The sequence below is a fragment of the Sminthopsis crassicaudata genome, chromosome 3, assembly GCF_048593235.1.
Source record: "Sminthopsis crassicaudata isolate SCR6 chromosome 3, ASM4859323v1, whole genome shotgun sequence".
Classification (NCBI taxonomy): Eukaryota; Metazoa; Chordata; class Mammalia; order Dasyuromorphia; family Dasyuridae; genus Sminthopsis; species Sminthopsis crassicaudata.
This window is the reverse complement of record NC_133619.1, coordinates 275,050,074-275,184,194: the sequence shown is the minus strand read 5'-3', so window position 1 is coordinate 275,184,194 and position 134,121 is coordinate 275,050,074. Positions and strand designations below refer to the sequence as shown.

At 35.4% G+C, this 134,121-nt stretch overlaps 3 protein-coding genes across 3 annotated transcripts; 1 reads left to right on the top strand and 2 right to left on the bottom strand.

Annotated features, from left to right (window-relative positions):
• The first annotated feature begins 11,573 nt into the window (after positions 1-11,573).
• On the top strand, positions 11,574-12,949 carry MPC1L (mitochondrial pyruvate carrier 1 like). The gene has a single exon (XM_074300821.1). It carries the CDS (start codon positions 12,219-12,221, stop codon positions 12,582-12,584), a length of 366 nt encoding a protein of 121 aa, XP_074156922.1. The 5' UTR covers positions 11,574-12,218; the 3' UTR covers positions 12,585-12,949.
• Positions 12,950-22,860: 9,911 nt separating this feature from the next.
• C3HXorf38 (chromosome 3 CXorf38 homolog) lies at positions 22,861-39,051 on the bottom strand. Its single transcript, XM_074300820.1, has 7 exons — positions 38,772-39,051; positions 37,106-37,240; positions 31,864-31,983; positions 29,436-29,585; positions 28,951-29,130; positions 24,464-24,629; positions 22,861-24,011 (listed from the first exon to the last, which is right to left on the bottom strand). The coding sequence occupies exons 1-6, from the start codon at positions 38,985-38,987 to the stop codon at positions 24,489-24,491; spliced, it is 942 nt and encodes a 313-aa protein (XP_074156921.1). The 5' UTR covers positions 38,988-39,051; the 3' UTR covers positions 22,861-24,011; positions 24,464-24,488.
• Positions 39,052-46,290: 7,239 nt separating this feature from the next.
• On the bottom strand, positions 46,291-106,009 carry MED14 (mediator complex subunit 14). The gene is made up of 31 exons (XM_074300822.1): positions 105,765-106,009; positions 99,239-99,265; positions 96,366-96,475; positions 92,575-92,738; positions 91,954-92,083; positions 91,011-91,139; positions 88,481-88,588; positions 87,527-87,659; positions 86,573-86,723; positions 84,083-84,194; positions 81,366-81,491; positions 80,098-80,176; positions 77,509-77,668; positions 75,823-76,017; positions 75,354-75,488; positions 72,218-72,294; positions 64,464-64,624; positions 64,227-64,373; positions 64,046-64,137; positions 62,059-62,211; positions 61,448-61,717; positions 59,717-59,863; positions 57,349-57,460; positions 56,598-56,729; positions 55,079-55,261; positions 53,613-53,848; positions 52,463-52,642; positions 52,260-52,367; positions 50,413-50,538; positions 49,403-49,595; positions 46,291-47,033 (listed from the first exon to the last, which is right to left on the bottom strand). The coding sequence occupies exons 1-31, from the start codon at positions 105,971-105,973 to the stop codon at positions 46,960-46,962; spliced, it is 4,359 nt and encodes a 1,452-aa protein (XP_074156923.1). The 5' UTR covers positions 105,974-106,009; the 3' UTR covers positions 46,291-46,959.
• Positions 106,010-134,121: the final 28,112 nt, after the last annotated feature.

Genomic DNA, 134,121 nt, shown 5'->3' with positions numbered 1-134,121 from the left:
AGGATATACTTCAGAGGAGTAAATGGCACTAAAGAGAACAAAGAAGGGGGAAATGTGTTAAGTGAAATATAGACAGGATATGCACAACACAATTGTGAGGATGTTGAAACAAGAACAATTGTTGATCTGCATTTCTATTTTTCCCATTATTAAAAAAAATTATGAGAAGCATTAGCCCAGTTATTGATGGTATTTATTAGTAGAGAAAATGCAGGCATTCACAGGTGATAGTCCAAAAAAGAATGTGTATAATATATGCATGTACTTAACATATAATTTACAGAAATATGTAGAAGAGATCCCAGTCATTACTTACATTAAGAAAATACATTTAAAGAATTGTCACCTAAAACATGTAGCAACAGAACCTTGTTCAGTTCTTTTCAATTCATACCAAAAGGGATAAAAGGGAAAAATGTGCTTACCAAAGATGTATGTCACTGTGATGAAAGGAAGAGAACAAGCGTTTATCAAGAGCCTACTATGTGAGGAACTGTCATTTATAAATATTACTCATTTGGTCTGCAGTCCTAAAAGGTATTTTTATAATAATGCTTCATAAATAAGTCCATTATGTAGAAAAATCTAGCAGAAAATCCACATTAAAGAAGGATTCCCTAACAATAGTGAAATCCTTTCAAATTCCACCAAGCCCTAAAGTACTGGAGAGTCTCCTGAAAGAGACCCATCCCCACCATTCACAGGAGTTTGGTCCAAGTATAACCGGACTGGAACCACCCTCTAACCTGTTAGTAACCAGAGGCCAATCGGCAGGCTGAGAGTCAGGACATAAACAAAAATTTGTAAAGGGCTGAAACTGAGCAGGTACACTTGGACAACAGAGCACTTAAGGCTAATTATCTATTGGACAATACTCTATTAGCTTTTGCTTGGAAAATGGCCCTTCCCACTATTCTGTGCTGGCTCCATCTTTTGGTGTATACAGATAATTGTAGGAGGGATTAGGGGGAGGAGTAAGACAAGCCAGAGTCACTTTGGTGGTAGGGGAGGAAAAGGAAGATTGTGGAGATCCTGCTTCCATCCAATTCACTTCTCCCTATAAAGACCAAGAATAAAGACCAAGGACTTTTGCTTATCCTGACTCTGGCTGATTCTGAGGTATCCAGGGTGCCAACTTGGTTTTTCACAGAAATTTAATTTCCCAGTAAGGAAAATGATGTATGCAAATAGAAGCCCCACCTCCTACAAAAGGGACTTAAATGCCACTTATATACATGAAAAAAGTTGGACCACAATTTCTCTTAGGTTTAAAGACAGTTTTCATGTTAGGATTTCATGGAATAAAACAGGTGTCCTTTGGGTCTCATAGAAATAGGCACTGTCCCAAGTTTGAAGGCACAGAACTGGAACAGTGGGGCAGGTATTGTGACCATGGGATGGATGGCCCTGGAAAGTAGGGGATGCTAAATCAGCGAGCATCTGGTGCTGGAGCAAGCAGAGATGCAAGAACTCTGGCTCAGCCTTTCACTGGGTTTTAGCTCTCGACACCATCCACACAGCCCCTAAAGACCATGCATTAGTATTTTTTTACATATTAGGAAATGGGTCCAGAAGAGAAAAGTAACGACTATGGTCCAACCTTTCTCCACTCAGCTTCCAAAGAGATTCTCCTGAAGTGCAGTTTGGACCATGTCTACTCCATTAATAGTGACTCTTTATCGCCTCCAGGATCAAATATAAAATCTATTTGATTTTTAAAACCCTTCACAAGTCGGCCCCACTCTGTCTTTTTAAATCTCCTTACATTTTACTCTCCTCCATATATGCTATGACCCAGAGGCACCAGCCACCTACTTCTTTCCATATGATGCTGGGTTCTGACTCCATGCCTTTTCCTTGTCTTCCATCTCCATGCCTGGAATGTTCTCCTTCTTAAATCCTGCCCCTTGACTGCTCTAGCTTCCTTTAAGATACAGTTCCAATTCTACCTTATACTCCCAGTTCCCTCCATTACTAATGCATTTCTCTCTCACATACCTTCCATGTAATACACACAGGTACACACCCACATTCACACACACACATATATTTCCATTTGCATTATCTATCCACATATGTTATATATATGATATGTACTTAAATATTTATATATCATCTCCTCTGTTAAAATCTAAACCGTTTTTTCTTTCTTTGTATCTCCAAGACTTAGCACAATGTTTGACATATATCATATAGATAGCATATAATAAATGCTTAATGACTGACAGAATGAGCAGATATGAGTAGAGGGATGGTTATGGTCTACATTGTTGAAAGGAAAATTCCAAATTGATAAGATCAGTGATTCATTTGAGCATTGCATCACAGGGAGAAAACACATGAAAATGTGATCTTTTGTGACTGAATGATTTTGAATATTTAACAGTACTGAGAATGTATTTCTGGATCAGCATGCTTACAAAATACTCGGATAAAAGCAAAACAAAAAAGCCTGGATGTCTCTTCTAACCTAGCTTATTCAAAACAAAGTTATCAAGTAGTCAAAAGAACAATGTGAAAATCCCTTTTCAAACAGAGAGGATGGATGGTGGAGCCATAGATAGATAGTCAAGTCAGAAAGACGGGCAAGGGTCAGGAGTAAGAATAAGCTTTGTTTGGGGTATAATTTTCATAATAGCAAATTCCCCCTAAAAACTCCCAAATAGAGCTAGAAAATGCACTTTATTGAATCTAGCACCCAGATCAGTTCTCTGCCCTTTGTGCACCTTTTAGCCTGGCAGTTAACGCAAGATAACAGGAGTTCTCCACCAGCGAGCACCCCCCCCACACACACCCATATATAGAACCGTAGGTTATAGATAGCAGATGGAGACATTCTGAATGCTGAGGTAAGTTCCTTCACCTGGGCAGGAGGCTGCCCACGGATGAGGAAGTTGATGACACGATGCCAGAGCTCGTTCACTGGCTGGGAGGCTCCAAGGGACAGAGTGGGATGGAAGATACAAAGATAAGGTCTAAGAGCCTTGCGCTGCCCTCGCTGCTGGGACCAGCGCCGGGCCAGGAAGCCGAAGGGCCCCCATCTGAATTGTCTTAGGAAGATTCTGAAGCTGGCCCGGCAGGAGGAGGTAGCAGACAGACACCCAGGACCTTTTACAACAGAACTGCGGAGCCGGAGCGCCAATGGGCTGGCCAATTTTACAGAGAACGAACAGAGGCGGGCACTCCCCACGGAGGTCCGAAGAAGCGATGCTCGCATCGCTCAAGGGCTCTCTGAAGAATTCCGCAATCAGTTATCAGACGGGAAAGCCCAAGACAGGACCCCCAGCACGGCACACCGGCGTCGAACACGGTGCACTCCAGGAGCAGCGGAATGGCAGCAGCTCACAAGGAAGGGGATACAAATGTCCACAGGCTATCTGTGCCTGGGCCCTTCGGCAGCAGTTGGGCACACTGTACCCTGACATTGGGATGCTCTTGCAGTCTCTTCAAGTATGGACAATAACTAGAATAACAATAACTTGTGGGGAAATACAAGAAGTCCCCAAGAGTCTTTTCACAGCCCCCCGGAGGCTGTGCACCAGGACAAGAGGAGGCCCCAGGCCCATATTAAAGGCTCCCCACCCCTAAATCTGACCCATTCCTGAACACTGCAAGCTCTTGCAGGACGCAGGAACCGGCGCCAGCTGACAGCCTTGGCACTCACTACCCCATTCTGTGGACTGAGGAGAACTGACGTAGCGGGGAGGAGAGGAGGAAGTCCAGAACTCAGCCATAGCTGCAGTGTAGCTCAGACCCCTCAATTCCAGCTTCAAGCTTCCACCTGCAGAGCTGGGCCAGAGCCCCAGGCCAAGAGGGAGCCTGCAATTTTGTCTCTCTGACCCAGCAGAGTCTCCTACCTGAATGACTGCTGAGGCCCCGGGGAGACTACTGGGACTCACACCAGGGGGGCAGCAATCAGACTTTTTCCCTGGATCGGATCACTGAAAGGTTACAAGTTCCTATTCCTTAGATTCTGAGGTAAAACAACACTCAGTACCCCAAGAAAGCAGCAGTAGGACCAGCCCAAATCTTCCCTCCAGAAGGGTGTCTATTTTAATCTTGACATCAAGTCTGAAGTCAGGAAGTTGATTGGAAGGATGAGCAAACAAACAAACAAAAAATAATAATAATAATCCCACCATAAAAAACTACTATCAAATAGTAAAAGGAACAATGTACAAACCCCTCTTCAAACAGAGAGGAGGAATGGTGGAGCCAGAATCAAGTTAGAAGGGCAGGCAAGGGTCAGGAGTAAGAATGAACGTTGTTTTGGATAAACTAGGTTAGAAGCCCTAGAAGAGACATCCAGGCTTTTTGTTTTGCTTTTATCCAAGTATTTTGTAAGCATGCTGATCCAGAGCTGGAAATACAGGTTGCAAAGTTGTTCATGACTCTGATTTCCAACTCCACAGGAAAGAGAAAAATCTATCACAAAACTGTTCTGTGGAGCTCCCACACCTTTTCTCAAAGGCCCTTAATTTTAGATTCTTGTGAGTCAGCTATTAATTTTTATATACAATACAGCATGCTAGTTAGGTAGCTGAGATCTAAAATGTGGCAACGTGGTTAAGATTAATATTTCTTTTTAAAAGTTTCTTATGCAAACATAGAAGGTAGATTGTTGTAATGAAATATGAAGTAAGCCAAAGCCTTTGTAATTTAAAACTGATGAGATTTTAAGTTCAGGGGTAAGAAAAAATTAATTACACGACAGCACTGATCCTTACAGGATTTGTGGCACCAACATCCTCCCAGCTATATTAATCAGAAGGCAATTAATTAAAATGGATGTTCTGCCAAGATTATTACACCTGTTGCTGATGATCCTCTCTGAAATTAAGCCTAATTTGTTCAAGAACATAAATCATAATGTCAGGATTTGTGTGAGAGGCAGGAAAGTCAGTTGCACAGGAATAATCTCCCCCTGACACTGAGGGAGAAGATTCATATTAAATTGGTGGGATAGTATGATGGGATAGTTTATGGAAGGTTTGATATTCCATGTGTAGTGGTGTTTGTGTATACTGTATTTTTACAGAAATAATTTGGCAATGGTTTTTGTTTTCTTTGTTTTTTGTTCTCTTTGTTTCTAAGAAGCAAGATTCTGGATGTCATGTGAATAAAACCAAATGAAACCATTCTGTATCATAATAAAATCTCTATCAATGTCTCTCACCAAGTCAAATTTTCTTAAAATGAGTCAATCAAGAAATAGCTAGTCATGAACATTAGAAATTTTTTGTTGAAATTTGTTTTCCAGGGTATGAAGAACTATAGTCAGTAATTATCACCAATTCTGATCATGTAATAGCACCAGTAGTTATAACCATAGGCCCCAGGAGTCATAACAATTGCACAGAATAAAATTTTAAATAGAGTAAATCTTGAGCCAAGAAAAATTAACACAGGCAGTGATATAGACAACCTGCTACAACAACCTGAGGGAAAAGGGAGAAAAGGATGGAGTCAAGCTGGTGAAATAAAAGTCAGCATTTTTGCCTAGTTCCCCGACGCCCCTCTTCCACAACCACGTTGACTACATCACAGAGTGGTTAGGAAAGCTCCAGTGACTTGTCTTCCCAGCCCAGGGTAGCAGCAAGGGCAGGTGCAGCAACAGGGATGGCTAGGAGGCTTTATCTGATCACCAGAGCTGGAAGTACTGGGAAGAAAGAGATCCCGGGCAGCCGGGACACACGAACGGAGTGACTCTGGCAGCTGTGACCTCAGCTGTGACTGGCAGCTCAGTCCTGCGTACCATTCAGTGCAGTCACGAGGGGCGGCGGCCCTCCCTTTATCCTGAGCAAGGAATAAAGGACAAAACTTATCCAGCCGTGAGGCACTGAGCCCAGGAGCAGAGGGAGAACTCACTTCTAACCGTGGGCCTCTGCACGCGTCTGTGCTGTGTCTGTGCTGCGTCTGTGCTGGAACAATGTGGGCAGGAGAACAAATCTAAGGGCAGGCCAGGCCGTTCGGTGGCTCTGGACCTGCCCAAGCTCCCTCGGGCTGGTGGTAACTGCGTCCGGCTGCAGTTCACTGGAACTCAACCATCCACCAGATCTAAACGTGAACAAGGACTGGCAGAAACCGCAGGCCCCTAGACGAAGCTGTGAAAGCGGCTGAAGCTCTGCCAGATGTGCTTTCGCCACCCCGCCACCCCAAGAGAAGAAAGCCCGATATAAACATATAGTCAAAGTCAAAGTCAAGAGGTAGACTAGAAGAAGGATAAAATAAATAAAAATAAAAAATAAGTCCACCATAAAGTTACTGCAGTGACAGGGAAGTTCGAAACACAAAGAAGAGAATGACGTAAATACCTCTAGGCTTCAGAGAAATGGGCAAACTGGACATAAACACACTGCAAATTCTTAGGAAACTTTAAAAAAGAGAGAGATTTTAAAAAGAGAAAAAATATCCTTAAAGCCAAATAAAAGTGTTAGAAAAGAATGGGAAAAGGAAGATATCTAGCCAAGAAGAGAATTAACAGCTTGAAAAGCAGCACAAACTATTTTTGAAGAAAATAACTCCTTAAAAATTAGAATTGAGGGGCAGCTAGTTAGTGCAGTGGTGCAGAGCACCAGCTCTGAAGTCAGGAGGACCTGAGTTCAAATTCGACTTCACACACCTAACAATTCCTGGCTGTGGGGCCCCCAATTAGGCCAAATGGAAGCTAATGACTCTATAAGACATGGGAAAAAAAAATAAAAGAAAGTCAAAAGTATGAGAAAATAGAAAAAATGTGAAATATTTCATAGAAAAAAATGGCTGATCTAGAAAACAGATCAAGAAATAAGCTAAGATTCATAGATCTACTTAAAAACCAAAATAAGAACCAACACATGATTTTTAAAAATTATATTGTTATATGATTATTTAGTTATAAATATCTTAGAGAAGACAAAGTAGAATCCACCAGTCACATCTTTTTTTTTTTTTAGTAGTGTTTCTAATTTTACTAATTTTTTTCATTTTATTATACCTTTTTATTGACAAAACATATGCATGGGTAATTTTTCAACATTGACCTTGCAAAAACTTCTGTTACAACTTTTCCCCTCCTTTCCTCCACCTCCTCCCCTAGATAGCAGGTAGTCCCATACAAATTAAATATGTTAAAGTATATATTAAATATAATATTATGTATACATATTTATATAGTTATCTTGCTGCACAAGAAAATTTGGATTTAGAAAGAAGGTAAAAATAACCTGAGAAGAAAAACAAAAATGCAAGCAAATAATAACAGAAAGAGTGGAAATGCTATGTTGTGGTCCACACTCATTTCCCAGTTTTCTTTCACTTGGTGTAGCTGATTCTGTTCATCACTGATCAATTGGAACTGATTTGGATCCTCTCATTGCCAAAGATAGCCACTTCTATCAGAATTGATGCTCATATAGTCTTATTGTTGAAGTGTACAATGATCTCCTGGTTCTGCTCATTTCACTTAGCATCATCATGTAAGTCTCTCCAGGCCTCTCTGAAGTCATCCTTCTGGTCATTTCTTACAGAATAGTAACATTCCATAATATTCATATACCACATTTTATTCAGCCATTCTCTAGTTGATGGGCATCCATTCAATTTCCAGTTTCTAGCCACTACAAACAGGGCTGCCACAAACATTTTTGCACATGTGGGTCCCTTTTCTTCTCTAATATCTCTTTGGGATATTAGCCCAGTAGTAACACATTAGTCATATCTTGTAAGAGACTCCAAAATGAAAATTCCCAGGATATTTTAGCCAAAATCCAGAATCCCCAGGTCAAAGAAAAAAATTACTATAAGCAGGAAGAAAGAAAAATTTCAAATACCAAGAGCCACAATCAGGATCACAGAAAACTTAGTTACTATGATGAAGGAATGGAAGATTTGGAATATGATATTCTGGAAAGCAAATGGTTTAAGATTAAAACCTAACAAAACTGAATATAATCCTCTAGCAGGAAGGATATTTAATGAAATAGAGGACTTTCAAGCATTCCTGAGGAAAAAGACCAGAGCTAAATAGAAAATTTGATTTTCAAATGTAGTACTCAAGAAGCTTAAAATGGTAATCATGAAAGAATCCATAAAGGAACTAAACAATGTTAAAACTGTTTTCATTCTTATATGGAGAAAGGATACACACAATATATAACACCTCAAAACATCATCACTAAGGCTCTGAGAGGGAATCTAATTGGACAGTGTTTGAGAATTATTCTATTATTTAGAGATAACCTCAAAAGAAGGGAAATGTAGGGAAAAGGAATGACCTTGGAGATTGGGGAAGGGATAGGAAAAATGGGGAAAATTACCTCATATAAAAGGGGGCAGTCAAGGGAGAGTTGGTGGTGGGGGGTAGCAAGCAGTGTTTGAACATTACTCCTATCTGAAAAGGTCCACAGAGGGAAGAATATACACACACACAGTAGATACAGAAATTCATCTTACCCAATGGAGAAGTAAGAAAGTTATAAAGGTGGAATGGGTCATGAAATAAGGAGGACTATCAAGGGAGGAAGTGGACAAAAGTTAAAGATTTTTGAGAAGGGTCAGGGTAAAATAGAGAAAGAAAAGTAAAAAAAAAGATGGAAGAAAATACACAAGTATTTGTGTAAATGTGAATCCACTTTTATTTTAACGGTGAATGAATGTAGATGGGATGAATTTATCCATAAAATGTAAAGTTAATAGCAATATGGATAAGAAACCAGAATTCAATAAATGTTATTTACAAGAAACACTCAAAATAGAAAGATACAACAAAGAGTTATTTATATATATATATATATATATATATATATATATATATATATATATATATATATATATTTTTTTTTTTTTTTTTTCCCTCCCCTCCCTAAGGCTGGGGTTAAGTGATTTGCCCAGGGTCACACAGCTAGGAAGTGTTAAGTGTCTGACAGCAAATTTGAACTCGGGTCCTCCTGAATTCAAGACTGGTGCTCTATCCACTGCACCACCTAGCTGCCCCCCAACAAAGCGTTAAAAAAATATATCAGAGCAGAATCTATTATGCTTCAATTGAAATAAAAAAGGCAGGAATAATAATCATCATCTTTGATACCAAAAAGAAAAGTAAAATTAAATCCAATTAAGAGAGATAAACAAGGCAACTGCATTTTGTTAAAAGGTATAATAAACAATGAAGTAATAATATTGAACATTGATTTATCAAATAACATAGCATTCAAACAAAATACACACAGGAACTATATGAATACAATTGCAAAACAGTCTTCACATAAATAAAAACAGATCTAAGTAACTGGAGAAATATTCATTGCTTATGGGTTAGCCAAGTCAATATAATAATTTTTAAATTTTGCATTAGTATTCATTAGGGAAATTAATCAACAGTTTTCTTTCTCTGTTTTAGCTTTTTCTGATTTAGGTATCAAGAGCTTATTTCTGCCATAGAGTTTAATAGTTTTCTATGTTTTCAAACAGTTTGTAAAGTATCATAATTAATTTAATTATTTAATTAATGATTATTTAAGTATCTACTTCCTCTTTTTTTTCATTTAGATTACCAATTTTGAAAACATATAGTTGGGCAAAATAGGTCTTAATAATTGCTGTTATTTCCTCTTCATTGGTTGTAAATTCATGTTTTTCATTTTTGAAATTTATAATTTGGCTTTTTCCTTTATTTTTAATCAAATTAGCCAATAGTTGATCAATTTTATTGGAACTCAGAGTTCTATTTATTAGTTCAATTTATTTATTTAACTTTCAATTTTATTAACATTCCCTTTGGTTTTTAAATTTCGATTTTGGTGTTTAATTAGGTGGGGGTTATTTTTTTTCCCTATTTTTCTTTAGTTGCATCCCTAGTTTCTTGACCTGCTTTTTCCTTCTTTTCATTGATGTAACCATTTAGATATATAAAATTTCTCCTAAATACTATTTTGGTTGTATCCCAGAAATTTGGGTATATTGTCTGTCAGAAATAAAATTATTGATCTTTTAATTTACTCCCTTTTTAAACCATTAGGTTATTTAATTTCTAATAAGTTTTTAATCTGTGCTTTAGAAGCCCTTTATTAAATGTATTTTATTGTATTATGGTCAGAAAAGGATGCATTTAATGTTTTCTCTTTTCTGCATATTTGTGAAGCTTTTTATGGTCAGTTTTTCTAAAGGTGCCTTGCATGACTGAGAAGTAGATATATTCCTTCATATTTTCATTCACTATTCTTTAGTGATCTGTCATATCTAACTCTTCTAAAATTCTATTTATCTCCTTAATTTCCTTCTTATTTATTTTATGGTTAGATTTATCTAAGTGTTAGAGGGGGCAAATTGAGTTCTTCCAGTAGCATAGTTTACTATCTTGTCTTGTAGAGTGAAGACTAAATTTTTTTTTCTTCTAATTTTTTTTTTTTTTTTTTTTTTTTGGACAGAGCAGGAGACATGACTAATGTGAAAATTTGTTCTACCCGACTATACATATCTCAAATAATTTTTTCCCCCTGTCTTCCCATTGGATAGGGTAGGGAATAGGAAAAGAGAGAATTTGGAATAGAAGAAAAAAAATAATTTTTTAGAAATCTCTGGCTTTCCAAAAAATAAATATATGCTTGGTTTAATAATTCAGTTTAATTCAGTCTTAAGTCTTAAGACTCCTCAATAAAGCCTTAATTAAGTCTTTGACTAAGCATAAAAAAAAAAAAAAAAAAAATTCTCCCTTTTCTGAATGTCTGGAGTATTTATCTGGGCAGGTTATTTGACAGATGGGAATGAATAAATGAACAAATAAGCATTTACTGTATGTCAATAAGAGGTCTTTTAAATATCTCATATCATTTGTTTGGAATATATAATGGGATTTTCCTGTAGACATGTTTAAATAATACTCAGGTTCTAAAGTCTATTTAAATATCTCAAGGACTTTATCACTCTCAGTACAATGGACAAAAGAAATGCAGTCAAAAGACTTGAATTCAAATTTTGGCTCTGCCAGTTGATGCCTGTATGACCTTGGCTCTTCCGAGCCTTTTTTCCCCGCTGAAAAATGGGATAAAACTAGCATTCCTTCTATTTCTAAATCTGTGACCCTAAATATAACTATATAGCAATGATTTTTCCATTCAGAATTTGAACTTTAGATGTTGGAAATCTATTTTTGCTCAATAGGGTCCTGCTGGACTTTGTCAGGTCCCAACCCATGTTACTAGATTTGTTAATTGCACTGAGCCGCGATAAGAAGCGATGGAGTGCTGGGGCTCGTGTGGCGTTTTCAGAAATTTCTGGTCGCCTCCTTTCAAAGGCCCCAGGAACTTGTTCACCAACTTCCTTTTCCATGATTCCTCTGTGGTTTCCAAGTAAATGTCTATTCTCTGAAGAGAATGCTGGGGAGGAGAAATGAGTGTGGGAGCTTTTCTCCCGCGCTGCTTCTGTCCCTAATGTCAATTCCACATCCTTTCATTTCTTCAAGGGAAGATTTTGTGCGGGTGTTCTGAAAATTCCTCTCTCACCCTGCTTGGCTCTTTTATTTAAATATATTTATATACAATGATGTATATTTGTATAAATATAGTTAAATATATGCACATAATATGTGAACATATTTTTGTATTTTAATTTTTATTTAAATCGTGTAACTCCATTCCTTTCAGATAAGTTAGTCTGGTGTTCAGCAGGCCTTCCAACTCTTCCCTCCCCCCTTCTCTTTCTCTCCCTGCCATCGGCTATCTCCTTCCAGGGGTCCTCTCTAAGAAAGCGGCGCGGTGGTTTCCCGGAGCCAGGTTCACCAGCGAATGTTTACACTGTAGCTAACCTCACCCTTCTTCCCTTCCCCCCACCCACCGCGCGCGCCTTCGAGCCTGCGCACGCATCCTCTGACGCCGCAGGAGGGAAAGCTCGGAAGCTGCGAGGCACTCTCCGCACGCCTCACGCTCGCGCCCTTCTTCCCCCGGGGGCAGCGATTGGCCAGGCTGCTCCCTTTCTCCCCTGAGGGCGGTGGTTCCCCCAGCCGCTAGCGCTCCTCTTCTTCCGCAGGGGCAGCGGTTCTCCCGGCCGTTGTAAGGTTCCAATTGGTAACGGCCAGTGACGGAGGCGCGCCGGCATCCTTGGGGAAGGAGGGCCGTTGCGAACTTAGGAACCGAAGCCTGCGCCCACTTGCCCGCGCTCTCCCTTCCCGCACACATCGGTTGGCCCGGGGCGCCCCTGAGGTGGGGGAGGAGAAGGCGGCGGAGAAGGAAAGGAAGTGAAAGATGCTGACAGCGGTTGTCGGAGTGATCCTTGGGAAGGTGAAGGCGTACATGCGCACCAAGGAGTTTAAGGATTACGTGAAGAGCACGCATTTCTGGGGCCCCGCGGCTAACTGGGGCCTGCCGCTGGCGGCCTTGAAAGACATGAGGGCGTCGCCCGAGATCATCAGCGGTCGCATGACCTTCGCGCTTATCTGCTACTCCCTGGCCTTCATGCGCTTCGCCTACCGCGTGCAGCCCCGGAATTGGCTGCTGCTGGCGTGCCACTCCACCAACGTGCTGGCGCAGAGCATGCAGGCGCGGCGCTACGTGAGCTACCACCGCGGCAAGCCCGCCGCAGTCGCGTTCCTCGACGTCCCCCAGAAGTAGGCCTGGCCGGCGCCGCAGGGGGGCTGGCTGCGAGGGCGCCTCTCACCAAAGTGGATTTATTTTTGACAGCCGAGCCTTGTGTCTCGTCGCGTCTTGATCAATTACACCCCCCCTTTTTTTTTAGTGTTCTTTTTTTTAGGACTAGAAATTTGTATGGGACTGACTTTGCAAACCCCTCCCCTTAAAAAAAAACAAAAAAAAACACGAACCCAAACTCGTTCCTGAGAATCTCTTGGGTTTCCCCAGGAAGTTTTTTTTTTTTTTTTTCTCTTTCATCCTCAGTCCTAAGTACGTTATTAGTTAATTAAAAAGAAAGAAAAAAAATAATAAAAGCTAAATAAAAGTTCCTTTATATGATCTGAAAATGTTATCATTATTGTTCTTAATCATCATCATTTTCTCATAAAGAGGACAGGAAATTTCTGCACAAGAAATGTGCAAAGATGGTGAAACAGCTAATGAAATTTTAAAGATTTGGGGTCAGAATTAGGTTAGATTAGACACTAGAATTAATATAGGGCAGGTGGTTTTGAATGGGTGGCAAATCTGATCATTATTTGAAATTGAAAATTTAAGTGATGGTAGTAGATATTTTGAAAAGGGGTCCATGGGTTTCACCAGATTGCAGAAGAGGGGAATGGGCCTGTGTTATAAAAAAAAGTTAGAAAAAATATTTTTTTAAAATTTTAAAGCTTTTTATTTTCAAAATATATGCATACATAATTTCAACATTCATGCTTGCAAAAGCTCGTGTTCAAAAATTTTTTTTCCCTCCCTTCTCTCCTTAGACGGCAAGTAACTCAATGTTTACTTTGGCAAAACATGTGCAATATTTCCACAATTATCATATTGCACAAGGAAAGTCAGATCAAAAGAGGGAAAAATGAGAAAACAAAAAGCAAGCAAACAAAAAAAGTGAAGATATTAAGTTGTGAGTCACACTCAGTCCCCTCAGTCCTCTCTCTGGGTGCAGATGGCTCTCTTCTTCATAAGATCATTGGAACTGGCCTGAATCATCTCATTGTTGATGAGAGCGGTGTCCATCAGAATTGATCATCGTATAATCTTGTTGTTCCATGTACAATAATCTCCTGGCTCTGCTGATTTCACTCAGCATCAGTTCATGTAAGTCTCTCTAGGCCCCACTAAAATCCTCCTGCTGAATATTTCTTAAAGAACAATAATATTACATGACATCCATATGCCACAATTTATTCAGCCATTCTCTAATTAATGGGCATCCACTCAATTTCCAGTTTCTTGTACTACAAAAAGGGCTGCCACAAACATTTTTGCACATGTGGGTCCCTTTCTCTTCTTTAAGATCTCTTTGGGATACATGCCCAATAGTAACACTGCTGGATCTAAAGGTACGCACAGTTTGATAGTCCTTTGGGCATAGTTTCATATTGCTCTCCAGAATAGTTGAATCAGTTCACTTCACCAACAAGGTACCGGCGTCCCAGTTTTCCCACATTCCCTCCAACATTCATCATTATCTTGTCATTTTATCCGAGAGGTGTGTAAATAGTACCTCAGAGTTGTCTTAATTTGCATTTCTCTGATCAATAGTGATTTAGAGCACCTTTTTATATAACTAGAAATAGTTTCAATTTCCTTATTTTAAAATTGTCTAGTCATATCCTTTGACCATTTATCAATTGGAGAATGGCTTGAATTTTTATAAATTTGAGTCAATTCTCTGTATATTTTAGAAATGAGGCCTTTATCAGAACCTTTGAATGGAATTTTTTCCCCCAGTTTATTCTTCCCTTCTAATCTACATTGGTTTTGTTTGTATAGAAACTTTTTAACTTAATATAATCAAAATTATCTATTTTGTATTCAATAATGCACTCCAGCTCTCCTTTGGCCACTAATTTCATCCTTCTCCAAAATCTGAGAGGTAAACTATCCTTTGGTGAATAATTAATCTTTTTGGTTTAGGAGAGTGGTTGGCAGTTTACAGAATCTGGTTAAATTTAGGCCTGTTTGAAGATTAGATCAATAAATATGCTAAATTGTGTTTCACAGTCCTTTGTGGTCCTTGTGGGAATATGTGGATACTTACCACACACTTATCTCATAAAAGCCTTTTTGCTTAGTAGTTTCCTCACTTCTTTCCTGCCCTGTGAATATTTCTATTATATAAAATCTAAGTAATTCTAAGTACATTGCCTATACAGTTGCTTTACTCAGTGCTCTAGAATTCTTTTTAAAAATGTTTATTGCTTATGTATGAGGCAATGTATTTTCAACAGGAAATATGGTAAAAAAAATACAGAAATGATGAAGATTTTATAATCCCTTCTCAAAAATTCTGTGGTGAGTGAATTGTTAAAACAAGAAAAATGGCTTTGGAATCAGAGAATTGAGTGCCTGGTTTTGGAACAAGAGTACTCCAAATTCCTGAAAAGAACTAAAATCTATGCTCTTTCAATAATAGTCTGAAATATAAACAAGTTGGATGTCAAGGCTTTATGAGGTTGAGGAAGATATTTCTTCTGAAAGTTTCTAATGCATTGGAGGTTGAAGTCAGTTTTCAGAAAAATTTTAAAAGTCATTAATTTATGATTAGAATACGTACAAATAAAATTACCATACTTTTCCTACTTCCTTCTCCTACAAACTAATTAGATTTTATATCTAAACAAAAGATTGTATTTTAAAAAGCAAATGTTTTCTATTTTATGTATTCTTTCAAAACATAGGAGCATTGGATGGGTATTATTTTTAAATAAGAATTCTTGGCCTAGTTATCCGCTTCATGTAATAAGTGTAATCAATATGAAGATCTTGCCCACTGCAGAAGTTGTGACTTTGAAACTTCTCTTTGTTCTTGTCAGTGATTTCCTAGGGCCAGTTTTTTTTTTGTTTGTTTGTTTTTTGTTTTTTTACAATCGGTAAATTTTAGTTTAGTCATTTTAGCAAGATAAACCATTCAGCTTGCTTCTCTCTCAGTCCAGAAATTTTCCCTTTCCTATAGGACTACTTTTTCACCAATTTGAACCCTTCCTTTGGGTTATTGATGAGATAAAACTACACACTTGAAGTCAGTGGATTAGAACAGGGATTCCTAAAATGGGGTCCATGGACAAATCTTGGAGGGAAGCAATCTGAACTTTGGGAAAAGTTACATGTTTATTTTTTACTAACTTTTCTGAAATTTATCATTTCCTTCAATTATTTAAAAATGTTATTCAGAGAAGGGATTTGCAGGCTTCTCCAGACTATCAGAGAGGGATCCATGACACATAAAAGACTGAGAATCTCTATAATAATATTAATTAAAAAGAATCTCTGGAATAGGACCTCAGTCTAATAACTATGCTTCCCCTCCCCCCATACTTTTGTACCCATAAGTAATATACAACTTTATCAACAAGATATTTTATTGTTGCTATCTTAATGAACCACTGTCAAGAAACCAGGATTGAACAACTCCAGAAAAACCCAACAGTCATTGTAATGTTAAGTCATTTCTTCATAATTGAAGATTCTACCCATTATGTCCCCAAATTGAAAGGATTTCTAATGTCATTTGCTTTAACCAAGACTGATCTCTTGGGAAATGTGAGACAAAAAGGAATCCTGAGACGAAAAGGAATCCAAGTGCAATGGTAGTGAAGAAATTAAACTGTTAAAACAAATATTAAATAGCTTAAACTCTCCTAACCTTTAAAAAGATGTGTGGGACAATGACCACTAACCCAAAATGACGTTTCTCAGAACCAGAGCAGAAAGCAGTTTATTAAGTTCCTGCAGGAAAGGGGTGTCACCTCCACTAGCATAGTCTAGTGGAGTGAGACCCAACAGGCAACAGAGCAGGTGTTTTGTACTCTGAACTTGGGCCCAGCTGTCCCGGGAATCCACTCCACTCTCAGGTATAAGAACAGGGACTATAGATTACAAAACAGTGAGATTAAGCAAGGATATGAGCAAGGGAGGTTTTCCTGGAACTGAAACCCTAACTATGGAAGGGGTCACTTTTCTGAGGCCTCACGTCCACCTTAAAGACAAGACAAAAGAATCTCAAAAATATTTGTATGTCTAAATGTCTTACTAGGGAAGGAGTATGATAAGTAAACTTTTATACACTTCACAGGAAAAAAAAGGATAGATAGTTTTTAAATTCATATTATTTTCAAGAAGTATTGTTTATTACAACAATAAACATTGTTGTGTTAAAAATATCAATTATAAATTGCCTAGATTAATGGGGAGAACAAAAAGAAGAAAAGTTAAAGGTAATACAAAGCAGATAATGTCAAAATATTTGATTTTGTAATTCACTAACACATTCTACTCACCAATATCTTTTTTCTACTCCCATTTTAGATAATTTTAAAAACTTAAAAAAAAGTGATATGATAACCAATTCTAAATGATCTACATAAATTTGGAGGGGAAAAAGGGAAGAAAGGATAAAGATAATGCAAAACAGATAATGCCCAAATATTTGATTTTGTAATTCACTCATTTGGTCTATTTGTCAAGATCTTTCTTTCACTCCTATATTGGAAGTTGGAAGGGAGAGGAATAAGCATTTAGTAAGTACCTATTATGTGCTAAACACTTTACAAATATGATTTCATTTGATCCTCAGAACAATCTTGTGAGGTAGTTGCTATTATGATATCAACATAACAGTTGTAGAAATTGGGGCAGTTTTGAGTGACTTGCCCACAATGACACAGTATCTGAAGTTTCATTTAAATTTAGATTTTTCCTGAATATAGGCGTAGCACTTTATCCTTTGCATCTCTAGCTGCCATTGCTGTGTCTTCTCTCTCTGGGACTTGCTTCCTAGTGATGGGCAGAGGCCCTATATTGTTTAAATAATCTACATTAATAATTGAAAAATGATTGTTTTATATTATAGCTTTGCAGATAAATTTAGAATGTTTAAGGCCCACTACAAAATGGTCTTTTATTGTAACTTTTGAAAGAATTATCTCTTTAAGCCAAGAGACCATAAGTCTCTCTGCATTTAATATATTTGGGATCTAATATAAATTATAAAATAATAGGATTTGAGAGCTTCGAAGGAAATTAGTCCAGTCCCTGCTTTCTACTCATGAGGAGGCCCAAGATCCAAAAAGTGGTTAAATAGAACTGGATTAAAACCCAGCTCTTGGTTCTAAACTCAATGTTCTTTATTATGCATACTACCTTTTTTGCTTATTGTTTATTTTGAAGTCTGGGAAGAGCAGAAAGAGTAGTGTAAAGAAAAGTATATAAAAAATTTTTTGAACCTCTTAATTTTCACACCATATGCTTATGAGCAAAACTGGTATATATAGTACTAATGAGTATGTGTGATGAACTGATACAAAATAGAAGTATCCTCTTAGCATATTAGATATTTTGAACTAAAATTCAATGAACAGAAAACTCATTTTGAAAGTACTAAGAGTACCGGAGCCTTTATGAAACATAACTCATTTCAAGATTATTTTTAATATAAAACTACAAGGACATTCTCCTGTTCCACCAAATGTCATGGTCCTGGAAATTAATATATTTCTTTAGTGCTCAAGTAAAATGTATTTTTTAGAACATAGGACATAGAAGAAGCATGCTTCATAAAAAAGTAATTTGAATTATATTTCATTAAAAGGTCACTGCTTACAGAAAAATTTCAAAATGAGTGGGCTTTTATTAGTCTGGAAATGGGGAGGAGTCATTTTTTTTTAATTTAGAGGGCAAACTCTTAAATGGAAATAATGAAAACAAGTTGTAATGATTAACTGCATCCTAATTTGTAGCATCCTGACAGATTTAGCATTTCGTTGTTCTGCTGAACTTCACCAGCTTCCTTCAATTTATTTTTGGTTCAGACCTGTGTAATATGTCATCAATGAATAGGATCTCTTATTTAGAGCTAGAAGGAAACCTTAGAAATCCACTCTTTCAGTCCCCTCTTTTAACAGATGTAGAAACTGAGATATAGAATAATTAAATCATTTGCTCGCATCTATTATCTGAGGCAGCTTATGCACCAGTATCTAAACCTGACTTCAAGTCCAGTGCTTTATTCACTGTTTCACAGATAAAGATTCCTAGATTTTAAATTTTCTTTTCTGAAGGAAGTATGGGGACCATCCCTGGGGAAAGAAAGCTGGTTTAAGAATGCAAAATCAATGCCTTTCCAATAGGTTAGTCTTCATTTCTTTTTAAAATCATGGGAAAGTACCTCTAGAGTATTGTTAATAGATACTGCTATGATAATTTCTCCAGGGTAGACTGATTATACATGTACAGTTTGAATTTTCTCCAGGTGTTTCTACATCTTGCCCTTCCCTTTGGAGTTTTTTTTTTTTTCATGGCTTCTTGTTTTTTCTAACTTTCTATTTCAGTCTGATTATTTTAATGTTGCTGATGTTGACATGTTGACAGTGACTTGAGAATGTCAGAGTGAAGATGCTTATTCAACAAGCATGTTTTTTAAAGAGCCCATATCTCAAAAATCTAAAGGCTAAGCTATCCCCAAAGACATACTATAGAAACTTTTATTTGTTAAAGCCTAAATTGGATAGAATATGGAAATTAAATAGGATATCAAATCCAAGATCTTCAAGATACTGAAGTCTCTTTCCAATGCTGAGATTATTGTTCTTTTAAAGGTGGGCTTGAGGAAGAAGATCCTTGATATTTTGCTAAGAAAGTTCTTTCCAAGGAAGTGAAAGACCAAAGACCAAGCTTTATGTGGGAAGAAAAATAGGCAGAGAGAGGACATAAAGACACATCCAGACATTTTCTATAATAAAATGTATTTTTTACTAAAAGAAAAAAAGATTAAAAACTGTTGTCTCAATTTTGTGGATGTATCAACTTATGGGGAATTAAATGAGTTAAGAATCTTATTTTCATGTTGGTTTCTAAGTGGACATAAGTAAGATAGTGGTTAGTTACTGTCCTAAGAAGACCAAGAAAATACTTCTGTTATTTACTCTGATCTTTTTGCTCTTGAAATTTAGTCTGCGATTGGGAAAATTAGGAACAAATTTGCCCTGCAATATGATATACAGAATAACATGCAATATTTGTGGACTAGAAAAAGTGACATTTTGGGTGCAAATTATTTTAGACCTAAGGAAGTAGTTTCAAATATAGTGAAAAGCTACGAAAATGCATCTTGAGTCACAAAAAAAAAATTAACATTCTTAACTGTGAAGAATCAAAAGGTATTACCCTTGGTACATTCTCCCTATCAGCTTTAACCAATTTTGTTTCAACAAGCTTTTCCTGATGGGTTTGATTTACCATGAGTATGTTTAAAATTTTTCGCTTGGAATCTTAATAGCAAGGATTAGCTTCAACTAGTATTTTCACATTTTAACATTTAAGTCTAGGTACAGCTATTATATGAAGAATTATGAGAAGCACGGTAAGATTTGTATCAAGTGAAGCTGAATGAATAAAATGGGGTCTAAATGGAAACTGGTTGATCAAAACACAGCAGGTGGTTGGGTGGGGCTGAAGGTAGAGGACCGGTTGAAGTGTGTACCTGGGGGTTGGGAACAATAGATTAGTGTCCCATTGAAGGTGTGAATGTCAATAGAAGACTGACAGTTTCCTAGGGGATAGAGTGAAAGGCAGGTCCCGGGACAGTGGGAGCAGTTGTACTTTGGAGGAAAGAGAGGTGTGCTCCCAGAATGCCATTGCTGTGGGGAGGAATCGGGCTCCTTCCCCTTCCCTCTCCCCATCTCCAATTTCAGCATTTGTCTCATTTGTCCCATGCTAGTTAAGCCTTTGATAGCACAGGGCTGCAACGAAATGATGAAATATAGCCATCAATATTAGTTACTGTACTGTCAAAGTGAAAGGGCACAATCCTCCTTTCTGTTAAAGTAGATGTGCTAAGAAATTTGTTAGGACATATTCAATGTGTTGAAAGAAAATAAAACAAAGCAACAAGATTTCATTTAGATGGGAAAAAAGGTAATACTGATAGCATACTTCAAGGGATCTGAGATCTCAACTGATATGAGTACTCCAGCAATGCAGAGCTATCCCAAACCAACCTTTTTCATTTTGTGTGACTTGTCCATATCTACCCATAAATTCTACAAAGTGGGTCTATCCAGCATGTTGGAGGGTTGTCTAGATACTATGACATTACATGGATACTGAAGGACCAGAGAGATTGTCCACAGATACCACCTTGGAGTTTTATTTTCCAACTCAGATCATACATCTTCCCAATGACATCTTTTATGTTATTTCTCTTTTGCATACATGTAGTTCCCTGATGGCAATATATTACAGCTCAACACCTGCAGCATATCTCTCATCATTGCTCTTTGGATGTTCTCCAAATTTAATTTTTCAGTCTGGTATTCCCATAACTCAGCCATAAGACATCACCCAAAGAATATTGATGTTTAAAAAATAGGCCTTTGTTTCTAGGAGAAGCTTGGGGTTATTAAAAGCTTGTGGAATCACCTCAAGGCAAACCAGCAAACTCTCCCCCTCTGATTCTGGGCCCAATTCTTTATTTGCAATGTGTTCAAGAAACCTGTGTGGGTGTATTCAAATGTTAACAAAATAATAGAATTGTCATATATTGTCATATTGTCATTGTCATATATTAAGAATAGAAAAAGTATAAAAAATTGAATTTCTTTTACATACAGCTTACTTACCTACAAATTTGTATTGATGGACTGGTTTAATGAGTGTTTTGTTTTTTTTTTAACATGGTTTGGAAAATAGGCATTACTCAGCTACTTGGATTTTCCAATGTGTATAGTTAGTCTGAACTTTGGAATGAATGTAGACAAGGATTTCAAGTAGCATTTTTCCACAGCTTAATAGTACTCAACAGAAGAGGGCCATTAAATAATATCTTTTGTGTTACATCTTTCCAAGAAATTTTAATGACATTTATAAGTTATATAGCAGCTACTATGTGCACTATTCTAGGACTTTTACAAAGATCTCATTTGATCCTCATTACTATGCTGGTAGGTAGGTACTATTATTATCACCCCCATTTTGCAGTTAAAGAAACAGGCAAGCAGACCTTGGCTAAAGGTAGTGAATAAGGTCGAATTTGAACTAGGGTCTTCCTGAATCCAAGGCCCAGCATTCTATCCACAGAGCCACCTAAAAACCTTATGTTTTGACATATGCATTAGTGCCCATCTTGTTGGAGAAATCTGTAAGGCTGTGTTTTGCTGTCCTGAGTTAAATGTTTTTTAATAGCTCAGTGGGATCTTATTTTCTTTGTAACTTTTCAGACTTGTTTATTAAAAATTTGGCTTGACCATCTCTAGTCATATGAAAAGCTGCTCTAAATCACTATTGATCAGAGAAATACAAATTAAGGTAACAAGGTAACAAATTAAGGCACTGCCCACCTCTCAGATTGGCTAAGAGGAAAGGAAAAAATAATGAGGAATGTTGGAAGAAATGTGGAAAAAGTGGAACACTGATACATTGTTGGTGGAATTGTGAATAGATCCAACCAATCTGGAGAATAATTTGGAACTGTGCTCAAAAAATTATCAAATTATGTATACCCTTTGACCCAGCAGTGTTTCTATTGAGTTTATATCCCAAAGAGATCTTAAAGGAGGGAAAGGGACCTGTATGTACAAGAATGTTTGTGGCAGCCCTTGTTGTGGAAACTGGAAAATGATTGGATGCCCTTCAATTGGAGAGAATGGCTGAATAAATTATGGTAGGTGAATGTTATGGAATATTATTGAACAATAATATTCTGTAAGAAACGACCATCAGGATGTTTTCAGAAAGGTCTGGAGAGACTTGCATGAACTGATGCTGAGTGAAATGAGCAGGACCAAGAGATCATTGTACATGACAAGAACAATACTACATAATGCTCAATTCTGATGGACATGGCTCTCTTCAACAATGAGATGATTCAAACCAGTTCCACTTGTTCAGTGATGAAGAGAACCATCTATACCCAGAGAGAGAGAACTGTGGGAAGAGAGTATGGACTGTAACATAGCATTTTCACTCTCTCTATTGTTGTTTATTTGCATTTTATTTTCTTCATCATTTTCTTTTCTGGTTTGATTTGATTTTTCTTGTATAGCAAGATAATTGTATAAATATATATATATTTTGGACTTAATGTATTTCTACTATTAGTTATTATACCAAATTTCTACCATTAGTATATATCAAGTATATACCAAGTTATTAGACTGTCATCTAGAGGAGGGGGAATAAGAGAATGGGGGGGGGGGAACTGGAACACAAGGTTTTGCAAGGGCTAATGTTGAAGAATTAACTATCCATATGTTTTGAAAAATAAAAACCTTTAATAAAAAAATGTTATTTGTTACAGAACATTTTATGCTAATGTTTGCTTATTTATTTCTCAAGCCTCCAGCAAGGATTCCTTCAATGCATGTGCAGATTATTCTTCTAAAATTTTTATTAAGATACAAAAATAGGCATATGTATTAGAAGTTAATGCTAATTTCTTGATTGCCTTTTTTGAGTTATAATAAGGCCTATTTCCCTAAGTGTTAGATCCTCTTTCCCTTTTATAGATATTTGAGAATTTATCCCTTAGCATCCTCAAAATGGTATTGTCTCTTGCACAGATCTCCTGAGCACACTTTACCTAGTTTGGCACTTTACTATGCTTTTTCTTGCATAGTTACTTTCCCCTTTTTAGTCCCCCAACTATTCTTATTCTCACTAGTAGGCCTTACTACTGCCCTACTAAGCAATTTAGTTTGGTTTTGGGAGCAGTATCCACTTGACATATCTGAATTTTAATCAAAACCCATTTTTTGTGTCTAACCCATGATTAATTCTTAGTTTAGGAATTTGAAGACAAGGCAGTAAGAAAGAGCAATGCTGTGGAAGTAGACAAATCCATTGATTTAACATATATAAAAGCTAGCTTTGCAGAGACTTTCTATAGATTTCTTTAAGACCAAAGAAAAACCTTTTAACTTTTCATAAGAAAGTAACTATTAGGTAGGAGAAAGTTAAGAGTATAAGAACTTCTAAAAACTGATCTGTGGAGAAGATGGGACACTCAAACTTTTAATCATAAAGAAAAAGAAGACTCAAAGAAAAATCCCTTCCATTTGCTGCTATATACATTCTTCCTCCTTGAATAAAAGTTTCCAATAATGAAGGAGAAGGAGTAAGCATTTATGTAGCACCTACTATATGTTAAGCACTATACAAATATCTCATTTGAGCTTCACAACAATCCTGAAAGATAGGTACTGTTATTATTCCCATTTCACAGCTGAGGAAGCTGAAGCAAACAAGGTTAAATGATTTGTCCAGTCACACAGCTAGTAAGTGTCTGAGATCAGATGTGAACACAAGTTGATACAGCTCCAGGCTTCACCTTGCTGCCTCAATAAAGAGACTGGAATCAAGATGATCTTTTGGTAATGTATTTTATTCTCACTAAAGTAGTCCCTGGAATAAAGAATAAGAGTTTAAAAATTAATTTTTTGAAAGAAAGGGCAGGCAAAAACTAAAGGTGACTTTTTGGGTTTGTTTTCACAGAATAATCACAAATATTTCAAAAAATTTTCAGTTCTTCCTCTTAAGAAATAAGCATTTTTATTAAATGGCAATTTCAGAGATAGCCTCCCCCCATTTAATCTATTATAGATATAAAATTAATTCTCTTAAAAGTAAAACAATATAGTTTTATTTGTTTACAATAGTTTGTATAAGAATTGCTGAATTTTGTCATATGTCAATTTGCTTTTCACATTTAAGAAAACCATTATCTGAAACAAATCAAGGACATAGCCTGTTCTTTCTTACAAAGTCATTTTCCAGCAGTAAATATCAACTGAAATCTTTAAATCCAAACACCATTTGAATCCTGTCCCTTAGTTGAAAGGGGCATTAAAACTCACCTTCACCTCCAGCAGTTCAAAGCATCTACTTCGCAGATTCCTTTGTACAGCTTTTTTGGTTCTGTGGATTAAAATCCTCCAACTTTTGTATTTCTTCTTCAAAATGAACTCTAAGATCCTTGTTGTTTCTTAGGAAGACCTTCATTGCTTCTACATTTCTTATGACCTAAAATAGGGAGATTCAATAAAACATGAAAATTGAAAACTACAATCACAAACTTTTCATTTTAAGCTAAGTCCTAGAGGTGAGGGAAGTTACCTTATGATAGCAAATAATCATCTATCTTTCTAGTTTTCTCAGCTTATGTCTACATAACAAGGTGTTAATTCCCTTCATGTCTCTAATCTCCCTTGTCAGTATCTTTCTTAATAATGCATCTTGAATTCAATCCTCCAAATGTGATATAACTAGTACAAGTACCATGGAATTATCATGACTTCTTTTGTCCCCATATTAATGCCTAAAGAATAATGCTTTTATCGATGAGAAGCCTACCCCATTTTTTCTCCTGAATTTTAATTTTTAGCTATTTTTGACTTGCCAAAAACAACAAATATGGTCATTTTCCCATTCAAAGTAAAAAACAAGAACAATATGAAACAATGTATTACGGATGTACAGCTTCTTAAAGTATATAGTATATATCATATACATTGTTACATATAACTATAATAAATTCAACATGTTGGTTCTAGAGTTATGTTTCCCTCCAAATTTGCTCTTCTATTCAATTAATTTTTTTAAAAATTGATCCTCTTTTCTTCCTGGGTATTGCATCACTATACCACATCCTCTCATTTTCTTTCCACCCCAAGCCTCTAAATGCCCTCCCTTATAACAGATAAGCAGAGTCAAGCAAGGCAGATCTTGGCCATCTGAGAGCATGTGTCTTATCATGCATCTTTAGTCCCTCACTTCAGTCTGGTGGGAAATAAGCTTTGCCCTTCATTTTCTTAACCTTATACTGCCTGCCTTTGAATTGGAGCAGGAGTACCAAGGCATTTAATTTTTCTATGAAAGTATTTTAGCAGAATTTATTAAAAAGTCTAAATAATAAAAAGAGCGGTGAGCATCTTCACACTTTGAAAGATCATGTGAAAGATGCCTTATGGCTCCAGCCCAATCCAACATAGTGTTCTACTAAGCCTGAAGCTTCATTCTGATGAACATACCACTTGGACAGCTGTCACTTGATTCAAACACAGCCTGAACAGCTGCTGATCCCATTTGGCTCTTTTGCTGAAAGTCTTCTACAATCATTTGTTTACATGTGCTGTCTATTTTAATATAGTCCCCTTATTTATAATTTTATGTATTGTTAGGGCTCAGGAAAACTACAGAAAATGGAAGATTAAGAGCTATGGCTGTTCTCCTGTCCTTTGCTATCCTTAAGGAGACTTCACACATTCTATTCACATACCACTGTAACATTTATATTCAAGTTCTAGGGTACCTAATGGTTTCAAGTCAGTCCCAAGTCATTCCACTTCTATTATCAGCATTGAAAAGAATGAAACTTTGGATTATTAAGTATGAGGGGGAAAAGTTTTGGGGCCCCATACTATAATGAATGGCAACCATCTGGGAGGAAGGGAAAACTCTTCCCTCATAGTGTCTCAGGAGTGTCCCTGTCTACTGCTCTTCCGTCATTTTCTTTTAGATATTTTAGCATGGAAATTGGGCATAGGTATTGGAAAAGAAAAATGAGAAAATATGGTGGTGATGGCAGTGGAGATGAGTGTCCCAGTGCGGGCTTTTCTAACTAATCGGACCAACATTCCACAACTGAGAACACAGAAGGTAGCAATTTTCACGTCTGCCATAAGGAAAATAAATGCTGACTCAAATGTCAATTTAAAATAGCAAGGCAGAATTAAAGATGTGCTAGAAAAACAGAAGATTTGGTAAATAACAAATCCCTTCTTTACTGAAGATAAAAATGATTTGTGATTTAAAAAAAAAGAAAATTCTTTTTTTTTAAGGCTGAGGTTAATTGACTTGCCCAGGGTCACATAGCTAGGAAGTGTTAAGTGTCTGAGACCAAACTTGAACTCGGACACTCCTGAATTCAGCTCTATCCACTGCTCCACCTAGCTGCTCCCCAAAAAAGAAAATTCTAAAAGCTTGGATAGGGCTCTGGGAAGATAGCAGAGTACCTCAGAAAATTTCAAGCTCTCCAGATTTCCCTCACTAACAACAAATTTGCTCCTCAAGGTGAACAAAGACTGGTGAAAAAGATGACCTGGGGCAATCAGGCATCCTCTTGGGGCAAGACCTGAAGAAAGACCACAGAACTGTATTTAAACTTTGTGAAGTGAAAACACCTCCAGACTAGCTTCACAGAAAAAGAAGCAAGAAACCCTGGGGCTAGCAGGTTTGGCTGCAGCCTCAGCAGGAACCACAGGAACTTTAACCTCCCCAACAGTATGGGGAAATCCCAGAAACTGAGGGAACCTCAACTGATTAGGGAATGCAGAAGCAATGGGATGCTGATGGCTGAGGATACTCGCAGGAGGGAGGAGGTTTTGGTTTGGGGTTCCTCCCACCCCAGGATTAGAGGTTGTTACACTAATAGTTCTCACTAAAAATATGTTACAATAATAACAATGAATAGACAAAGAAAGAACCAAATCATAGGTTGGGGATAAATCTTCAGTTTACTGAAGTATAAATGAAAGCTTCTTGTACTCCAAAGAGTAATGTTAAATGACTGCCCAGAAAGAATTTGTAGAAGAACTAAAAAAAGACTTAAAAAATGAATGAGAGGTTAAGGAAAAACTAACAAAAATAAACTATCAAAAAAAAAAAAAAAGCAAGGTTATGAAAAAAAAGAAAAGAGATAGTTTTAAAGAAAACAATTCTTTGAAAATTAGAATTGGATAAATTCCAATTGATTTATGATGGACAGAATCAGCTACATCCAGAAAAGGAACACTGGGAAATGAGTGTAAACTGTTATTTTTACCTTCTGAATCCAGTTCTTCCTGTGCAACAAGAAATTCGGTTCTACACACATATATTGTATCTAGAATATACTGTAATATATTTAACATATATAAGACTGCCTGCCATTTGGGGGAGGGGGTTGGGGGAAGAAGGGAAAAAATCTGAATAGAAGTAAGTGCAAGGGATAATGTTGTAAAAAATTACCCATGCACATGTACTGTCAAAAAAAAAAAAGTTATAATTATAAAATAAAATAAAAATTAAATAAAAAAAAGAAAAAAAAAAAGAAAATTAGAATTGGATAAAGGGAAACCAATCAAGCTATGAGAACAAGAAATAACAAAGTATAAAAAATGAAAAAATGTGAAACACCTGATAAGAAAACAACAGATCTGGAGAAGAGATAAATAATTGGACTACCTGAAAGGTGTGACCAAAAAAAAAGGACCTTGACACTATAATGCAAGAAATAAAGAAAAATTTCCTGAAGTGATATAATATGAGGGGAAAGAAGAAATAGAAAAAAATCCACCAATCATCACCTCAAAGAGATCTTTTGTGGAAAATACATAGGAATATTATTGACAAATTTTGAAACTCCCAGATCAAAGGAAAAATTTTGCAACAAAAATTCAAGAGTTAGCAAGGATAGGAAATAATACATAAACCCTACAAGGATCAGGACTAGAATTTATTAGAAAAATAGAGCTGGTAATCAGTGAACTTAGACAAAGTCAAAAATTTAAACGAGAGAAATCTACATTATATGTCAGCCATATTAATATTATTTTAGATGCACATTTACATATAGGTAAATGCACATGTATATGTAAACATATATATATATATATGTCTCAGTAAATATGGGTATTCAAGATATTCTGGTGATTCTAGTCTAAGTAGCCCTACAATGCTTCTGATGTCTGTCTATATAGTGTTGTTTCTCCTGCTTTTTTATAGTTCTCAAGTGAGAACCTTGCCTCATGTTTTACAGAAACTGAGATCATATACTGTGAGCTCTGTCTTTCTCATCTCATAGATGCCTCCTGTCTTACAGGATGAGGAAGTTAATTTTCTACCTACTCCAATGATTCTACCTCCAACCTACAATTCTACATTCAGAAGCCTTCGCCAACCCTTAATTCTAGTGCCTTCTTTCATTTATTTCTCATTTATCCTGTATGTGACTTTTTTTTTTTTTTTTTAACACATTTTCAGTTATTTCTATATTGGATTGTGAATTTCTTGAGGGCAGGTACTGTCTTTTGCCTCCTTTTGTATACCCAACACTATGCAAAGTGCTTAGTATATAGCTGACACTTAATAAATATTTGTTGCCTGACTGACATACTTTTGACATACCAACTAGGATTCATACTTAAAAGTATATATAGTAATTTGTATTTGTGAGATATTCATTACTAGTAAGTACTTGGTTTATAAACCAGAATAGGAAATGTTCATAATAAGCATGCCTTAGACTAATAACATTTCCTAACAGATTAAAAAAATTTTTTGACACACAACAAGTGCATTTTACCTCTTCAGGTGATACTGCTTGCTCCTCTACTTGAAAATAACTCTCTTGAAGTTTTTCCCTTAATAATTCCATTTCTATTTCATTAATTTCACTTTCATTGAGATAAATTCTGGTTTTACTTTCAGCTCCATCCAACTGATCCTCTCCGGGAATATGGACAGCCCAATCAGATGTCAGTAGCTAGTTGGTAACATAAAAGAAACATATATTAATTTATTCACATTCAAAACACATATTTTAAAAATCATTCAACAGGAATTATGATTATTAAAAGCTATTAATTCAGGATGTATTGATATCATTTTGACAGAAAAAAGCATCTACGTATAGGAGGATTTCAGGTCGTATGTGAACTTATCTGGAGAACTTTTTTTCTGTATCAAAATCCTAAAACTGAGATTAAAGCTCTATCTGATCCAAACTTCAGATGTTTCCAAAATTTTCTTCTTTCTTCCATGTATCATATTTTTATCAGAAGTTTTTACCTGTTCTACTCTGGCACTTGTGGCTGCAATTTCTGGGATATTTCGGAATTCATTCAAAAAACTTTGAATCTTCTTCTGAAAATCTTCTAGCCATGTAGAAGAGACTTTCATTTCTGAAGAGTGCATGATTTCATTACGACACTTAATCACCTAAAAATAAAAAGGAATCTCAGAATCTTCAAATTTGTATAGAACTTTAAAACTAACTCATACTCGACTGAAAATGTCTCCACATCATCCTCACCATTCTGGGAAATATACTGTCTCTTAAATCAGTCCCTCTGTTTCTGAATAATTCTAATTGCTAAGAAGTTTTTCCTTATATGAAGATGGAATTTGCTTCCTTTATTTTGTCAAGTGTTCTGACTTCAGTTCATTACACCAATCAGAAGAAGCCTAATATCTTTTCTCTATGTGCTAGCCCTACATGTAATTGCAGAGAAAATAATGTCACCTCAAATCTTCTCCTCTCCCGGTTAAACATTCCCTGACTTAAACTGATTTTAATAAGATATGAACTATCCTTTTTCTGTATGCTTTCTGGCTTATCAATGTCCCTCTGAAATATGACTTCCAAAACTGGAATATTCTTGATGTGAACTGCGTGGAGTAAAATAGAGCAGAACCATGATGTCTTTTATTCTGGATATTTCGCCTCTCTTAAAGAAGTTTAAAGTTAACATTAGTTTGGTTTTTTTGTTGCCAGATTACACTCTTACCCTAGCCTACCAAAGCCCCAAGGTCTTATTCATGTTAATTGCTTTGCCTTAATTGCTATTTAGCCTTAATCAATGAATGGGGGCAACCTCAGTTAAACTGAGTTTTTAGCTTAAAAAAGGACAATCCCGATGCCTGCATCCAGGGCCATCTCCAGTCCTCCTGAGCTATATCTGACCCCTGTGCTCAATTACCTGAAGGAGAAAGTGAGGCAGGTGACCTTGCACAGTTCTCCCTCACTTAAATCCAACATATGTCACAGCATTATGTCCTTAAGATTGTGTTCCTCTTCAAGAACGAAGGACAAACAACAGCAGCTATCTAGCTAAGATTTCCCCATCTTCTATTTGTAAAGTTGATTTTTTGAACCCAGGTATGGGACTTGACATTTGTAACTATTACATTTTTAAATTTGGTTCATCTATAGCTTTAAAAAGTTAAATCTTCCCCCCACCCCCGGCTGTCATTCAATATGTAATCTCTTCCAGCTTTTGTATTATCAATAAATCTGATACAACTGCCTTTCCCTTCTTCCAAGTTACTAATAAAAAAGAGCAGTAGAGAGCCAAAGAGAGGTCCTTGAGCATCATCACATAAGATGTTCAGCTCTCATGGACTTAATTATTCATCCATCTATGCAGATTACTCAGAAATCTGCATATTTAGCACCTTTCCCCTGAGCATTAGTTCTGCATCACCAATTATCTACTGTACATTTCAAAATGTCTGTTAAGTCATCCCAAACATAAACACGTACAAACTTGAACTTATCTTGCTCCTCCCTCCCTAACTTCCCCTCTTCCAGACTAGCCTGTTTCTGTTGAAAGCTACCACCATTATTCCAGTACTTCAGGTTTTCATCACTAGGATTTTCCTGTAACTTCTTATTCTCAGCCCACATATCCAATCAGTTACTAGAATTTGCTATTTCTACCTCCATAGCATTGCCTGCATTGCCTGGATCTAGCTCTTTCACTAATCTTAATTCAGGCTCTCATGGCTTCTGAAATAGATCATTAGCCTCTATTTTTCTACTCATTTTTATACAAATAGCTTCCTATTGCCTCTAGGATAAAATATAAATTCTCCTTTTAATGCCCTTGACAACCTAGTCCCAATCTATCTTTCCAGTTTCACTGAGGTACCTTCAGAGAAGTAGCAAGCTTGGGTTGGGGGTCAGGCTACATTCAAATCTGGTCTCAGGCACTTACTAGCAAGTTATGTAACTTCTTTTTGCTTCAGCTTCCTCAACTGTTAAGTGGGGATAATGACATTTACTACTTTGAAAGGTTGTTGTGACAATTAAATAAAATCATATTTGTAAAGGACTTTACAAATATGTAACTCACTGCAGGCTGATAGCAGGTGCTATGTAAATGTTTATTTTCCCCTTCCTTAGATAGTTACTTCCTGAGTTATTCTTTATGATTTAACCATACTGGACTTTTCTCTGTTCCTCACACACAAAACTCTGTATTTAATCCCCAATCCTATCAGAAACTTAATTAAGTTGTTTTTTTTCAATCTTTCATTTTTTTTCCTCTATGAATCAGAGGTTCTCAATAGGAAAAGTTTTTCCTACACTTGATATTTTCCAGTGAAGGTGGCTACTCAACTAACAAGCTCACTGGCATTTAAGGTTGACTTAAAATTTTATACCAGACAATTTAAATGCTTAGAAGTACCTAAGTACTTTTTCTGAAGTGCTTACCTCTCTAACTTTCTTTCGGTCAATTCTGAAGTGATCACAGGAGTTGATAAGATTTAGAAGAGCAACTGCATCACATTCCTCAGGTCCTTTTTTGTCTGCCAGTCCCCTGGGCATAAAAGCCTGCAGTACAGAGCCCACAAAATTTTCATTTTATTTAGGAAGCTTCAAATCATTCATCATAACTCTATTTCCCTAAGGATAACAACTAAAGTTCTTTTAGTCTTCAAATAACAAACAAATCTGCCTGAACCAGGTTTCTGGTGAATCCTAAGTATAAGTTGGGCAGTAGGATTTTAAATAATCATAGAACTTTCTTTTTTTTCTATAATTTTATTTTTAAATTTTTTTATTATAGCTTTTTTATTTACAAGATATTTGCATGGGTAATTTTTCAGCACTGACAATTGGAAAACATTTTGTTCCAACTTTTCCCCTCCTTCCCCCCACACCCCCTAGATGGCAGGTAGACCAATACATGTTAAATATGTTAAAGTATAAGTTACATACAACATATGTATACATGTCCATACAGTTATTTTGCTGTACAAAAAGAATCAGACTTTCAATAGTGTACAATTAGCCTGTGAAAGAAATCCAAAATGCAGGCAGACAAAATTAGAGGGATTGGGAATTCTATCTAGTGGTTCATAGTCATCTCCCAGAGTTCTTTCACTGGGTATAGAATCATAGAACTTTCTGAAAGAAATCTCAAAGGAAGGGCTTTATCCAATCTGATTGTTTTTTTAACCCCAAGTAAAAATTATTAACCCATGAAATTTTCAAAGATCTTTAAGAATATTCCACAACCTTTCCTAGTAACCTATGCATTTCACAATTCTAATCCTTACTAGGTTTTTTCATTGAAATGCTAGTGGTTGTACTGTTAAAGTAGTAAAGCATTTGGTCCCTCAAATAGATACATTCTATAATGGAAAAGTAAAGATAGTCGATAAGTAAAAGAAACATCTATACAATACAACCTACCACAGCTCATGATTCAGTGTCACAGAAACGAAAATAGATGTCTAAGAAAGATTATACATATACACACACATAAATATTTATATCTATCTATATTCTACTCATGAAAACACAATCCAAAGAGTGGATGGAGTAGACTACATAGAATACAGAAGATGTTTGTGCTAAAGGTGACACAACTTTTGAAAATTTAATCTTGATCTTAACTTTTTCATGTACCTTATAGTTACTGAAAAAACAAGACCAAGAAAATTGCAAAACTCATTACATCAAAATATGTATATATACATATATTATAAATAGTATCTCCCTTAGATTGCTGTATATTTTAATGCATATTTTAAAATAAATGCACACATACACATATGATAGCGTCCCAACTGTTTTGTGCAGCTTTAAGATTTTATGATTTTAAATATATATACATATATATATACATATATATATATATATAAATTTTAAAGCACTACTGTCAAGTGTAAAATAACTTAGCCTAGTATCTCTCCCCTTCACTCCATAACTTAATTTTTTTTCCTTCTTAAAATCATACTGCATACAATAGAAAACAGAAAAATCTTTGAATTTCACAAATTCTCTAGTTCATGATAGACATGGTCCTAAGACTTGATTGTCAAATTTTTCTTCCTCCTTTCTTCTTTCCAAGTCACTAATGTTTTATTGTGCATTTAAGTCTTATTGTCTCTTTTTATTTGAGTTCACAGACTATCAGCTTTTCCTATGGAAGTTTAACTTGATGTAAATCAATTATCACAAGAAAGAGACCAAAAGAATCTTGAACCTGCTTTAACAGCAAATACTCTTTGCCAAGGGAAGAGAAAGCAGCCAAAGGCAATACTGGCAGACTATAAATACTTGTAAAATCTTATAGAGGAAGATGGTGGATGATTATGAGCACTATCAGCTCATGAAACAGTGAAAAGAAGGACAAATTTATAGAAAAACTTGGCATGAACCATAACCATGCCAGATTATTTGAAAAGCAGTTAACAATAAAAAAGGAAGAAAAAAAAAAGGACAAAGACACCATTTCAGTAGTTTTTTTCTCCATATAATGCAGTATAGCTATGTCATGTCTACTTTTAACATATGGCTCCTGCGTGAAGAAGTAGAAGAGGCACTGATAAAACAACATGGACAAAACGGCTGGGTGAGCCCATGTTATACTTAGAAGGAGCTTGTGCTAGAGGTAAAAACTGAGGAATCAATTTTCAAGATACCTGAAAGAGGGAAGGGAGGATAATAAACACTTGGGGGAGAAAATCATGTCGTTACTGAAAAATGAGACTTAAGAAAATGGCAATAATTACTAGATCAAATGCAACCCTATCTCTGCAAACCCATCTCTACAAAAATCTTTGGATAGAACAATGCCTTCACATGCATTCAGGCCATCCTCAATGACCTGAGAGGAGAAACAGTAGGCTCTCACAAGCCACCTTTCAAAGCAAACTAGAAGACTTTCCATCTTTAGTATCACACAAATGACTGAAAAGCACATAAGATCCCACTTTCTTGTTTATTAACTACAAAAAACGCTTAATTTGGTAGAGTAAAATATTCCCAAGCATTGGTCACAATCATATAAGAATGCTATTAAGAGATTACAATATAATTATAGATTAAAGGATCATAGTTAAACCTGAAAAAGACTTTGGAAGTTATTTAGCACAATGCCCTCAGGAAAAGGAGGCTGAAGATAGTAAAAGGCAGAAGCGTATTCAAATTTAGGTCTTCTGACTAAATTTAGCACTTTTTCTGCTCTACAACAGAATTACTTTGTTCTAAAATATCTGATTATTAATACAAAGCAAAGAATATGACAGAAGATATATGTATATCAAAAGTATTTGCTGCTGCCATGGAAAATGTCAATAATTGGTCTAAATAGAAGAGGTATATGCCCTTGAGACCAGAAATTCTTAAATTGGCTTCTATGTCATGGGATCCATGGATAGATTTCAGAAGGCCCATGAATTTAGATGGGGGAAAAATCCCACATTTTTATTTTTACTAAATAAAAAAATTGCAGTTATGTTCTTCTGAAAAGGGATATTTGGATTTCACCAGACTACCAAAGGGATTCATGACATAAAAGAGGTTAAGAACCCCTATTTTATTTATTTATTTATTCTCTACTTACAAAGATCTTTTTAAAAAAAATTTTTATTAATTTTATAATCATATCATTATGACTAGAAAAGAAGTTGGGCTGGTCACATTATGAGAATTAAAATTAGATACCCTACCATTTCCACTGAAGATCTAGGTGAAGGCCCCCAGTACTTTGGGTGAGCAGTTTGTGGAAAATGTACAAGAGGATAATCGATATAGAAATAGAAAGGACTTCAAGGATCATCTAGTACTACCCTTTAAGAGAATATGGTTAAGGGACATGGGATAAATAGCGGTGATTGTTATTTGCACAACTGGATGAGATTAGAGTCCCCAAAGAAACCCAAAATGGTTCTATGAGTTGACACTGTTACCTAATAATCCTCTCCTCCTAATAAAAAAAACTAGAATAAAAGCTAACCATTTCTAATAGCAAATCTTGTTCTATTCCTATAGTCTATCACCTTTCAACTGAGAGAGTAGAAATATGCTTTAGTTCTTATCAACTAAGATTGACCTGATACTGGTCTGAATTATGCTGTCTCTGTATTTTTCTTTATATTTTTGTGATCATACTATATGGCCATCAAATAACTCCTTGATTCTGTTTATTCACTCTGAATCATTTCATACAAAATTTCCCACATTTCCCTGAATTCCTTATATTTGTTATTAATATGATGCAAAAATAATCTTTGTTTATGAGTCTAACTGATGATACATAGAGGAATCATATTCATAAACTAGTTATCCATTCCCTAATCTACCCCCTTTTCACTTCTAGTTTTTTGCCATTACAAAAAAGCACCATTATTTTACAAAGCCACAGGAAATATAAAGTCAGTCAGGTATAAATTAGTCTGCATCTCCTTAGGACTACCAAATCAATCCTTAGGGTAAATTTTGTTCTCCTACTCTCCAGAAATGGTTATTCTGGCCAATATGAGTTGACCTAAAGTTTTTATTTATGGAATATATTCTGGAAGACCTTCACCCTACCGTCTCCTCTTTATTTCTTCCCCATCTGCCTTTATAAAATATACCAGAAGTTTCTTTTTTAGGTCAGTGGAATGACTCCAGTTATTGTTACAGTTCCTGCTCAACTGGGGATGTGGGAGAGAACCCACATTATCTTCATAGTCCTGAGATTCTTTCCATTTGTCATAGCCCCCAAACTCTGAGGTTCAGACTAGCTGTTACTGGTCCTATGCCACAGAGTCACTAAAATCCCAGAATCACCTCAAACTCAGCATGTCCAAAACTGAACTCAATCTCCGTCTTTCTAAGCTCTTCCCTCTTCTTCACTTCTGTTGGTAAAGACCTCACTGCTCTCCCAGCCACCCAAGTTTCCTTATTACCACCCCCCAAAATGTGGCCTCCTATATCTCCTGCATTCATCTATCCCCACCCCTATACACACATAATCCAGGCCCTCATTCAGCCTGCTTGCAGAACCCTCTAACTGATCTTCCACACCTATGACAAACACAGATCCCTGCTCCGAAGATTCAGCTGTTCCCTATACTTTCTAGAACAAAATACAAACTCCTGTGGGATTTTAAAGCTCCCATAATCTAGTTCCAGCCTGTCTTTGCAAGCTAATTACATGTTCCCATTTCACCCAGAGGGGCCTACTAACCCATACACACCATTCCATCTTTTCATGAATTCTCCCCCATAGCCCTCTTGATCTTCACCTTCGCCTTGGAACACTAAGCTCCCTTAAGGTCCTTTCTTATACTCCAATGAACAGCATCCTTCACTTTTTTCATTACTTTGTATTTATATGTATCTACATATTCATCTGACTCTATCATGTGACTACTGTTACTTATCCATGGAGCAGAATGTAAGTTCCTTGAGGGTTGGGATCTGTCCCTTTTTTGTCTTCATATTCCCAGCAGCCAGCTCAGTGCCTGGTTCATAAGAGGCTTACCAAAGGTATGTTGAACACAGTGACAGGCACTTAGTAGATAATAAATGTTTATTGACTGATTGAATTGAGTTAAATCCCACCTATACTCCATATCTGGGCTCCCACAGCTCTAAATCTGAGTCATACCTTGGTTCAGAGACGTAACTTTAAGATAAGTACCTGTGAAAAAAGTCTTAGATAACAAGAAATTACCTTTGCCAGTTCCCAGGGATCAAAAGGCCAGCGTTCGGGCTTACAGTTTCCCCAGTAGATATCTCCATTTCTGTTGGTGTGATGTTTCAAAATCTCCTTTTTCCATTCTGTACACACCTGACATTGAGGTTGAAACTAAAAGGGATAAGGGAGAGAAAATGAAACGGGATACTCCGGACAAAAAGTGTTTGTTTGGAATGGTAGCCAGCATGTAGTAAGTGATTAGTAAATGCCTTAAGCAAGCGTTTGCCATCACTTTTCAGTTTAGGTCACAAGGATAATTATAATTGGAAAGGACCTTAGAAGTCACCTAGGCTCATTTCCTTATTTTGTAAGTTAAGAAAAGGAGGCTCGGAGGTTGTCACTTGCTCATACAGCTAGGAAAGGCTAGAGCTTGGATATGGACCAAATCCCACCCCCACCCCCCCCTTTGCCACACTAAACGTTAGTTTAGCAAACAGCTGAGGGGGAAGTTTGCTGTGGGAAGACTGGCTGTAGTTTGACACCTGACATTAAATCCACTAAAAACAAAGTCCCACAAGAGCAGCCTCTGGGGAAAAATTCGCTCACTTAGAGTCGGGCTAGGTAGTCCACAGGATTTCCACCTAATCCCCAAGTATCTCATCCATTTGGGGTAAGGGGCAGCGTCCGGCCGACAAGCCCATGCCAAGAAGAATGAGGAAAGCTGGGGCTCTGTCTCCAGACTCTAACAAGGCAAATCGGTTGACAAGTATTTTTAAAGCATTTTACTAACAGGCAGGTGTGGCGGCTAAAAGGCAGAAGATAACCGGGAGTCCCAAAGAGCTCACTCCTCATACCTGGGGGTGGGAGGTGGAGCAACAATATGTAAACCAGGGACAAAGGTACAAATAAAATGTACAGGAAATTGGAGTTCATCAGCACTCCGTCACCGGGAATCGGAAAGGGTTTCCTGGTGGAATTTTAGCAGGGACTTCAAAGAAGGCAGGCGATTCCAAGCATGGGAGAACACCGCAGAAAATGCCCAGTCTGGAGAGGGGGGGTCCAGAGTCAAGCAACGCCGAGCTCCCGGTCCCGGGGTAGCGGAGTAGTGTACCGTGGGTGGCGGGAGCAGGTGTAAGGTGGCTAGAAAGGCAGGAGGACCGGGCTTTTTATTTTATTCATTCTGAAGGTGACAGGGAGCCGCTGCAGCTTACAGAACAGGGGTGATGGGGTCAAATCTGTGATAAAGATCCGAAGATGCCATCTGGATTGTGAGCCTGAGTCACCGGGAGGATGGCGGTCCCCTCCGCAGTAATAGCGGGGTTAGGAAGAAAGGATGGATGGGGGAGGAGGAGCGGGGAGAGAGTTTTAAGATGTCTACCGGACTCCAGTTCGAGGTGCGAGTCTAGAGGTTGGGGAGACTTTACGGTGAAATATAATCTAATTAAGTCTGGGGGAGCTGAGATGCACAATTATGAGAAATCAAGGTCTGCGGCGTAATACCTGGAAAGGGGGACGGGGCTGAATTTTTACAAGTTTGTTTCCAAGGCAGCTCGGTCTCTGGTGGGAAGCTCTGGGGTCCCTCGCCTCCCCTGGTCGGAGGGCAGAAAAAATGGGGACAAAAGGTGGGACTGGAAAGCGAAGGCAGCCAGGTTGGGAAGGAGAGAGACGGCGCGAGCACGCAGCCCCGGGATGCCCTCCTCACCTGCCGAGCCCGGGGGGTGCAGCGCGCGCCTCCGCTGCAGGAGGCGCGGGGGCCCAGGCTAGGGGCCCCAGACAGGATGCGCTGGTGGAAGGCATCCAGCTCGGCGCGGATGAAGCCCTGTAGGCAGCCCCGCAGCAGCAGCAGGCAATGGCCCGCCTTGACCCAGTTCTTGTAATTGGTGCAGTTGAGGCGCAGGGCCAGCTCCGAGAGCACCATCTGTGCGGGAGCCCCGGAGGCTCCCGGAGCAGGAAGTGCCCCTCGGCGTCCGGGGAGTGGCACCGAAGAACTGTGCGCATGCCCGCCCTCTGGTTGGGCGGGAATGGGGAGGAGTCCGTAGTCACCATCGGGTCTCCCGCTGTTTCTCCCTTCTCTAGCTTCTCTCAGCTTCCGGAGGTCGGGGTGGCGTGCCCATGCCCCGCCCCCTGCCCCTAGCACGCGCGTCTCCCAATCTTGTTCCGAGAGTAGCGTGCAGCACCACCCGTCCACTTTGCGCCGTCCCGCAGTCCTCGAACGGTCCAAGTTGTGGGGAAATTCTGTCGTGCTTAGTCCTTCTTAAAAGGAACATTTTTTTGATCCCTTCGTTTTGTTGATTGTTTGGCTTAAAACCCGGGGTGCCTGGAGCAGTTTTATGTTAAGACTTTTTAAACATATCTTTTGTCTTTACTTTTGTTTATGAACATATCCATCCCTTTCCCTCTCCGGGAGTCCTCCCCATGCGACAAAAATCACGAGATTGGGGATTGAGGGAAGCACTTCTGCAAAACCAGTCTACCTACAATTTGGACTTGAGCAATATTTCACACCCACCATCCCCCATCTCAGCAAAAGAAAGTGTTTTTCATATGACTTCTCTGTAATGTGATAAAGGATTTCAACATTAGCATCATCTTTGAGATGATTTTGTGCAGGGCTCGGAGTTGAGTAGACTCAGTTTCCCGGATTCTAATCTGGCCTTTTACTAACTATAAGACCCTGGGCAAGTGTCTCGGTTTATCATCTATAAAGATGAGCTTGGAGAACGAAATGGCAAATCACTCAGAATCTGCCAAGAAAGCCTTAAATGGGATCACAAAGTTGGGAACGAATGAACGGTAACTGAGATGATGGTTTTAGTGAAAGAACAACCTGGGGGCGGGAGTCTGTACAGCCTCTTGTTAAATGTGATTTGAAAAGGCTTAATTCGAAACCAATAGTTCTTTTGTATCTCCAGCTTCAAGCCCAATGTTTGACTCATAAATCCTTAATCCTGGATATATGAAGATTTTGCATGTATTTTCCGAAGTATTTCCAAAATCCCACGACAAAGGACAATTGGATACTAAATAATTGTAGTATACAAAGCTACTCTGGTTTCTAATACCCACTTCCTTCTGACCAACCTCTCCAAATCTTACCCACATCTCTGAGACACAGAATCTCTCTCTGAGGACTTCATTCAGGTAGATGGCTGTTCTAATAGCTACTTTTCTTCAACACTACTGCCAACACCCTGAAATTATTAATGGTTTTCAAGCTGATGTATCTTTCTTCTCCCATTGGATACAGTCTTGCTTCCTTCTATCTGATAGAAAATAAAGAACCAGAAAACAATAAAAGACACTTCCAGACTACCCCTCAATTTAGCTACTCTACTTATAGTTATCTCTATCATACTGCACTTCTTACAGGAGCTCGTTTGCTCACTTGTAAGATTGCACAAGTATTATCCCCATATTAGAGAAGAAATAAAGGCAGAAAACATCTTAAGACATGTTATCTGTAAAACAAACAAGAGAATTTGATTAGATGCTCTCAAAAATTCCTTCCATAGACTTCTACAAGTCTGATTCTGAGGCTGATTCGTGACTTGCCAAGATGACATGGATAGTAAATGTTTTATTAAAAACACACTTTTAAAAGTAAATTTCATAAAGACCCTGTAGAAAAACGTGTATTTTCACTTGTGGACAGCCCCCTCATTTAGAGCCTCTTTTGTCGATTTTCAAAGTGTACACCAAATTAGAAACAGAGGGGAGAGGACATTGTAAATGCCTACACACCAAGAGCAGCAAAAACGGAGAAGTCATAGGAGAAAGAAATGCATGAAAAGAAACACACACACACACACACACATATATAAAGAGAAATGCATAAATATATAGACACATACACACACACATATAGATAGGCTTCCAAAAAAAGTAAAGCAAATTGGCATCACTTGAAGCCCTAGTAGGCTGAAATCACAGCACTTATCTCAGTAATGAAAGAACATCAGGGAATTATGTGTCCTATGTATGAGACCAGGCAATATATATCTGGGGAATAATTTTTCTCTAAAGGTTTAGTGTTTACAATCTACTAGATCCTCTATTTCAAATACTCTTTAGAAGCCATGTGCTACACTCTTCTCTTACTTCTGACTTAAACCCATTTCCCTAGATCCCTGGCTTTGTCTAATCCTAGTCTCAGTAGATCCCGAGTCCTTTGTTAGATCATCCATCAATCTATCAAGACATGATCATTCTATCTTCAACAAAGAGAAGATCTAATTCAGTTCCAATTGATCAATGAAGGACAGAGTCAGCTACACCCAGAGAAGGAACACTGGGAAATGAGTGTAAAGTGTTTGCCATTTTTTTCTTCCCGTTATTTTTATCTTCTGAATCCAATTCTTCTTGTGCAACAAGAAATTTGGTTCTGCACAAATATATTATATCTAGGATATACTATAACATATTTAACATGTATGGGACTGCCTACCATCTAGGGGAAGGGGTGGAGGAAAGGAGGGGAAAATTCAGAATAGAAATGAATGCAAGGAATAATGTAAAAAATTACCTGTGCATATGTATGGTCAAAAAAAAAAGTTATTATAAAATTAATAAAAGTAAAATTAAAAGGACCTCTACATTTGTATTTTGTAGGGTTTTTGTTTTTAGCATAAAAGAGTACTTTATTTTGCCAAAGGGCTTTTTGTGCCTTTGAGATTATATGATTTTTGATTTTTAATATGATTATGTTGATTTTTTTCCCTAATGTTGAATGTTTCCCTTTTATAAATTCCAATTGGATATAATAAATGATTTCTTGCATAAAAAAAAAAAAAAAAGACATCATTCCTGGAAACTCTTCTCTCTTGGTGATTTCATCATATTTCAATTGTGACTGCAGATGACTCCAAATTTATATATTCAGCTCCATTTTTGTCAGAACTCCGGTTAAACAGCATCATATCTTCTGGATGTTTCTACCTGGGTGTCTTGTTGGCATCTAAAATATATGTTGTAATTAGAACTCATATTTTTCCTCCTAAACCTGGCTCCTTATAGCCTTTTCTGTTTGATACCCAGAATTAGATTTTATAAACCCCTCCAAAATTTGATTAGTTACCCAATCTGGTCATTTATCTTCTTGCATAATCTCTATAATGTGGCCAGTGTAGAGATTCATTATTTATCAATGCTATTTCAATGCTCCTATCTACCTACTTCTGCCAATGTTGGCCTACTTTCAGTCTGCTATATAAGTGCCAAAATAATTGTCCTAAGTACAGGTCTGACTCAAAAACCTGAAGTGGCTCCATGTTATCTCTAGGTTAAAATCCTCCAACTGGCATTTAAAGCTCTGTGCTGATTAATCCAACATTATTCAACGTTATCCACTTTAAACTTTCATTCTACTTCTTGCAACTACCTGCTCTCCACACTTCCCATTTAGTCTCTTTAAAGAATCTCAGAATTCTTTCTGGAAGCCCCTCCACTTGTATGCTCTCTTCAAAATTTAGCTTAGGTGCCACTCCTTCTGAGCAGCCTTTCTTAATCCCCACAACCCCCCAAGTTGTGCTTTCTCCCCCTCAAATTATCTGGTTTTACATATCTATATTCATGTTGTATTTCTGCCTAAGTACTTTGAAGACAGAATGCCTTGAACATAGTAGACATTTCAGCTCCCAGAGGACAACCAGCTTGATCTTGTGTAAGAGAAACTTATTCTCTTGATGCCTTACTGGATTGTTGAGGAAAAAGGCATACTTTGCCCTGTTCTTAGAAATACCAAGTGGCCCCAGGCACCTGTGAGTTCTCTATTTTTAAAAACAATTTTTGTCTTTTTACTTATGACCACCTGAGACGGTCCAGAAATATTCTGTTGTCATTATATGGCTCTTATTTTAAAGAGATACATATATTGAGTCGAATACTTTTATGTGTACTTTTCCTAGGCTAGACATTCTTATGAATTTTTTAAATCAACTTAAGTGGCACAGAGGTACTTCACAGAAAACTTCCAGAAATATCACCACCTATAGAATCTTGATTTTGTTGTTCAGTTGTTTTTCAGTTGAGTCTCTTTGTAACCCCATTTGGTCTTCTTGGCAAAGATACTGAAGTGGTTTGCAATTTCTTTCTCCAGCTTATCTTATAGTTGAGGAAACTGAGGCAGAGTTAAGTGATTTTTCCAGATCGTACAGCTAGCATTACCCAAGATGAGATTGAACCCAGGAAGATGTCGTCTTAATATTCTATCCACTGTGCCACCTCATATTAAATCCACTCTGAATGTTTTCATATAAAATCTATGCATGCTATCCCTTCTCTAATAAATGAAAATGGGTGGGGGATCTTGGAACACAGGGAAAGGAATTTATAGGGAACAATTTTCACTTTGGTATCTTTTCCCACTGTATTCCATGTTTGTGGGGCACAGATTTATGCTTTTCATATGAAGAATACTATGGGTACTTAAAAACATAGAAAAATGTTGCAAGCCTTTGTTCCTTCTTTTGACTCCAACTAAATAGGAGGGGCTCACTACGTGGCTCCTTTTTTTTGGTTGACAGCTCCTTGAATTCTGAGTAATTCTTTGAATTCTTAAGACACTTTAAAATCAAGCATAGCCCAGGAAAAAACTCATTTGTTACAGTCTCACAACTGTGCCTTGACTGTTGTAGTGGCTGTATTAATCTGCAATTTGGCCAACTAGCCATAAACCCCCTTATAGAATTCATATTAACTGGTTCTCTTCTGTCATGTACAACAGTGGATTTCAATAATGTCTCAATTTGTAAATTTGAATACTGAAAGGGAAATTCTTTTGGTTATTATATCTATTGTAGAGACATAATAACTAATAAGTATAGACAAAACTTTAAATTTAAAGTTTTACAGAACACATTATAATTTGATCTTGATAACCATCCTCAAGCTAGTCAAATTTATTTTTATTAGCATCAATATAGCCAATACTAAGCTTAGAAATATAATTTACCTATATCTAACTATGTATTAAGACATAATATATATAATTAGTATTCTTCACCTTTAGCTTCATAACTACTGATGAGAGTATAAATGGGCATCTGAAGATCCATATTAAGCTAAGTATTGTTATTGTCAGAGGGCCCTAGTTAAATTTTACCTCTACCACTTACCTCTACTTGACCTCTGGCAAGCTCCTTCATCTTTCTGTGCCTCAATTTCCTCATAAGCAAAATGAGTGAGCTAGATTAGAAGGCATCTATGGTACTTTTTCATTCTAAATCTATGATCTAGGATATGAGTCATACTAGAATTCGGCATGGTCCCATTAAGAAGCTACATTCACAAAATACTTTCTATTACCTACTTAAGATAACAAGTGAATTTTCTATTACTAAAATTTCCTTGCCACTGCTTTAACTGCATTAAATTCAATGCTAAATGCAATGAATACTAAGGATTTAATTCAATCACACAAAAAAATTTAAATGGCTGCTCAACAGATATTTATGTTTATGCCCTTATTTGGCTCAGGAGCTGTTAAGCAGAGTTCAGCCTCTATTAAAGGTCGCTCATCATATGATTTTCTTAAAATATTAAAATTCTTCCTAAAATTTTAGCAGACATTAAAAAAAAAGCAGTAACATTTTAGTTATGAGAATTTAAAAAATTATTTCAAGGAAGTTATAATGCACCTAAAATAAACCAGGCTCCTCTCCAAAGCATTTTCAGCAAAAATAAATTCATAAATGTTAGTTCTCTAAAAATTATGGTACCATTTTTGCTCAGTGTTGTTTAGATAGTATTAAAATTGCATCATAAGTGAATCTCAATTAAAGCTGAAGGCAGTCATCACCCCAATGTCTATCTATCATCAGTAAAGTCCATGCTGGCTGCTGCCACTCTTGACACTCGGCAGGAGCAAAAAACTCAGGATATCCTGTGTTTTCTCATCACCAACTTTAGAAGCCTAAATTTGAGCTTTTATTTTGTAAGTATCCCTCATTGGAAGAGATGGATTCCAGCAAAGTTTACTGTAAAGGAAACTTTTGTGAAGTAAATTGTCCTTTGATTTACACTATAAAATCAGATTGCTGCACTGTAAAAAAACAAAACCAAAACCAAAACCAAAAAAACAACCATGGCATATCGATATGGTAACATCACATTTAAGAATGATCTAAATAAGGCTTTTCAAAATCATGTATTTAAAAAAATAACATTTTTATAAGTACCCAACATAATAAAAATAATACTGTTAGAAGTCACAAAATTAAAAAATCTAACAAAAATCCCCAATCCCAAACCTCCTTGTATTTATGGAATTGTACGTTTAATATTAAACCCAATAGAACAAAAATTAAATCAATGTTTGTATCCTGCATCCTCAAACTGATGTTACCACCATTTTAAAGATGAGAGAAAATCGAAGGAAAATGAAGTTAAAAGAAGAATTAAAAAAAGGAAAATATAAGTCACCAGGAGAAGGTTCCATAATAGTCTCAAGGTTGGGTGAGAAGCACAGCAATATCAGGAGGCGAAAGTAAAAGAAGCCTTAGAAGGAAGACAAAGGAAAAGTCTTGAATCTGATTTAGAACTTAATGGAGATCAAAAAGAGTGAGAATAAACTGATGGGAACTATAATTTTCATGAAATGTGAGTCACAACAGGTAGCATGCTGGAATTTGGGTATTTAGTAGCGATGGAAGCCCAATCAACCTATGTAATTTAAAAAACAGAATTAGACATTATTAAATGTACAGGAAAATCTTATGTTGATTAGTTAATTCAGCATAATACCATTTCTAAGTTTTCCTAATGTCAAATCACCAGAAGTTCTCCCTCCTTTCAGATAAATTCTCAAGTGAGTCAAAAAAATAAATAACTAGATACTCACTACCATATCATGATAACGGCACAAATGGATTCAAGTGGGGTTGTCTGAGTGAAATAAAGGAAATTTCTTTCAAGGCTGCAACATCTTAGTGCTATTTCTTGAAGATTTTAGAAACAGAGTATTTCCCACTGATGCATGGCAAAATATCTTGGGAACTAATTTTATCCAATGGGAAATTTTCCATTTTCTCAATGGATGAAAAATATTACTACAATAATTATAAACCATGGTCATATGTAGCAATCACAATATGTGTTTTACCCACTCAAACCCTACAAAAAAAGAGCCATGATTTGGTGAAGACAAACTAAGAAAAGCTATGATGGTTTAAAGAAAAGGAAACTGGCTCAACTTCAAAGTATACAATCAAGTATTTGTAGTCAACTTTCAGTCAGATATATTATTGCAAATGAATGCTCCCACCAAGTTAAAGGTCAGGGGAGGAACTGAGTTTATATAGAGTTTATACACACACATTAGTACTATTATACTTTTTTTTAACCTAGTTTTATTAAATATTGCTTCCTTGGGATATGTTTATAACAAACCCCAGAACATTTTCATGTAAGGATTCAAAGCGGTCATATTAAAATACAGCTTCAATATAAAGTTTATCACAGTTTTACAGTATTCAAAATGACAGACCTGCCTTTTAAAAAAAAAAAGAAAGGAAAAAAAAAAGGACTATTACACCCAAAACATAAGAAAACAATTAAATAAACAAGTTTGGCATTTTTCATAATTTTTGTAGTATAAAACAGAATATTAAATCTATTACTGGCAAGCTGACACTGACCTAAATCTAGTTTGAAATGTGTCCCATTTAAACACACTATACAAGATCACTGTACAAAAAGGTTGATGCGCATTGTGATGAAAGAAGTGCATCCCTGAAAGTTTTTTTTTTGCCAGTTTAGTATATTTATCTCTTTAAAAAAAAAAAAAAAGCAACAAATCATGTCAAAATGTCCTTTTCCTTTTTTAAACTGAAGGCTTTTGATTTTTTTTTTGTTGTTTTGTTTCATTTTTCAGCCTTGTTTAAAAACAATAGTGTCTATGGACGCCCACCAGGGGGCAGTGTAAGATTAGCCATTAAATCACGAACAGCTGGGAATATTGTGCATTCACCTGTAACAGAGAAAAATGTTAATTAGCTATTCGCAACATAGGAAAGAGGATCTTAACACAACTGATGGTGGGGTTAGTGTTTAACTTGTAAGCAGTAACAAAAATTGGAAAATTAAAAAACTTAACTTTATAGGTTATCAGCTATAAGGTAATACTTGGAATTTAGAAGAAATTTCTAGCTAATTCAAATCCAGGGTTTTAGTTTAAAAGGGTACTCAATAATGTCAAAACTGAAAATTTTCCATAGTAAAACCTTTGCCTCGACTAAGCATTAATAGAAGTTAGATTTTAAGGCCATATTCGTTTCTAGCCTTTGAACCTAGCAAATAAAAGTGTTGATTAACTTTTATCTATACAACAAAATTTTCATTAAAACCCTATCAGCATTATCTAGGAAATCTACCAGGGTTTTCAATAAAAATTTAGGTAAATGGTTATCCTCTCAGAGTAACTTTAAAGATAGAACTTTAAAGATTTTCTACTAAGTGAAATCTTTTTTTTTTTTTAATCAAAACTGAGATTTCTTCAGGAAAAGTGTTATATCCATCAAAAACTTCTGAGAAGGGATTTTAACCAAGAATGCAAATATAAGAAAAGTTTTGAGGTTGGGATGTGTTGTTTAATGTCTTTCTGCATGCTACCCCCCTCCTACATGACTTGCTCTGGCCAAACAAAACAAACTGACAGTTTCTCCCTGTTCTTAATCTGATCACTTATATATGATTATATATATGAACAGTTAAAGAGTGCAACTACTTACACAGAATAGTCTATATTAAACACACATAGCACCCTGGAAGAAATTGGAATCAAACATTAGCTATTGTTAATTGTCCTACTAAGACAATGATTTTTGGTTACTTTTCATTTAATCTTTAACCCATAGAAATAGAAAACTAGATAGATAAAGGAAACTGGAATGTGAGAGCTTAACTAAATTATATATTTAAAAATTTCCCTCCAGAATAATGCAAGTAATTCTAAACTCCAAAAAACTTTCTAGCTTCCATTTATTTTCATGATTCCTAGTATATAATTTTTTGTAGTTCATTGAAAATTCATCACTCTAGGTGAAAAAGTCTACTTGGTTAATACAGTCTGAAATCATTCCCCCTACTTCCCCAAGAAAGTATAATTTTAAATTTTACAAAATATAATGCCACTCAACCTGTGAAAAATGAAGATTGTTAGATTTGATAGTATTCAACCTTGATTCTTGAAGAATTTTACTTTTCGCCCAAAGAGGTGAGAAGCCAAAGGAAGAAATGAAGATAGCAATATGAAAGTTGAGGAAGTATTGCAATAAACAAAGCATAACCCTCCCTACTGCTACTGTATTTCTTTTAAGTTGTAATTCAGTTAAAACTTAAGAGGTAAGAAGAGACTACTGTGGTTACTTCTGAAATTTAAAAAAAAAGTACTTTTTTTTCAATCCCTTAATTTATGAGCATGAATAATATGGGAAACCACAATTTTCCATCATGTGAGAAAAAAAACAAAACAAAAACAAAACAAACAACCTGCTAAGTATAATTTCTTCTATGATTCTTAGTCCTAGAGAATTTTTGATAAGAAACTTTAAGAATACATTGAATGAAATCTTTTTGGAGAATAATTTCACTTCATTTCAAAATGTAAATTGCTATCTTATTCAGATTAAAGAAAGTCTTCTTTGGGATGAGTCAAATGGAGGAAAGTTCCCCCTTTTGAATTAAAAAAATTTTTTTAAAACAAAATTTAACACTGCCAGAAGTCAAAAATTTTAAATTGAATGCTAACCATGTAAAATAAAAATTAAAGGGGTTTGACATTTAATAACATTCTGATTTCCTTGAAAAGGTTAGGTTTGAGAGCTTCACTGAGCACTTGGTGAAAATGTTCACTTGCACCCAACCTGACACTTACATAAGAAGCCCATACAGCAGTGATGCTAGTTGTATCAGTTTTTATTCTTCACAAAACATATGAATATACAGAACTTTTAAAGATAATTCTATTAATTTCTTATTCATCAGCCATGAAATATGATAAAGAAACATGCACTTCAACTTTGTGAGTTACAGAGTAAGTATCAATGCTGGGAGAAGCAGGGCTAATGGAAAACTTTGTTGTCCTAACTACAATCCTCTGGCAACACGTGCTATACATATAACTTTCTGGTAGTAGCAATGGGGACAGTCCCATTATTAAATCATGAACAAAAATAAAGTCTTGGCAGCAGAGAAATGAACAAAAATAACAAGTGAAGAAGGAGATAAAGTGAAAGGAGACATTAAGGGGGGTCACAACAAAGAGAAGTGAGGAGGTGGGCGCTTTCTCATCAGAATCTTAAGACCCATGTAACAAAATACCATCTACTGGTCATGTACCTTGTCGAGGTGGATTCATCTCAGCAAACCTCTTTAGTATGTTGCTAACCATCATGGGTGCAGCAACAGAAGAATTCTGCTGTCGGGGAATGTCTGCCTGTTGTGTTGTACCTGAAGCCATATCATAAATAATTGGAACAATAATGCTAACAGGTTCCTGGGGAGGTACTGATGTTTTCTGAGTTAGCTGAAGCTGTAAGCAATACAACACACACAAAAGAAAGAATTAAAATGTTTAAAAAGATAAAAGAAAGTATATTAATTTAAGAAAGTTACTATTATTATATATAAAACTATATTTACTATATTATATATAAAAAATGAGATACTGTTTATAAACTTCAATTCTTTACTTTTTTTGCAAGGTAAACTTAAAATAATTGCTTTAGAGAGGTAATGTCTAAATTAACTATTTCAAGACAGCTAATTTCTATTGGTCCATTCTAACATTCATTGAGAGGCACTGGGGATAAAAAAGACATATAGATCATAAGTGCTCTAAAGGAACTTAAAATCTAACTCTAAGACAAGTAAAACTACTATTTTGAGCTGCCAGGGTATTTTGGTGGAGTTATACATGAGGCATCTGGAAATACAGGTCTAGATGTTTTGGGACGAAACTAGGGGGAAAAAAGTGTAAACCAAGTGAAAAGCTGAATGCGCAAGGAATAGAGTGTAATTTGAAGAGTGTTACTTGGAAATAAGAAAATCATGATGTTAGAAAATGATTTCAATACCATGGAGATTCATGGACTTCAAAGCTACGGAGATACAAGACAGACTGCAAAAGTTGAATAGGTCAAGGTGAGGAAACAGAATATCTAAAATATAGTCTACTGACTGAATAATTTGGAATTGACCCATGAAATTCAAGCTTTCAAAGTACTAAAAACGAGGCCTATAGTTTGGCAATATTTGATTATTTACATAAGGGATACAAACTCAGTCACCATAAAAAGACCTCATTTATCTCTAAATCACTTTTAACTGTGATACTGGATAATACTTACAAAAAACAGCATTTTGGATTTGAGTACTACAGCAGGTGTCCCGGGAGGTGCAATAGGTGGTGCACTGGGAGGAATGGTAAGACAGAATTGCACATTCCATTTCAATTGTGTAGCTTGATCAGGGAACTATATTTAGAAATAAAAAGAAAATAATTGATAAGGCTATGTTAAATGGTAGCTCAATTTGGCATAATATGCTCTAATCTTTTAGTCTGAACATGTGTTACTACAAGATCACAAAAATATCAATTATATCCTATATTTTGATGAATTTATAATTTAAGAACTTAATTATGGATTTATATATAACTATCTTATCTACTCCCTGAATAGAAATAAAATCTTCTCCAGTAAACTAGATAATTCATCTTGATTAGGAGATCCAACAAACTACTCTGAAAACTCGGTCAGTGCAACTTAAGATGTGATTCACTATCTCAAGAGAGCAAGAGAGCTACTAACTGCTCTAAAACTGTAAAAGCTCTACTAGAGAAAGTTGTTTTTCTTTACCAATTTAAACAAAAAGTGATTGATCAAACTGATGCCCCACCTAGTCTATGATTCCCTCTCTAACCCTCACAAAAAACATGGGCTTAGAAAGGTAGGTTATTTTGAGCAGATAGAGCACTAGCCCTGAAGTCAGGAGGACCCGAGTTCAAATTTGATCTCAGACACTTAAAACTTCCTGGTTTTAAGGAGCAAGTCACTTAACCCCAATTGCAAAAAAAAAAAAAAAAAAAATAGATTCTCTGAGGTCCAACATTCTTCAGTCTGTTAAAGTTTTATTTAAGGTAATTATCTCTTCAGCCTATACCACTTTCTTAGAAGCAACTCTGGCTGTAGTTTTCTTTCTACTATTCTAAATGGTGGTTGCTTTAATTTGTTGTATATTCACTTCTTTTAAGTTTTTAATAACAGACATTTATATTGCATGTTGATCTGGCTAAACTTCTGTTTCCCATCTTTATGTCAAGTATCCTATTGTGATTCAAAACATTTAAGATTAATAATTTGTCACATGGAACTCTGAATCAAAGGTTTTTTGAAAATGCTCTTAGATATATAAATCGATGATCACATTCTCATAGCTGCTTCCTATCTAATATAGGTAACACAACCCCTCTAGCCTCTCTAATACTGCAATATGAGATATTATTTATATAAAAGCACTAAAAACTCATCCAACAATTTCTTTGGTTATTTTAAGGGTACCAATACAGTGTTTGCATTCTCCATCTACTGTCTTGAATTCTCACTACTTGGCTGGCTTATTTCCAATTATAATTATGCATGTCCTCCATGGTATTTTCTAAATAACTTCTCACAGGCAACTGGGTTATCACCATTAATGAAGAAATTATAAGCTAACTAGGTTCATAATAAAGGCAATTTAGCTGAATGATCCCCATTCCTATTTGTAGTTGTAAAATACCTCTAAGTAAAAAAGAAAAGAAGGGACAGGTAGGTGGTGCAGTGGATAGAGCACCAGCCCTGAAGTCAGGAGGACTTGAGTTCAAATCTGGCCTCGGACACTTAACACTTCCTAGCTGTGTGACCCTGGGCAAGTCACTTAACACCAATGGCCTTAGCAAAAAAAAAAAAAAAAAAAAAAAGGAGGCAAAAAGGTAAATGAATAATCACAGAAATAGAAGATAGACTTACTATTTTTATTCAAGTCATACTTTTGTTTATATATATATATATATATATATATATATATATATATATATATATATATATATATATATACACACACACACACATATATGCATGTATGTGCATATATATGCATATGTGGATGTACTCAATCACCACTAACAGATCTTGCTTCTTTCCTTACAACTCACCAGCTCTAGTTTCATGATGTGCACGCAGTCCCTGAGGATATGTGTTGGAGCACCTAATAGCTTGGTGAACGCTATTAGTGTATTGGCTTTAAATGGTGGTCCTGCAACCTAAAGAATTAAGAGAAGCAATTATTTTTTCCTTACAAACATGACTTCACATTTCATTTTTAGAAATGTTTAACTTACTAAAACTAAATACATACCCTTGTTTCAAAGAATTTCTCCAAAACTTGAAGTTCATCTGGTTTCCACTGTCCTGCATTTTCAGGTGTTACTTTTAGCTGAAGAGTCTGGTTGGTCTTGGGACTGAGGGCAACTCTGCACTTAAGGGCATCAGTCTTAAACATTATTACTCCAGGTTCATTGGAGTTTATTAGCTGTAGCTACAAAACAAAAACAATTTACACAAATATTAATATATTTGAGACTACAGGAGAAGTGAATAATTCAAAACAAGAAAGTTGATAAGCAGTTACTAATACTTCTAAACAGCCAAAAATCTACTTAAACATCTTAATTTTTTCATAAAACATTTTAAAAATGTGAATGGTTATGACTAAAAAAGTTATAATTAAATGACAGTCATTTTAAAACTCACTATGTTTATTTGCTTTGAAACTTAAATAAACAATAATATTTATAACTGGATCACAAATGTCACATAAATTTAATCACATTTTTTATTTGAAAGTTTTACAATCAAAACTGCCTGATAACCATTCCCCAAGCATATTTAAATATGTAAAAAGAACTATCAATTTTAGATGACATTACTTATTTGATTTTAAAAGCAGATATATAGATTGTTAGAATATTGAAAGTCTTCAAAAAAGCAAATACTCTTGTTTTAATCAAACTTAATGGCAGAATCTATAGGGAAGTCTAGTTAAGTACTTCTTCAGCTTGAAGATGACATCTGTCACAGAGGAACTATAAGATGCTAAAGCACAACACCATCACATCACGAAGAGATCTGAAAAGGTGTTGACAGGAGAAGAAAAGGGTCTTAGACCTGGAGACCCTGGCTTCTGTGCTTGTGCCAGGGTACCAATGCCCTTCAACAAGGACTATGTTGTCAGACCTAAGTGGAATGTGGAAGTAGAATCATCAAGGTTTCAGGGAACTTCTAAGAAAGAAATCAGTCGATTGGATAAACAGATCACCATCACATCAGAAATCACAACATAAATTAAACCTATTTATAATGCTAATATTAAGGGAAGAGTCCTTGAATCTGACTAGCTTAGTAATTAGAGAAATCATTTTAATTTTGCCATGAGAAGGAAAAACCCACATTCTATAATTTAGAATAATTCCTTTTACTTGTAAAATTATATATAAAGTATCAAATACCGTTTCTTGTTGAATAATCCTTTGAAGATGTCGTCTCATAATAACTGATCCAAGGAATCGCTCAAGTGGGGAGCAAAGGTAACTACCAGCCAGGCCAGGTACAAGTCCCGGAGTAGGAGAAGGTAAAAGTAAAACATTCAAGGCACTGTGAGTGAGGATGGTAGGTATGGATGCAGCCCAAGAGCGTTGAGGTAGTTTACGAGGTGGAGGCATGTTGGTTGGCATTGCTTGAGAACCTTTTTTGGGGGGGAGAGGAGGGGAAGAAAGAAAAAAACCTTGCTAATTTCAATTTTCAATGACAATTTTATTTTTCTCTATTTTCAACTTTACAATCCTTCCTATCTGAAAAAATGTTTGTTTGGTTTTTTTTAATTGAATAACCCATTCTGTACACTTAAGGCATTCATTAGATAGGATTCAATATGGCAGCAAATCTGAAAAGTTAGAACATGCTAAAACCAAAAAACTCTAGAATTATAAAAACAATTTTAAAATTCAAATCATTTTTTTTTATTTTATTGAATTTAAAAAAGGCCACAAAGTACTGTTGATAATAGCTACTTTTGTTAATCTATTCTATGAGAAAAGGGTTATTACTCAGTAATCTATTTCAAAAGATGGGCTTACAACACTAAAATGTGTAAATCGTACTCTTGAATATTTCAAACACAGCATTAAATAGATTTCAAACTGATTACAGTCAGTATAAACTTAAAGATAAGTGCAAAGGCTCATAAAACTCTTAGGGACAGAAGGGACCTCAGACATTTCATTTGATTCCCTTATTTTATAGATGAGCAAACCAAGGCTCAGAGAGAAGTGACCTGTCCAAAGTCACAAAGATCCATCTCATTTAAGGAAAATTTAGCCAATCAAGTGATGAACTTTTGGAAAAACTTCTGAAAACCTGTCTCCTAAAAAGCATGGATGGCCAGTTAGGTCTATAGTGCCTAGAATGCTGGGCCTGGTACCTGAGTTTAAATCTGGCTTCTGACACTAGTTATGTGACCCTGGGCAAGTCATAACCCTGTTGGACCTACTTATTTCACCTGTAAAATGAGCTGAAGAAGGAAATGACAAACCACTCTAATATTTTTGCCAAGAAAACCTCAAATGAATCACAAAAGTCAGAAACAATTGAAAAATGCCCCCCCCCCCAAAAGAGTATGGATGAATTAATTGGTCTTTTAGGGTTGGTTATCAGATATTACTGATTTCTTTTTTTCCCCTACAAATATTTCAAGTTTTTATTCTTTAAATTTTCAGTTGAATATAAAATGACTTAAAAATGATTTATCCTAAATCCTTTATTAAAAAGCTACTACATAGGTTAAGATTAATGAGCTTCTGTCATTATATTTAAATTCTTTTAAATGTGAACATAATATAGTCAGTTATTATGAGAGCAAAGAAAATAATATTAACACAAGGCACTAATCTATACAAAATAAGGTTATGAGATTTACTTGTTCCAGCCCGAGGGGAATGAGAAGCATCTGGAATAGGAGAATGTAGAGATGGATTGGCTGGTGACATTCCAGGCATTCGTGTTGCTGGTGAGGGACCAGACAGTTGAGGAGACCCTGGCCAATTTCCTGCTCTTCCACTTGGTGACACCATAGTATATGGTGAACTAGGATCAATGGTACCTATATAAGTTGCAAATTTTTCATTATTTATTTCAAATATAGTGAGAAAGTATTCAAACCAAAGGTTAAAAATGAAATCTATTCCTGTTTCAACACAATAATGAACTTTAATGTTTCTTTTCAGAGCAAAGATATTAATGCTACCCAATTGGATTTTTTTCCTTTAAAGACATTTTTAACTGAAGACTATATCCTAGCCTGCCACTTCAGAATCTAATGTGTAATTAACCAGGTAGAGTAACATCTGATATCACCATCTTCATAAAGACTGAAAAAGGGTACAATTCACCTAAACAAATACTTTATGCAATAATACCAATGCCTTATTCAATTAACTCACTAGACCCAAAGAGCATGCTAAAGGCTCCAAGGGACTAGGGACCTCATTTTACATTATTTTCTATCCTCCACACCACCTAGTACAATTTATAAGGTGCTTTAAGATAAAGGTCTTTTTATCCATACAACTAAGCTTGGCCAAAATTGAATCTAAATGATTTGTTGAAGGTTACATAGCATATTATACATATAGCAAGTGCTCAATAAATGATGACTAATCAGCTAAAATTAAGCCTCTATCCAAGGTATATATTCAAGACATATCTGTTATGGATATGTTTTATTATTCCAAGGTAAGGCTGACAAAGCTGAAAAAAGGATGACTACGATTTTCTTCATTTGACAAATATTCAATTTGCTAATGTGATTAGATTTATGATGCTGTGAAAGGCGACATCTTTTTGAAGGATATGGACTTATTTAATCATTTTTTTCTTGATACGTTTGTAACTTTTTCTTATTATGAACTTGACAAACACCAACAAATATGAACATTTCCTTAAGAAATGAAAAAAAAGGCTTCTGTGAAATCACAGATCTGAAATACATTATAACTTTTTATTTTTCAAAAGTATAAATTAAATTTAACATGGCAGAACCAATTCTGCACTACAAGTCTGTTGCCTCAATTTCCTTTGACTCTCTTTTGAATATTTCATAAATGTTTTATGGTTGCTCTTTAAATTCTCTTTTTTTTGGGTATCATTGTCATTAACCCTCTGCTTCCACCTTTCCTACAACTCTTTACCACAAAATAAAAGCCCTCCCTTGTTACAAATAAATGATCAAACTAAACAAATGTATACATTGGCTGAGTTTATAGATGTTTTTGTACATATTTTTAAATAAAAGAAAATTTTTAAAAAGGGACCAGAAATTGTCTCCTACAAATATTCCAAGTTTAATTCTTTTTTGGCTTTATTAGTCTGAATTTCCTAAATGTCTTATTTCAGAAAAATCTTTCAGTCTTATCATTGATTTCTATGTGAAAACTTACCATGTGGACTGGCAAAGCTGGCCCCTGGTCCTATAGAGATTCCATGTGAGGAAGGGGGAGGAGTTGGAACAAATGATGCTGGTGATGGAGCTCTCAAAGCACCACTAGGTGAACTGGCAGCATGCAGATTTCCTAATCAAGAGAGATGTAATCATTGAGCAGCTTTCATTATACTGTACATATTTCAATAATTAAAGAAATGTATCATTGTTATCAGTGTAGCTACTTGCTCCACAGATCTAGATTGTGATTTAGACTACTGAATGTCTATGGTAAGGAAAACAAAACAAAACGAAACAAAACAAAACAAAACAAAACAAAACAAAAAAAAAAACAACAACAAAAAACAAAAAACAAACCACATGCTTCATAGCCAAGCTTTCTGATGGGGGAAAAAACAAAACAAAACAAAAAACTCATCCCAAACTGGTTGTTTGGCTACCTGTCCACCGCTGGAATCTGATGCCTTGCAACTTGGTAGAGAAGATTAATTGTCACAAATGACAGTTTGTGGAAGATCATTATATATAATTTTAAATATTCATATAATAAAAAAATAAACAATAGAGTTTAAAAAAAGTAATGCAGACAAAGAGAACAGATAAATCAGCAGGAGGAAAACTTTGGATGAAAAGTAACTTTTACATGACTAGGGCAAATAACACCAAAATCTAGTTTATTGCTTACCAATACATTGATTGCTTCTAATGTTACTTGAAAGCTAAACGTAATACAATGAATGATATTTTACCTGGCGACTGTGTGTGCATCATAGAAGGAGACTGATTGACGGTATTATGATAAGATGTAGGTGGTGAAGTAAGAGGATAAGCTCCTGATGACCCTGGTTGCTTTGGAAATGGCTAAAAGTTTAAAAATAAAAGTGAAAACACACACTAATATGAAATACAATTAATAAACATTAACTCCAAATGAATGAGTACTCAAAAATTTCCTTTCAGATTTGTAAACAGCTTTCTATTTAAAAAAAAATCTTCCTTATTAAATGGGAGTAAAGGATAGTCCTCCTATACATCATTATTATGAAGTCTATTTATAAAATTTGAGTCTTATATGGCTATGATGCCTACCATCCCAAGTACAACAGAGACTTCCCCACCTCCTACACCCCTTTCCAACCTAATCCTTGCACTGCTTAACGATGCTGCTTCAAATTAAGATAATTTAACACATTCCCAAAACATTTTTTTTTAACCCTCTACTCCTCAAACATCTAATGCTCTGGCCTGAAATTACATAACTCCCTCTGGTTCCTTTTCTTTAAAAACAAATAAACAACAACAACAACAACAACAACAACAACAAAAAACCTAATTGTTATTTTACAGAGTAAGTGTAGGATCTGGACTTGTGACTTTTCCACAGAAGTAAATGAATCACATTATGTGGCAACTATCTAGTAATTACACTCTTGTGAATTCTTTGCTGGCCTACTAGATAATATTTTCTTCCTTTCCCATGTTGGCCCTTCGTGAACTAGTTCAATTCCACGCTATCTTTCTATTCTTTGACCAAAACACTTTTTTTTTTTTTGGACTCGGCATTTAAAATGCTTGTGCTCTGACTTTCCACTTCTTGGCCTCCAAGTCCCAATAAAAATTCCATCTTCTACAGAAAAGCTTTTATTTCTAAATGACTTCCTGTGATGATTATTTTTAACTTATCCTGTATATAGTCTGTTTGTTCATTTATTTGCATGTCACTCCCCCCATTAAACAACTTGGGACAAGTTGTTCTTAGCACAATGCCAGGTATACAGGAGGCACTTAATAAGCATTTATTGTTATGCTTATTAACTGACTGATGCTCATAACAGTAATGTCCTGCTTCCTGCTGGGACTGAATATAATATTCATGTAAGAATTCAACAAAGAAAATTTAATAAGACTCTTTAGGAAAGTGTGTAGGGAAAAAAGAAATTAGGGTAACCAGCAGGAAGACATATATCAATTTCTAATCAAGATTGGGTTGGCTAAGGACAACCAGCTTGAAGTTCATTGGTTTTAAATATTTTTAGCTCACTGAAGCATGTTATAATTTAGCCACAGGAGAACACTGGTAGGGTAGGAAATAGTACAATGGGTCTCAAGTCAGGAAGACCTGAGTTAAACTCCAGCTTTTGCCTCCTTCAGTTTGCTTAGTTGTGAAACAGATATAAATATAAATATTGTGATAGATTAAAAAAAAAACACCTACCTCTTGGGTTTTTTGTGGATCAAATTGCTTGTAACATGCTCTGCAAACTTCAAAAGGCTGTATAAATGGTCGCATTATGATGTGGGGTTCTGCTATTTCATCTGAGATCATATGGTATAGAGCTCAAAAGGATTTTAGAGGTCCCTCTAGTGCCACCATTTTAAAAGCAGAAATACTGACATAGAGTTATGTTTTGCCCAACATCATAAATGGAAAAAGGGCATGATATCTAGGCCCATTATTTAATTACAGGTAATGCAATGTGGGTACCCAATAGGACCCAGCTAAATCAACAATAATCTGGTGCTTCTAGGGCCCCAGCATCTTAGATCATTAGTACTAGAAACTGTCTGAAATTCCTCCACAGAATTCCCTGTTCTATGTGAGTGTAAGAAAACATTTTGTCTTTGAGTAGTCTTCAACTTAGGGTGAGAAGAATAGGAAGGGCAAGGTAACCAATGCCTGGATATATCATAAAAGGACCACCTGGAAACTGAGAAATCCTCTATGAATTGCACCTGTCAAGCATAGTTTCTCTTCTGGTAAGATGGCTGGGCATTTGATTCCTGATTCTGCAATAAGGTCAAGATTTTCTGACCAGACATAAAAATTAGTTATCCTGCCTGTGGGATCTACAAGGAGAAAATACTATACCATTAAGTCACCTATATACCTGAAACAAATTTCTGATGGGAGGAAAAATTTCAAACTGATATACTGATATAGAACTTGTCATTTATTCTTATATGGTGAGCCAATTCCATACAAGGTGACAGCCTTTTTTTTTTTTTTTTTTTTGGTAAATGTGATTCATTTAAGCTCCTATTCAAATAAAACTGGTTTAGGGAAAAAAATAGATTATATGTTATATGATAATATTCTTAAGCTGTTAGCATGCTTACCTGTTGTTGGGGGGGTGCTTGGGGCTGTAGCTGTGATAATAAAGAATCCATCATATCACCCCCTATTGGAGATGGGGGGTTGTCATCTTCATTTACAGATCGTCTTCGAGCATCTTGATTGCTATCAACAAACATGTTCAGGAATGTCTGTAGATACACAGAAATGCACTGTTTACAGAATGAATACACTATTTAAAATGTTTTTAATTTATTTTAAAAATATCTAAAAATCAGCCAACAGAGACTCTCATGGCCCCAAAAGGGAAATCTTTCTTACATCAAATTCACCCCTAAAACAAATACCCTCAGGATCGGTGGCAAAAGTCAAAATCTACAGAATAAGTACCTTATCAAATGACCATACCTTATCAAATGACCACCAAAAAGCATTCTGATTAGAAAGCTTTTAAGTGTATGTTAGTACAATCAGACAAATATCTTCCCTCTTGCTCATAGTACAATCAGACAAATGTTTTCATTCTTGTTCAGAAATGAAAACAATTATTTTGACAATTTAAGTATTTAAGTATTAAGACCTGAAAAACTCCTAGGCCTAGCCCACAAATCATTTGTTACTAATTAAGCTAGTTATCCTTGGGCAAGTCACATAACATATCTAAGTATTCCCTAGGCTGGGGTTTAGGTAGGCCTAAATTGCCTAATCTGTAAAATGGTTGGATTAAATGATCTTTAAAAACCTTTCTAGCCCTTATATGAACCTATGAGCAACTTTAAAAATTCTTTCTTTTTTAAACTTGGAAGTATACAACAGAGGGAGTATGGAACAACATTGTTAGGTACCAAGTTCCTCCTCTTCTTTTCCCATCATAATTGGCCTGATGAGAACTAGGAGATGGAAAAGTTTTCCTGACTGCAGACTACACTGGGCATGACTTCCAAGGTTTGTAGCATCTTTTCTGATGCCCCAAGTAGGATGAGGATTCAAATAGGACAAAAATGAATTTCAATAAACTTTTTCCAGGAGAAAGTAAATTTCCTTGATAGCAGGAACTTTTTTTTTTTTTTTTTTTGTCTTTGTAGCCTTAATACCTAATAAACAGGATAGAGATAGGGTCTGACTCATGACTTCAAAGACATAGGGAGACCCAAAATGAGGGAACCCCCTCTACCAATGCAGGCTGTTTTTTTTCTCTTAAACAGTTTTAGTTACGGAAAAGCACTGAAAGTTAAGTGACTTGTCCAGTCAGACAGCTAGTAGATGTCAAAGGTACAATTAGAAAATCTAGATCTTCCTAAGGTTAGCTCTCTATCCACTGTTATGCTGCAATGGAACTACTACAATTAGCACATAATAAGTACTTAGTTAAAGACTTGCTAAATTGAATTAAACTCATACTAAATAAAATCGACTTTCCTGGCTTTAATACCTTCTGAAGTATTCTAATGGGCAGCACCATTCTTTTCAATACCATTTCCTAATCAGATGGAAGAAAAATTAAGGACATATTTTTTTGTCATCTTATTTTTAAAAAAGAAAGTATTTCTAAAAGACAAAGGTTGCCACAAAATCCAAGCAGACACATGTAATTTAACAAAATTCCTATAATCTATGTTTTTAGAATGAATTCAGAGTAGATGAAGCAGATGGAATAATTTTTTCCTTTTTTTAAAAAAAAACTGAAATGCTTTTCCTGTGCAAAGGAATATTTCAGGATATATTTTAATGTTTCCTCACATATTTAATATTGCTAGAATACTTAAGACTATTACCTTCAGTCCTGGTGCTGGATAAAAACCTTCAACTATTTTACTGTTGTCAAAAAGACTGTAGGCTCCATCACGTATTGCCACAACGCCCCTACTCCGGCAGTATATATCAATACAATACATATTCCTAAAAGCCAGCCTGATATGAGTAGATGACTGAGGCAGAATTGAGAAGCACTGGTAGGCAGTATTAGTTCGTTGTGTCAGGCCTAACATTGGCACAGTGGGGAGCTTATTGATGGCATTTAATGGAGCTTGAGTATCAAAAAGTACCTATATAAGAAAAACACACACACACACACACATTGAGAAGTTAAATGATCATCAACACATACCAGCATTCAGTGTTTAGCAACTGTTACCTTCAGATTTCATTCTATGAAGAAGCTGGAAACACTATTTCTAAGGCCCTTTTGATGCTACCCATCAAAATTCCCCTTTGACAATATCTAAAACACAATGAGACATCAAACAAATTAAACACCTCTGCTGTTTTAAAATTTTAAAAGTCCTCAAAAAGACCCCAAGTGACAAATGTATTCCTCCTCAACTTATGAATAATTTTTGCATACAACTCTGACTTTAGTTAAATCCCAGGAACTTATATTTCTTACCTGTAATAACTGGACCACATTTGGGGTTTTGTTGAACATCTCCTGGAGTTGATGGAGGATAGTATTGTGACAGTTACTGCAACCTGAGTTTGGACCAACGGTTCCCAATGAAATATTAAATTTTTGATGTGAAGAGTTCCACTGAATGCTAATCTAAGTAACAAAGAACACAAATTTCAGAACCTAAGAAGTGCTCATTTAGATTAGGCTAAAGAAAAACCCCAGCAAAGAAAGAGAAATGTAGAAAATCGAAGATCTGTATGTGAAAGTGATAGGTTTCTTATGTTGAGTAAGTTCTCAGTTAAAAAACTAAGAAACACACTAATATAGGTGAGCTTAAGCTCTTTCCTTTTTAAGTCAGGACAGATGGAAAAGAATTAATAAATCAACTTCTCAGACAGCAAAATTTGGCTGATAAAAAAATTACTACAGAGGTCAGAATGCACAAACTTCCAATCCAATGTTATGTCTAAAACAGTATTTGAGTTTATCCAGTTTCTTTTCTGAAATGAAACAATCTTTTGATTCTTACTCTACAATACCAGAGAGCACTTTAAACAAAGGAAGTTATTGATTATACCATAAGACAAGCTTATCCAGTTAATATGATTTTCTTGAATATCTCAAAATCCATTCTTAAAAAGACCATCATGAAGTAAGGCCACTGAATGTTAGTGTAAAGATATCTAGCTTTAAATTTATGTATGGAAAAAGATAAAAAAAAAATTTTAAGCGACAAAGTGCCCCCTTACTTTCTACCTCCCCTTCCCTCTCCCCAGGGGAGTGTCTGTTCCTTCAGGACTGTTGCTCTATCCACTGTGCACCCAAAGTGCCCCCTTAGTTAAAAAAGCAGCAGTGTTTTCATCAATTCTAATATTTCATCAAATTTGTTTAGGGTCAGAATTTTCAAAATAAAACCAAACCTCACCACTTTTTATATTTATAGGCTGTTTATAACTATAAAGTACTCAAATTTTCTCTATAGTGGTCACTTTAAAACTATAAGTCTTCCTGCTTCCTGAATTAAGAGAGTCACTAAATTATTATAGAAATAAAAATTGCATTAAGCCAAAAGGTAAAAAGAAAAGTCCCCAAAATTACAGATACTCATTGGAAAGGATATATTATACAATTAAGAACATAAAACTATTCCCTCTGCCCAATGAATTTAATTGTGTCTCAGTAAAAAGCAGAATTGAAAAATAATGTAATACAGAAAGTGCAGGGCTTAAGAGTCAGGACAGAATGAAATTCAAATCTTGCTTCCTATACATAATAGTTGTATGGCTTTGGCAAAGTCATTTAGTGTCTCTAAGTTTCAATTACTTTAAAAAGAGGGATGATGACAGTGCTTAATCTCCCAAAGTCCTAAGGGTGAAGATACAGGTTTTTTTTTTAAGCACTTGGTAAATCTTAAAACACCAGGCATCATCATCATCATCATCATCATCATCATCATCATCATCATCATCATCATCATCATCATCATCATATTTATTGTTATCAGAACTACTTGGTGAGAGGATCCGTAAAACTTCTTAAGGAAATATAATGAAATGCTGCCCAACAGTATTCAGTCATGTATTGATGTATATCAGTATTGATGAAATATTTTAAATTAAAAAACTAAGGAAAATTTATTTTTGGCACTATTTAGGTTAAAAAAAATATTCAAAATAATAGCACTTTATGCCTTGTGAAATTTTATTTAATAAAAGCTTTTTATCCTTTATAAGTAAATATTTTGAAATCTAAAAAGTCACTGGATCATAGGACATAGCTCTAGAGATGGAAGGGCCATCTAGTACTAATTCCCTCATTCCAAAGAAGAGAAAATTAAGTTCCCAGGAGGTTAAGTCCTGAGACTAAATCTCAGAAGTCTTCCTTATATTTGTACTCCTACTGTAAGAAAGAAACTTCAGATTTCCAATTTTCTGAAGTCATTTAAAAACCCACAGCTACCATAATAAAGACTTAAATCACTCACTGAGCTTCCCTTGGTGGTGCCATAACACAAAATAAGCTTGCGATAATTATAGACACGAACTTCTGAGAAAATATTTAGATGAGCAGGTATATCTAGTGGAAAGATAAGAGAAAAGGAAATAAGGTTACAATATATACAAAAATAAGAATAAGCTAAAAAGAATCAGAAAAATCACACTTACCTGGTAGAGACCGTGCAAACTCTAACACACATTCATATAACTGTGCAATACTATTCCAGTCATTAAGAAACATCTCAACAACTTTCCGACCACCAACAGGTTCAGACAATAAATTTTCATATGTCAAGTAAACATGCCTTGTTGGTCCTGAGGTATTAAGAGCAAAAAAACTGTTAACTGGTGAATGAAAATTGATAAATTTATTAAAATTCATACAAAGTATATAGAATACCTCACCTTGTTCTCTGGTAGAAGTGCTACTAAGTGGACAATTTGCAAACACTAATTCTGCCACCCATGTACGGTTGTTTCTACCTTGCAACCGGAAAGTGCAATCAAGAAGAGCACGATCTAGTGCCTTCTGGGTTTCTTCACTTGTGCCTTTACATGGTGGTATTCTGATGATGAAAAAAATTACATATAAAATATATAATTACCTCAAATACACACAATAGCAAAATGTTCACATTTAACTAGGTTGGAAAGAAACTTCAGTTGTAACAGCACTAAAAGTAACTTGTTGCAAAAAAAAAAAAAATGCTATTAGTAAAAAAAAAAAAAGTATAAGGTCAAATTTTGCAAAGAGATACTAATCCTAGTCAGTAATCTAATATGGTATAAGACTCATTTCAATGGAAAAAGTGACTAATCAGGAAATACCTTCCAATAAGCATATCTAAAAAAATTGCTCAATAGTGAATGCTGAGAGTGACTACAATACAAAGCCATTTTAAAAATTACTTACAAAAACAAGTTTTGATTATGTAGTCATCATAAAAAATCAGAGCACAGGGAACCATGGCCAAATGGAAAATCTATAGATTTGGATTCAAAGCACTATTCTGCTTCTTATCTAATGTTAATGGACAACTATTTTCACCTCTTAGTTTCAGATTCCTCATGAGAAAAATAAGGGACAGGATTGGATGGAACTAAAACTAAAAAAGTTAATTAATGTTAGCTCTCTAATTTTTTTTCTTTTTCCTATATTTTGATAACTATATTTCAATATTGATTCTCCTATTAATTTATGCATTTAAAAACATTATTCTGAGAAGTCCATCAGACTACCAAATAAAGTTTAAAACCCCTCAACTAGTTGCTTTCTAAGGTCCCTTTTAGGGTTTAGCATTTCCTGCTGTTGTTGAAGTCGCTTTCAGTCCTATCCGACTCTCTGTGATCCCTATTGGGATTTTCCTGGCAGAAATACTAGAGAAATTTGCCATTTCCTACTCCAGCTCATTTTACAGATGAATATAATGAGGACAACAGAGTAAAGTGACTTGCCCAAGATCACATAGCTAGCAAGTGTCTGAGGTCAGAAGGTGGATGAATCTTCCTGACTCCAGGCCTGGTTCTATGTGCATTATGGTACCACTTAGCTTCCCTCTAATGTCTTCCATGACAACTTATTCTATCAGCCTGGTTTCTTGAAGAACTCTCCTGAATCCTTTCTCCCTTACAGCTTTCCCTATCTCTCCTGGTCCTCTTCTAGCCTGGGCGACTACTCCTTCTCAGTCTCCTTTAATAGTCTCCATTCAGATTAAGCTCATTCACCTTGTCTTGGGCCCCATTCTCCCTCTATAGTATTTTGTTTGGTTCATCAGTTCCCATAAGTTTGTCATTGCTATATACAAAGTTCCCAAGGCAATTCTTTCTTTCTTTCTTTCTTTCTTTCTTTCTTTCTTTCTTTCTTTCTTTCTTTCTTTCTTTCTTTCTTTCTCTCTCTCTCTCTCTCTCTCTCTCTCTCTCTCTCTCTCTCTCTCTCTCTCTCTCTCTCTCTCTCTCTCTCTCTCTCTCTCTCTCTCTCTCCCTCCCTCCCTCCCTCCCTCCCTCCCTCCCTCTCTCTCTCTATATATATACATTTTACATTCAATGTATTTAAAACAGAACTCCCTATCTTTACCCCAATCCTTTTTCCTCCATTTTCCTATTATTTTCTAGAGTACTAGCATCCTCCCAATTATCCACACATGAGTGCCACTGATGTGACTCACTCCACATATCTAACCAACTACTGAATCATGATGGAGCTTCTCATCTCCTCTTGCCTTGATTGTATCTACCTTCTGATTGTTCTCCCTATCTCAAGTTTCTACTCCAAAATTCATCCTCCCCTCACATGGCAAGATTATTTATTTTCCTTTTAAATATTTTTTTATCAGTCAACAAATCTGTCCTCTCTCCTTCATTCTTCTCACTGGAAAAAAACAATGCTTCCTCTCCCCAAATCTTTGCCAAAAAATATGCACAAACAAAAACATGGCCAAATTGGCAATGTCTAAAAATATACATCTCAATATGCACCATTTCTTGCCTTCCCTCTCCTCCCCACCTCTATGTCAGGAAGTGAAAAACATGTTTCATTATGGGATCCTCTGGAATCATGGTTGCTCACTGAGTTCATTGGAAAGTCTTTTAAAAATTGTTTGTCTCTACAGTATGCTATTGTATAAATTGTTCTCTTGGTTTTGCTCACTTCACTACAATGAGTCATAAAAGTCTAGAAGTTTCCTGAATAACATTAGTTAAATCTGTTAAACAGCCATTTCTTTTAGAACTAATAAGCCAGTAGCAATAATTTTGAAGGCTAACCCCTAGTTTGTTAACTACTAAATATGTTATTGAAAATTATGCACATATCATATTAGGACAATTGCTTCCATGTACTCTTTATTTATAGTTTTCCTTTTCTATTAGAAAGCAGCATTTGAAGAAAAGATGTTTCTAATGTTTATGTATTTTAGAACAAAATGAAAATAACAATTTTGAAAAACATGAAGTACTATACAAATACTTCCTAAATTTGGGTAACAATGAGGAACCAGAACTTTTCCATGTGTCCATTAAATAGAGGCCAGATGCTCTATAAGGAGAGGACAGAAAGAGTTCTTAATCAGGTACAAGAATTTGGATTAGATGGTTTTTGAGGTCCATTCCAAGTCTGAGATCTTGTGATCCTAGGATATTGTTTACAAAGAAAAGGACTATAAAACATTCCTTTGTCTCTAGAACTCCTTCCCCTCCTTATTTTACCACTAGATTCTGTCTTATGGAATAAACTTTTGACTTTTTCCCTCTACCTTTCCTCTCACACCATAAAGTTTATCAGGTTTTACTGCTACTGTCAATGATGTTTCCTTTATCTAGTCTTCTTTTCAATTTCTACAACCACCTTTCTACTCAAAGGAACTACACAATGTAATAACAGGACTCCTTGCTTCTAATTTTTCTCCACAACAATCCCTCATACCACTATCAGATTAATTTTCAACGTGCAAAAATAATACTGTATCTTCATTCTGGTCAAAAACCTTCAGATCTCCATGATCATTATTGCTATTCAACACTGCTAGAAATGTTAATTATAACAGTAAAACAACAAACGGTTAGCTTTTTTAAAAAGGCATCTAGATGGCAGAGTGCACAGAGGATCAGATCTACATTCTGGAAGAACTAAGCCCAGATTCTGTCACAGATACTTATTAGCTGTGTGACACCTGCGCAAGTCAACAAGCCTTTTTGCCTTAGTTTCTTCATTTGTAAAATGCTGACAATCTCATCCACCTGTTCAGATTGTTGTGAGGATGAAATGAGATACTTTAAGACTTTTTGCAAACCTTAAAAGTAATATAGAAATGCTGACTTTTATCATTATTTAAAAAGTAGAATAAATAAGCATAAGAAAGAGAAAGTAAAACCACTTTCTTGAAGATGATATTATAATATATTTAAAGTATACCCTAGAGAGAAAATTAAAATATTAAGTAAAATAATAGTTTCAGCAGAGTTACAACATATAAAATAAGTATGTCTGTATATTAAGAAATTATTTTTGGATCTATGAATGGGGATGAGTTTGTGCCTAAATAAGTGATAGGGACAGCATCACACAAATTTAAAAGTTAGAAGAGAGATAAGGGGGAAAAATTCTTAGAGCAAATTTCTTTGATAAAGGTCTCATTTCCAAGATAAATAAAAAATTGATTCAAAATAATTATAAGGTTAAGAGCCATTCCCCAATTGACAAAAATAATAGTAATAGCTAGCATTTACATAATGCTTTTAAAATTTACAAAGTGATTAACAAGTATTATCTTATTTCATTCTCACAATAATCCTGGATTAAGGGTACTATTATTCTCATCTTACAGATGAGAAATCTGGGGCTTACCTCAGGGCTCACACAATGATTTGTCCAACATTACACATATAATTCTGCCATTTGCATTCAGGTCTTCCTGACTCTGGGATCAATGCTCTATCCACTTATTATTTAACTACTTAACCTTAAAAATTATCAAAGGATATGAACAGGCAATTTCAAAAAGGATAAATCAAAGCGATCAACAATCTCATAAATAAAAGATGCTCTAAAAATCATTAAAAATTAAAGTAACGAAAATGAAACTCTGACGTCCTTCCTCCCTCACCTATCAGACTAGCAAAGATAATGAAAAAAGAAAATAACAATTGTTGGAGGAGCTGCAAGAAAATTCTCTATTTCATTGGGTGGATTTGTGACTAGGTTCCAGTCATTTTGGAAAGCCATTTGGAAATATTATGTCTAAAAAAATGATCAAACTGAGCATACTCTTTGATCCAGTTACACTACTATTAGACCAATACTTCAAACAAAGAAGAACCAATACATACAATATATCTACAACAGCTCTTTTCAAGGTAACCAAAAATTGGAAACTAAGGGATATAAGATATCTACCTTTTAGGGGTAAGACTAAAGAAAGTGTGTAATAATAATGGAATGTAATTTTGACATAAGAAAAAATGAAACAGAGTAGCTCCAGAGAAAACTGGGATGACTGCCATGAACTGATACAGAGAAGTGAATACAAAAAACTAAATAGAAAAATCTAAACAATGAAAGCATCTTAAGAGAAAAATAACCTTGAAAGACCACCAAAATCACCAAAATGCTAAGTTAAATCTAAAAGAATGAAGATGGAAACACTTACACACACCTCCTAACAGAGGGAGGATGAACAAACCACAGAAAGAAAGAGATAGCTCATGGCTGATGTGAGAATTTATTTTGTTGGACCATTTATCTACATACTTAAGGCTTTTGTTTCCTTTCTTTTTATGTAATTTATTTGGTCAACATAGGTGGTAATAAGTGGATCAGATTAATTTTATAAAATGCTTATTAATTTAAGTAAAAACAATAAACTTAAAAAAAAAAAAAAAACCTTTACTGGCCCTTTACTGCCTGTCAAGTAAAGATCAAACTACTTAGGCTAGCATTCAAATCCCTCCAGAGTCTGATACAATCTCACAATATGAAACATTTCCATATATCCCATAACCTAAACAAACTGTTATTCTGTGTATATGCCCTGCCTTTCCTAACCTCTGTGCTTTTGTTCATTCCATAAAGACTACTTCTTCACATACCCTTCATGTTCCCTTTCTAATTTGTTCAAATTCTCATACTGGCTTAAAAACAACCTATTCCAAAAAGTTACTAAGTCTTCACTAACTGGTCACCTTACACCTACAAAAACATCTGTGATCACAGGTTTACAACTGGAAAGCACCTCAGAAAGCCACATACTTAAAACTCTTCACAAATCTGAAAGCTGTGGCAAAGCATTAAAATGGAAGCCACACTTGGATATTCTAGAAAGGTCAGATGGGATTCTGAAGGATAAGAGTTGAGCAGGGGAATAGAAAGCTAAGACTCTGGCCAAATTGTTCTTTTTTTTTTTTTCCTCAAGCATATTTACTATAAAATTTTTTTAAACTGGGGAGTTGGGTAAGTATACAAGGTCAAAAAAGGAAGCCCATAATTCTAGCAATAATCATTTTAAGCATCAAATATCTAAGTGGTAAGGGCACAAAGACAAATATCAAACAGTTCCTGCCCTTGAGGAGGTTAATCATTTGAACAGGGAAGATAAGCTATATGTATATGTATAAAATATATGCAAAATAACCACAATGTAATTTTTTTGGAGAAAGGCACTATGAGCTGGGGGTAGGAGAGAGAAGGACTTAACCCAGGAGAGATTTCACAGAGAAGTAACAGCTGAACTGAGCTGCAAAAGAAATTAAGGATTTTAAAGGGAGAGAGGTAAAAGAGGATGCTCACTCCAAGCATAGGGGACAGATACTGAGATGGGAGATGTAGAGTTATGTGAGAGGAATAGCAAAGGCTAGTTTGGCTGAGCTGCAAAGAGTGTGAATTACATAAAATAGAACTGCAAAGATATGTTGAAACTGATTGTGACAGGCTTTAAATGCCAAAATTCAGGGGTCTGTATTTGATCCAAGGGAAAATAACATGATCAAACCAAAGTTTTAGGTATATCAATTTGGCAACTGTGTAAATGACCTAGTAAAAAAGGGAGAGATTTGAGGAAGGGTTGTGTTACAATCTAGACAAGTAACTATGAGGAAATGCACCAGGTGATGTTTCAATGAATGGGTGAAGAAGAGACACACTACAGGGGTCAGCAGTGGTGGGAGTGTAAAAAGACAGTGTTTTGGAGATATATGAAGAATAAGAGTTGAGGATGACTTCAAGCTTGAGAACCCGGTAGACTTGAAGGAAATTGGGGTACTTGGGAAAGAGGAAGGTTAGATAATGAGGTCTGTTTTTAGACATACTGAGTTTAAAAAATGCTGGAGCTTAGGGGACTGGCTAGATGAGAATATATAGATCTGAGAATTATTTGCATAAATTATTTGCATTGATAATTGATAACTAAATCCATAGATGATATCAGCAAGAGAGTTTAGGAAAAGAAGAAAGACTATTAGGGTATATCCAAGAGTAAAGATCAGTATATATGACCAAAAAATGAAGGCTGGGAAGAGGCAATCAGACAGGTAGGAGAACAAACAGAAAGCACTGTCTCAAAACCTAGAGAGAAAAAAAGTATATAGAAGAAGTGGGTGATCAACAGTCACATGCCACACAGAGTTCAAGAAGGATGAGGACAGAGAACAGATCATCAAATATGAACATTTAAAAGAGCATTGGTGACTCTAGAATGAGTATTTTCAGATAATTATTGAGGTCAGAAGCCATATTACAATGAGCTGAGAAAGAGAGTAGAGGAAGTAAAAGCAAAAAGTATAGCCTGATTTTGGGAAGACTTCTTCATTAATGGTTAGATAAAAGAATTTAGGAAATCTTAAATCATGAAATGGTGTGACCATCCTTACAATGTGGTTTTACTTCAAACAAAGTCCCTCCATAAGTATATACAAAAAGAATAAGAATTTACAAAGAATCTTGTGTCAAATTATAATAAATTCAATAACTTAAGCAATGTGGTTATTTATATTATAAAGCAACAACTGGAAAAGTAACACAGAACTATACAATGAATGCTACATACTTAACAATTAGCCTAATTTCTTCATATATCTGGAGGGGACAGAAATTAGATCTGTGATTTAATTGGCATAGGAAACTCCTCTGTGAGACTTCCTCTACCAAAGCAGATCAGCCTGGAACCTTGAGAGGTTAAAGATAATATGGCAAAGATAATAGCGGGGTTTGCCACTTCTTTTCAGCTCATTTTACATATGAGGAAACTGAGATAAACAGGGTTAAGTGACTTGCTCAAGTTCAGCAATGGAACTGATAATATAATCATACAATATTCTGTGCTATCTGTGTGAACCAGTCGCAATCCCAAGGTACAAAAGTACTGAGGGAAATCTTTTTAAGGCAGCAGTAGGCCCTCACAATTCTTTAAGTTAAGAATAATTCTTCACCACCACTGGTCTCATTTACCCACCCGATTAATCCCTACTCAATGATTTTGTAAGAGAACTGATAACCGTAAGTAATTAAATTTATATATCTATATACTCATATATAAGTAAAACATAATTATGTCTCTTACATAGAAAAGGAATTCCATTTCCTTAGGGTTTTTTTTTTTTTTTAAAGCAGTTCTTTAGGGAAGTGCTACTCAACTTGTTTTAGAAAATGAAATTCACTAAAACATTCTTACTTTAATAAACGAATAGCATGGCTGAAACCATCTCCTTCTACTTGTACTCCTTGATGTGGAATCTCCATATTACATAACTAAAAGAAAAAAAAAAATCAAGTTATACAAAACCTTTTACAAACTCCCTTAAGTCTTATTTCTTTTACGAGAGGGATATTAGTTTTTAGTAACACTTTTAAAATGAGAAATTGCATGTGCATTAGAAAATATTAACTATAAAATGTTGATACATGGGAGAACTTACACACCTAAAGGAGCAGATGTCTAAGTTCTTTTTTTCTCATTCATTCATGCCATTCCCTTCCAAGCAGCTCTGTGGATGTATCTGTTCCAATGATCCTCAAAAATGTATGTAACTATTTCAGGGAACGTAACATAATCTTTTGAATATTCTCAAAGATGAGAGTCAAATTTTAATCTCCCTAAAGAAAGAATTTACTTTTTTTAAAAAGCTAAAAGTCATTTAGAGCCAAGTCTGGCAAATAAAGTCTGTTGATCATGCTGCATAATTGTCTTTGGCAAAACAAAAATAAGATGAATCTAATACTGTAACTGACTCTGAGGTTTACGAAGTGGTTCTACTAAACATGCATACATGTACATATGGGTATGCACTTGTGTGTGAACCCTAAGTGTCCCATGTACATATGGGTATGCACTTGTGTGTGAACCCTCAGTGTCCCAAAAGTACAGAATTAAGTTATTAAAACTATTCTTAACAATTAAAGCTGCAAGTTGCACTAAGAGTTTTGGGAGATGCAGAATACTGAACTTTTTCTATCATTATTCTCCTCTCATCTCATTTCTAACTCTCCCCCCACCCCCAAGCTGGGGTTAAGTGACTTACCCAGGGTCACACAGCTAGGAAGTGTTAAGTGTCTGAGATCAGATTTGAACTTGGGTCCTCCTGAATTCAGGGCTGGTGCTCTATCTACTGCGCCACCTAGCTGCCCCCTTATTTCTAACTCAAACTTTATATCAACTAGCTTGTAACTTCTCACAATATACAAATTTCTACCAAATTAAACATATTTCTTGTGTGATCTATTTAAATAGAAACAAGACAATTTCCCAACTGTCTTTATTTGATCAATGGTCTAATCCAATTGCATATAGATAGGTGAAAATTAATGAATATAAATACAGAATTTATTATCTAGTTTCATACCTGAAACTATGGTTTACTGTTTAAAGTGATCCTGGAACTAACCAAGTTTGGAGACAGTTATTAAGCTGCTCGGGGACATTTTTTCTAGGTTGGAGAATACATACGAGGCTAAGAGATGCTTCTATCAAATCCAAAAATGGGTCTATTTTTTCAAAATGTAAAAATTATTTATCTGGGTGGTAAAAGAAGAAGAATCCAAGTCTTTTCTAACATAGGAGTTATCAACTCAAATTTCATTAATAAGCCCTCTACAATGTAAATAATGCCTCCTACCCCAATGGTTAAGCCTACTATCAGTCATCACAATGAGTTACTTTAATCAAACAACTCTACTAGTTCATCTTGTTGTTCAATCATTTCAGTTGTGTTTTGAGTCTTCATAACCCCATTTGGGGTTTTCTTGGCAAAAGGTATTAGAGGGGTTTGCCATTTCTTTCTACAGCTCATTTTACATATGAGGAAACTGAGACAAACAGGATTAAGTGACTTGTCCAAAGTCACACAGCTAGTTGTCTGAGACCATAATTGAACCCAGGAAGTTGAATCTCCCTGACTCCAGATCCAGCATTCTACACACTAAATAACCTAGACTCTTCTTTGGCACCCAGAAAACCACAGAATAGGAGTTTTAATTAAAAAAAAAAAAGTAAGCATTTTTGGCAGAATGGGGGAACTGAGTGTTGGGAAAGAAGAGTGCCAAGATATGAGGAGAGCCTCATTGAAAATCTTAGCTTAGGTCCTCTATAGAAAATCAAGGAAAATTATCTTGTATATCTTATACATTGTTAATTCAACTAACTGCATGAAAATAGGTAGTAGCACATGCTAGGTCAGCTAAAAATTTAGCTGCATTCTTTTTACCAGCTTGAATAGAAGATAGTTCTAGGTCCTAGGTCACAGCTACTGATTGATGACAGAGAAGGGAGAATAAGAGAAATGGAGCAGGTCACCCTCTTTTTTGGCCTGTAAGTGCTCCAAGGACTCCAAAGTTCTCTATTTCCCCCCACCAATTACCAATGACTTGTTAGTTCCACATTTTGGAGTTTTTAATGTTTTATTCCAACAAAGAGAATGTCTTCCTTCAGTTTTAGAGAGGATAGTTTCCATTCACAATGTGTGGGAGTGGCAAAGGGAAAGGACAGGCTGCAAATGAATCATTTTATGCTGCTTCTGGAATTTACTCCCCACGGTTTCCACAAGCACTAGAAGTTGTGTGCTGATGACTTCCTCTTCTAGTCTCTTGACTCATATTGAATGAGACAAGCTTTTGATTTTGGCCAATGGCTTAAGAGCTTTTATATTTCTACAAAGTTCTAGTCAAATTATTTTAACCGTACCTGACATTTTTCTAGGGTTTCTACCAGTAGAATGCAAACATTCCTAGGATCTAAGAAAGTGGAATCAGAGCTTTAGAGCTGAAAAGAGCCTTAGAGGTTATCAAGCCTAGATCCCTCATTTTACAGAGAAGGAAACTGAGGCACAGAGAAGTTAAATGATTTGCCCAAGATTACACAACAGTAAAAGGCAGAATTGGAATCCAGGTCTTCTGACTCCAAGTCTGGCACTCAATCCTCCATCCCATGCTGATTTTATCTACTAGAAGAAAGTCTCTGTCCTACCATTTCCTATAGTGAAAAATTACCTACCCAAAAGGTTATAAAACTGATCATTTATGTTCAAAAGTCTTTAGCTAGCAAGAATGTTAATCTTCTCCTATTAAGAATTTAGCTTCACACATATAGGAAATGTCAAAGTGATAAGCAAAAGATGACAAGAGTATAAACATTTGCTTTTGATGATGTCATAAGAATCACATGCATATTATACAACTTGTAATAACTTCACAACAACAATAAAAATAATTTGCAAACATTTCAGTTTCCTTAAAGGGAACCATTTAGACTTGAAAAGACTTAGCCTAAAAGCAGGGAAAGGGAAAAGTAACAAAACAAACTTAAAAATCCTTACTTCCATACGAAGTCCTATAAATGGCATATTTGTGTCACATACAGCTACAAAGTGAGCTAGAACTTTATTGAAGGCACACATTTCTCCTGATTGTTTGAGTTTTTTGGACTCTACAGGATTTGGATCGCCAGATAACTAAAATTGAAGTAAAGAATACAAGTAAATAAAAATTCTTTTGAAACAACTGCTTTAAGACAATTTTCTAAGTTATCACATCACAATTCAGTTTTAAAAGACATGCTACAAAATATTTAGAATGACACACTTAACAATACTATATCACCAAGGTGGCTTCTGGTTTCTTAATGAGTTATAAAATCCAAATATTTAAGAAAATGTTCCATTTTTACATAAATCAAACTATCCCTTATAAATTCAAGCTAATTCATTCTAAGGTTAGGGTTGATTAGTTTCACACATCAATAGGTTCCCGACAATGTCAAATTCCATGATAAATGGCCTCCCTTACCTTGCGTTTGACACCTGTTCTTACTTGTTTCCCAGCTTTTGGGTCCAGTAGTCGCTCTTCAATATTCGTTTTAAATTGTTGTAATAACAAAGCAGTGGCTGGACTTTCATCTCCTTCTGCAGAGCTCACAGAGAGAAAATGATACTTGTACTCCAACTCTGTGGGGTTGCTAGGAACTTCAAACATTTCTACCACCTAAACATTAATAAATAAAATCTCAGACACAGAAAATTAAATGTCAACAATTAAAACAATTTACTTAATGAGGCATTTTATTTATTCCTTTTCTAATTTCAAATGGTGCTGTGAAATAAAAATCCAATGTGGGATTCTACATAAGGATTAGTGAATCATTTCAAATTATATATACAAAATATACAAAAATGCATGCTACTAAATCTGTCAGAATTGAAACCTAGCAGATGAGGCAAGAAAAACCAAAAATAAACAAAATCTACCAGTTAGGAGCAAATACTAGTGTATACTAAATGTAAGAAGGCTTCAAGATTTTGACACAGTGACTGATAAAGTACTGTCACATCAGCATTGCTAACGTCAAATTCTTAGTCTATCACCCTAAAAAAAATTTAAAGAAGGGTCACCTTAGTGGTTGCGAAATGAATTCCAGTGGAGAAGGCCCTATGCATTGCAGAGGCTATTATGGCAGCAGCTATGTAGCTGACCAATTTTAGCTCAATAAATAAGTCAGATCATTAAGACATTGCAACAGCTTGTCTACCCTCTCCTCTTTTTAATTCATGTTTCCATAGTCTTTTTACTTTGTACTCTGAGTCACAAAGAATTATTTTCAAATCCTGTCTTAGACATTTACTAGTTGTATGACACTGGGCAAGTCACTTACATTCCTGGATCTCAGTTTACTTATCTGTAAAATGAGAGGTAGGACCAGATGGCCTCTGAGGTACCTTATGGCTCTAAATTTATGTTACCATAATTATTTTTTGTGTCTAATTTAGGTGATAAATCTAGTGTATTAGTATATAGTATTTATAAATAAATATACAATCAGAAGTCAAGTATAATATTAAAAAAATAATAAGAAAACCACCTTTTCATCCCATTTAGTATGATTTACAAACAAAATGTAAAAGCATTAGGTATACTGAGAGCAGAATCATCTTATTTGAAGTCTAACATACTCCTTAAAAATAAAAAAAAGGGAGTGGAGGTCAGGCAGTTGGGCAGTAGATAGAGCATCTGCCCTAGAGTCAGGAGGACCTGAGTTCAAATTCAGCTTCAGACACTTGACACTTACTAGCTGTGTGACCTTAGGCAAGTCATTTAATCCTGACTGCCTTGCCAAAAAAAAAAAAAAAAAAAAAAAAAAAAAATTATCTTAACTGAAATTTAATTGTCTCTGTGTGTGTACTTAAAAGCAGGAAATATGAGTAGAACTCCACATTAAAAAGTAAATAGGATTAATGTCCAATCAAGGTATTTCACAATTTAAACTTGGCCATCCAAGGTTGGCCACCAAGTGAATATTCTCAATCTCAGTAACTAAAGAAAATAATCTTTTAAGGCACAATGGAGCTTCCTTTGCAAGAAATTAATATTCACATCAATGAACTCATGGTATTCTGAAAGTAATAAAGAAGCCAGGGAAGTGACAAACTTAATGAACCCTATAAAGATTGATCAGAAAAGTCCCATTTAGTTACTTACAATGTAATATTGTGGGAGTCGAGTGAGTTTGATAAACAGTTTATTCTTTGAAAGATTTCCAACAGGATGAGTTGAGTAATTAGAAAGCTGCAAAGTTTCACTGCACATTATAGGGAGATGTTTTATAGACTGTTTGCATCGTTGTTGTCCAAGCCAAAATCTTAATTAAAAAAAGCAAAAACCCAAAACAAAGTAATTATTAGAAAAACAGACTATTCTGGTTAACCTGGAATGACAGATTAAGACTACAAAAATCACTCTCATTACGAACAACCAATCAAGTAAATTAATACAAATTTCAAGTACCACTAAAAGGACACATTAATAAATAGAGGGGACAAGCTTCAAATGCTTGTCTTCTCTATTTATCTGTGGTTTAGACAAGCTTTAAATAAGAGAAATGTCTCAATTATGAGACAGTAGAAATGATTGGTAAGAGAAATTCATAGAATTTTTTTTTAGCTTACGAACAGCAAAACTAAGTAACCTCTTAGATTCTTAACCTGGTCTATGAACTTTAAAAAATATCGATAACTATATTTCAACATAATTGGTTTCCTTTATGATCCTCTGTATTTTATTTAATGCATTTAAAAATTACTCTGAAGAAAAACAGATTGACAAAGGGATCAACATCTTTCTAATTCAATCGTGAATTCTCTAAAAAAACTTACAAAATGATGTGTGTAAAGGATCCCATATTATTATTGATGTTGTCAAGGGGCTATTCCATATAAATGATTTTCCAAAAAAATGGAATTTATCCCTTAGGATAACTTCTGATTTTCAGTATTTTGAAAAGGAATGTTTCTGAAACAAATTATAAACGCTGCCTTCTTAAAAAAAGAAAATATTAGGGGAAGCTAATTGGTACAGTGGATAGAGCACCAGCCCCAAAGTCAGGAGGATCTGAGTTCAAATGTGGCGTGAGACACTTAACACTTCTTCCCTGTATGAACCTGGCCAAGTCACTTAACCCCATTTGTTTCAGAAAAAAAAATTTTTTGACTTGATTGTATTTTTCTTGATAACAAATGCTCATTACGAATACTACTTATTATACTCACTTTAAAACAGTATTGTCCCACATGTTTGTCCCTATATATATATTAAAAAAAGTACCTCAAACTGTTAATGTGTTTTGAATTTGGCTCACTGCCTTCACTTTTTGCTACCTTGAAATATTCTCCTATAATTTTCCTTTACTTTCTCAGTTATCAGATAAATAAGCATGAGTTGATTCATGGCTTTTGGGACTTATGCTATCCTAACCTCATTATTGTATCACCCTCCTTAAAAAAAAAAAAAAAAACCAAGAAAACCCCAAATCTTCCTATCTCTTGGCTGTGTTTTACAATGTTTTAAATATACTTCAGATTTACTTATTCATTATTCAAAAAAAAAAAAAAAAAAAAAGTAGCTGGTCAAAATTTATAGGGATTAATATCAAACTAGTAGAGGAAAACAAGAGCTTTTGATACTCCCCCCCCCCAAAAAAAATCCGACCCCTACCCAATGGCAACAAAAATAACACTTTTGTTCTTAAAAATTTTCTTGAAATAGGGCAAATACCACAGTATTTTCAAAAGCATGAGGGGGGAGGGGAAGGGGGATTATGCATGGGGAAAGGGGGAAAACTAAAAAAGGAGTATAATGAGGTCTTTCTACCATCCTCAGGATAAATACCAAAGAATTCCCTTTCACTACAATCCTTTCATACTTAAACTCATAACTAAACTCCTTTTAAGAAAGGGTTCAATTACACATATTTAAACTACATCAGATTACTTGCAGAGATGGGATGGCAGAGGAGGGAGGGAGGGTTGAAAATGATATTTCTATATATTTTTAAAGATAAAATACTTTTGAAAAAAAAATTTTTTAAAGGGTTCAAGATAAAGATGCCTTAAAGCAAATTCTATCTTGAAGTGAACAAAGATATGGTGTATTAAGATTAACTTTAATGACATTTTGACCAAAAAAGATGATTTTTCCATACAGTGAGGGTTTTTTCTGAATAAACACTTTACAAATTATCACTTATCCAGTAGATTTCTGCCTAGCAACTGCTCGATGTGATGGATTCTTATTGTTATTTATGCCTTCTGATTTCATTGCATGCTCCAAGATACCATCCATTATATGAATTCATAAGCAGTTACTTCTAGAAGAACAGTTCTGCTCCTTGATTTTTTGGGAGTCAGAGTGCAACTTATCAAAATTCTAAGGAAAGATTTTTTTCAAATGAGAAAGATGTGAGATTTTAGTTAAATTTTTCTCCTATGAGGCAAAAACCTTGTTAACAATTACTCAATGAAGTTAACAATATATTGGAAAAAATACATACATATATGAATATATGTGTGTGTGTGTGTGTATATGCATATTTACATACAACCTCATTTAAAATAAACAACAACAAAACCTTTCTGGACTATAATTAAAATGCAAAAATACTAGTCAACCTCAGCATAAATTAAAAAGTAGATTTCCAAGAAATAAAATTAAACTGAAGGAAAGGAAAAGAATGTGAAAAGCAACAAATAAAGTTTAAGCTAGTTCTCATATGTCTTAAAAAATAAAGCTTACTTGAGCTGTTGAATCCAAGGGATGATTCTTTTCATATCATCATTCACAGATTTTTCTATGTCATCCAGAGTTGCCTGGTCTAAAAAGATAAAGCTTTTCATTAGTTGCTTAAATGAATAAAATCTTTTATACATAAACCTTTTAAAGAATGGAATAAAAAAAAATAGTTTTTTTAAAAGTCTTATTTTTTAATCACAAATATGAGGTCAAATAAACAGCAAGGAACAAATGAAAAATTTAAATGATCATATATCATAAGTTATGTTTGCTTAATTTGTACCCATATCAAAACTAAGTCAAATTTTAGCCACATTGATAGGAGTCAGCCAAGTTCTCCTTCCCCAGGCTACTGCTGGAATAACAACAGGCATAGTGATGCATGGAAACCATGGTGGAGAAGGCTTAACTTACAGTAAAACTAAACACAAAGCTGAAATTAATTTTAGGGGAAATCTTTTCAAGAAAATGTTAGTATATTAAATATATTAACTATCATATACAATATTTTGAAAGTGAGTTTTTGATAAGTGAGCCATTAGTTCTAAAAGACCAATGCATATTCAAATTGGAGCCCAAGATTATTAACATCTATGAGTTATTAAAAATCAACATAATGTAACTTTTTTATAACACTAGTGTCAAAAGGCAAAATACACTATGGGTGAACTGTTAGAACAAGTTTTTAATTCAATAAGCTTGCTCTTTTTGAAGGACATAATTTCATCTATTAAATTAAGAGGATGTTAAGGTTAAAGACTACAAAGCTAAAACCTATTTTATACAGAAGTGAAAAGTAAGCAGCAAATTCATGGGGGGGGGGAGGTAATATTTTAGTTTCCAAAATTATTAAAGTCTTTTAATCACAGATATTTTCATATTAAAATGTTACAGAACTTGGTTTAGTTATAAAGTAAAACTTCTGTAATTCCAGAACAATTTCCTTCTTTAGAAACCACTAGTAAATCATAGGCAGAACCTGTTAGGTAAACAATTAGCTTTTTACTTTGAAGCATAAATACTAAGCAAATTGTAAATTCTTAAAATAGTTCAATAAAACTGAAATACTACAAATACAGTGGTAATATATTAACAGAAGCAATAGCTCATATAAACTTAGGGTTATTCTTTCTATCATATGTTATATCCTTTCACTGTTGCCACTTCTTTCAACACCAAATACTTGGGAAAATGTACATCTTTTCCATTTTTAATAGACATGGCTTAAATAAATAAATACAATGAGTGATTGTAATAGTTTATCAACCTACCAAGTCCATAAAGCATCAGTTGGAACATTCCAGAATGCAAGTCTACAAAAATATGTAGGCATTCTGAGCGGCTACAGGGCTCCAAGATGGGAACGACAAGAGTTGGAAGTGCAGTCTCTATGAAAGCTAAACAGTCAAAAGTTAAAATTTACATCCCCATATTTTAAATTAAAGATCAACTCTAAAAAAAAATAACATAAATAAGTTATATCCATGATGCATCCCCAAAACAAAACAGGCAAGTTTGTTAAATATGGGACACTACTATATTATAAATAGGAAGAATGCAATTTTCGAGTAGAGATTAAATGTACTACTCCCAAAATCTGCAGCAAAAATAAGAGAGGGGAAAAAAAAAAAGATATATATATATATATATCTTTTGTTGGAATGGAATACTCTTAGCCTTATGGGATCTACTTACTACTACTTACTACCCTACTCAGTGTGCTAATATAATGTTAATTTTGAAAAGATTTCTTTCAGGCCATTTCTCCCCATTCCTAACCTCACCTTATAATTACAAAAGGAAGAATAGAAAAGAGATATTTAGGAAAACCTAAATATCTTGTAAAAAACCCTAAACTATCAGAAGGTACTAAATGCATATACACATTCAAAAAGTCAAATTTAAAAACAAACCAAAAAAACTTTCATTTTAAAACCCCTCAAATTTAAATGTACACTTTAGTTTAAAGTCACAGATAAGACTGGAATGTAAGCAACTGTTATAGGTATATCCCAAAGCTAAGTGCTTCTAAAAGGTCCAATTAACTTTTCTTTTATTCCCCCAATCATACATAGCAGAAATTCAGAGACATTAGATGCAATTAAGTACATGCAAACCAAGTGCCAGTCAGACGGAGAATAAAAAAGATATTAGGAAGTTATGGGCAAAAAATATTATGAAATGACAGCTCTAGTGATCTAAGCCCTCTAAGAATTATGGTACAGCAGAAAGAACATTGTTCTCAGGAGAATCCAGTCCTGGTTCTGCCACCAATTAACCAACTCTATGACAAAGGGCAAGTTGGACCCTTCTCGGTACTAATTACTTCAAAATCAAAGAATTAGGGATGGAAATAACTCCAGAAATCATCTGGTAAAAAAAAACCCTGATTTTTCAGAAAAAGAAAGGGAGGGCCAGGGAGATTAAATGATTTACCCAAAATAATACAGCTACTATTCTATCCATCAGAGGGGGATCTGAACTAAAGCCTGCTAATTCTGGAGTCAGTATTCTGCCTACTATACTGCAGTCCCTCAGAAAGGAACAAAATCTCTGCTACCTATCAGAGACAACTGTCAGAGTAAAATGCATATATTCTAGCTGTCCTATAAGAGTTTAACCTTCTTAAGGGCACAACAATTATATGCATACAACAGACACTTATTAAACATTTGCTGAACGGAAACAAGATGCTTTGAAAAATGTATAGAATAGTTCAAGATTCAAATACTACTTGCATTGCCATTATTATAGTATTCCTAATTCCTATTATCAGAAACAACACCAACATCTCATTAAATTAAAAAACGCTGACAGTTCAAGCACAGCTGGAATGTAGTTTCCTTTCAAGTTAATAAGGAAAACGGGATTTACTAAGTAAATTATTGGGAATTAAGACTTCAGAAAAAATATCTGATATATGTAAAAATTAGAAAAAATCTTTTTATTTTAGGATCATCAGATCAGACTGAGTTAAAGGAACATTAGTGCTCACCTAGTTCATCTCCCCTGATTTTACAGCTGAGGAAACTGAGACCCAAAGAGGTTACCAGAGGTGAAACTTGAATTCATAAATTAAATGTTCCTTCTAATATACCATGAAGCCTCCCAGTTTCAAGTATATTTTATTTAGCAAACATTTATTAAGTGCCTATTACATGAAAGACACTGTCCTGGGCAGAAGATACAAAGACAAAAATGAAATAGTTCCTGTCCTTAAAAATTCTACATTTTGCTGGGGGATACAACATGCAAAAAAGCAAAAAGATAAGAGACAGAACCCTAATAACTAGAGGGAATCAGGACAGGTTTCATACAGGAATTAAGTTGAACACAAGCTGAGCTTTGAAGGAAGCTAAGAATTCTACTTTGTGTTATTATATGTAATTGAAAGCAAAAAAAAAAAAAAAAATCAAATTTATTTTTGTAATAAACTAGATATAACAAACTCACATTAGCTTCCTCCACTCATCTGAATTCATAGTCCTTTAAAAATCTAATGAAAAACACTCACAGCTTCAATTCAAATATATGCCAGACATTGGGCTTAAGGGGCACACAAATAATCAAAGCATGATTCCTGTCCTCAAAGCTACTGATTTTATACTACAACTATTACTACTAGTTGATATTAAGTTTCAGGGGCAATGCCCCACCACTACTGGTCCAATTGGTTAGGGTGACCCTAGCCAAGTCATTTAATTTCTGAGTGCCCCTAGCAACTTTGAAAGACTACATGTTGCAGAAAAGGTATCAATGTGCCCAGGTCCAGAAGCTGCCGTTGCTAATGAATGTATCTGATTAAATAAAAATGACATTAGCATACTACACAAAACAGAATTTCTACTTAATCAAAGTCCTAACCCTTGAATACAAACTACTGTATGCCAGCAGTCAAGTTAAGTTGAAATCACATTTTAATGCAAAGCTTTCATAAAGAACAAACTTATTTCAAAAGAATGAGTAAATGTTAATAAAAAGGACATACAATTTTCATTGGCATTGAAACCTTTAAGAATGGACTTCAGCTCCTGGAGTTTCTGATGAGACCTTGCATGTACACTATCAATTAAAAGTTTTTCTATTGATAAGTGATCAATCTGCAGAAATAAGAAAACAACTTTTTATGTTAAGAACTTAAGCCCAAATTAAGAGAATTTAAAACATTAAAGTTGATTAACAATTCATATCTTTATTTTTAAAACTTCACAATCATCTTGAAATAAGTATACTTGCTAAGTAACATTATTAAGAGTTCCTTGAGAATTTTTAATGCAAATTAGCCAAATTTTAAATAATTTAAATGTGCCTTTTATGAAAAGGCTAAGCTAATTTTCAAATTATAACATGTTAATAGAATATATTAAAAAAGATAAACTTCACAAGTTTGCAAAATAATATGAACAAATTTCATGTTCCAGCTCTGTTCTCATGTATAATACTAGCAGATCACAACGTTTTCAAACCTTAGTTCTGTCATTTGTAAAATGGGGATACTAATCTTTACATTAAATTTGTTCTAGAATTTGTATCTGTTGTCTCATTGCGGCTTGGGAACTAAGTCTCCTCCCTGCTAAAAGTTTAGCAACCAGTTTACCTGAAGTATGAAGAATTTGGGGGCCCACAGAAAGTGGTTATAACTACTTTCCATGTTTCATCTTAATAAAGATAAGTAGTCACAGAGACAAAATCCCAATTGCATCAAGTACTAAATATTTAGTTCTTTATACCCTATACTTCCCAGGACTCATAAGTTACAATGAGATCATTTCTGCAGAGTGCCTTTTAAACCATGTTTGAGCCAGACCAGAGATTTCAACTTGTGAGGTAACTGTCCCTACCAATGCAGATCAGTAACTATTCAGCAATTTATATTCTCTGCAGCCCTAAGAGATTAAGTGACTTGTACAGGATCATATAGTCAATTATGGTGGGATCTGAACTAAAGTCTTTTTTAATTCTGAGACTAACTGGCCTCTATTTTATCTTTTTAAACCACAAAATCTTTTTTTAAAGTAGCAATTTCAGGGTCTTGGGAGCTGTAAGAGCAGGAATTTACCTCAAATACTTTGCTTTCCACTCTCCCTGCCACCTCTAGCTCCCCAGTTTCCCAGCACTATGTCCTGCTAAAGCCTTCCTCTTACCCCCATGGATGTCACTATGGAAGAAGAGTTCTAGGATGACAGAAGTGAATTTAATCACCAATACCCTGGCAGCCTTGTCCAGGCCCAAAGGAGTCTCCTATGACAGCCTGAGACCCATGAGAGTTTCATGGTTATAGCCTGAAGTCCTCAAAAAAGGTGGCATGAATTCCTGACACAACAGCCATAGTCACTGTTACGTTGTCTCAGTTCTCTTTGCTTGAGGATTACCATGACATGTACCCCCATGAACTGAGAGCAATAAAACCCCTCCCATATATGGCTTCCCACTCTCTCCCCATCTGCCCTAGACTCCTAAGCCATGCCCTTTCCTCAGTCCTCTTCCCTCCCCACATTCATTGTCAGGGTGCTGGATGCTGCCTCAACCTGGAACTTTCAGGACTTGGGACCCAACAGTACCCTCTTCAACCCTCAGCTGCTAGCCTTCCAGATTAATCCTGAACCGAGGCCAAATCCTGAATGGAATCTGAACCTACAGCAGCAGCAAGGTTAAGTACTTTGCATAATGTGTCCAAGGACCCCAGAAGCCTAGGCTCCAGGGCCTTCCAGGTCATTATTTTCTTTCTTACTGAAGCTCTCAATGGCAGAGGAAAGCTGGAACCACCGCACCCAGAGTCTCCTAAAGGAAATGACTGTGGAACCTACTTCTATCACAGGAAAAGCCACCTCTCTTCAGACACAGGTGCCTGCTTGCCCTTCTTCCGACTACTGTCTACAATTATTTGCGAGGGGCAGTTAGTTTAAGTATCTAGCAGCATGATCCTTTGCCAGCAGGGCTCAGGACTGTGAACTACTCCCAGGCTTCTGCCCTGTTCTTGGATAGAATTGCCTTCCCCCACAGAAGTCAGGCTCTCCCTTTTTCCCCTCACCCTTTTTATTGTCCCTTACCCCAATTTTTTGGTTTTTTTTTCTTAAGAGTATGACTCCTTGAGGTTCCTCCCTGCTTTCTGAGAGACTCTAGAAAAATTACTCACTTTCTTGGACCTTTTTTTCTTATATTAAATGGAAAAGAAAAATCTTCTTACATTTAAAATGATATCTTAGTGAATTTGAAATTATCAAATTCCAAAATTAAATGGCAATTTCTACCTGGAATTACTATCATATAGGTTTTATCCCTTCTAGGCTGAAAATTCCGAGAACTAAAATTATCAATTCTCACCTCTGGGTTCCCAAAGTCTTTCACATAATAATTTTATAGCAAGTTTCCTAAATGGTTTTATGAAAAGTTTGTTGAAGAGTTTCTGATAAGGCTAATATACTCAAAATAAGGTGGATTATACTCACTTAAACAGCTAATACAAATATGTACTTACTTTCATGGCTCTTTCTACTAATTTGGAGTCAGAAGCTGGCAGGGGAGGATCATGAAAAATCTGTAAAGGTTTGGAGACATCATTCTCATCAATTTTGATTGTGACCTTGTGGACAGAGGCAATCCCTGTTTTTCTCCCAAGGACCTGTTGACTTAACAGAAAACTGAAGTGTTAAATATGTTAATGTTTGCTTTGAGAACAAACTTTCGATGTTACAATGCATTTTGAAAGCTATGTTTCATGTTACATTTGTATTTGCTTGACATTTTTAGCTACCATGGAGATACAATTTAAAGTACATATAAAACAAACTTCTGTGTTTATCTGTGATATCATTTCTCATCCTTTTACTATAAAAGAGTAATATCAGTCATACATTATGATGAAGAATGCAAGGATAGTAGCTGTCTAATTAATACTTATTCCAAAATCCTAAAAAAGAGAAAGTTTTATCAGTATATAACCTTCTGTAAGAGAATTTTAGAGAATGTCAACATTTCAAATGTGTGTGTGTGTGTGTGTGTGCACATATATATTTTAAAGTATACAAGGTGTCCCAAAATTCTTATTGCAGTTTAAAGGAATTAAACCATGAAAGCTTTAAAATTGATAAGTTTTTTGGGACACTTGTACATAAAGACAGGAAAATTCAACAGATTAATAAAATTATTTGACATGAAATTTGTCAAATAATTAACAAGTTCTTTTAAAAATCCAGCTTAAGGTAGAAGAGAATTATATTGTTCCTCAAAGTTTTGAGAAATGTGAACAAATCAAATATAATAAAAAAGAAATATTTATATTTTAGAGGTATTGGTCACAGAGTCATGAGCTGAAGAGACCCAAATGTCACTTAAATGATGAGGACTGTACTTTGCATAAATATATAACAGAAATGAGAAATAGAAAAATGTGATTTAATAGCAAAAGTTAAGTGGAAACAGTTTTACTTACTTCCAAACTGTGAGTGAGAGGCACTTTCCAGCATGATACTTCTCTACTTGAACAAGATCACCCCAACGTTCTCGAATTAGCATTAGAGTTTGTGAATGTAATACTTCTAATTGAAGTGATAAACAGAAAGAATCTGATAAACAAAGTTAAGAACAAAAGCAAAAGTCTCCTATTCAAAAATCATTGGCTACTTGTTTCAATCAAAGAGGTGTAACTTATTTTTAAAACAACACCTGACAGAAAAGTTGGCTAGAAAACAAATTTATATTGTTTGAATCATGTCATTTCACTGACTTACATCATAGAATTAGGAGAAAGATCGTGGGACTACTTTTGACTCTATTACGAAACAATATAAACAAATAGTAAGTAATGTAGTCAGTCCCTCCTACCAAATCTAAAAAATGAGGCATACGAAGTAAAAATAACTTTTCTTCTTTCACAAAAAAAAGTTACAAAATACAAATAGCAGAAAACATTGAGAGAGAGAGCAAGATTTCTGAGAAAGATCTATTCTTTCACATTTATCTGGCTTTCTACAAACTGTCAAACAAACTCTATCCTGTCAAGAAAAGACTGAAACCATCTTTCCCATCTTTTCAAAAGTTCGAGAAATTAGAGAAACTATCAATACAACTTTAAATGAGAACTTAAAATAGCAGCAAGTTGCCTACCTCTTTGTGGAAATGTTAAGAATTTCCATTTCCATGCTATAAAAAATATAGACATTTATGCATTATAGACAGACCTACTAATACTACTTTTCACTATTCTCTATTAATATTTTTTCCCATTTGTCAAGCCAGTATAATCTTAGCTTAAAAGTGGAATTTCAGTGTATTTGAGTATTAAAAAAACAATCAGTAAATAGCCTACCACAATTAAGGATTAAGAACAAAAAAGGTAATAAGAAAGCTGTATCTGAAACTACCAGCTCTATTTTCAAAAAGATACGTAGGCAATTGTACATGTCCTGAAGAGGTTTGTCATCAGCAAACAGCCTAGATTGGACCAACTGATGAATAAAACTGATCTGCATACTATGGACCAAAGCACGACCATCTATATTAGGAAGAGGAAGCAAGAAAAACAAATTAATCACAATTTTACAAATTATGGAAATGTGAAAACATTTTTACAAGCATATGATAAAAATGGGAGACTAAAAAGCTGGCCTTAAAAGATCTGAGATCCAAGCCCTGACTGATGCATCCTGTAAAAATACAAAAATCTTTATTTAAAACCTCACTTCTCTTAGCAAATGTGCAATGCATGATCTGAAATAATGAAGGAAATTTCTTCAACTGAGAATTCCTTATCTAAATAAAGTCACAAGATTGTAGTGCCCATCCTCTACACTACGTGATAAAAACAAACAGGAAGTAAAGAGAAATAAATGCTATATGAACTGAAATAAAATGAATAGAAATGCAATCTGTTGTCAATGGAAACCAAAACATACTTCAAAGACTAAAAAAGAGAAATACATCTCCTTAGTAGATTTCATTCATTAACAGTTAATTGTGATAATCTTCCAAAAATGTTTAAATAAACAGAAAAAACTAAAGAATTATTATTATTCCACAGAACATATATCTATGAAAAGTAATGCCATTATAGTTTGGTAGATACAAAGTCAGCATTGGTGACTGAAAGACCCGAGTCCAAGTTCTGCTTCTGACAAGTACTAAATACATGTTCATTGGAAAGTCATAGCTTAAGTGACTCAAGCAATACTCTATTATTATTAAAAATTGCTGAAAAGTCACTGATGTGCAGATGTGAAAATTATAGGTCCAAACCAAAAAAAAAAAAAAAAAAAAAAAAAAAGGTGGGGAGCAGGGAGAAGTTACATGTTTCGGGTGTAATGGAAATTTCTGATTTCTGATTCTTGATTTAACAGTCTCATCTGATCAAAATCGGATTCATGGGAAAATAATGTTAACTGAAAGTCAGTTCCCTTTTCCTTTCTTCTAGCTGTGAGGTTGAGTCAACCAAAAAAAGGCCCATGGGACATTTCCTTAAATACACTTAAATCCTTAAAAATTCCTTAGATAAGGAGCCAGAGAACACTCTAAACTGTCTCTGACTTCTTGTTGACAAGTAAATCTTCTTTCTTAATCAGCCTATTTATGAACTCCTAAATGTAGCTTAATCTGTAACCTGCTATTGGAATTTATTTGGACTTCCGGCCAAGATGGCGGCGTGGAGGCAGACAGCTGCTTGAGCTCCTCGTTTTCTCTCAGAACTTACTTCATGACAAGCCTCTGACTTAATGCTTGACCCAGAAAGAAATCCACAAATTATCACCAAGAGAAGACATCCTTGAAAGTCGCCAGAAAAGGTCTGTGTTTGTTCGGGGGAGGGTCAATCAGACTGGGCGCAGACTGAGGGCAGACAGCCAGAGCAAGACAGGCAGCTCACACAGCTCAGACCAGAGGGGGAGGGGTGTGATCTCTGCCGTTTCTGTGAAAGGGCTTTTGCCCCAGTGTGGATGCTCCGTCTTGGCAGCAAGCCAGGAGCGGTGGAGAGGGTGTAAACACCGGAGGTGAAGATTAAAACCCCAGAAAGCCAGCGTCTCTCAGAGCCCGGCCACCCCCAACCTCCACCTGGACTGACTCGGTGCGTTCTAGGAGCCTCAGAGAGCAGACTCAGTACAGTCATTGCTGTTCTGTTAGTGGCTCTCTGCTGCCCTACCCCCAGTCTGTAGAGGAAGCCCATTAATAACATCCAGCCCCATCCCCCGCAAAACAGACCAATTGTTTCTCTTGTCAGTTTGTTTTCTTTGATTCCTACTCTGACAAAATGAACAAAAAATTCAAAAGGGCTCTAACCATTGACAGCTTCTGTGTGGAGAGGGAGCAGACTTCAAATGCTGAGGAGACTAGGAACAGACTGTCCCCAGATGTATCCCCTGGGAGGGATATAAGCTGCTCCTCAATACAAAAGAACCTCATAGAGGAAATCAAAAAGGCTCTCACAAGAGAGCTGGAAGAGAAATGGGAAAAGGAAAGGGAAGCTTGGAAAGAGAGCCTGGAGAAGTCATCCCATGCACTCAAAGGAATTTATTTGACATGGTCTGTTTTCCCAGGGGATGTATAAATTAAGATTTCATTTAAATTTATTTAAATTTTATGACATTGGTAAAAACATATTACTATGAATCTACCTTTTCTTTAATTCTTATAACAAGGAGGAATGTATAAGATTGCAATATGTTAAAGAATTATCTCTGTCACTAAAGTAATTTTGCGCAAATGAAGCCTAGCTAAAATCTTCATGAGGGTTCAGAGGTTTTGACCAAAACCTAAAGGTATGGTTAAGCATAAGAATAAAACCTATGTTTTTATTTTGATAATTTCTTCATTGTGATGAATGTGTTTTGGAAGCAGTCACCTGCTCCATGAAAGAGAAGATATTTCTCCTGTAACATGGGGGTACAAAAATGATAAAATACTTTAAGAATAACTTTTTGTGGATTTACCTCCAGTCTCCTTATCTTCAACCAGAATTTCCAATTTGAGAAGGCGCCAAGGGACATCAGGATCATCTCCCATTACTGTCAAAGTGGCTTCAAACTCTCCTTCTACTCGAAACTTTACCCGACCATTTGCTGCATGATTTTTATCAGTTTAAGAGTAAAAGGGGAAAAAAAAGAAAAAATTTTTTTCTTAGTTTGCTTACTGAATAAACTTTTTTTTTTTCAGTTTAGATATGAGAAGAATTAAAATACAGTTGAAAAATGTTTGTGACAACACAACATTAATAGGTATACGCTAATTCTTTTATGTTCTTTTCAACTGCAAAGGTCAATAGGCAGGGCCTCTATCTTTATACTTATTTATGTTGCATCCCATAATACACAAATCTAATCATGTCACATCCTACTTGATATATTCCAGTGACTGTCTATTTCCTCTGGGATCAAATATAAAATTCCTCTTTTCAACATTTAGATTACCCTCCCAGGTCATTTTCTCCAAGTTTAGCTGCTCCTCCAGTCTGAAGGCAGGGACTGTAGTTTTCCCTAGCACTTAGCACAGGCCTGAAACATCTGAGGTACTTGAATGTCTGAATTACCTGCAGCCTAGCAACATGCTACGTCTTTGAAAACCATAGGTGCTAATTATATGTATTTATTAAATACTGTTTTATTAATGAAAAACAAGAAAAAAAATACTTTTTCTCCCTGCATCGTTCACGTTCTCATTATTCTTTTTCTTGTACTGTCTTTTCAATCGCTTTTTCTTTTGTCATGCCTCTTTAATTCTCTACTACTTTCAAAGTGAGAGGTCTTAATTTACAATCTTTACAGATTATAACATATGATATATATGTTAATATTTTAAACACTTCAAACTCAAGCTGGGAAGAAAAAGAAATCATTTAAATAAAATTACTCTTTAGGAGAAAGTTCAGATCCATACCCACTGTAAGATTTGCCAGCTGAGGAGGGAGATCTGTAGTTACTAGTCGATGTCTAAGAATCTGGTTCAGCTGATGAAGAGTGGTCTGTTTCTCAGTTTTGGTAATAGGATCAGGAGGAATGATTTTATCCTAAAAAGGTATATTCAAAAGTTAGTTTAGAAAGATACAAAATGTTATTTTTCACATGTACCTGAGAAAACCCAGCTGTTTTCTGAATTTGAATTTGTTTTTTTTTGTTTTTTGTTTTTTTAACAAGAATCAACATTTAGTTTACAGGTTACATTAGTTTTATCTTCTTATTCTATTCTTGGAACTACTTCAAAGTAAATGCACTAGTTATATTTTAACACTAACATTAAACTTTCAAGTGATTAATTCCATTAAAAAAAATCATAGGCATAATTAGTTTATGGAATTTTCACTTTAAATATTTTTCATTCCAATAACTTATTTCCTTATGTCTTCCCCAAAACAAAATAAATGATTTTTAAAGTATTTGTATTTTGGTTCCAATTAATTTAATGTAAAAATGTATTTGTAGTGGCAAAATGAAATAATACCAAATAACCAAACACTATAGAAAAAAATGTTTTTAAAAATATACTAAAAAAAACTCTTACCCTAATGCAGGTTGGTAGACGTGGATAAGACCCAGTGGTCAATACATCAATGGCATAAGGGATAGCAAAACTGGGTAGACGTGCATGGACCAATGCATCTCTAGCCAACGATGCCAGACGATCAGCAGTGTCAACAAAAAGGATTGCTTGTTGATCTAAAAAAACTTGATATCATCTTTAAAGGAAAGTTAAATGTTATGCTTCTTGAAAACTATTTAATTTTCATATTATTTACTCATTCTTAGGTTAAAATGTTAAATAAAAAATAAATAATGAAAATTAAAATATTTCTAATGCAATATAATTTAAAAGACAAAAAAATGAAAAATAGTTGCCAGAAAGATCATTTAACACCACCCTTTTGAAATCTTCCCAATTGGTTTTACTTTTTTATCTACAAGTACTACAGAAATAATGGTTGTTAAGAATCCTTAGGGCAGCTAGTTGGTGCAATGGTAGAGCACCAGCCCTGAAGTCAGGAGGACCTGAGTTCAAATATGATCTTAGATACTTAATACTTCCTAGCTCTGTGACCCTGGGCAAGTTACTTAACCCCAATTGACTCAGCAAAAAAAAAAAAAAAAAAAAAAAAAAAAGCTAAATGAAATTTAGAATCTTTTAATCTCACAAACTAAGGGGTTAAAAATATGTGCTAATATGCAATTTTACTTCCTCTGTGATTTTTTTTTTTTTTATTAGTGTAGGGAGTTCCTGGAAAAGAACTTCCTTTGGCAATATAGAGCTTTACTTTCTGGAGTCTTAGAGTAGCCTAGGGCACTTAGAAGTTAAGTGACTTGTCCACACTTGAGTCCATGTCTTACTGACTGATGCCACTTTTTGGTCACTTCTTCTGCACTTCCTTGTTATGGTTAGAAGATAGGAGGTAGGGCATAAGAGTCAGGAAGACAAGGGTTCCAGCTTTATCTCTAACCGAACTTTTAGTGATTCAGTAACTCTTTTTTTTTTTTCCCCCTCAGTAACTCTTCTCTCCTCCCCCCCCCCCCCCCCCCCCCAGTAACTCTTAAGATAGCAAGCTGTAGCTTGGTGTTTGTTGGTGATAGAAATTTCCACGCAAGGAATTCCCCTATGCTGATAAAATCAAAGATCTGGACCAAACTCTCTGGAACTCTCTAAATTATAAGAGACCTTAAGGAATTATGGGACTGAAGTTAGGAGAAACAGCAAGGTAAGTCTTAAAAGAGTAACACAAGTGATAACTGTAGCTACTGGAACAAATGAGATCACCAATGAAAGGATAGAGAGAATAGAACAAAAACCTTGGGATGACTACATGGGATGAAGAGTTTAGTCAAGTGGCATATAAGATCACTTCCAAGTTTAAGTTTATGAATCAATGAATCCCTTTCATATCTTTCCTAATAAGTCAACCTACCCTCTACTTAAAAACTTAATGTTCATTTTTTTTTTTTTTGGGGGGGGGGTAAGAGGGAATTTGGAGGCCATCGGGGTTCAGTGATTTGCTAGGGTCACACAGCTAGTAAGTGTTAAAGTATCTGAGGTCACATTTGAACTCAGGTCCAAGATCCTGACTGCAGGGTCAAGGCTCTATCTATCTACTGCATCATGCTCTGAACTTGTGACTTCATAAGGATGCTTGTATTCCACTATTAAGTGGAATTGTTTTCAATTTAAAAATGATTTTCATATATCTGAATCTCACAAAAAAAAAAATCTAAAATTAAGCATTATTATCCCTCTTCTAAAATCAGGGAAAAACTAAGACTCATAAATTAAGTGATTTGTCCTTGACCATAAAGCTAGTAGCTAACAAAACTAGAACTAGAACCCACCATGAGATTTCTGGTCTATTGCTTTGTGTTCTGACCAGCAAACAGACTATTTATTATGTCTCTAGCCTTTATACCACTTTTAGCACAGTATAAGAATACATAAAAATTATAGGGCTAGGTATGTGGCAGCACTATGCTAAGTATTGGAGCTACACTAAGAGGCAAAACAGTCCCTGCCCTTACAATGCTTACAATTTAAGGGAAGGAAATGCAAGCACACAAATATATACAAAGTCAAGCTAAACAGGACAAATAATAGTTAACTAAGGAAAAGCACTGGAATTAAGAGAGGTTCAGAAAGGTTTCCTGTAAATGACTTTAGTCTGGACTTAATGGAAACCAGGGAGGTGAGTAGTTAGAGCACAAGAAAAGAGCCACGAACACGAGACAGTCAGAGAAACTCTTGGGAGCCAAGTACTTGGAGGGGAATAAAATATAAAAGGACTGGAAAAGTATGAGGGGGCTAGGGCATGAAGGCCCTGGAAGACAAAGCATTCTATTTTGCTCCTAGAAGTAACAGGGAACCACTAAAGTTTACTGGGAGGGAGTAGGAGTAGTGACATATCAAAGGAAATGCATAAAGATTTTATCTCTTTAAGAATGATTAAGTCAGGTATTCTCTGTACTTACTGCAAATGATGTTTTGAAAGCCTAGATAGAAAAGTTTGTGTTATCTTTATCAATTTTCATTTTTATAGTTCTGACTTAGCATTCTAGTCCATTTGCACTGTGAATCTTGATTTGTTTAGCCATCAAATCAGTTATTTTCCCTGCTTGTGCCCTTCACAAATATAATTAGCATATTTTCTATGCTTCTTTTGTGTAAATGATAAAAATGTTGACCTGTTCAGTGTTCTATGATACTTCACTGAAGGATTCCTCTCTAGGAAGACATTATGAATTACTATTATTATTATTATTATTTTAAAATTTTCAAACAGCTGCAAACAGGTCTAAGTCTATTAACTATTTCTCTAAGGGTAAATTAAGACACTTTGGATATACTTTTTTTTTTTTTTTTTTACCTCAAGATGTTATACTTCATGTATTCCCTTAATTCCCCAATAGCTGGCACTACTTGTTTTTAAGAGAACCCATATTTGACTGGCAGTACATCCTCTTCAAAGTGCTCATAAATATGCTACTAGTTCAATGTTATGCTCACTTATCTAACATTTCTGGAAACCAGGACAATATTCATCTGTCACTAAGCTGCTGGCAACTCTTATTAATTCTCCACAATTTCTTAATTATAATTGAAAAGTGCCCCAGGGCCACATAATGAAAGGGAGGGAGGAACTAGTCATTTTTCTGGTAGTCTTGAATTTTTATCTTTTCACTTTAAAGACTATTATTCTTGAAAATAGAAAATTTTTAAAATTATCTAAATAGCTCTGCCTTTTAGCTCTCAAATAGAGGGGTTTCCTCTTCCTTCTTAATATTCTAGTTTTCAAAACTTGTTTTACTTGGGCTTTTAAAAGCAGTTTTCTCCCAGGTGTCAGTTCAATCTAGAATTTAGCCCTCAAATTCTTTTTTCAGAGGCTCTTGATTTCCTTTTGTATTCATTCTTAGTCATTTTTCCATCTCTCTTCTCCTTACATGTCCATCTTTCTATCTGTAGTCTCACTCTTTCACATCAGAATTATCAACAACTATAAGGATAGAAACTTCTCATCCCTCAAATCATAATTCTCTTAAGAGTCTCTAAATATATATCATACCGCAATCCAAAAGCTAAACACACTCATAATATTCCCTGCTGGTATAAAAATGAGACATGATGCAATCTGCATGCACATAATTACATTGGAATGCATTAAATGCTATAATACAGAAGAGATTATTCAAATAATTATGTGGCCTGTTACAACCAATCAGAAGATGAAAAGGTTAGAAAGCAAATTCATAACTAGTTTAAACATACCATAAATCAATTTTGAACCAAATTCTGGGGAGAAATTAAAAAAAAAAAAAAAAAACTTACCGCACATTTTTCCACCTTCCCAGCATTATTAGCCCATTTTACTAAAGCTAACAATCGAACAAAGAGCTGACGTGTCCGGCTAGCAAACTGCACGATTTCTATTTTCCTATAAAAATAAAGCATAATTGTAGGTAAATAGAAAATATCAGAATGTATACTTTATAACTTGTTTGGTTTGAATATGAAAAATCTTACCATTCTCATTTAAAACTATAACAAAAAAGAATTTCACATACAACAAAGTTGTAAGCAATTATTTCAGTTTAAATCTATATTGTTATTATTTCACTATTTCTAGAGGCACAATCACTTTAGGAAGCTTGATTTCCATCATGGATAATAAAATAATCCAAAAAAATATTCAAGAGCTGGATTACTTCATGTTTGTTTTTTAATGCAGATTATATAGGTTTTGCCAAAAATTGTTTTTAGAATTTTTGACTGCCATGTGAAATCAGCTATTAACATACTTTGATTTATCTAAACAATTTAGCTAAAATTGAAAAATAATTACATGTGTTTTTCAAAGCACAAGTCACTTAAAGTTAAAGATTCAATCAAACATTTATTAACTGTCTAGTACATGTATATAAACATAAAGATACAAAGATGAAAACAAACTCTGACCTCAAGGAGCTTAAAGGGAAAGACATTCATATATAGTTATATACAGAGCAGGTACAAAACAGACCCAAGGCAACATTAGAGGTAAATTACTAGCAATGTAGGAATTAAAGAAAGGTCTCCTGTAGAAAGCAGCACTTGACTTGAGTCTTGAAAGGTACTAAGAATTCCAAGAAATGGAAATGAAAGAATATATTCTAGACATGAGGGACAGCCCATGCAAAAGTCATGGAGATAGAAGATAGAATGGGATATATGAACAATGATAAAAAGACAATTTTGGCTAGTCCATGAAGCTCATGAAGAGGATTAATGTAAAAGAAAATTGTACAGCAAAGTAGGCTTAGATTGTGAAAAGCTTGGAATGTTAAACCCAGAAGTGTTGATTCTAGAGCTGACAGGGAGCCACTAGACTTTAGTAAATAAGGAGGGAGTGAAAAACATTAAGAAAATCAATCCCTTTGGCAGTTATGTCCAAGAAAGTTTGAAGTGGAAGAGACTTGGAGAGACCAATTAGAAAATTATTGTAATAGTCCAAGTGAGAGGTGATGAAGATCTGAATTAAGGTGGCAGCTGTATGAACAGAGAATGGGAAGTTTGTTACAAATGTTACATAGGTAGATATGGAAGAATGTGGCAACTTAAGAAAATAACTTGGGTAGTATATATAGACTTGGGAATCATATGGATAGAGATGATAAATGAAACTATGGGACCTATTTAAGATTGAGTGCAGAGAGAGGAATACCCAGGCAAGAGACTTGGGGTACTTTTAGAGCAAAGGGGTATGATATGAAGCAGACCACAAAGAGAACAAAGTGAAAGCACTATCATAACAATCCAGAAAGGAGAATTTATCTGTCAAGAATATAGTACACTACTGAGAGGTCATGAACTTGGATGAGGACTAAGAGACTAATAATTTAATAATTAATAATAATAATGAGACAATTGGTAACTTTGGAAAAAAAGAAGTTTTGAGTGATGAGGTCAGAAGTCAGACTGCAAGAGGCTTACAAGTGAAAGGAGGAATAGTGACAGTGTTTTCTAGGGGTTTTGGCTGAGAGGATGAGCAGAAAAAGATGACTTGAAGGAGTCCACTGTGAGTTTTTTAAGGGAGGGAAGGAACCAGTAGGGAGGAAGAGGTCAAGTTTAGAGAAAGGGATCATGAAATGGTTATGAGGACAACTACTAGAGAAAATGGGAGGAGATAGGATCAAGGATACTTATAAGAGGGGTTTGGCTTGAAGGGAATAGCCTCCTTTTCAGGAAAAATCAGAGTAAGAGAAGAAGAAAATGAAAAGGGTCTTTTCAAGACATGAAAACCTGAGCCTTTCTACAAAAGCCTTTGAAAAACATGAAACCAGGTAATTCTGTACTTCTGTCCCTTCTTTAAGATAATATTGCAAAGGAAATTCAACAATGTATAAATTAAAGAGACTTTAAAATTGCCATGCAACTCTTTACCCATAATTAGATGTCATTAAGCTCTTTGAGGACAAGGGCTATCTTTCTTTTCATTAATGGTATTTCTAGTGCTTCACATACTGCCTGGCAGGTAGTTAACTATTTAGTATATGTTTACTGAATAGGCTCAATAAAAGGATTATATCATGATATCCCAACACATCAGCTTGCCAGACATAGTAGATTGTATGTACTGAACAGCTATATACTGTTCCTATATAATGTAAATTCTGTAGGCAGATAAATGGAGAAACCAAGCTACCTCCTTAGCCCCTCTAATAATAAGGTCAAGGGGTAAGAATTCAACGCTGAAGGAAAAGTGTTTTAACAAAAAAAATTGGTTCCTGATCTCCACAAATCCTTTGCATTTGCAAAAAAGGTTTTTATACATTTAAAGTTAAGTTCTACATAGACTACAAAAAGAAGAGGTCTTTACTTAAAGGGCCTTAAAAAAAATTCTTAATATTATATGAAGTTTTCTTTTAAAGGTCCTATGGATGTCTTGAAGATGAGTGGCTAAAGTAAATCCAAGTCCACAAAAGGAATTTTTGTTTATATCTTGTTTTTATGAAATGGGAATGAACATAGGTGAATAAATAATCTGAACTACATTTATGATCAAAGCATTCAAGAAGTTTATAGGCACCACATGTTATAGTCCCATCTACATTTACTTGCTAAGCCTGTTCACTAATGCTTTCTCTTCATATAACATATCAGAACAAAGTTCTAGTTATATTTAAACTGGGATAGAAATAAGGATATCTTTAAAACTCACCTTTCCACATCTGATTTCCTTGGCAATCTAAGGAAACAAAAAATATTTTAATTACATAAATATTACTTTTAAATCAAAGCATTGCACTATTTAAAATGTAGTATTATGTAACATTATTGATAACTTAGAAAATAGCATTATAATACCTGTCATTGTATACTGCAAAGTCCAATTTGGCTAACAACCTGATTTTATTTTTTATGAACATAAAACTGCATGCAATACAAGCATTTTCACAAGTATGAAAATAAGGAAAAATTAAAATTTTCTTTACTCAAAGTACTTCATTGGCATTTTTTATGCTAGTAATAAATCAATAAGCATTTATTAAACACACTCATTATGTGCCAGGCACTATGGCACAAGTTCTGCCTAGTATGACATTTCTTTTAACCTGAAGTGTTCATATGTTCAGGAACCATAGGCCCATAAGAACAAGAATTAATTTCATTAAAAGAACTATAAATATGTTAAATATGTTCACTGGAGAAAACTATAAATATGCTCATTCATTTTCTTGAACTTTTGAACAGATCAATGTTGTGAAGACTATTCAATGCACAAAAGGATGAAGGTTTATGAATACTTTTTTCTGTAATACAATTGGACGTAAACAAGATAATACATAGTTGCAAAATTTACTGTATTTCAGTGATTCAACATGAAAGCAGCTGAGAAATGACTGTAATTAGAACTACTTATATATAAACCAAACTCCTTAAGCTTTTCTTTTCTTGGGGTACTTTTAGAGCAAAGGGGTATGATATGAAGCAGACCACAAAGAGAGCAAAGTGAAAGCACTATCATAACAATCCAGAAAGGAGAATTTATCACTCTAGTGTCTATAATCAGCAATAGAACCATAGTTCTCCCCACCTCCCAACCAAACAGAATTAAATCCTTATCTGATTAAATACACAGGTAATCCCCTAAAATCTTGTATTTGACACTCCAACAGTAGGTTCCTTTCATTATATACTTTCCCCTCCCTGCAATTTGGTCATTTATCTGAAAGATCCAGAATGGTCCAACAGCATCTCTTCTTCCCCTTTTCTATATACACACATTCCAGGAAGTCCTAGATACCCAAAGCCCACAGGAAAGAGAATTGCTATGCTTTCATGGTTGTGGGATGGTCAGTCTTAGAAGTACTGAATGATAACAACATTGCAAGAATGAGATGGTAAAAACCTAGAAGATCACAGGACAAAGAAAAAATGAGTTCCAAGTTCCAGGCAAAGAACTGTTAAGGTGAGGTGAGAAAGAGTACAGTGTAAGTGAAGTCGGAGTGAATCAACTATGTTCAAAGAACTAACAAGGCTGGGTTGAACTATATGCCAGCATTGAAATAACTGATAACTATGACTGAGATAATCTAAGTCAATTCAAAAGAAACAAACAAACAAACCCATGAAGCACAACACAGCTTCCACAGGCCTGGAAGCAGGTAAATGCTAGTCATTTTCAGAAAAAGAAAAAAAAAAAGAAAAAGAAAAGGGAGGGGAGAACGACTTTAATTTTCTCAGCAAAGCAGGAAATAAGGTCTTCTTCTGGAGGGTTAATTAAGGGATGAAGGAGAGGGAGAGAGAAAGAGAGGGAGGGAGAGAAAAAAGGGAAGGAAGAAGGGAAAGAGAGGGAGGGAGAAGGAATGATATGAGGAGCTTAAGCAGAGAAAAGAAGTTTTGGAGCAGCTACTGCAGGTTATAATTTTATTATCAGGGATCTAGGTAGATTAGATAATTATACAGTTAAAATGATTAGACTTTTATTGAAGGGAGAAATGTGAGACCAGAGTTAGAATGACTGGAAGAAAAGGAGGGGAAGAAGGAATTAAAAAGTCATGTTGAGAACAGAGACTGTTTTAGAAAGAGTAAGATGGAATGGATGGATGGAACAATAGTTATGATTAGAGAAATACATTTACTAATTCAAACTAATATGGAGTAAGTGAGAGCTAGGGCAGCTGAGATACAGTAAAAGCATAGCATATAGGTGAAATGGGAGGCCGAGGTATTCTAAAGGACATCAATGTTTCAGTCCCTGAGCTGAAGGATAGGAGTTAGTATAAAGAAGACTGAGCAAGGAAGGCAAATAAACCTCCACTGGATGACTTTGAACATTTCAAAAAGGGGAGAGGCTGCCAAAATATGGGGGCAGAGAGGTTTGGAAGTGGTAGTGAGGAACAAGCCAGTAAAATTACTTCTGAACTAGTATGCAAAGGAATATTAAAGTGAGCATTTGGTATTTGAAAGAGTGGTCAAGGACACAATGTCTTCTAGAGCTAAGCTTCTTTAACTGTGGGTTTCAACCCCATGTGGAGTCACAAAATTATGATTATCAGTAAATATTTTATTTGTATACCTATTCTACCTAGCTATCTATCCAGGGTTAAGGCCAAAGGGGTTGCAAGTAGAAAAAGTTTAAGAAGCTCTGTTCTAGAGGAAATCAGATTTCCAAAAGAACAAAAATGTAGAAAAACTAAGAAAAGGAGGTCTAAGATTAAAAGACCTCAATATGAGTAAATAAGGTGTCATCAAAACCAAAAGAACATAACCTTAGGCTACATTAAGATAAATTTATTGTCCTGACTCAGGAGGTGATGATCATCTTATATTTTGCCCTGCTCAGACCATAATTCCGTTGTTACATTTTAGGAAGGATGTTAAGGATGTGGTACTCAAAAGAAGAGGGCAATAACAACACTAGAAATAAATTGGAGACCAAATATAAGGATCAAATGAGTTCTAAACAGGGAATTTGAACTTAGAGAAGGGTGGATGATGTGATAGCTATCAAAACATGCAAATTATCATTTGGAAAAAAGATTAGTTTATTTCTACCCAGAAGACAGAACTATACAGTAATAGGTAGAAGTTGCAATAGCAGATTTTAGCAGAATTTAAAAAAAAAAAAAAAAAACAACTTCCTAATAACTAAAGCCTTGGGTTTCCTATCACTGGAGGTCATCAAATAGAAACTGAAAGACAACTTTTCAGGGATATTGTGGAGATTTATTAAGTATTTTCTAATTCAGATTCTGTACCTGAATTTAAAAATTATCTAAACTAAAAGATTTTAGTTCTGACTTTATTATTGATTACCCATATGGCTTTGTGCAAATCATTTAATTTCTCTAAGACTCAGATATCTGTTAAATATTACAAATTATACTATTATGTTGGAATATTATTATTAAATACATAAAATATTTGCTAGGTCTGGATCCCAGGATGTTTTAAGAATCAAATGAGATGATGTATGTGATATCATAGAGAAGTAGGTATACAGAAACATACAGTAAAATTATTGTTCTAATAAAGATTACTCTCAGTTCCTAAAAACTATGCTCGGCATAACGTGAGTTCTGGCAGATCTTATCAAGATGAAAAGTCTTCAAGTAGAACCAAGTGAGAGAAGTTCTGTTCAAGAACTAACCTAATTAAATTTGGAGAACTTTTATTACCAGAAAATTATTACCTGAATGAAAAGTATTTGATATGACATCACAGATTATGATGCATTTAAAAAAGGAACCAATAAAGATATTGGAGAAAAGAGGGAGTTCAAAAGATCAAATCTGTGATTTAAGCAGTTTCAGAACTCAAATGTATATAGGATTTAGATAGCTGAATGGGATTTGAGATCATCTAGATGAACTCCTTCATTTTATAGTGAATACAAGTGAAATATTGAAGTCCAAAGAAGTTAAGTGACTTGCAAAAGGCCATACAGATAGTAACCAAACCTGGGATTCCAACACAGGTCTTCAGACTCCAAATCTACAAAGGCAAAGGAAAGCAACCAAGTGACCCATTCTTAAATCAGCAGATACATCAGATTCATCCACTATCTTCTTCCTCAAAAAGAGACTATGACCAATCCCTTCTGACCCTTAATCCCCAACCAGGCACTTTAAAAGTAGTACTTTAGTCTGGGATTCAGAAATGGCCTTATAAGTAGATTTATATGAGTGACCAACAGATACCTAGAAGTGCTTTACATGAAGCAAAACTTTTTGTTCCACAATGGGAAATTCTTTTTTTGGTCTTACCTATAATTTCATAAGTGTGGGGTTGGGGTGGAGGGAAGTGGGGTTCTCCCTAAGAGAATCAACAATTGTTCCAAAATTTTACAGTCTGGAAGGAGTTTCCTGAGGTTTTGGGAAGTAACATGACCTTCTCTAAGTCACTATGAGTCAAAAGTAACTCAGACTTCCCTGACCCCAGAACTTTCCATCCACTATGTGACTTTGAGATATTTCACTTAAAATGTAAAGATTCAAATAAAGGATGATTAATCAGTCAAATTTTTAAAAATTGTTATAGGGTAAAAGGAGATTAAGGGTTAGTTAACACAAAGACCTTTAACTTCTTTATTTTGCCTGGGGCTTTAATGTGTCAGACAGAAACAAGAACATAAAGTTCACTGTCCCTCAGACTATTGGAAGCCGGACTATAGTAAAAACAAAAACTCACACTGTCTCTGCTCCTCAGCCCATTTGCCATATCCAGCAGGCCACATAAATGTCCTCAGGGGCAGATCTGGCCCAAAGGACATATTTTGAGAACCCCTGCTCTAAGGCATCTAAGAAGGATCATTTATTCTAAGTCCTGGGTGTTCTCTTAAGTCAACAAGGACTGTTGCTTAGGAATTTCAAAACTTTCTTTCAAGAATTCCTACATGCCTCGTGTAATAAAATTCAAACCCACTGCTTCACGCATGAACCTTTAGAAAAAGTTTACAGATATATAAGATACGGTTCTGCTTTCTCCAGAAGAGAACTTTAAAAATCCATTCTAACATCCAGCCATTCTGGAGAGCAATTTGGAATTATACTCAAAGAGTTATCAAACTGTTCATAGTCTTTGTTTCTACTGGATTTATATCCCAAAGAAGATAAAGAAAGGAAAAATCATAAAGAAGGGAAAGGGACCTGAATGCGCAAGAATGTTTGCGGCAGCCCTCTTTGTGGTGGCCAGAAACTGGAAAGTGAGTGGATGTCCATCAATTGGAGAATGGCTGAATAAATTGTGGCATATGAATATCATGGAATATTATTGTTCTGTAAGAAATGACCAACAGAATGATTTCAGAAAGGCCTGGAGAGATTCAGATGAACTGATGCTGAGTGAAATGAGCAGGACCAGAGATCATTATATACTTCAGCAACAATACTGTATGAGGATGTATTCTGATGGATGTGGCCCTCTTCAACAATGAGATGAACCAAATCAATTCCAATAGAGCAGTAATGAACTGAACCAGCTACACCCAGCGAAAGAACTCTGGGAGATGACTATGAACCACTACATAGAATTCCCAATCTCTCTATTTTTGTCCTCCTGCATTTTGGATTTCCTTCACAGGCTAATTATAAACTGTTTCAAAGTCTGGTTCTTTTTGTACAGCAAAACAACTGTTTAGTCATATATACATATATTGTATTTAACTTATATTTTAACATATTTAACATGTATTGGTCAACCTGTCATCTGGGGGAAGGGGGAAGGGGAAGGAGGGAAAAAGTTGAAACAAAAGGTTTTGCAATTGTCAATGCTGTAAAATTACCCATGCATAAAATTTTTGTAAAAATTTTTAAAAATAGGTGACATTTTTGGAAAAAAAAAATCCATTCTAGGGGGATAAATTTTAAGGTAGAGGGAAAAAAAAGTCTAAAATATATGCTACAATTCTGAAATCTGCATTTGCCAAATTATAGCATAACTCACTTTATAACTAGTTGGAGTGGCATTAAGATTCCTATTTTATAAAATTTCAGGTGAAAAAAAAAAGCAATACTTTTTATTTCTACTAAATACAACGAAAAATTCAAGAATTTCAAAAACTCAACCCCCCCCTCAATTTCTGCCCAAAGTGCAATGCCCAGACCATTTATTTACACAAGTTGCTATAGAGCACTTGAAGGCAGATTATTTGGATAGAGTTGGACTCGGTCAGTGGTGCTCAGTTCAAAAGTGAGCTCAGACGCTTACCAGTTCCGTACGGGATCGGACAAGTGATTTTAAGTTCTGACTGCTCATTTGTAAAAGAGATAACCTACTTTCAGATCAAATCTGTGATTCTCTAAGTTGAATAATTAGAGACTACTGTAACAAGTAAGCGAACGTATCTATTACCTTAACTTAAGACTCATTTAGAAAAAGAAAGATGGAAAAGTCGGAAAGATTGCCTCTCCTTCCCTTTCCCGACTTCGGTGCTGGAAGAAAAATACGACTAGACGTACCAGGCAGAAGATGACAGACCCGTCCTTTTGACAGACGGACCGCCTTTCTAGTCAAGGGGCGCCAGAACGACTTCAGGACAGCCTTCGCTACGATTGTACTAAAGCGCCCATTTAAGAAGCTTCTGCAGTGTCCCGGGGAAACCCCAACGATGCAGGTCCTACCCAAGCCTGCGCGCACTCGCGCTGGAACTGCCCAGGGGCGCCACAGGGGGAGAAGAGCTCGGGCTGACCGGAGTGGGGGGAGCAGAGACCCCTGGGCGGAGGGGGGGGGGGGGTACTTACAGGTCTGTCAGCACCATGAGCTCCGCGTAGGCCCGGTGGAGCAGGAACTCGATGAGGGTGCTGAGCCGGTAGCCCGGGCTGGCCGCAGCTGCGGCCGCCGCAGCCACCGCGGCCCCCGGAGGAGGAGGTGCGGGCGCGGACGCGGGGCCTCCGCCGCCGCCGCCTCCGGGCGGGACCAGCTGGTGACTCTCCAGCTGCACCGGAGCCATGGCGGCTCGCGCGGGCAGTGGCGGGGGCGGCTCGCGCGCGGCGGCGCCGTAGAACGCGGCTCGGGAGACCCGCCTCCCTCCCCCGCCCGCCGCCGCCGCCGCCGCTAGGAACCCGGGACTGGCGCAGCCGCCGCTGTCGTCGCCTCGGCTTGGCCTGTCGCCACCCCGCTTCTACTAACGCTGCCCCGCAATGGAGTGGGGACCGGGGTGGACGGACGGGAGCCCCGACCCCATTCAGCGAGCTCGATAATTGGAATGGGGACGGTGTGGGGAGAAACGGAGGAGGGGGCTGGAAATAAGCACTGCCGCTGATTAGTAGCCACTCGTCCTAGAGGCCTCGGCCTCCATGTTGGCGGACCAAACCGGAAGTGTCTTGTAGAGCGGAAGGGGAACTTGTAGGAGACTTCCGACAGCAACTTGTGCTTGCTTTCGCCTAGGTCCGTCATGTCTTTGCGCCGGGGGCGTGGCCTGGGCGCTGGAGCACTAGCGGGGAGGGAGGGAGGGAATGTTGCCAGCAGCTGGGCAAACGCCGGTTCTCAGGGGCGGAGAATGGAGCTGGGCTTGGCTGGTAAACTGGAGAAGCGTCGGTGCACGAGACCAGTCCTCCGCTCCCCTCCCCCCTCTCATTCTGCCTGACTCCGAGGAGTGCAGGTCGCGGCTGCTGCTCCTACGCCAAAGCCCTCCAGGCTCCTCTCTTTTCCAGAAGACTTGCTCTCTGCCACCATCGCCCTTCCCCCCTCCCCGGCCTCCCTCTCCCAGACGTGCTTAGCACACCGCGTTCGAGCCCTGGTTTAGGCTGTCTCCCGAAGGGGAGATAATTTTTGGGGAATTATCGCTGTTGCCTTTCGTCCCTAGAGGAAACGTTAGAAAACGGAATTCTCCATCCGCTTAAGTCTCAATTAGCATCATTATTGTGATTAAATATAGATCTGGGTATCGATTTATTTATCTGGGGTCTATGCTTTCGTTTCAAACGATCTTTGAATTTTTTAAAAATAATACTTTTATTTCAGTATATTTGATTTCTTTTGTATCATGCAATTTTATGCATTTGTAAACATTCTGAGAAAGGGTTCGTAGCCTTCACCGGACTGCCAAAAGGGTCCATGATTTTTTTTTTAATTTGATAAATTGCTTGCCTTCTCAAAGAGAGAGGAGGGGAGAGAAGGAGAAAAATTGGAGCTCAAAATTTTGAAAAACAAATGCTAAAAACTTTTTCTATGTAACTGGGGAAATGAAAATACTACAAAGAAAAATATTTTGATAAATTTATTTTGTTTCCTTTGTAATATGTATTTGATTCTATGTAATTAAAAACGTTATTTTGAGAAGGGATTCATAAATTTCATCTGACCGTCAAGAAGATCTGTAACCCAGAAAATGGTTCTGACCGCAGGAGGGATACATTTCTCGAAGCAATTAGGCAAGTCAGAGCGGAAGAAGAGATTTATTAGCTAAATTAATTATGCAGTGCCATGCCAATCAAACTGCCAAGTAGTTACTTTATAGAAATAGAATGATAAAAGTTCATCTGCAAGAGCAAAAGGTCAAATATTTGAAAGGAATTTAAAAAAATATTTGAAAGGAATAAGAAAAGTGGAGACAGATTTCAAATTGTGCTGACAAATAGCAATCATCAAAACAGATTAGTCTATTTAAAAATAGTGAAAATTGATCAATTGCACAAATTAGGTACACAAAATCTAGAAGCAAATTGTTCAATAAACTCAAGTACCCTAACAACTGGGATAAAGACTCATTATTGGACAACTGAAAACTACTTGGCAGAAATTAGTTTGAGACCAGCAGCTCTCACCATATTGCATAATAAACCATAATTAAGTCCCAAAGGGATTAATGACCCAGACATAAAAGACCACATCATTGGAAGAACAAAAAGCTACTTTCACAGCTAAAAGTAGAAAGAGATCTCTTGATCCAACCAGAAATTGGGAGAATTATGGAAGAGACAATTTTGATTAAAGTAAAAAAGCTTTTGCACAAACAAAATTAAAGGGAAATAGTTAATTTGTATTGCCCTGGTAAAAGTAATATTGAAGATATATTAGGAAACTGATTTAAATATATTTTTAAAAACTTTTCTAGTGTCAGAAAGTTCTGAATAGGCACTTCTCAAAAGAAGAAAAGCAAGTTGTCAACAACCATATGAAAAAATGCTCCAAATCAATAAAACAAATTTCTACTTCACACTCATCAGATTGGTAAAGAACAAACAGGGACAATGGCAATTATCAGTGGGATTCGTAGAACAGTCATAAGATGTATTGATAAGAGCTATGAATTGGTATAGTTCTGGACAGCAATTTGGAATGATACCCAAGAAATGACTTAAACTACCTGTACCTTTTGACCCATTTATATCACTATTAGTTTATACCTCAAAAGATTAAAAGAGGTAAAGGACCCATATGAACAAAAACATTTATAGCCGTGTATATATTTTATTATATAATTATATTTATAATATGCTGCATAGAACTAAGAGAAGTGTCATTAATTGGGGAGTGGCTAAACAGATTGTACATGAAATTGTGACTCTCCATTATATACAATTTGGTTTTTTAAAATATATAATGCATGGTATATGAATGTTATGGAATATTATTGTTCTATAAGAAATGACCAACAGGAGAAATACAGAGAGGCTTGGAGAGACTTACATCAACTGATGCTGAGTGAAACGAGCAGAACCAGAAGATCATTATACACTTCAACAATGATACTGTACGAGGATGTATGCTGATGGAAGTGGATTTCTTCAACATAGAGAAGAGCTAATCCAATTCCAATTGATTAATGATGGACAGAACCAGCTACATCCAGAAAAGGAACACTGGGAAATGAATGTAAACTGTTATTTTTACCTTCTGAATCCAATTCTTCCTGTGCAACAAAAAATTCGGTTCTACACACATATATTGTATCTAAATTATACTGTAATATATTTAACATATATAAGACTGCTTGCCATCTGGGGGAGGGGGTTGGGGAAGGAAGGGAAAAAATCTGAATAGAAGTAAGTGCACGGGATAATGTTGTAAAAAATTACCCATGCATATGTACTGTCAAAAAATGTTATAATTATAAAATAAAATAAAAAATTATTAAAAAAATAAAAATAAAAAAAAAATAAAAAGCAAAAAAAAATATATATATATATATAATGCATTCAGCATGTTAGATGCTGAGATCTACTTGTCTATTTCTATTTGTTTCATTCTATCCTATACTATATATTTAAAAAATGCTTTGTTGATACTTTTTGCATCAATATCATCCCTTCATTTTTTCCCACTCTCCAATAAAAATCTTCTTTTGTAAAAATCATGAAAAAACCAATAACATATAGCATTTGATGAGTATTAAATGATGAGTAGTAAATTGAGGAGTAAACAGAGATGGATCTGTTCCTTTTCTCTCTCTCCTTCCTTTCCCAAAGTAACCAATGGCGGGTTCGGCAGCAAAGGAATTTGCTACTTAATGCTGTATGGAAACATAGTCTTTATTGATTAGATGGTGACTTTGCACAGCCCACTCTCACTTAAATCCAGTTTCCATGTATGCTGTGGTATCACCTCCTGATATGGTCCTTTTTGAGAACAGAGGACAAACAACTATATGCTACAGGTTGTGCTAGGTGCTTTACAATTATTATCTCTTTGATTTTCACAACAATCCACAAAAGTAATCGGTAACCAAGGTCAAGCAAATGAATGAATTTGCTATTCTCAGCAATATAATGATTACTCTGAAGGACTTATAATGAAAAATGCTATCCATATCCAGAGTAAAACTGATTGTGTTTGAATACAGCTTGAAGCATTTTTTTTTTTAACTTGAAAGGTTTTTTTTTGGAGGGAGAGATCTGTGTTTTTCTTTCACATCATGACTTTTATGGAAAATTTTTTTATAATGTTCCTTCTTAAAGGAAGTAGGAATTGGAAGGAAGGAAGAGAATCTGGAACTCAAAGTTTTAAAAACAAATGTAAGAAATTGTTTTACATAGAACTGAGGAAAATAAAAATATTAAAAATTTTAAAATAAAAAACTAAGGCCAAACAAAACAAATCTACATATTGTCTAACTCTAAAAATGTATGCCTTGTTCTTCTAGTTCTCTGTGAAAAAATGGAAAGCATTAATTATATTTATAGAGCCATGTCTAGTAATTGAATTTATCTGAGATCTTGTCTCTACATTTTTTTTACAAGTTGTAGTATAGTATACTATATTACTATTTGCTTTATAGTATAAATTGTTCTCCAAGTTCTTCTTATTTCACTCTGCATTAATACATTCAAACTCCCAGATTTGAAGCATGACATGAAGCAAAATTAACTCATAATTCTTTTCTTCATTTCTCTGAAAAAGACCTGTGGGACATTCTTCCATTTATCGAGAAATTATTTAATTTTTCTATTTTCATGCTATCAAGGGGTTACTTTATAGAAACAACAACAACAACAACGAAAGACAAAATTCACATGAAAGGACAAAAGGTCAAATATTTGAAAAGAACTATAATAGGAGAATATTGGACTGCATTGCACATGTAAAACACTGGGCAGAAAAATAGAAAGGCAAGGGAGTCCCTGATCTCAAGGAAAGAATTTTTTTCCCTGATAGTATTATAGTTTTCTGTTAGGTTCTTACTAAGTGCTAATGAGATAATGAGATATTAGGTTCTTACTAAGTGCTAAGTTGGTACTTGACAATTCTCTAGTTCCGGCCTTTCCTGGGGAAGAGCTTGCATGCTTAGGAGGAGAAAGCTCATTGGTTGAAGTAATTCTTCCCAGAAGCCCATACATTATCCCACGCCCATTCTCTGGGAGGATAAAGAGGGCAGCACTCCAGAGATAGAGAGTCTCTGCTCTAGACCAGGCTTGACACGGCTCTCTGCAGGAAGGGAAGTCACTTCTCTGGACGAGAGTTAACAGCAACTGTCTGGAGACACGGTTCTCTACAGGAAGAAGAATCTGTCTGAGAGATTTGAGTTGACACAGCAGATCTCCCCCCAGAGAGCGATCGGCAGCTTCTGCAGACAACAGCGCGTTACAAATTGGCATCCACAACGTGGGGCAAGGACTTTTGCTTTTCCTGACAAGGACTTATTCTGAGCCCTCAGAGGAGCTAGACTGGACCATAGCAGTTTTTTAAATACATATTTTCATAGTTTTCAACATTCATTTCATACATAGTTTTCAACATTCATTTTTGTAAGATTTTGTGTTCCTAATTTTTTCTCTCTTCCTCCATTATTTTTTCTTCTCAAGACAGCAAGCAATCTGATATAAACTACATATGTACAATCCTTTTAAACATATTCCCATATTTGTCATGTTGTACAAGAAAATCAGACCTAAAGGGGGAAAAAAAAAAACACAAGAAAGAAAAAACAAGCAAAAAGTGGAAATACTATGCTTTTATCCACATTCAGTTTCCCATGGTTCTCTTTCTGGATGCAGATGGCATTTTCCATCCCAAGTTTATTGTAGTTCTTTTGAATCACTGCATTGTTGAGAAGAGTCATCCATGACAGTTGATCACATGATCCTGCTATTACTGTGTATAATGTTCTAGTTCTGCTCATCATCAGTTCATATAATTCTTTCCAAGCTTTTCTGAAGTCATCCTGCTGATCATTTCTTATAGAAAAATACTATTCCATAACATCCACATACCATAATTTATTCAGCTATTCCCCAAACTGATGAGCATCCACTCAATTTCCAGTTTTTTGCCACTGCAAAAAAGGGCTGCTACAAACATTTTTGCACACTTGAGTCATTTTCTTTCTTTTATGATCTCTTTGGGATACAGATGTAGTAGTGACCCTGCTGGATCAAAAAGGATGTAGTTTTATATCCCTTTGGGCATAGTACCAAATTGAAGGAACTAACTTTCTAATAGAAGAGACAAGTGACATAGATAGAAAATTCCATGGTTTTTAGTGTACAGAAATAAAGCAAATTGTAATGGATCATCTTAAAAGTTAATTCTACTAATAGAACTATATCTATTTTTGAAGTTGAACCATTTGACTGGCCAAGGACTTTGGTGGCAAAAATTCTCTTTACCAGATCTTCAGTAATTTTAACTGCTGCAAGGGCAGGAATTGTAGAATCTTGCAAAAGCAGTCAGTTTGCATTGACTCAAGAATTGGTTCCCTTGGAATATGTAAGAGCTATTGCCTTGTATCATGGGCTCGGGATGCTGGGCTGTATTCCTTGGGGTCTTTATATATATGTGTGTGTGTGTATAGATAGATAGATAGATAGATAGATAGATAGATAGATAGATAGATAGATAGATATAGATATAGATATAGATATAGATATCTTATTTTTACAGAATATATTTCAGAAGATAACATTCTTTTCTCCTTTATCCTTAATCCCTGTAACACACATTAATAAAAGAAAGAGGGAAAAGCAGTTCTAGTCTTGCTTGGCAATACAAAAGCAACATTTCAAGCCTGTGATCTACCAATCAGCAAAGAGGTTACAAGGATACAGTTTCTCAACTTTTCTCCAGAGACATACTTGATCAAAATATTCATAGTTGTTGGTTTTTGTTGTTTTTTTTCATTCACATTTTTTTTAGTTATTGTGTATATTATTTTCCTGATTCTGATTATTTTATTTTTAATCCATATAAATATTCCAGTATTTCTTTGAATTCTTCACAATCACTGTTTCTTAAAGCACTATAATATTCCATTATATTAAATTATTATAATTTGTTTAGCCATTCTCCAATGGACAGATAAGCCTATTTTTTAAAATAGCAAAATTCTCCCAGTCATAGTCAATAGCTATGAGTCATGGGATCCTATAATAGCTTTAAAAAAAACATAATCACAAATGACCAAGAAGGCAATAGAAAAATGCAAGACGTGTAGAAGCAGGCTGAAGCATGTTACCAGGAGTGACTGGTGTGAGAGAAGTAGTACAAAATCAAAGATGTGATCAAATGAATTAACATGTAAAATGTTTTGTAAACCTTAAACTACCAAATAATGATGATGTGAGCAGAAAAGGAAGTTGGGCTTGTCATGTATCAAGAATAAGAGGTAACAGATGGACATATTGGGTGGGTATTCACTAATATCCATAAAATACTAAGAAATGGGAGGAAGATCTCTTGCATGGTGGATAGATTCTCTATGGAAATTTTGCAGAATAAAATAAACAAGAATAAAAAGAGTGAAAGGACATCAATAGATTGGGATCTGCACCAATAGAGGGAGTATTCGCACAGGGGAGACAACAGATTCATTTATGGAATGAAGTAATATTCAATAAGTTGAAGATATGAAGGGAAAGTAGAATATTCACGATAGCCTAAAACACAGAAGGTACTTTAAAACCTCAAGAGGGCCATTGTTTCTGGGTGTTAAGATAAATAATAAAGATTAAATTGGACCTATATTAGAATGATTTGTTAAAGATCAATCTATGTCATAAAAAGTTTTAATAAACTATTTAACTTAACTTCAATTAGAGCATTCTTATCCAATAAAATTTCTTTAGAATTTCCATCAAAACTTATAATCTATTTTATCTTGAAATTTAAAAAGACAATTTTTAAAAATTTTGATTTTAGTTCTGAATTCTCTGTCATTCATCTCTCCCACATATTGAGAAGGTTAAAAAAAAAAAAAAGCAAAATTCATTACAAATAGGTATAATCACATAAAACAAATTTCTGTATTAGCCATGTCCAAAAAGAATTGAGAAAAAAAGAAAAAAGACTTCAGTCTGTACTCTGAATCCATCAGCAATCTATCTGGTTAGCATGTTTCATCATGAGTCCTTTGGAACTTTAATTGGTCATTTTGTTTTATGTGGGAAACTGGATCTGGAATCATCTTCCTGAGTTTAAATCCAGCTTCCAATGATATTTACTTAACCTGCTTGCTTCAGTTTCTTCATCTGTAAAAATGAGCTGGAGAAGAAAAGGGCAAAGTATTCTAGTACCGTTGTCAAGAAAACTCCATATGTGGTAATAATAAAAAGTCATATATAGTTAACAAAATATGTTGATTATGGTTCCTAAGTTTTTTAAAACTGATTATTCTTACAATATTGTTATTGTACAAATTGTTCCTTGATTCTGGTCACTTCATTTTTCAAAAAAGTGTATACATGTCTTCCTTTTTTTTTCTGAAATCATCTCCATCATTTCTTAAGACACAATAATATTCTATCACATTCCTATACATAACTATATATAACATATTTTTGTTAGATATATATTTATATATCTAACAAATTATTCAACTGTTTTCCAGTTGATAGGCACCCCTGAGTTCCCAGTTCCTTGCCCAAATAAAAACTACCTGCTACAAATATATATATTTTAACCAATGAGTCCTTTTCCTCTTTCTTTCATCTCTTTGGAGTATAGTCCTAGTATCACAAGGTCAAAGGATATCTATATTTAAGAGCTTTGGGGGCACACTTCAAATTGCTTTCTAGAATGGTTAGACAAATTCATAATTCTACTAGGTAGTGCATTAAAATACTTGTTTCTACCTTGTAGATACAAAGATGATACAAAGAAAAATCATCATCCTGAATTGCAGTTCTAACCAAACATGAGTTCAGCATGAGTTATTAACCATAGATAATTAATGTGGATACAGAAACTCTGACCCTAGAGGTACCATGAGAACACATTATGGTAATTATAGAAGGGTGAAGGTAATTTCTGACATGTAAGAGGTCAGGCCCCTATCACATGAAAACAAAGTTATGAGATCCTGGAATTTGGAAGAATGCCCTTAGTCATTGTGAACCTGTTATACTAAGTTAATTCTCCTTGTCTCAGTTTTCCGTAGATGACTGATTGAAGGAACAACTTGAAAAAAGAAAAAAAAAAACTACAAAAAGCAGAATAGGGCCAGAAACAAGGGTGTGACCCTAGGATTCCATTTTAATTCCTCAGAAGGCACCCCACTTTTGTGGAAGTTCTTGTTCATCCTTCTTTCTAGAAGAAGACAAATGAAGGTCTTCATGAAGGGGATGTCTTGACTTGCTCAGGAATTAAATTTCAGTGAGACAGAGCTGTACTCTCTTCTCCAAAGATAATACAAAAGTCAAGGTGACTAGCAATGGCTTGGGATAAAATGGGTAACCTTGGGCTTTCTAAATTAAGGTCTTTCCCAGGTCTCTGTTTGACAGAGGTAACTTCTGTTCAATGATTAAGGGAAAGATAGAAATTGAGACCAAAAAAAATGGCGTAGTTTACCATAACAAAAATGTCATTCTGCATAGATGGCACAGTAAATAGAGCACTGGCCCTGGAATCAAGAGGATCTAAATTCAAATCCAGCATCAGACACTTAACACTTATTTATTAGTGTGACCCTGGGCAAGTCACTTAAGCCCAATATCCTCTCCAAAAAAAGCAAAAAAGAAAAAAAAAAGAAAAAATATAAATCTGGAATTTCTGGCCAGAACAGAAGATTTCTACTTACTGTCATCATAAAGTATCAAAACCTAAACAATGAACCACAGATACCTGAGTGGCCATTCAGAGATTTTAAAATGATTTGGACCTAAAGGCTTAGTCAAGTAGCAATAACAATGTTTTTTTTTTTTTAATCTGTTTTTTCAGAGCTATATTTCAAGAAATATAAATGAGAACAGCAGGAGAAAAAGTAAATTGTTCCAGCTTTTTAAAGATAAGTGAATGAATAAACAAAAAGGAAAATTTTTGAGAAAATAATAGCACTTTGACCTACACAATAGAATGTTGTACCATACTGTAACTGATCCCATGGATGGTACCAGGAAACAAGGTATTTTGTCCTATGAGTATAAAAATACTTAGCTTTGCACTCTTAGGTCAAGATTTTGCTAAAACTAGTAAAAAAAAATAGATTATATTGGTTGAAGGTGTCAATAGATGTCTGTAAATAGTTTGAAATTTGTGTTCAAGATATTCAAAGGTGTTACAAACATGCATTGCAAACTTGGATAATATGGGTATAAGCAAGCCTTTGGGTTTTATTTGTTTACACACACACACACACACACACACACACACACACACACACACACACACACACATACATAAAATTTCTGTAAGGTAATAGGAAGAATATGTCCCAATGATAATAGATCATTTAATTTGGTACATACAGTATATCCAAACAAGAACCAGAAAGCTTAGACAGTTATTAAAGATTTTCTTTGTAGAATACTTCCCTGAAATGATATATTCTGACCAAGGTTGAAATTTCAACAGTAAACTAATTAAAGTAGTGATTACTTTTGGCATTGGTATGCTAGTGAATGTTTAACAACTGGCTCTAAAAAATATGTTTGGCATACTTATCTGTACTGTTAGCATTTTCTCTGTTAATTCTCCATTAATTCTAGATGGTTAATAAAACAATAAATAAAGCCCATATTTGTAACATTAGACAATTTCAGAGGTATAAATACACTGAAAGTTTAATAGTCTGAATTTCAAGGCAGTTGGTATGAACTGACTCCGTCATATCACTAGGTATAAACTATATGGGATGAGGAAAACCCAGGGGCTTTTGAGAACCAACTAGAGAAGAAGGGCCTAAGGAGTTATATAAAAGTGGTGATTCGTTTGAAAATGAAGGGGCACTACTACCTTGAAGGAAGTATATTATGTTGAGTAGTTCGTGGCTATGTCTGTCTCAGTAACTTATGTAAAGTATGATCTGCCCAGATAAAATCCTGCTGAATTCCAGATTACACCTTCTCTCCTATAATGGCATCCAATTTATTTAGACAACCTTTACTTCCTCTTCTTCCCTACCATATCCCTATCCTAGCAAATTTGGCATCATTTATCCTTGGGAATTTCTGGTTCTCTTTATTCCTTATTTATTTGATGCCTGTATTTTTTTATAATGCATAATTTGTTTTATAACCAATAAGCTATTTTTATTGCATTCAGAGTGGGGAAGAATGAAAAAGTGGACTACAAGGAAGGGGAAACTTATAAGTCCAGTATTAACCTATTTATGTGTGCTTGGACTCTTAGAACAAGAAAAAGACATGATGACTCACAATAAGTTCATCTCTTGGGTGAAAAGCTTCCTGAAAAACAGCCTACTGTTTAGGTATGTTTTTAGCTCAGAAAATCTCAGAGAGGAATAAGGAATGTTATAATGTTTGAGTTGGCTGCTCAGAACTCCATTATAGGAATAGAATCCTGCCAAAAAAAATTTTTGGTGTTGAAGTGAGAGGGAAGGAGGACACAGAAGGTAAAAACTAATGGAAAGTCATTTGATCTTAAGTAGTTGAAAGATTGGGCAACATGCCAGTATATAAAATATCCACAGAAAACAATTGGAGTCTTCCAAAGACAATACATTGCAGCCATCTGTTGCTCATAGGGGAATTGGTCAGACTCCTTGGCAAAAAAGAAAGACAAGACAGATGGAGAGTCAGCCAAATTGGCTCCAAAAAGAACCTATTCACCAATTGTAGTGAAATAGAACTGGATTAAAGCTCGGAAGGGGACAAGTCATACCCAAGACCTGGGGAAGTCAAATAGGTGTCCCAGATCAAGGCAGAGAGAAAGACTGAATCCAGTTCTATTGTACCTAATGCTTCGATTTTAGAGAGGTCCTAAGGAACAGAAGTCAGCTACAGAGAATAGAGATATAAATACTACTCTACAAGTTAAAATGGGAACTGTCAGTTAGTGAGCTTAAGAAAGGTAACAGCCACATTAATGCAGTGTTGGAGGAGTTATGAACTGAAATAGCCATTCTGGAGAACAAATTAGAACTATGCCCAAAAGGCTATAAAACTGTGATTACCCTTTAATCCAGAAATACCATTACTAGTTTGTATCCCAAAGAGATAAAAGAAAAGGGAAAAAAACCTATATGTACAAAACACATACAGAAGTGCTTTTATGGTGACAAAGAATTGGAAATTGAGGGAATGCCCATTAGTTGAAGAATGGCTGAACAAGTTATGGTATATGATTGTGATGAAATATTGTTTTATAAGAAGTGATGAGCAAGATGGTTTCAGAAAAACCTGGGAAGACATGAATTGATGAAAAGTAGAGTGAAAAGAACAGAAGAATATTGTATACAGTAACAGCAATATTGTTATATTGCAATAATCAATGTGAAAGATTTAGCTACTCTGATTAAGACAATGTTATAAAACAACTCATTAAGGACCCATGATACAAAATGCTATCTATCTTCAGAGATAAATGAAAAAGAAAATAAAGGCTGAAACAGGAGATGAAGGGTTGAATGTGAATTACAACAAGTAGCCCAGGTTTTTGATTTGTAAAATGCATGGAAGAGGAACATTGTATAATAAGTCTGGAAAGAGAGGCTAACTTAGAAGGCTTAGATGTATGTTAGGCAAAATGGTTATACATGTAGCCAACTGATACTCAGTTTACATAATGGGTATTTTACATATGTTTATGTTACATATTTCCTTTGTGTTCCTAGGTGGTGTTCCTATGTGATCCTATAGTTTGCTTCTGTGTCTTGATAGATGAGCTATTATTTTAAATACATGTATTATATTATAAATGACTTGCATTTTTATTTTTAAAACTTTTTTGCTGGTACTCTTTTTTTAAAGCAACACTGTCATTTCCTAATGATAATTCCCTCCTACCAACAAAGCTTTTCCTTCTAAAAAGTAAATACAATCTACTAAAGAAAATCAACATTGATATTGTACCTATTTAATATTTCTTCTTGTCTGAGAGGCAAAAGATATACTTAAATCATCAGTCTTCTGAAGTCTTAATTGTTTACTTCATTAATTAGAGTTTTCATTGTTTTTCCTTTATTATTATGGCCATCATGGAAAATGTTATTATGGTTTTGTTATGGATCAAGTCATATAAATATTCACATTTGTTATTTATGATATAACAATATTGCATTTAATCATACAATTTTTTATTTGGCCTTTGGCTGATTAATAGAAACCATTTCCCTTCTAATTCTTTGCTGCTACCAAAAAATGCTGCTATAAATATAGGGGATTGTTCTCTCTGTCTTTGATTTCCTTGCAATATATACTTAGCAATAGTAATGAAATTAATAATTAGGCCAAAGTTATGTAGAATAACTTTTGCTATTGTACTTTTGTAGTTACTTTTGTAATATATTTCTAAATTGTTTTCCAGAATGGTAACTTGATTTTTCAGCCCTCCCAACAGTTTTTCCAACATTTCCAATTTTATTTTATGTCATCTTTGCAAATCTGATAGATGTGAATTAAAACCATAGACTTGCTTATAGTAGTATGGCAATAGTAGTCTGAAGATTGTTGTTGTCTTTCATTCTCAAAGGGGACCAAAATGACATCACTATATTAGAGTCAAGTTAATGTATCCCAACTATAGCTGATCAGATTAATAGGAGCTTGGAATGCTCTGCCACAGGTTGGATACAAATACCTCATATGAACGTTTGGAGTGGATTCTCAAACTGAACATCTTACATTTCTTTTGAGCTAATTCAATTCTGCTTTGCTCATACAACACAGTATATTTTCTGATGCTTGGAGGTCCTATGCCAGTATCTTGCATGTCATACAATCTATTCTAAAGTTCTTAAGAGAAACTTTGAAAATGTCCTTGTATCACTTTTTCTAACCATCTTACTTATCCTATTTGAGTCTTCCATAAAATAATCTTTTTGGTATTCAAACAATGTGACCATTAAAAAAAAATTAGTTTGCGGAACAGAGAGGATAGAGTGTTATAAGAAACACAGAATCACAGAAGTTTAGAGGTGGAAAGGGATTCAGGCTCTATCTCTTTCAATCTCTACATGAAAGGATCTGGCACATCATGGCACAGCTGACAAGTAGTTATCTGTTGTTCACCCATCATTCTCAAAGAGGACCATAATTGCAGGGATATGGTGCCATGATATACAAGTGAGTTGGATTTAAGTAAAGGAGGGCTGTGCAACATCACCAGCCTCACTTTCGCCTCCAGAGACATCTGGATCCAGGGGCAAGATATAGATCAGAATTACTGGAGATGGCTCTGGATGCATTAGGGGAACCTTGGCCTTTTAATTAAGATTTATCTGAGTCAAGATCCATTTGTAATTCATGCTAAGTAAGAATTGAAGTTTTTAAAATGGCCTCTTTTACCTAGTTAAAAAAAAAATCGATCTGGGAGGAAAGACTCTAAAAGTTTCTGGCCCAAATAGAAACAATTGCTATTTACATTCACTCTGAATCAATCAGGGCCCCAACAATGACCTACTGCTACTTGGCCTGGGACCTATTGTTGGCCAATCAATGAGAGTCAGAGTGATTTAGGTTTAAGATGTAGTCCTTAAGAAAGAAATATAGCTGGTAAATTCCAAGATATCTTGGGAAGTTTCAGCAATCAAAAAGGAATATAAATTTTTTTCACACCTGTTTGAAGACCTCAACTGAAGGGGGATTCATTTTTGAGACAATTCATTCCACTTTTGTACAGTTCCAATGGTTAGAAAGTTTTTATTGACATCAACAAATTTATCTCTTATATATATATTATATAATTTATCATATATAGAAATCTCTGATAATTATCTTGATTTGTTATCTCATTCATTTCCTTCTTTTTACTTCTTTTTAAAACTTAAGTTTGTTCATTATCAATTTTGTTAGAATTTTTTTAAAAACCAGCTTTTTATTTACCATTTCAATTTTTGGAGGTGATATTTCTTTTCTTTTTTTTTTTTTTTTAATTTTATTCATTTTTCCAAATTATCCCCTCCCTCCCTCCACTCCCTCCCCCCATGGCAGGTAATCCCATACATTTTACATGTGTTACAATATAACCTAGATACAATATATGTGTGTAAATACCATTTTCTTGTTGCACATTAATTATTAGCTTCCGAAGGTATAAGTAACCTGGGTAGATAGACAGTAGTGCTAACAATTTACATTCGCCTCCCAGTGTTCCTTTTCTGGGTATAGTTATTTCTGTCCATCATTGATCAACTGGAAGTGAGTTGGATCTTCTTTATGTTGAAGATTTCCACTTCCATCAGAATACATCCTCATACAGTATTGTTGTTGAAGTGTATAGTGATCTTCTGGTTCTGCTCATTTCACTCAGCAACAGTTGATGTAAGTCTCTCCAAGCCTCTCTGTATTCCTCCTGCTGGTCATTTCTTACAGAGCAATAATATTCCATAACCTTCATATACCATAATTTTACCCAACCATTCTCCAACTGATGGACATCCATTCGTCTTCCAGTTTCTAGCTACAACAAAAAGAGCTGCCACAAACATTTTGGCACATACAGGTCCCTTTCTGCTCTTTAGTATTTCTTTGGGATATAATCCCAATAACAGCAATGCTGGGTCAAAGGGTATGCACAGTTTGATAACTTTTTGGGCATAGTTCCAAATTGCTCTCCAGAATGGCTGGATTCTTTCACAACTCCACCAACAATGCATCAGTGTCCCAGTTTTCCCACATCCCCTCCAACATTCATCATTATTTGTTCCTGTCATCTTAGCCAATCTGACAGGTGTGTAGTGGTATCTCAGAGTTGTCTTAATTTGCATTTCTCTGATCAGTAGTGATTTGGAACACTCTTTCATATGAGTGGAAATAGTTTCAATTTCATCATCTGAGAATTGTCTGTTCATATCCCTTGACCATTTATCAATTGGAGAATGGTTTGGTTTCCTATAAATCAGGGTCAGTTCTCTATATATTTTGGAAATGAGACCTTTGTCAGAACCTTTCCTTTTAAAAATATTTTCCCAATTTGTTACTTCCCTTCTAATCTTGTTTGCATTAGTATTGTTTGTACAGAAACTTTTTAGTTTGATGTAATCAAAATCTTCTATTTTGTGATCAATAATGATCTCTAGTTCTCCTCTGGTCATAAATTCCTTCCTCCTCCACAGGTCTGAGAGGTAGACTATTCTCTGTTCCTCTAATCTATTTATGATCTCATTCTTTATGCCTAAATCATGGACCCATTTTGATTCTTATCTTGTGTATATGGTGTTAAGTGTGGGTCCATATCTAATTGTCTGCCATACTAATTTCCAGTGTTTCCCAACAGTTTCTTCCAAATAATGAATTTTTATCCCATAATGTTGGTATCTTTGGGTCTTGTCAAAGGATTAGGTTGCTATAGATGTAACCCTTTTTTTTGTCCTTTGTATCTAATCTGTTCCACTAATCTACCGGTCTATTTCTTAGCCAATACCAAATGTGGTTTTGGTGACTGCTGCTATATAATGTAATGAAGTGGGTTGTGATCCCTTTAAGAAACTGTATTTTCCTATTGATCTGTGATTCTTTTCCATATTCTCAGCCCTTCCTGGCTGAGGCATATTGTCCCCAGACAAGTTGTCTTTCCAGAATGCCAGAGCCTTTGATTCAATTACAAATCCTGGTCAAAAAGTATCCCTTTGAATTCCAATAGGAGATTGGGCTGTCCTACTGGGTCTGCCCCAGCCCCACTGGGTCTGACCTGCTTGCTGCCCCAACCCCCACTAAAACACTTAATATAAAAGAAGCAAACTAAAATCCTCTCTTTGCAGAGGTTTCAAACATGCCAGCTATGCTATGCTGCTATACCAAGGAGCATCTGTCCACTGGAATATTCTTTTCCAGTGCCACCCTCTCTTTATCCTCACCTATTTCCCTAACTAGACTTTATGCCTCTCTGACAGGATTTCTAACCTTCCCTATAATAAACTTCTTTTATCAATCTAGGTTTTAGGGTCTATAAATTCCTTTACAGAGAAGGGAGTTCCCCAAACTCCCTACCCTCCCACCGAATCCCAAGGGGTTGCAGGGGAGCCAAACCTCTCCATTTGGTTCCCTGAACCTCGAACCTGTCACTAGACCTTATTTTAACTCCCTGGCCACCAGAAACCCTAATCTCATTTTGGTTCCCTAAATCTAGACCTTATCATTGTGACCAGCTAAATTTAAGCAAACATTTGTAATAAGTCAACCACATTAGTTTGAGTAAGCATTGTAACAGACTGAAATGTAACAAACACTTTATAACACTTTAACTATGGGTAAAATTGATATCTGAGGACTTCTCAGAATAATAAGACTCATCACCCACCGAGGATCTGTTTAATCATTAGGCTCTGGGAAGAAGAACAAAGACTTGCTCTTCCAGCAGAAAACATTTAAGCAATAACTGCTTAGGAAAAAACCTAATTATTTAATGGCCTGGAGTTATTTGAGATATCTGCAAACTGGCTAATTGCCTATTTGTTGACTGAGAAAAGTCTGAGGTAAACCAAGTCTCCTTAGTTATTTTAAAAACCTTCAATCCCTCTGACTTAATTGATTATTAACCTTTGAAGCAGAACAGATCCCCTTTTTGAAACAGGTATTGCTTAACCAAGATCCTACTACCATAAAAGCCCACCTATATTCCAAAGACAACACAGGAATAAAGGTCAAGTTTGCCAATGATTTTAAGAGGGTTAACAGGAGATGGGTGGGAGAATAGTTTCTGTAATCTTTTTTTTTTCTCTTGACCATTTAAATCATCTCTTAGCCTCTGTAAAATCGGCTTCCTCTCTCTGAAGAACTCAGTGAGCAGACTATCCGCTTCTCCTGAGATTTTAATAAAACTTCTAGGTCTTCACTTTGAGAAATCTCTGACTAGTCATTTTGAGTCAGGGGTTGTGTTACTGTCCCACACAGGGAGAGAAATTGATTATAAAAAGAATATTATATAAAATAGTATAATAGAGATTCAGTTTATGACAGAGCAATCATGACAAGATATTTATTACAGATTCAAAGGAGAGCTACACACTAGAGTAATTAAGGAAAGGAATTTTAACAATTAACAAGGGGGAAGACACCATTAGGCAGGGTGCCATGGAGGGCTAATCCTAAAAGAGATTTAGCAAAGATCCATACCATAAGGGAATCTTTTATAGGGAAAATATAATCTAGGAGTTTGACATCATAACTTGGCTTTCTAATTGGATAAGTAAAGGTGCAGTTTCTAGAGATGCTGCAACTGGGATGAGATTATAATTGAAAGTCCACTTAAACAAAAAAAACCTAATTAAGAATAAAAGCCTCATTTAATGATTCCATCAGTGCAATTCCTACTCCTCTCAAGAAGTTTTATAATCCTATTAGTGCCTCAGGCTTTCTCTACTAATATCTACCTCATCAATAGTACTACAGATTTAAGGTACTTTCTCTTAAATTCACAATCCCTCATCCTGTCAGAACCTCTATAGAACATTGGGGTTCAAGATGCAATGCTCTTTCAGAAGATGAGGAGAATTTCCCATGTACATCCTATATTCTTTCTTTCTTTTTGCCAAAGCAATTGAGATTAAGTGACTTGCCTAGGGTCACATATCTAGGGAGTGTTAAATATCTTCAGTCCAGATTTGAACTCTGGTCCTCCTGACTTCAGAGTGCCACCTAGCTGCCCCTACATTCTATATTCTTTGTGTGAGGGATGTAGAAGACCCTTACCCAAAACTCAGATCACTCAAAACAAAAAACAGAAAGGTTGCTTATTAAAACCTCTGGAGGATGAGCCGTCCTATCACAAGATAAAGAGAAAGCCCATGGTAGGAGGGCTAAAGAAATAGTAAAGATACACAATTTTTATACAAGAGATTATATCACTAGTAAGAGAGCATTGAGAAGGGGAGGGGGAGGCATCTAATTGATTGTTGCTATTCAGAGAGATTACAATGGAAGGTTTCAGTTTCCCCGGAAATCACCTGATTTCTAGGAAACAGAAAAATCAGGCCTTCAGGCTTAATCAAGTAGATAGTGGTCAAGCTAATAGACTAAATAATGATAAATGTCAAATACTGATAAATGTCATCAGCTCAGGTTAAGTAAATATGTTTATAGCTGGTCAAGGCTCAAGTAAATATGGGCCTGCACATATTATGCAGGTCATAGGGGAAACACAGAAATAATGAAAATAAAATACAGAAAAAGAATTCATATATTCCTGTAAGTTCTTTACCTTATCTCTCTATTCCACACATTTGGAAGGGTAAGCTCCCTATATAACCAGCTCTTTTGTGGATGGCCACAGATTACACAGTATGGTTGGGAAGACAGAGGGTTTGGGATAAGAGAAAACTACTTTTTTATATCAGCCCAATAAACAGGAGAAAGATTGACTGAGGGATTTTTTTAATTTCTTGGTTTGTAGGAAAAGTACTTAATAACTCCTTTATATTTTATTTTCAGATGTACTAAATTCTGCTCTGGTTTCAATCATTTCTTTCTTCTATTGGCTTGTTGCTTCATTTTCTACATGCATTATCTCTTTCTCCTGCTTATTGATATAGATCTTTAGCTGTATGACTTTATCTTGCTATTATTCATAGTGTTTATATTGTCATTATCTTTGATGTAAATTGCTATTGATTGTAATAATTTCCTTTTTCACAATTCATTTTTTAAGTATAGATTTTATATTTACTTCCACTAACAAGTAACTTGATGAGGTCAAGAGAATTATTAATAAGAATATTTCCTCTATTGATATAGACATTAAGTCTGGGTAGCCAAGTAGCCATGTTGCCACTGAACTGGGTTAAAATATAATCAGGAAATATTTAATGAAATAAATTATATTTAATATAACATGAGTAATGTTATAAATAGTTTTCTAAGTCAACAGATGGACAGTAACTAAGGTCTTATCCTTTTTGACTCTCTTTCCCTTAACCACTTGAAAATCTTCCAGTGTGTTTCCTCTACTTCTCACATTGTTGTGCACCAAGAATGAAATTACTCTTCATTCCTTTTACAAGACTGGACCCCAGTTTTCTGATGATGTCTTTTATATTATTTCTCTGGCACAACTCTTAATTCATAATATGTTTTAGTCTATTATGTCCTTCATGTGCATTTTCATTGTCCTTTGAGTAATCTATAACTTTAATTTTTTGGAGACTAGAATATTTCAAGATTTAGCCATGCATCATTGCTAAAAGAATATTGATATTAGAAAGATATGTTTTCATTTCATGAAGAATCTTGAGATAATTAAAAACAAAAAAACATTTAACACTTTCTCAAAGGCAAACCAGCCCATTCTTATCCATCCTGTTCAAATTTGGGTCCAGTTCATTGTCCATCTTTGTAGTACTGAAGTGGTAATAAAGGTATCAGGAGTGATAATATGAAATAGATTTGGGCAAGAACAATTGTAAAAGAATATTATAAAAATAATATGAGATATTTGATATATGACATAAAGAAATTATGATATAGGTATCTATCAGAGATCACAAAGATTTGCTATTTATATGGGCAAGGCAATCATACTTTAGCAATTTGCTTTTGGGGAAACACAAATTATTAAAGTCTCTGAGGAGCAGATACAGAAGTAAGGGGAGGAACCAGGGAAGAGTCAGGGAAGGATCAACCAGGAGTCAGGTGGAATCCATGTGACTGACTAGGTCCCATACCTGTCTAAATATGCCAATCAGGTTTGTCTGGGAATGCTAACTTCCTTTTTTGTAAGCAATTATGGTTGATAGAGTTTACATTATGACTGCCTTAATTTACAGTAATAAGACAGTCTGGGAAAGCTAAGTTCCCATCAAGTTTGTTTCAAAGGTTGCTGTGACTGTTTTTAAAGATGCTAACTGGACTTCTATTATCCTATATAAACAAGACAGTCTGGTAAACTGATCTGATAATAGTTGACTAAGGAGCAAGATAGGCTCATTCAAGAAATTCTTGAGAATAAGAGTTTATTATTCATATCAGTCTCTGTCAAAGACCTATATTGATCAGATGCATATGCCTTTTATTATTATTTCCCACTTAATATTAATAACAAGAGGATTGTTGAACAAAGTTCCCTCTATTGTTTAATTTTTTTTTATATAAGTGCAGGGGAGATAGCTTGTTGAGGGAAAGCCTTTAAGATATCACTTAGTTCTTTTGAATAAAAGTTTTATAGTCAACAAATTGCAAACATGGTAAGAGCTTAATATTTTTCTGCAATATTCATTCACCTCTTTTCCAGAAATTGATATTAAAACATTATCTTTGTTCTTATTAAAGACTTTACATTCTTATGCCTTATAATAACTCCACTCAGAATCCCTAAGATTCTGTTCATAATCTCTGAGTTGAAGTTTTTGTAAGACAATGCTCCATTCCCGAACGACTTCTACCTGCTCCTTCATACTCATGAATCTGAACCCCACTAGCATTCTTCCTTACCTTTTGCTTTGGGAAATCTTGTTCTATCACTGAGATACTCATATTATTCCTGTATACTATATCCTAGAAATTATTTTTTATTCATATGTATGTGGTTTTTTTAAATCAATAAAACAAGCTCCTTGAGGGTAGAAACTTGTTTGTTTGGTCATTATAATTGTGTCATGACAGGAAAAGATAATAATAAATATTGGAGGGGATATGGGAAAACTGGGACACTAATACATTGTTAGTAGAGTTGTGAAATGATCCAATCATACTGGAGATCAACTTGGAACAATGCCCAAAGGGCTATTAAACTGTGCATACCCCTTGATCCAGAAGTGTCTTTACTGGGTCTATATCCTAAAGAGATCATAAAAAGGGAAAGGACCCACATGTGCAAAACCATTTGTAGCAGCCCTTTTTGTAGTAACAAGGAACTAGAAATTGAGTAGATGCCCATCAATTGGAGAAAGGCTGAATAAATTATAGCATATGAATGTAATGGGATATTATTGTTTTATAAGAAATCAGAATGATTTCAGAAAGACTGGAAAGACTTACGTGAACTGATTCTAAATGAAGTGAATAGAACCAAGTGAATATAGTAATATTTGTTAGAAGAATTGTACATGTTTAACCTATATTGGATAGCTTGCTGTCTAGGGGATGGGAGAGGGAAGAAGGAAGGGATAAAAATTTGGTATACAAGGTTTTGTAAAAGTGAATGTTGAAAACTATCTTGGCATATATTTGGAAAAATAAAAAGCTATTAAAATTTAAAAATTAAATTACATAAAAATTTAATCAGTTCATACCAATTAGCGCTTATATATTTCCTAAGAATATATTGCAAAGATAGATTTCACAAGACAATATATCCAAATTAGGTTGCATATCCTTTCATAGGGAGAATGGGCTGAAAATTAAGGCTGTTGCTACAAAATATGTGCCTCCTAGCCACCAAAGCAGAGCATTTTCCTACCTATACACTTACAAGTTTCCAGAAGAAAGTAGGTTCAAACTTGAAGATATTGAAAAAAAACATAATATTGGAAGACATGTGGCTAAGAAGTACCTCCTGGTGCTGGAGTTCTTTTCTCTTTTTGTGGAATCCTCAGCAATTTCACTTCTGGGCATGGCATAGATAATTTGCATCATTGCTTGCAGAATACAGGAGTTCATTATTGGACTGGCTCAATTCATCAAGACTGTCTCCTGACTATATCTGAGTGATGAGGCTGTCAGAAGATTCTGCCATCAACTCAGTTTCTGGATTTCTGATAGCCCTTCCAAGTTTTTGAAGCTCAGAAGCTAAGAACCTCGTCCATTTTTATCTCTAGATATTCATTCACCTAAGACTAGAAGAGAATAAACCCAAAAGACAAAAGGGATTTGTAATGGACCTGGACCTGAGCCCCCCGTGCGGAAGGGAGCCGCCCTAATGTCAGTCATCTCCAGGATGTGGTTCTGGGTTGACTAATAGAGTCACTAGATAAGTAGGGCTGTGAGCCACCTGGCCATATAGGAGAAAAACGGCTAGGCATTGCTAAAGGAGCTGGCCCCGCCCACGAAGGGAGGAATCGGGGAGGGTCCAAGAAGATTCTGTATAAAAGTAGGGAACAGCAACGGCTCGGGAAGACATTTTGGGGAGCAGACAATAAAGAACAGTTCTGCTACATGTTGGCTCTCTGATTATTCCCCGCTTCTATCTCTGAAGCGGGAAGGCTGGAGGAAGCTAGCAGCGCGGTAAAGTACTTTCGGTTTCCAGTGAGACTGCAACAAGTGGTGTGGCAAAACCCGCAACAGGGATTGGGGGCAGCTAGGTGGCGTAGTGGATAGAGTACCAACCCTGAATTCAGGAGGACCCGAGTTCAAATCTGATCTCAGACAATTAACACTTCCTAGCCGTGTAACCCTGGGCAAGTCACTTAACCCCAGCCTCAGAAGAAAAAAAAAAAAAAAAAAAAAATAGGGATTGAGTGCCATGTAATTGTAGATATCTGATGATCTGAGTTGGGGGTTCATTGCACAGTAGAAAGTTAAAAAAGTTGCTCCTTTCCCAACTTCGAAGATCAAAGCAATTTTTGATTTACCGGTCACCAAGAAGGTAAAAAATCACACACACTCCCACAAACACATAGAGAGACTGGTTGAGGGAAGGACTCACAGATCCTTTTGTGTGTGAATTGAATTCTAACTGTCATTTGTCTTTCCAGCTCTGAGGCTAGTTGGAAAACTCCTTGTCATTACATAGCACTGGGCTCTCGGTCTCTCATGACTAGAAATTGGTGCTAGCCATGTTGGATTGACAGCCAGCAGAAAATTTTAACATCTTCTGTATAGCCTATCAGGAAGGGCATGTCTTTGCATGCTCTAAGGACCATAATCTTACTAGATTTTTCTTTCCACTTTTCCCCTACATCCAGTTAAAATTTTGACGTCCTGCAAAAAAGGGTACATCTATAGCAATCTAATCTTTGACAAACCCAAAGATACCAACATTAGGGACAAAAATTCATTATTTGGAAGAAACTGTTGGGAAAACTGGAAATTAGTATGGCAGAAATTAGATATGGACCCACACTTAACACCATATACCAAGATAAGATCAAAATGGGTCCATAATTTAGGCATAAAGAATGAGATCATAAATAGATTAGAGGAACAGAGAATAGTCTACCTCTCAGACCTGTGGAGGAGGAAGGAATTTATGACCAGAGGAGAATTAGAAATCATTATTGATCACAAAATAGAAGATTTTGATTACATCAAACTAAAAAGTTTCTGTACAAACAATACTAATGCAAACAAGATTAGAAGGGAAGTAACAAATTGGGAAAATATTTTTAAAAGGAAAGGTTCTGACAAAGGTCTCATTTCCAAAATATATAGAGAACTGACCCTGATTTATAGGAAACCAACCCATTCTCCAATTGATAAATGGTCAAGGGATATGAACAGACAATTCTCAGATGATGAAATTGAAACTATTTCCACTCATATGAAAGAGTGTTCCAAATCACTACTGATCAGAGAAATGCAAATTAAGACAACTCTGAGATACCACTACACACCTGTCAGATTGGCTAAGATGACAGGAACAAATAATGATGAATGTTGGAGGGGATGTGGGGAAACTGGGACACTGATGCATTGTTGGTGGAGTTGTGAAAGAATCCAGCCATTCTGGAGAGCAATTTGGAACTATGCCCAAAAAGTTGTCAAACTGTGCAGACCCTTTGACCCAGAATTGCTGTTATTGGGATTATATCCCAAAGAAATACTAAAGAGCAGAAAGGGACCTGTATGTGCCAAATTGTTTGTGGCAGCTCTTTTTGTTGTAGCTAGAAACTGGAAGACGAATGGATGTCCATCAGTTGGAGAATGGTTGGGTAAATTGTGGTATATGAAGGTTATGGAATATTATTGCTCGGTAAGAAATGACCAGCAGGAGGAATACAGAGAGGCTTGGAGAGACTTACATCAACTGTTGCTGAGTGAAATGAGCAGAACCAGAAGATCACTATACACTTCAACAACAACACTGGATGAAGATGTATTCTGATGGAAGTGGAAATCTTCAACATAAAGAAGATCCAACTCACTTCCAGCTGATCAATGATGGACAGAAATAACTATACTCAGAGAAGGAACACTGGGAGGCAAATGTAAATTGTTAGCACTACTGTCTATCTACCCAGGTTACTTATACCTTCGGAAGCTAATAATTAATGTGCAGCAAGAAAATGGTATTTACACACATATATTGTATCTAGGTTATATTATAACACATATAAAATGTATGGGATTACCTGTCATCAGGGGGAGGGAGTGGAGGGAGGGAGGGGATAATTTGGAAAAATGAATAAAAATAAAAAATAAAAATTTGACATCCTGGCAAATGATCTAGAGTACATTTTGAACAGAAGTAGATATTTCCAGTGTCTCAGAAAAATCTTCTGCTGTTGTCCTAGGGAGGCTCAAGCATTATCTTTTCACTTAGTTTCCTACTATCACACACAAAAAAATCAAAATTGTGTGGCACAGATAGTATATATAAGTTCATATATAATTATACCTATATTGGTATATACACATATGTAGGTATAACATATTATATATTGGTACAGATATTATATATTTCACATGTATAGACAGAAATCACAATTGTCCCCAAAGACAATTTATTATTATTAATAAGTCTTAATAATAATTATTATTATGCTGATTGAATAAACATAGGACATTTTGCACTGTTTATTATTATTTACTAGTTGCCTATTACTTAATAAGGATAGGAATTCATGTTTAAAATGACCTTCCTCAAATTAAAGTTAATAAAAAAGAGGGAAAAAAAGAATAAAAATATAGTTTTTTATCGCAGTAGGAAATTTTGTCCCTATAGAATTTACCACATGGAGTTTTCCCCTAAGAGATTCAAGACATGGAGTTAACTAGAAAGTACTGCCTCACCCTCCCTCATGAGAAACTAAATTATTGTGAGTGAAAAGTCTCCCATGATTCCTATAGTTCATAGAGTTATTCATTTGGGGTACACCAAAATTTTTTCAGGGATCCATGTGATGTGGTCCAGTCCTTAAGAGTAATCCCAAGACTACCTGGCCTTGGGAATGATGTAGTTAGGAAGGATTTCTTCCTTAGGGAATTTCTTCCCTTTAGGCTATCTTGATTTAGTTTACTTTATAAGGCCAGGATGCTGAGACCAGAAGATTGCTGGCTGTCAGATTATGCTTGTTGGAGGGTGGTAATGAGGTTTCTGAGATTAATGAGCAACAAAATGAGGCATCTGAAGTTAGCACAGGCACAGAATAAACTTGGATGTCCACCACTTCATTTTGTAACGTTTCAGGTCTAAAAACACACCTCCAGAAGCTTTCCCCCTTGAGCTCTGCCCAGGGAATTATGTGTACTAGAACTGTGTACAAAGTCAGAACCATATTACGCCTCAATTCCACCTCTAAGCTATAAAATTATCATATCAGTAACATACTGGGTGTCTCTTCTTTTTTGTTATAAATTTACCTTTTTACTCCTGGCACTTTGATAACTTCTTTTGGAATTTAACCTGTTTTAATTGACATTAAAGTTATAATAAATTTTGTCCCTTGACTTGGGAGCCAGATCTAAGCCTACTAATCCTCTCGAGACACTTTGTGACTTCAGTCTGGAGCCCCAATATTTTTGGGGTCCCCTTGAGCCTCAATACATATATAATAAGAAATCTTCTTATAGCCCAGGCAGATTTTCTCTACACCAGACACCTGAAATACCCACCCCCCCCCCAAATCCCTGCCAGTGCAAAGGCAATCTGTAAGGAATTTCAAGCACATCTAACAATAAGAGAAGCAAGCTCATTCAAAAAAGAAAACAGATTAGGTAAATTCCAAGCATATGTGGGAATTCCCAAAATCCTGTCCCAAGTGGAATTAAACATTTGTGGTTGTTTACTTGAGGTCTCTAGGGAAACAAGTAAATTTTTTTCTAAGGACATGAAATTTCTTACAAATAAGCAGTATTGGTTGGCTTAAAAGAAAAAAGTAAAAAAAAAAAAAAAAAGTGTGAATACTTATAAGTTACCATACTATCCTTTAGGTGAATTGCTAGGAACAGAGTGATCTTGTACCAATTGATAGAAAAATAGCCACATCAGCATTCAAACAAAAGTTACTATAAAGAAACTGGTTTGATTTGTAAAGAAACATGCTAGAAAATAAATTGTCTAATTTCAGTCTTTAAAAAAGAAAAGGGAAAAAATGTTATAGATCCTGAAAACTAGCATATCCAACAATAAAAATAATAGGTAGAGAATCTCTCCAGTGGGTTCCCACAAGTGTGAAGTACCAAATGTTTATCACAGATGAACCTCATAAATCTCCTGGGCTACTTTCTCAACCTCCATTGGGTTAGAAAGGGGAATCCATAGGGATTGTTTGACTACTTCTTTCTCAGAGTATTGTTAAAACTATTGTTCATGAATTTTCCTCTGGTCTGCTCCCCAGGGTTGATTTACCACTTGATAGCAATTAGAGTCAATTAGCTTCTAGAAAGGACTATTTACTAATGTGGCTTACTAAGAATATTCAATACTCTCCAAAGCCTGGGATACACTCTTCCCTTGCACATGTTAGTCCATAGAGAATCTGTACTGAAGCTTAAGGAACATATGGAATAAAGAGGTACCCACAACTTCTGGTTTCTGAAAAATTATTTTCTCTGTGGAATGAAATTCCCTCTTGTAGGTAACTCTCTGCTCTCTACTAAGTGTTAGTGACCTGATAAAGTTGTAAAGCTGCCTTTCTGTAGTGAGTCTACTTAGTCTTTGGTTACTGATGTTGAGTTTGCCATTAGTCTTTGCTATTTTGGTGACACAGCTGATGGAAATTCCAAATCTTCTGACTTTTTGAAATTAGTAAAGTCATTTTCTAGTAAAGCTGTGGGGAAGGGAGAGGAAAGAGTGTCAGAAACTCTCTTTTCATCTCTCAAGATATTTCCTCCATCACTAGGTTTACCTGCTATTAAAATACTGTTTTATTTAAGCTCCACAGTGCCCAACTATTTCTTTTCAACCAACAAGATAAATCCTGTGTTGAGGTATCTGTTTCCATTCAAGTTTTCACCTTTGATTAATTAATTAATTCAATAGAGGATTCTAAGAATTATATATACTTAGTTTAAATCTTTGATTGATTCTAAAACTCAACAAGAGGAATCACCTGATAAAGGAACAGTTTGTCTCATTAATTGGGATTACTGTCATAAGACAACCTATTATACTAGGAAATAAGTATCTGTCCCATACATAATTTATGCTGTACATTGAGTTCCTTTATATTCCCTTCTCTCTCCTCTAAGGAGATCTTTATGCATGAATCAAACCTGAGCTTTAGGTAACTTTTTA

What these genes read in the sequence shown, in the direction of transcription:
- MPC1L (XM_074300821.1), top strand. Translation starts at nt 12,219, where the DNA reads ATGCTGACAGCGGTTGTCGGAGTGATCCTTGGGAAGGTGAAGGCGTAC.
- C3HXorf38 (XM_074300820.1), bottom strand. Translation starts at nt 38,987, where the DNA reads ATGGTGCTCTCGGAGCTGGCCCTGCGCCTCAACTGCACCAATTACAAG. An exon ending in ACCGAAAGAAAGTTAGAGAG is followed by an intron (nt 29,586 to 31,863) that starts GTAAGCACTTCA and finishes TTTTATTTTTAG; the next exon opens with GTGATTAAGTGTCGTAATGA. An exon ending in AAGCAGTATCACCTGAAGAG is followed by an intron (nt 24,630 to 28,950) that starts GTAAAATGCACT and finishes TCCCTATTTTAG; the next exon opens with GTCATAAGAAATGTAGAAGC.
- MED14 (XM_074300822.1), bottom strand. Translation starts at nt 105,973, where the DNA reads ATGGCTCCGGTGCAGCTGGAGAGTCACCAGCTGGTCCCGCCCGGAGGC. An exon ending in CTCATGGTGCTGACAGACCT is followed by an intron (nt 99,266 to 105,764) that starts GTAAGTACCCCC and finishes TTGTTTCCTTAG; the next exon opens with ATTGCCAAGGAAATCAGATG. An exon ending in CACTTCTACCAGAGAACAAG is followed by an intron (nt 64,374 to 64,463) that starts GTGAGGTATTCT and finishes TTAATACCTCAG; the next exon opens with GACCAACAAGGCATGTTTAC.